The sequence below is a fragment of the Lethenteron reissneri genome, chromosome 51 (assembly GCF_015708825.2).
Source record: "Lethenteron reissneri isolate LAM-NWPU_2019-01 chromosome 51, ASM1570882v1, whole genome shotgun sequence".
NCBI lineage: Eukaryota > Metazoa > Chordata > Hyperoartia > Petromyzontiformes > Petromyzontidae > Lethenteron > Lethenteron reissneri.
The window spans coordinates 6,177,197-6,304,386 of NC_083829.1; the positions used below are offsets into that span (position 1 = coordinate 6,177,197).

Here is a 127,190-nt window from a genome sequence, read left to right on the forward strand (position 1 = left end):
GATGATGAGAGAGACGCAAACTCAAAATATACAGCAGCAGGCGTCAGGGTCGGGATCGAACCCACGACCTCCTGTATACCAGGCGAGGCAGTTACCATCTCCTAGCCACCGTGATGATGATGATGAGAGACACACAAACTCCAAATATACAGCAGCAGCAGGCGTCAGGGTCGGGATGGAACCCACGACCTCCTGCATACCAGGCGAGGTAGTTAACATCTCCGAGCCACCGTGATGATGATGATGATGAGAGAGACGCAAACTCAAAATATACAGCAGCAGGCGTCAGGGTCGGGATCGAACCCACGACCTCCTGTATACCAGGCGAGGCAGTTACCATCTCCTAGCCACCGTGATGATGATGATGAGAGACACACAAACTCCAAATATACAGCAGCAGCAGGCGTCAGGGTCGGGATCGAACCCACGACCTCCTGTACACCAGGCGAGGTAGTTAACATCTCCGAGCCACCGTGATGATGATGATGATGAGAGAGACGCAAACTCAAAATATACAGCAGCAGGCGTCAGGGTCGGGATCGAACCCACGACCTCCTGTATACCAGGCGAGGCAGTTACCATCTCCTAGCCACCGTGATGATGATGATGAGAGACACACAAACTCCAAATATACAGCAGCAGCAGGCGTCAGGGTCGGGATGGAACCCACGACCTCCTGCTAGGAACCGGGCCGCGCAGCAGCAGGAGGTGATAGCGGTGAGTCCGCGCGTGGAACCCGCCCCCGTTGTTTTATGATTCATCACTTCCATCCGCGCCTCTCTCACGCACTGCGCACTCGTCTCAGTCACGGTGTTGGTGATCCCACAAGCTGCTAACCCCTAGTAGCCAACATGAGTAGAAAACAAACGTTGCTGGAGAGCTTCTTTGAATACGGGGGAAAGACCCAATGATGACCCCCCACCTGCTCCCACCCCCGGTCCGTGAAAAACATTGTCTGCCACGGAATCGGTCCCTGGTGCCAAAAAGGTTGGGACCGCTGCCCTAAACAATCGGCTACAGTGGACGCGAACCACGGTTCTGTCTCACCACATAAGGGGGCGTCCATAAATGACGTCACGCACCTGGGGTGGGGTGGGGGGGTCAGACATTTGTGACGATGTGTGACGAGGGTGGGGGGGGGGGTTGAGAAATGTGACGTCACGTAAAAATGCGCAACTTTAAATAAATATAGACAATTCTAGATTTGAAGCTTTCGTGACTGCAATGATTCCTATTCTTAGGTTTTTTCGGTAAAGTCACGTAGGTAAAAACATTAAAAAGTAACGGTACCACCTGAAGACGGAAGCTTGTGTTGCCTCCGAAACGTGATTTTTATTTTTATTTTATTTTACTTTTTAATGTTTTTACCTACGTGACTTTACCGAAAAAACCTAAACATATAGACAACACGTTCTACTTAATTAAATCGACTTTTTAATGTTATCTTCTACAACATCAGAGTGCAGCGCCACATTAAATACGCACTACAATGACAATAGTTTAAAGCGATTTGAAGCTTGTTTTATTCTTTTAGGGGGGGGGGGGGGGGGCAGAGCTTTGTGACGTCATATTTGAGGAGGAGGGGGGGGTCTGACTTTTTGTGACGCCGTGTGACGAAGGGGGGGGGGGGGGGTGGTCAAAAATCGTCCAAAATCGCGTGACGTCATTTATGGACGGCCCCAAAGCCACTACTGAACTACGACTGTGGAAGGGGTTGTGTGGGACATATCTCGCAAGCGCAACGCGCCGCGGCTGCATCATCCGGATCATGATTCCCGTTCCTGAAAATGAAAACGCAACCTCCAAATTTGTGCCAATAGTTTCGATTTAAAGCTTCTTTCGTGACTGCAGGGATTCATCTTCTTGGTTCTTTCGGTAAAGTCATCACGTAGAAGGGAAATAATAAAATAATAAAAATAAAACATGATAAAATACAATTCTCACGACGTTTCGGCCACAACGCAAGCAGCCGTCTTCAGGTGGAGAACAGGTCTGTCGAGAAGGCAGACCTGTTGTGCCAATAGGTTCACGCAGCCTGCCACACACACACACAGATACCGGATTATAAGACGCAGCCCCCCCCCCCAACTCTTGCTGTATATTACAAAGGAGGTGGGGGGGGGGGGCAAAACAATTGCATCTTTTCTAATCCAGACAATATGGTTATTATTCATAATCAACGTTTTTGGGTTTAGATCGCGTTATTTATAAATGTGTCGTAACCCTCCACCACTCGACACGACCAATCAGCAAAAAAGTGTCACGTTGACAAAAGACAAAATAGTTCACTGCTTTAGCCCACCGGTGTGTTGAAGCGTGAAACCACAACATTGTTGTACTCAAAAATTGTAAATGTTGTGGTTTCACGCTTCAACACTGCACCGGTGTGGGGCTAAAGCAGTGAACTATTTTGTCTTTTGTCAACGTGACACTTTTTTGCTGATTGGCCGTGTCGGGTGGTGGAGGGTTACGACACATTTATAAATAACGCGATCTAAACCCAAAAACGTTGATTATGAATAATATTGGTCGCGAAAGCCTGCTACGTGTTAAATATGGTCATTAAGGCATTTGCTAAGTCGGTGTCACCCACAGCCCTCTTTGTCACTCCACTGCTGGATGAGAGGATCTTTCCGCGCTGTTGGGGTCGTGGTGGGGGTGCGGGGCTATGCGTTTTGACCATACTTCACCACGCTGGTCAGTGCGGGTTGGTGAAGTCAGGGGGAGCACAGAAGTACAGTACAATGTATGGTGCTTCGCTACTCCACAACGTAAACCACCAACCCACAAAGTTATGAAAACAAAAAACAATGAAATGTTTTGGGTCTCGACCTTTGAAACAGCGCCGCCGTGCGGTGCATGCTGGGGGCACGCGCACAGCGGCCTCGAATGCACGAAAACACTTGGGGAAGAGAGATTCCGTGGGGAGAAGAATATCTCGCAATAGGGGCCGTCATAAATAACGTCACGCGATTTTGGACGAGTTTTGACCCCCCCCCCCCTTCGTCACACGGCGTCACCAAAAAGTCTGACCCCCTCCCTTCGAATATGACGTCACATAGCTCTGCCCCCCCCCCCCCCCAAAAAATAAAACATGCTTCAAATCGCTTTAAACTATTGTCATTGTAGTGCGTATTCAATGTGGCGCTGCACTCTGATGTTGTAGGAGAAAACATGTATTATTTCCCTTCTACGTGACTTTACCGAAAGAACCAAAAAGATGAATCCCTGCAGTCACGAAAGCTTTAAATCGAAATTTATTAAAACATAAATTTAATTAAGTAGAACGCGTTGTCTATATTTATTTAAAGTTGCGCATTTTGATGCGACGTCACATTTCTCAAACTCCCCTCGTCACACATCGTCACAAATGTCTGACCCCCTCCCCCCACCTAGGTGCGTGACGTCATTTATGGACGGACCCATAGCGGAACAGGTGTGAACTGCACGTGAGTGCAATGTCCAGCGGCACGCGTGCGACCTAATAGGGACGACTTTTCCCCCACCCATAAAATCGTGTTTGGTCGAGGAAAATGAACCGATAATCGGCTGAGTAGAATTGATGAAATAATCAAACATCCCAGCTCTACGTGCGGGATAATCGCTTTGTCCTCTTATCGATTCGTACACCCATACCTGTCAACCCATACGGTTTAGCCGTATTCTTGTACAGGTCCTATGCGGCGGACAGCCAATTAAATAGGGGCAAAACGATTTCTCTGTGTTTGTGTTTCTTCCTTGTGATGATGGGGACTTTATAAGGTGAACGTTGAGATGTATAAGGGCACGTGGTGACCAATAAGGTCTGAGTTGGTCTGCGATAAGGAGGGCACTGAACACATTATCCTGCGGAGGGAGCTGGTAGGAACGTTGGGTTGCTCGGTCAATGGCCAGGGTCAACGGCGGCGTGGTGTATTCCGCAAATATGCCCGACTGTGAGGGCGGGCACAAGCCGGCGTGAGTAGGTTAAACGTTGAGTTTTATAAGGGCACCACGGGGTGACCAGCCCCTCCCCACCCAGCCCCCACCCCCCACCCAGCCCCACCCTCCCCACCCAGCCTTTCCCCACCCAGCCCAGCCCCTCCCCACCCTTCCCTCCCCACCCAGCCCCACCCTCCCCTCCCACCCCCCACCCAGCCCCTCCCTCCCCACCCAGCCCCTCCCTTCACGACGGACGGACGAACACAATAATCCCCTGTGGGCTGGTGGAACCAGGAGGTTCCTACCAGTATCAGGGGTTGCATAGAATGAGTTTACAGCACAAATCTGCAGTCACCATGCAGAGGCGCTACAGTTCATCACGAATGCACAACATCCAACATCGATGGTGGGTACACAACAGAGGTCGCACACGGGTTTTGATTCCTTACCCGTACCCGGCCGCACCAGGGTCGCAAACGGGTACCCGTACCCGGCCGGGTACGGGTAGCCGGGTATCGGGTAGGGTACGGGTATCGGGTACCCGGTTGCGACCTCTGGTACACAAACGCCAAGGCACCAAACCACACTGCGCTCCAAGTTGTGCGGGTGAGCAAATTTATTCTCAAACGCAACGAATTCAAATAACCAGGTCGTGAGAAAGCAGCAACACCACTGCGGTATAAAACGCACGCATTTATATTAATAAATATGTACATGTGCAAGCCCTTTGGGGCCGTCCATAAATGACGTCACGCACCTGGGGAGGGGGGGGGGGGTCAGACATTTGTGACGATGGGGGGGGGGGGGTAGAAATATGACGTCACATCAAAATGCGCAACTTTAAATAAATATAGACAACACGCTCTATTTAATGAAATAGACTTTTTCATAAATGTTTTCTCCTACAACATCAGAGTGCAGCGCCACATTAAATACTACAATTACAATAGTTTAAAGCGATTTGAAGCATGTTTAAAAACAATTTGAGGGGGGGCAGAGCTTTGTGACGTCATTTTTCAGGGGGGGTCTGACTTTTTGTGACGTCGTGTGACAAAGTGGGGGGGGGGTAAAAAATCATCCAAATTCGCGTGACGTCATAAAACATAACTAACCTGAGAAATGCAATGATACTGGTAGGAACCTCCTGGTTCCACCAGCCCACAGGGGATTATTGTGTCCGTCCGTCCGTCGTGCAGGGAGGGGCTGGGTGGGGAGGGGCTGGGTGGAGAGGGGTGGGTGGGGTGGGGCTGGGTGGGGAGGGGCTGGTCACCCCGTGGTGCCCTTATAAAACTCAACGTTTAACCTACTCACGCCGGCTTGTGCCCGCCCTCACAGTCGGGCATATTTGCGGAATACACCACGCCGCCGTTGACCCTGCAGGCCATTGACCGAGCAACCCAACGTTCCTACCAGCTCCCTCCGCGGGAGGAATGTGTTATTGTATTAAACAGCATAATCTTGATAAAAGAATGTCAAAGGACATGTTTTATAATCAAATGTAAAAAAGAAACCTCAGGATGTATGGTCAGATCAAGGAATACAATCACAACACGACTGTCAATTACGAGTCAGTGACCCCAACACGGAGCGGGTGGAGCATGATGACCCTCTTCAGGTAACATGATAACAGTCGATGGAAAAATGTGCGTCACAGAGATAACCAGGAGAATAGCACTGGCCTAAAAATATACATGTCAGAAAATGGGGATCTATTTTATTTTTTGAAAATCAAATAAGTATTTTTAGGTTTTTTCGGTAAAGTCACATAGGTAAAAATGTTAAATTAATAAAAGTAAAATAGAATAAAAATCACGACGTTTCGGAGGCAACACAAGCTTCCGTCTTCAGGTGGAAACCCTCACAGCCCGATTGCTGTATCAAGTAAATGTTTTCTTTTATTTTACTTTTATTAATTAAAAATTTTTACCTACGTGACTTTACCGAAAAAACTAAAAATATGAATACTTGCAGTCAGGAAAGCTTCAAATCTAGAATCACATAAGTGACTAATGACGAGAATTGGAATACTGCAGTGTTGCAAATGTTATGTTCGCCTGTACGCATGTGAAAACTGGACAATTACAAAGAACCTTCAAACGAGAAGCAACGGAAATGCGGTTCTATAGAATAGTTTTAAAATGTACACGAATAAACGGATAGCAGGTACAAAAAGAAAACTGCTAATACTTCGAGAAAGATCAGTTGGATTTCTTGGACATGGAATGAGAGAGCAAGAGATCGAATGCAGTGTTTTGACTGGGACGTTTCGAGGCAGGCAAAGCCAGGCAAAGCAGTGAACGCATTTGCTCGAAGCCATTTCAACAATTGTATGCAATTGGGAGGAGTATCTAAGGCAAAGGTCTTGAGTAATACTGGTAGGAACGAAGTGAACCAGCCTACAATAGATTATATCGTCCGTCCGTCCGATGTCCAATTAGGTGTAGCAACATCGCCCCCTACTGCAAACACTTGGCAGGACCCTACAAAAACCTTTAGACTCAGTGAGGCTTTCCTGGCTTAACAAGTGTAACATTCCCTTATAATTCCCTGAGATAGTTTTTAATTAAAACATTTTAATTAAAAATTAACTCACAGCGGCCTAAAGCCTACAGCTAGGCCTAAAGCCTAGAACTAGGCCTCAAACTCTCCCTTCGTATCGTACCCCCGCCATTTCATTTTATTATAGCCATTCATTTGTTCGTTCCTACCAGCCCACCCCGCAGGGACCTGTTATCATCAACAGAACTGAATGAAACGCCATGATCGCCAACTTATTTTAGAAAAGACATGGCACAAAGCGAGAGAGACGTGTATATTTGTTTAAATGACTAGTCACTGTAGTCAGTCACGGCCTGAAATCAAACTCAGGTTAAGGGGTACTTAACACAGAGCACTAACCATTGCGCCATCGTTACACCCCCGATTTGAAATCATTACAAGGGGCACATTAATAACCATATTCTGCGGTTTAAACGCGTTAAGAAAATAAAAAGCCTGTTAAACCAAAGCCCTGTGTCAATAAAGTTATACTAATCTTTTACACCATTGGAACCTCATTTGCCAGTAAAAATATGATCATTGTTTTTTTACCCTTCTATCTGGCAACAAAACTGACACCTTTTTTACAAGGAGTCATGTTTACATAGACCACAATACCTGCAGTCATAATGGGTGTGGACCAATCAACTTCAAGGACAGTGCACATTATCAGAGTTATGTTTTTGTTTGCATTATGACTGCAGGTATTGTGGTCTATGTAAACATGGCTCCTTGTAAAAAAGGTGTCAGTTTTGTTGCCAGATAGAAGGGTTAAAAAAAATTATTATACTAATCTGTTCACGCGTACACACACACCTATTAAAATACAGGAGGGGTGGGGGGGGGGGAAGCTTTCTCATCCCCGGAGAATAAGGTAATGGAATTGGCACCTTGAATTATGACGTGTCAAATCATGGGGGGGAAGAGGCAAGTCGTTAATGCTCTAGCGAGGTCACTACAGTAATAAGGCACAGACCTGCACGGACGCATCTCCGGCACTTGCGTACAGACATTTACAAATATAACACGTGGCAGGCTTTCGCGACCAATATTATTCATAATCAAGGTTTTTGGGTCAGATCGCGTTATTTATAAATGTGTCGTAACCCTCCACCACCCGACACGGCCAAACAGTAAAAAAATGTGTCACGTTTTCAAAGGACAAATTAATTAATTTATCCTTTGAAAACGTGACACATTTTTAAATTAATGAATTGTCCTTTGAAAACGTGGCACATTTTAAATTAATTAATTGTCCTTTGAAAACGTGACACATTTTAAATTAATGAATTGTCCTTTGAAAACGTGGCACATTTTAAATTAATGAATTGTCCTTTGAAAACGTGACACATTTTAAATTAATTAATTGTCCTTTGAAAACGTGACACATTTTAAATTAATGAATTGTCCTTTGAAAACGTGGCACATTTTAGATTAATTAATTGTCCTTTGAAAACGTGACACATTTTTAATTAATTAATTGTCCTTTGAAAACGTGGCACATTTTTTAATTAATTAATTTATCCTTTGAAAACGTGGCACCTTTTTAATTAATTAATTGTCCTTTGAAAACGTGACACATTTTTTTTACTGTTTGGCCGTGTCGGGTGGTGGAGGGTTACGACACATTTATAAATAACGCAATCTGACCCAAAAACCTTTGTTATGAAGACATTTACAAAGTTCACACTATTCACACTGGACACGTGCAGTGGCACAGTTCGGTTTTCACGCTCGCAAGCCATTAACACTCTCCGGGACCTCCAGTTTGTTTTCGCCTCCACATTTAGAAACGTGAGTTTAAAGTGTCTGGCTGCTGTAACTTTTCCACGTGATAAGCCACTTATTTTAATTTCATTTTTTACCTACGTGATTTTACCGAAAGAACTAAGACTATGAATCCTTGCAGTCACGAAAGCTCCAAAATCTAGAATCACTTCTAAGAGGTGTCCATTCTGAATACGAGCTAAATAGCTCAGTGGGTTTGACCTGCTAAATTCAAATAAAACGTTAAGTTTAAGACCTCGTTTTTAAATCCTTTATATTAAGTTCGCTTGCTTGCTTGCGTGCTTGCTTGCGCGCTTACGACCGTGCAAACCTTTTGGTCGTTTTTTAACCCACTTTCCGTGATCCAATCGAGCTGACATTTTGCACACAGACTCGTTGTGCGAGACAATGAATGTTCGTGAAATTTTTTTTCCAAAATTTTACACTGTTTAGGGAAAACAAATTAAATATTTAATTACCAATTGTTTAATACTGCAGACAATCATCTGACCCATAGGTGGCAGCCATCTCAAGTCAGAGGACGAGAGGACTCTAGCCGCCACGCATATAAAGGATTTAGAGTTAAAAACTTTGTTTTTACGGGTTATACTTATTTTCCACTGCACAACCGGGCTGCTGTGCTGGGGCATAGCGAGCCATTCCGGCACGGCTCTGGTAGGCACCAGGTTTTTTCTTTGCCAAACTGCAAAATCCGTGTACTGGTCTTGGCAACGCATTATGTACTGGAAATGATTAACTAGTCCGCTGGCTGACCCTGCATGGCCCCTGAGTGAGATGAGATTCAAAAGAAATTCGAGGCCAGAGTTTCATGATTTAGATCTGACAGGGCTTGGCAAATATCCAGCGCGGAATAAAACAACGACGTTTAAGGCCCTCTGATGGGTTTGCTCGGATGTGCCAATGTAATATGGGAATAAGAAGTGGTCACCATTGCACCTTAGCTGACCTCCAGCCAAAATGTTGAGGGAAAACTCAATTCAGAGGTTTTAAGGAGTTGTAAAAATTCACGTGCTTAATTCACAGTTGGAGAAATTCACAACAGTCAAGCGAGCGAGCGATAGGAGTGCCACCGTAACATGTAGCCAACCAACTCGATTTAAATCACATTAAACTAGGGAAGAGCGAAACAAAAACTCAGCATGTAACAATTCTGACTCACGACATCACCGGTCATGAGCTATCCACCTCTTGATGGGAGACCTCCCTGACCCTTCGCCATCTCTCATGCATCGATTTAAAGCTTCTTTCGTGACTGCAGGGATTCATCATAATAAAATAATAAAAATAATACATCATAAAATACAATTCTCACGACGTTTCGGCCACAACGCAAGCAGCCGTCCTCAGGTGAAGAACAGGGCTGTCGGAAAGACAGCGTCTGAATGAAACGTCGTGAGAATTATTTTATTATGTTTTATTTTTATAATTTATTATTTCCCTTCTACGTGACTCTACCGAAAGAACCAAGAAGATGATCTCTCATGTTCCTGCCCCAACCATTCACAAAAACAACACGTGTTAGTGCAAGTGAGTGACCACGACTGTGGCGAAGGACTTGAGACTATGGGCATCACAATCAATTCCAGTTTACCAGTGGCCTAGAAAAATATTCATTTGAGAAATTAAGCCCCGGTCATCACAATCGATGTCAACACCAAGCTTGATCGCTCAGCAATTTCAGCCGGATCCTGTCTGGTTAGCAACCCAGAAAATAATTCTACAAGCAGCCACCACCACATCCTACATCATTAGACCTCCTTTGCCAGCACCAAAATATAATAATAGGGTTTTCCCCCTTTTTTCTGGCAACAAAACTGAAACCTTTTTACGAGGATTCATGTCTGCATTAACCACAATACTTGCAGTCAAAATGCAAACAAAAAACACACTATGATAACACTGGTCAATAAAAAAAAAACATTTTTTTTCTGACCTGGACTTTTGCAGCTGTTTTAGACTAATTTCAGGGTGCTGATTCCAAATCTGATCTCAGATTTGCTCTATCACATCTCATTTTTATGCTATCGGCATACCCCATTTTCATTGATTTTACCCGAAATTAACTCTCTCACTTATGATTGCAAGTTGTTGCGAGTCAGTGACTGCTTTAGTGTTAAAATATGGTGCTGTATTTTTAGGATAGTGTGTTTATAACATCATTTTATGTAGATATCCACATTTATTTAATATTTTTCTTCTGCAGTTTTTATTGAAAATGCAATATTTGATATCTCAAAACTGATGCCAGATTTGGAATCAGCACCCCAAAATTACATTAAAACCGTTGGAATACCTTATGCCAGAAAAAGTGTGTTGACCAGTGTAATATATGCAGTCCTTGAAACTGATTGGTCCACACCAGAGACAGCTTTCTTTTGAGCCTTGACCCAATTGGTGCTCGACCAGAGGACGCCAAAAGGCGTACAGCTCAAATACAATGCTGCACTATCAAGTAATGAGGGCTCGGGGTGAGCATCTACATCATTAGACCTCCTGTGCCAAGTATTATCATAGTGTGTTTTTTGTTTGCATTTTGACTGCAAGCTATTGTGGTTAATGCAGACATGAATCCTTGTTAAAAGGTGTCAGTTTTGTTGCCAGAAAAAAGTGAAAAAACCCTATTATTACCACCACATCATGTATACATCTCACTACGACTATGGCTACCAGTCATGGAAGTTTTCCATGGAAATAAGGGAAATAAATGTATTCAGAAATTAAGAAATAAGAAAAATAACAGTTTGCCTATGCCGTTATCGAAAGCATCATGAATCGATTGCAAACGGGCAGGACACATTATGAGAAACTGATGAGAGACGATAAAGAAACTCAACCGCGGACTGGAGACGGACAAGGGAAGAGACGCAGACAAAGTCAGCGGAGGAGATGTCAGCGGTGGGACGACGCAGTTTGGGAGGCGACTATTGGACAGGAGAAACCAAGGGAAGTAATGAAAGAAAAATTAACCTGTAAAAACAACGTTTTTCACTCTAAATCCTTTATATGCGTGGCGGCTAGAGTCCTCTCGTCCTCTGGCTTGAGATGGCTGCCACCTATGGGTCAGATGATTGCCTGCCACCATTAAGCAATTGGTAATTAAATATAATTTATTTTTTCCTAAAAAGTGTAAAATTTAGGAAAAAAATTTTCACGAAAAGAAATTGTCACGCACAACGAGTCTGTGTGCAAAATGTCAGCTCGATTGGATCACGGGAAGTGGGTTAAAAAACGACCGAAAGATTTGCACGGTCGTAAGCGCGCAAGCAAGCAAGCAAGTGAACTTAATATAAAGGATTTAATAAGTATAACCCGTAAAAACAAAGTTTTTCACTATAAATCCTTTATATGCGTGGCGGCTAGAGTCCTCTCGTCCTCTGGCTTGAGACGGCTGCCACCTATGGATCAGATGATTGTCTGCCAGTATTAAGCAATTAGTAATTCAATATTTAATTTGTTTTCCCTAAACAGTGTAAAATTTAGGAAAAAATTTTTCACGAAAAGAAATTGCGTTGCACAACGAGTCTGTGTGCAAAATATCAGCTCGATTGGATCACGGGAAGTGGGTTAAAAAACGACCGAAAGATTTGCACGGTCGTAAGCGCGCAAGCAAGCAAGCAAGTGAACTTAATATAAAGGATTTAAAAATAGTAGGAAGCATTTGCACAACAGGCTGACAACAACAATTACAACGAGCCATCTACTCCAGTCCACCAGTGTGGCCTGGGAAACCACTCATTGATAAGTTAAGCCCCCTTCTTGGTTCTTTCAGTAAAGTGACTTTACCGAAAGAACCAAGAAGATGAATCCCTGCAGTCACGAAAGCTTTAAATCGAAAGTTAAGCCCTGCTCATCACAATCTACGCCTACGCCAGTTTGATCGCTCAACCAAAATCACAACCCCGCGCTTCCGAGTCCACACATCCCACACACTGCTTTCATTGCTTTCATGGCCTTATTTTGGTGATTTCGAAAAGTTTATTGGTTTGGCCATGTTTGTTTGTTGTAGTACGGAGTAAGACTGATGGCCTTAATCCAAGTTGTCTTGTGGTTGTTGTTGTTTGACTTACATCCCACTGGGATTTTTGCACACAGCGTTGGTGTACGGTGTCTTTTCTGCAATATTTAGCTGTCTTCTTTTGGATTTTATGTTTGCACATAGTCACATATTCACTTTAAGATGTTTTCTTGTTCATGTTTTTGTTTTTTGTTTGTTGCGGTTGCACCCGATTCAAGAGCCGAATGGCTCACAGGGCTATACCTAATAAATGAACTTGAAATGAACTTGAACTGCGGAGTTGTCTTTCGCAAAGACTCCACCTTCCACGTTGACCCTTGTTGACCGCTCCTTTGTTATGTTGTTGTTGTTGTCTCCTCTCACGATGCTTGCAATTCCCCCCCCGCCCCCCCAAATGTTATCCCGATTGTGCAACCGTCAGTCAAGTCACCATCGACCAGATCTCCACTGGGACCTCTCACCCAGAGCAGAGTGCAACCCGCCCCGTGTCAGGGGACGGCCCGCAGAGCCACCTCTGACATCCTTCAAATGACCTCTGGCCCATACAGTAGAGGGCAGCACTTCCCACACACACACACACACTCTCCGCAAACGAGCGCGAGGTCCGTCGTACGACTAAATTCAATTTAACACGTAGGCTTTCGCGACCAATGTTATTCATAATCAACGTTTTTGGGTTTAGATCGCGTTATTTATAAATGTGTTCACCATTCTGGCGAATTGCCCGATGATGCTGGATGCAATTACCAGCGAAACGTCGTACTACTCAAATTGTAAATGTTGTGGCTTCAACACACCGGTGGGCTAAAGCAGTGAACTATTTGTCTTTGTCAACGTGACACTTTTTTACTGATTGGCCGTGTCGGGTGGTGGAGGGTTACGACACATTTATAAATAACGCGATCTAAACCCAAAAACGTTGATTATGAATAAATTCAAACCGATATTTTAATTCCCAGAGCTAAGAAGTAACCTAAATCAGCAGAACCAAATTAAGTGATTTTTTTCGGTGCCGTCATTGGTAACGGGGACGAGGCAATCGATTAGCGACGCTTGAAAACACCGGCAGAGTCGCAGTCGAGTGGCTGAGACCCGAGAACATTCGAACGGCTCAGAATCGGTGACCGCCGGGAGCTACACGGCCACTCAATTGAACGTCGCTCTCCTCGGCTGACGTGAAGCGCGGATGATCGAGGCCGGTGTGGGACGATGATGGCGGTGGAAGGGGGGCGCGTGGGTGGGGGGCGCGTGGGTGGGGGGCGCGTGGGTGGGGGGCGGCCCCCCCCCCCCGCCTAGGTGGGCAACTTGTCTACCAGGGCGGTGCGTAGACGGTCCCGGTAGCGCGCGTAATTGCGGTTGACAACCTCGGCGTGTTTCCGCTCCTCCTTGTCGAGGATTCTGAGGAAGTTGTGCAGCTCAGGAAGGCTGAAGGCATCCCACTGCTCGTTCACACGCACACGCGCACACGCACATGCACACACACACACACGCACACACACACACGCACGCACGCACACACACACACGCACACACATGCACGCGCACACACACACACGCACACACGCACACACACACATGCAGGCACAAGAATGTCCACTCAATTAGCTGAAGAGATTATAGGAGCAAAACGTCACCAATAGTTACTACAACAGGTTTTTGTGGATGTGTTGCACAGGCCCTCTGAACCGTTTTCGGGTTGTACCGCTGTGTTGTTTGGCACGATGTCCGACGTTTTGCTCCGAGAGTTGGGACCATCTTCAGGAGCTAACAAGATCAAAGAAACCCCCAGAATGTGGAGCAGAACGTCGGATATCGTGCTAAACAACATAGGCATCATGAAACACGGGGCTAAGACGTCACCAAAACTGAAGTCCTCCTCATTGGTAAAAAGTAAATGACTCCACTAATAGGGTTTTTCCCCTTTATTCTGGCAACAAAACTGACACCTTTAGCAAGGAATCATGTTTACATTAACCACAATACTTGCAGTCAAATGCAAACAAAAACAATACTCTGATAATTTATGCATTGTCTTTGAAACTGATTGGTCCACACCAGAGACAGCTTTCTTTAGAGCCTAGTCTCATATGGTGTTCGACCAGATGACGCCAAAACCCTACCCGATACCCGGCTACCGGGTACGGGTAGCCGTTTGCGACCCTGGTGCGGCCGGGTACGGGTAGACCGTGAGTCATTGGTGAGTCACCGTTTGTCACTCATTTCCCAACGTCTTGTCTCTTCTCACAATTTAAGTTCCTAGAATCAACCCACCCGCGCCTGCAACATGGCTTTATCCCAGAGGTTGCAATCAGGTACCCGATACCCGTACCCTACCCGATACCCGGCTACCCGGCCGGGTACGGGTACCCGTTTGCGACCCTGGTGCGGCCGGGTACGGGTAGGCCGTGAGTCACTGGTGAGTCACCATTTGTCACTCATTTCCCAACGTCTTGCCTCTTCTCACAATTCAAGTTCCTAGAATCAACCCACCCACGCCTGCAACAAGGCTTCATCCCAGAGGTCGCAATCAGGTACCCGATACCCGTACCCTACCCGACCGGGTACGGGTAGGGTACGGGTACGGGTACCCGTTTGCGACCCTGGTGCGGCCGGGTACAGGTAAGGAATCAAAACCCGTGTGCGACCTCTGGCCTCACCTCAACGTCCTCGCTGAAGTTCTCCTTGAGCAGGAAGCGCATGGCGTCACAGTCGGGGCCTGACATCAGCCTCAGGTAGAGGGGGTGCTCCGTGTCGGCCATCTTACGTAGGGTGACTGCACGCGCAGACACACACACAGAAGTAGCCAGGTCAAAGATAGTCCCCTCTAGTACCCAATTGGTGAGGTTAAGATGCTTCAAGTCACGGATAAACATTGTTTCCAAGTGGTAGACATAATGTGGCCACGGGCAAAATATAAATACCGAATAGCAGGCTAGGTACGGCCAGTGGACCATTGGTTCTCGACCCCTTGTCGATACTGATGCATGAATATTCCTTTTACACCAAAACATCCAATCCAAGCCACGCCAACTAGTGTGCTACGAACCCGGTGGCCGGGTTCGTAGCACAGCGCACTAACCGCTACGCTACCCACCAGCAGCAGCAGCATCAGACGTGACTCGTAGCCTGCGAGCCCATGCGCCAGCAATGCCAAACACAAACAGCATAAATCCCTGACTCTGTTTAGTGTACTTGGCGGTTTATACCGGCGGAGCTGTAACCTTTCTCCGAGTTGTTCATGTTTTTGTTTCTTTGTTTGTTGCGGTTGCACCCGATTCAAGAGTCGAATGGCTCACAGGGCTATACCTCGATGTAAAGCTTTCGTGACTGCAGGGATTCATCTTCTTGGTTCTTTCGGTAAAGTCACGTAGAATGGAAATAATAAAATAATAAAAATACAACACAATTAAATAATAATAAAAAAACTTTTTATTCCTTTCGGTAAAGTCACGTAGAATGGAAACAATAAAATAATAAAAATAAAACACGATCAAATAAAATAATTTTTGTAATTTTTAATCTTTCGGTAAAGTCACGTAGAATGGAAATAATAAAATAACGACAAATAAAACACAATAAAGTAATTTTATAATGTTTTATTTTTATTATTTTACTATTTCCATTCTACGTGACTTTACCGAAAGAACCAAGAAGAGGGCTCTACCTAATAAATGAAACTTGAGTCGTAAAATATAAACAGCACCGGCTGCCCCCGCCCCACACACCGCAACGCGTGATGCCGTCCGCACCATGCGCTGCGCAAAACCTTCGGAAAGTCAAACGAGGCTGTGGGTGGACGAGGTTGGGGGGGGGGGGGCAGAAGGAAACGTAAATGGGAGACCGCAGATCTCTCCCGCAGATAAAGTGGCACAAGACGCCTTTCACGGAGCAGATTAACAGCAGTGTTTTGTGTGTAGCAGGCTGCACATGCAAGGCATCGGGGCAAGTAACATGCAACTTATCATTGATTCGTCATCATTAATCACGAGCCATACTCAATACACTGCTGGACAAAGGCTTCCCACGAGGTCATACCGTTTGAGCGGCACACCCCCGATTTCCTGGGCTCGAATCTTTCAGCTGCCGAGTTTTGGTGACCTCAGCTCGGTCATCGATAACCAAACACAATAAACAAACGTTTCGTTTTAGTTAAATATACTTTAATGAAAATATTGGTTTCACTCCGATGCGATGAACATTTTTCCCTGTCGCAACGGTGGGTGGGAAATTGCCACCGTGGTTAGGAGGTGTGGACAAGAGGTCATTTGAAGAGGTTCCAGTAGGTCTGTGATACAGTATATCCTTCCAGGGGCCATTCTACAACACAGATTGATGTACTGCTGTGCGAGAGGTCTGAATGGATAAATGGTTTTTTACCCTTCTATCTGGCAACAAAACTGACACCTTTTTTTTTTACAAGGAGTCATGTTTGCATAGACCACAATACCTGCAGCCATAATGCAAACAAAAAATTATCATATTTTTTACTGGCAAATGAGGTTCCAATGGTGTAAATGCTTAGCCCGAGCTCTCATACTCTGATGGTGCATTGTCTTTGAGTTGTGCGCCTTTTGGCGTCATCTGGTTCAACCCATGTGAGACTAGGCTCTAAGGAAAGCTGTCTCGGGTGTGGACCAATCAACTTCAAGGACAGTGCATACATTATCAGAGTTATGTTTTTTCTTTGCATTATGGCTGCAGGTATTGTGGTCTATGTAAACATGACTCCTTGTAAAAAAAGGTGTCAGTTTTGTTGCCAGATAGAAGGGTAAAAAAACAACCATCATATTTTTTACTGGCCAATGAGGTTCCAATGGTGTTAAATGTCTGAATGGATTAATCATCCCATGACGTGAAGCCAATAAGACAAATGGGTTAGAATTAGGGACAACAATGACATTGAGTGATTCCACAAGATGCAGGCTCTGAGTGGCGCCGTGCAAGAATCAATTGTTCAGAATCATCGAGGCAAATATGGTTCACCTAATACCTGTTGTCACTATCGGTGCTACATTTACCAAAATGTGTACAGGTAGTCCTCTATTTACGATGGAGATGCGTTACGACGACCCCATCGTAAGTGGAAAATATCGTAAGTCGAAGATGGCCTAGCCTGCCCAGAAGTCTTAAAGAATGGTGGTAATTTAGCAAAACAGAGCAATTTACAGTACCGTACTGTATAAACTATATACTGTGTGTATTTATTAATTATAATAATGTATTGCACAGCAAAATATAACGTAAAAAACAAGGTAAATTATTCGCCTACCTATATGAACTGCAATTTAATAGAAAGTTTTTTCAGGAAACAATCCTATCTGCTATAAAAACTTTTAGCATCATGCATTGAACGTATCGTGGTAACCTTAAAATGAAATCGCTAAAGCTACGTATCATACACGCATTGAACATATCGTAACGTAATCATATTGTACTGTATCCACAAAGATTCTGTCCGTCGCCTGCATACTTGAACGATGTTAGGTTGTTGATGGCAATTTTGTCGAATCGCCATCGTAAGATCGAAATATCGTCAGTCGGACCATCGTAATTTCGGGAACTACCTGTACTGGATACGGTAGTGGCTTCTTAAATTGAATTGCAGTACTATCATATGTTTGGCCACAATGGCGAGATATTTAACTACCTCGCCTGGTATACAGGAAGTTGTGGGTTCAATCCCAACCCTGACACCTGCAGCTGTATATTTGGTATTTGCATAGTAACTCCTGCAATCTCTCATTTACTTGATACAGCTGTCGTGGCTGTGACGGTTCCACCTGAAGACGGAAGCTTGTGTTGCCTCCGAAACGTCGTGATTTTTATTTTATTTTACTTTTATTAATTTTAATGTTTTACCTACGTGACTTTACCGAAAAAACCTAAGAATATGGTATTTGCATGTTCTCCACAGGATTTCCTTCCACATTTTAGAAACATGCATTTAGAGTATTTGGCTGAAATACATGTCTACACGGTAAACCACTTCATTGAGCTATCATTTGTGGCCAGGTCGCTGATGAAAAAGAGCTATATAGCTCAGTGGGCTTTACTAAGTAAAATGAAAAAAATAAGTTGAGTATTGTTTGTTGTTGTTGTTAACATTGTTACTCGCCCCGACTGAACGTTCTGCGAAAAATAGCTTCATAGCTCATCGGATTCCTCCAGTATAAATACACATTCCGAATTGCGACTGAATCACAACATTATTTATCGAACTACAACAGAATCATGCCAGGCCTATTACGCACCAAAACATCAACCAATTGATTTGCGCGAATTGCAGACGGTACACCGTGAGAGATTGCAATGGCTTGCGCCCTTAATCCAGCATGTGGATCTACCGTGGCAGAAGGTTTTATGGGACTGAAGGAAGAAGTGGCGCGCTACAAGCTCACCTCCGATAAGCACGGTTGGCTACGTACGGTGTGAAAGAAGTTCAACATATCTTCTTGGTTCTTTCGGTAAATTTCGATTTAAAGCTTTCGTGACTGCAGGGATTCATCTTCTTGGTTCTTTTGGTAAAGTCACGTAGAAGGGAAATAATTAAATAATAAAAATAAACCAATACAATTATTCTCACGACGTTTCAGCCACAACGCAAGCAGCCGTCCTCAGGTGGAGAGCAGGTCTGTCGGCAGCGTCGATTTGAACGCAGCGTCTGAACGCTGTCTCCCCGACAGACCTGGTCTTCACCTGAGGACGGCTGCTTGCGTTGTGGCCGAAACGTCGTGAGAATTATTTTATTATGTTTTATTTTTATTATTTTATTATTTTCTTTCGGTAAAGTCACGTAGAATGGAAATAATAAAATAATAAAAATAAAACATAATAAAATAGAGTCATTCAGACTCTGTCTTCTCGACAGACCTGTTCTCCACCTGAGGACGGCTGCTTGCATTGTGGCCGAAACGTCGTGAGAATTATTTTATGTTTAATTTTTATTAATTTATTATTTTCTTTCAGTAAAGTCACGTAAAATGGAAATAATAAAGTAATAAAAAAAAAACATTATAAAATAGAGTCATTCAGACTCTGTCTTCTCGACAGACCTGTTCTCCACCTGAGGACGGCTGCTTGCGTTGTGGCTGAAACGTCGTGAGAATTATTTTATTGTGTTTTATTTTTATTATTTTATCATTTCCATTCTACGTGACTTTACCGAAAGAACCAAGAAGATGAATCCCTGCAGTCACGAAAGCTTTAAATCGAAAAGTTCAACATACATAAATACAAGCTGATCTAGTCGCTCCATCTCCGTGGCGACGGATCCTCTTGGTCTATCAGTGTATTCCCTGCTTTGGCTCTCACTCCCGTCACCAGTTTCGTCCGGCGTGGTGTAGTATGGTGAATGTGTGTTTTCAATCACTACTCTCATGGTTACTATTCCCATGAATTTAGATTTAAAGCTTTCGTGACTGCAGGGATTCATTTTCTTTGGGACGCTGTCTTTTCGGACAGCTTTGTTTCTTCACCTGAGGATGGCTGCTTGTGTTGTGGCCGAAACGTCGTGAGAATTTTTATTTTATTATGTTTTATTATTTTATTATTTCCCTTCTACGTGACTTTACCGAAAGAACCAAGAAGATATTCCCATGAAATTCCCTCATTGATTCCTCCACCCACGTTGAGGACTTGATACTGTGTTTAACTACCACACTGCAGGTCACAACAACACAAACTCAACCACTCACGCAATCATTCACCCACTCACTCACTCACCCACTCAACCCACCCACTCACCCACTCACCCAATCATTCACCCACTCTCCCACTCACTCACTCACCCACTCACTCACTCACCCAATCACTCACTCACTCACTCACCCACTCACTCACCCACCCAATCACTCACCCACTCACTCACCTAATCACCCACCCACTCACCCACTCACTCACCCACTCACCCACCCCCTCACTCATCCACCCACTGCAGGTCACCTCACTTCTCTTTCTGCTACCTCCCTCGCATCGATCCACTTTGAAATTCCCTCCCTTTATTTTGCAAAGTTCTGATAACCTTGTTCAATTCAAGAAACCTAGTAACTCTTATCCACAGCACCTCAAGAGTGTGGGTGATGTTCGCCACGTGGCATATTTTGGGCCTACTGGGCCTGTGCCCATCAGGCCCAGAGATTGGTGGTCACGAGTAGGTGGACCGTGGTAGGGGGGGTCGTGAATTATGAAACCCCGACGGGAAGTGATTGAGTAATGTTTCCTTGGCATAAACAAGAACAGCATATGTCCCAATGTATGTCTTCCCAACTTTAGAGCCTACACAACATTAGTCACACATTTGTGCAATACTTTATAAAGTGTATGTAATCAATCTTGATTTGAAGCTTTCGTGACTGCAGGAATTCATACTCTTTGGTTCTTTCGGTAAAGTCACGTGGGTAGAAAAATAACGAATAAACCACGACGTTTCGATCGCAACACAAGTCATCGTCTTCAGGTGAAACGACACAGCAGGCGGTGATGTAGTGGTTAGCGTACTGCACCACAAACCCAGTAGTAGCCTCAGTTCAATTTCATGGCTAACATCATGATGGTGTTCTGGGTTCTTTCGTTAAAGTCACGTAGAAGGGAAGTAATAAAATAATAAAACATAATATTTTATTATTATGTTTTATTTTGTATTATTTTATTACATAATATTTTATTATTATGTTTTATTTTTATTATTTTATTACTTCCCTTCTACGTGACTTTACCGAAAGAACCAAGAAGATGAATCCCTGCAGTCACGAAAGCTGTAAATCGAAATCATGATGGTGATTATCTGAACCAACTCTGAGCCTTCCCTAGGTCGACTCAAACTTAAATGTTTGAGTACCTAGTGCGGTGTTTAAACATCACTCGACAGACAAAGGCAGCCAGGTGTTGTGCTCGCCAAACGAACCCTTTATGCATCATGCTGGCCTTCATTAGGTGCTCACTAACAGCACTTGCCCCAGTGGCCTGTGTAGGCTATACGAATGATCTTTGTCGTATACAGTGCATACAAGAACAAATCATTGACGTATTTTCTTCCAGTCACCATGCTGCTGGCAAGAGGAACACAGCTTAACCACAACGGGAACTTAATTTAAGATACACGCTGGTCACAATGCTACAGTACAAAAAGTGAGTCGCCATTGTTAATCTTTTTGACTCAAATAATGTAAGGTTTATCCCATTGGTACCTCATTTTCCAGTAAAAAATATAATTGTTTTTTTACCCTTTTATCTGGCAACAAAACTGACACTTTTTTTACGAGGAGTCATGTTTGCATAGACCACAATACCTGCAGTCGTAATGTAACAAAAAACACAACTCTGAAAATGTATGCACTGTCCTTGAAGGTGATTGGTCCACACCCGAGACAGCTTTCCTTAGAGCCTAGTCTCACATGGTGTTGGATCAGATGACGCCAAACATGACTCCTCGTAAAAAATGTGTCAGTTTTGTTGCCAGATAAAAGGGTAAAAAACCAATTATCATATTTTTACTGGAAAATGAGGTACCAATGGTGTAAATGCTTCCCCGAGCTCTCATACTCTGATGGTGCATTGTCCCTGAATTGTGCGCCTTTTGGCGTCATCTGGTCCAACCCATTTGAGACTAGGCTCTAAGGAAAGCTGTCTCGGGTGTGGACCAATCAACTTTAAGGACAGTGCATACATTATCAGAGTTATGTTTTTTGTTTGCATTATGACTGCAGGTATTGTGGTCTATGCAAACATGACTCCTCGTAAAAAAAAGGTGTCAGTTTTGTTGCCAGATAAAAGGGTAAAAAAACAATTATCATATTTTTTACTGGCAAATGAGGTACCAGGCGAATTAATTTCAAGTTGTTTTTGTTGTGTATCTACCAATTCGATTGCCGTGTTTCGTTATCGTTAACATCATCATCCAGTCTGGATGAAAGCCTCCCCAAGTCATTTCTATCCCTCACGATCTCGGTGTTGCAGCAATCCATCTAGCTGTTGCACACAACAGCGAGATGGATTGTTGCCAATCTCTGATTGGCGCGGTTGGCTACGTACACTGCAAAAGAAGTTCTACGTACGTACGCACGTCAGAGGTCGCAAACGGGTTTTGATTCCTAACCCGTACCCGTACCCGGCCGGGTATGGGTACCCGTACGCTACCCGTACCCTACCCGAAATGAATGACAAACGGTTACTCACCGGTGACTCACAGCCTACCCGTACCCGTACCCGGCCGCACCAGGGTCGCAAACGGGTACCCGTACCCGGCCGGGTACGGGTACCCGTACGCTACCCGTACCCTACCCGAAATGAGTGACAAACGGTTACTCACCGGTGACTCACAGCCTACCCGTACCCGGCCGCACCAGGGTAGCAAACGGCTACCCGTACCCGGCCGGGTACGGGCAGCCGGGTATCGGGTAGGGTACGGGTATCGGGTACCCGGTTGCGACCTCTGACACACGTACAAGCTGATCTCATCGCTCCGTCTCGATGTCCAGTTTATTCCCTCCTTTAGCTGCCACTCCCGTCAGCAGTTTCGTCAGCCACCGTCTCTCATGCCCAAGATGCGTCTTACCCAAGCCCCCCTTACTTGGCGTCACGGTCAATATGTCCTGGGTACTCATTTTTGGCAATATTTATTTAGCGAATGCTTTTACACAGTTCGGACACCAGATACACAAGGAAAATCATTAAATTAGTTGCGTCATGATAATTGGTTTTTTTACCCTTTTATCTGGCAACAAAACTGACACCTTTTTTACGAGGAGTCATGTTTGCATAAACCACAATACCTGCAGTCGGAATGCAAACAAAAAACATAACTCTGAGAATGTATGCACTGTCCTTGAAGTTGATTGGTCCACACCCGAGACAGCTTTCCTTAGAGCCTAGTCTCACATGGTGTTGGACCAGATGACGCCAAAAGGCGCATAACTCAAAGACAATGCACCATCAGAGTATGAGAGCTCGGGGTAAGCATTTACACCATTGGAACCTCCTTTGCCAGTATGTATGTCAATGTTATATTGTGAGAGGACATCAACCCACGTAGCGACAGAGCCATACTTTATGGCTTTATTTAGGTGATTTCGAAAAGTGTATTGGTTTAGTCATGTTTGTTTGTTGTAGTACAGAGTTACACTGATGGCCTTAATCTAAGTTGTCTTGTGGTTGTTGTTGTTGTTTGACTTGCATCCCACTGGGATTGTTGCACACAGCGTAGGTATACGGTGTTTTTTCTGCAATATTTTTGCTGTCTTTTCTTGGATTTTCTGTTTGCACTTAGTCACATATTCACTTTAAGATGTTTTTTGTTCATGTTTTTGTTTTTTGTTTGTTGCGGTTGCACCCGATTCAAGAGCCGAATGGCTCACAGGGCTACACCTAATACATGAACTTGAACTTGAACATGCGACAGCCTCTTCCTCAAGCACGTGCGGGGCAACCAGTCCACCCGGCGCACCCTGACGGACTTCACATCCGGACACGGTATGCGCCACGGTCTCCTGCTTCCCACATGGATTGTTGCAACACCAAGATCGTGAGGGATAGAAATGACTTGGGGAGACTTTCATCCAGACTGGATGATGATGATGATAACGATAACGAAACACGGCAATTGAATTGGTAGATCCACAACAAAAACAACTTGAAATTAATTCGCCTGAAAATACAACCGCTGTTAACTTTCTGCAAAGTCGTCACATTGTTATATTTGATCAAGGAGGGCTGTCGCGTAGTACGCCCCATCGGCGTTCGGAAGTGGCACAAACCCGCTGGTCACACCGCAAGCGGTGAACCCTGAACCCTGCTGGTGCCTTGGGAGGTCAAAGCCAGGCATCTGGATAGATGCAGCTCTGATGAGGTCCTCGTTAGGCAAGAAGCTGTCTATAATTTGTCTTTGTTGATCCACGTGTTTCTCTTTCTTATCATTATGTGTATGTCGACGTTACTGTGACCGCAGTGAATATATAAACTGTGGCCGAGAAGACCAGGAGCTGCACGTGTAGTGCAACAGACCAGGCAGCAACACGATACGCGTGGCTACGGACAAACATAAACCACTTCACAAGGGAAACCAGGTCCGGCTCACACCGGCGCACGTCCATAACCCTCCTTCATAAGAGACTTTTGGGTTAGGCCACGTAATTATCTGGCTAAACCTGTGACAATGTCACATTTAGCAGAGTTTAACAACGTACCAGTTATTGTTTTTTCATCTCACTGGGAAGTTAAAGAATAATTAATTCTCCCGACCAAATGTCGCAATTAAATCTGACGTTTCGCTTGAAACTGCATTAATTCTAGATTTGAAGCTTTCGTGACTGCAAGGATTCACACTATTAGTTTTTTCGGTAAAGTCACGGTCCCACCTGATGACGGAGACTTGTGTTGCCTCCGAAACGTTGTGATTTTTATTACTGTATTTTTATTAACTTTAATTTCATTTTTTACGTACGTGACTTCACCGAAAAAACGAATAGTATGAAACCGCATTAAGCCAGATCCTTACGCGTCCTCGGTCCAAAGTCGATTACGATGCGTATCATTATCCGCGCGCACGCACGCGTGACCCTACCTTGCCCGTTGCTCTCGCACCTCTGGAAGACGGCGAACTTGCGGGGGCTGTCGAGCACCATGAACTTGCGCAGCAGCGCCTCGATCACCTCGCGCGCCGTCGTGCCGCTGCTGACGTGCAGCTGCTTCACCGCGTCGTGCGGCAGGTAGAAGGACGTGCGCCGCCGCAGGCCGCCGCTGACCGACAGCGACGACGACGACGACGCTGACGCGGCGGCGCCGGCGGCGGCAGTAGCGCCACTCCGCAGCGCGTCGTAGATGGAGGGCGGCCGCTTGCCGCTCTCCACCGAGATGGGACGCGATAGGGACATGTGCACGCGGATGAAGCCCGTGTAGGAGTCGTCCGCTTGCTGTGTGTGCGCACACGCAAGCACGCAAGCACGCAAGCGCGCGTGTACAGTAATCCCTCGCCAGTTCGCGGTTCAAGTTTCGCGGCCTCAGTGCATCGCGGATTTTTCGAACTGATTTAAAGGCCTCATTATACGTGTGCAGTAACACCATCATCATCATTCATCATTGCATTCATCGAACTGCACAGGTCTGTCATCGTCGTCATTGTCATTGTCATCGTCGTCGTCCTCATTACTGGAGTCAAGTCTCAAGATACTACTGTCATTGGTGAGTGTAGAACACCATAATACGTATCGTATGAGAGAGAGAGAGAGTGAATGTATAATATTAAGGTTTTATAATTAAATATATTTAAGTAAAATATATATATAAAGTATAAATATACATATTTTAAACATTCTGGTACCCACACCCACACAGACGGAAATTCCTAGGGGGGCCAATCCTACTTCGCGGATTTTCACCTATCGCGAGGGGTTCCGGTCCCCATTAACCGCGATAAACGAGGGATCACTGTATGTCAATGTTATATTGTGAGAGGCCATCAACCCACGTAGCGACAGAGCCATGCGACAGCCTCCTACTCAAGCACGTGCCGGGCAACCAGTCCACCCGGCGCACCCTGACGGACTTGACATCCAGAGACGGTATGCGCCACGGTCTCCTGCTTCCCCATAAAATGTACACTCCAGTCAGCTATATAGGAATATGAAATTGTCACCACTGGCTGACTCAGGGCCGAATCGATCGACACGGGTTTTGCCAGCGTAATAATCGATTTTAAATCATCGACATGTCGTCACATGCATACTGTATAAATAAATACGCAAAGGGCATGTCTGAGAACAAATCGACCGATATGCACAAGATCTTATCAGGTCTCATAATCTAAGCAGGTTTGAGCCTGTATAGTGATTGGGATGGCTGACCCCAAAGGGCAATAAGTGACTGTGAGCTGAATGCAGTGCAGGAAAATCCGGTGTTGCATCGTGATTCTACTGTCTCATGTCTACGCGTTTGCCAAGCCGCACCAATGACCGTGTTGACGTGCAGCTAAACAACCCCCACGACCCGCGTGATGTAGCCAGGTTCTCATTCAGCAGCGCATTGACAAACACGGGCGTACACGTATGGTATGTGTTCACAACTCGATTACGCAATTGAATCGATAACCCAGATCGTGACATTCAATCTAAATCTGTGGCATTATCTTCTTGGTTCTTTCGGTAAAGTCACGTAGAATGGAAATAATAAAATAATAAAAATAAAACAATAAAATAAGTCTGTCGAGGAGACAGACCTGTTCTTCACCTGAGGACGGCTGCTTGCGTTGTGGCCGAAACGTCGTGAGAATTATTTTATTATGTTTAAATTTAATTATTTCATTATTTCCCTTCTACGTGACTTTACCGAAAGAACCAAGAAGATGAATCCCTGCAGTCACGAAAGCTTTAAATCGAAATCTGTGGCATTAGCTGAAGAGCCCGCAGCTCACTGCTGATGCTGTGCTCCCTCACCAGTGTAATGACCATGCCATTGTCCACTTGGCTGTTGAATTCGGAGATCTTCGCTTTCAAGTCCACGCCGCACGTGGAGGGTTTCTCCGACACTTCCTCAATTGCTTTCTTGCTGTCCTGCTGCAAAGACAATCCCAAAGGAACTCACAGGTGGCTTTACATCATCAAGTCGCCGTGGTGTCAACTACCTCGCCTGGTATGCAGGAGGTCGTGGGTTCGATCCCAACCCTGACACCTGCTGCTGTATATTTGGAGTTTGTGTGTCTCTCTCATCGTCATCATCATCACGGTGGCTAGGAAATGTTAACTACCTCGCTTGGTATGCAGGAGGTCGTGGGTTCGATCCCAACCCTGACATCTGCTGCTATATATTTGGAGTTTGTGTGTCTCTCTCTCTCATCACCATCACGGTGGCTAGGAGATGTTAACTACCTTACCTGGTGTACAGGAGGTCGGGGGTTCGATCCCAACCCTGACACCTGCTGCTGTATACTTGAAGTTTGCGTTTCTCTCATCACCATCACGGTGGCGAGGAGATGTTAACTACCTCGCCTGGTATACAGGAAGCCGTGGGTTCGATCCCAACCCTGACACCTGCTGCTGTATATTTGGAGTTTGCATGTCTCTCTCTCTCATCACCATCACGGTGGCTAGGAGATGTTAACTACCTCGCCTGGTATACAGGAGGTCGTGGGTTCGATAGCGACCCTGACGCCTGCTGCTGTATATTTGGAGTTTGCGTGTCTCTCTCATCATCATCATCACGGTGGCGAGGAGATGTTAACTACCTCGCCTGGTATACAGGAGGTCGTGGGTTCGATCCCAACCTGACACCTGCCGCTGTATATTTGTAGTTTGCGTGTCTCTCTCTCTCTCTCATCATCACCACGGTGGCGAGGAAATGTTAACTACCTCGCCTGGTATACAGGAGGTCGTGGGTTCGATCCCAACCCTGACACCTGCTGCTGTATACTTGGAGTTTGCATGTTCTCCCCGTGGTCGTGTTGATTTTTCTCCGGGTCCTCCGGTTTTTCCCCTCCACATTTAGAGTCAACAACGTGCGTTCAGGGTGTTTGGCTGCTATACATTCCCACATGATACACCGCTTCGTTGCACTATCCTTTAGTGGCCAGGTCGCTTCTGAAAAACCGCTAATAAAATAAAATCAACATCGTTTTAGTTAAGTCATACCTATTTTATTTAGACTACGGTACAACACTCGGTGGTTATGACTAGAACACCCAAAATGTGCCCCATCTCCGAAGCGAAGTTTAACCTGGAGAGTGCTTAGACAGTTGACCGCCTTGCATGCCACATTGTTACAGGCGGTTGCGGCGCCGTACGACGTGGTGGGCAGTATGGAAAAATCCATCATTGTACCGAACTTCTATGCCCCCTGCCTTCAACCTACCCGCTCTGACCAGCATGGTGAAGTCATCTTCCCATCCCCCGTAACATGGGGAGGCTCTCATCTAACAGCGGATTAACGGGCCATACATGTTCAGTAAAAATACATGAATGTATTGTGCAATATATATTATGGAAAAAATAAACTACCAAAACAATAACAGGTGACAAAAAAATTGCTCCATAATCTAGGTTTTTTGGGTTAGATCGTGTAAATATAAATGTGTCGTTAAACCCGCCACCACCCGACATAGCCAATTAGTAAGGTTTGTCACGTAAATAGAACGTGGCCAATTCGTTACTCGTACAGCACACCGGTGCGTTGGAGAGTAAATCCACAACATTTATCGGGTGGTGGCCGGTTTAACAACACATTCATATTTACGCGATCGAACCCAAAAATACCTGTTTTATGGACATTGGTCACGGAAACCTACGTCTTCTTGGTTCTTTCGGTAAAGTCACGTAGAAGGGAAATAATAAAATAATAACAATAAAACATAATAAAATACAATTCTCACGACGTTTCGGCCACAACGCAAGCAGCCGTCCTCAGGTGAAGAACAGGTCTGTCGGAAAGACAGGTGAAGAACAGGTCTGTCGGAAAGACAGCTGTCTCAGGTGAAGAACAGGTCTGTTAGAAAGACAGCTGTCTTTCTAACAGACCTGTTCTTCACCTGAGGACGGCTGCTTGCGTTGTGGCCGAAAAGTCGTGAGAATTATTTTATTATGTTTTATTTTTATTATTTTATTATTTCCATTCTACGTGACTTTACCGAAAGAACCAAGAAGATGAATCCTTGCAGTCACGAAAGAAGCTTAAAATAAAAAAAACCTATGTGTTCAACAAAAAACATTGCTGCTTGTTGCCCTTCTGTTTTGAATGATCTGCTTGGAAAGCACCCAGACAAAAAAAAAACACATCTCTAGCTCCCTGTGGAGTTGCTGCCACACGTGCTTTTTGCACCCCTAATATGGCATACATGTTTCAATCAGAAGTTATCGGACCAAATATAGCCTCGCGCATGCTTCCCGGAACACTGCGTAAATACTGTGATCAGATAAACATTTCCCGAAGACAGAACAGTGCTCACACAACTTAAAGTCTGCAAGGCGCAGGGGCTCCTCAGGGGTTGCGATGATTCGCAACCCTGTGCCCCCTTGCAATCTGGTCAATTGCATTCGCTTCTAATACACTAATAGGGGTTTTCCCCTTTTTTCTGGAAACAAAACTGACACCTTTTGCAAGGAATCATGCTTACATTAACCACAATACTTGCAGTCAAATGCAAACAAAAAACAATACTCTGATAATTTATGCATTGTCCTTGAAACTGATTGGTCCACGCCGGAGACAGCTTTCTTTAGAGCCTAGTCTCATATGACGCCAAAAGGCGCACAGTTCAGAGACAACGCACTACCAGAGTAATGAGAGCTCGGGGTGAGCAGCTACATCATGGGACCTCCTTTGCCAGTACCAGAGTATTGTTTTTTGTTTGCATTTGACTGCAAGTATTGTGGTTAATGTAAGCATGATTCCTTGCAAAAGGTGTCAGTTTTGTTGCCAGAAAAAAGGGGAAAACCCCTATTAGTATATTTTGGTACTGGCAAAGGAGGTCCCATGATGCATTCGCTTCCTGAAGCTGCCGGCACGTGGCACGAAACGTCAGACATCGTGACAAGTAACGAGCGGTACAACCCAAAAACACAAATAATCCAATTGATGTTGCGAGGGAGCAGCCACGCTGAGGTTCTTGTGCCGATCCCGCGAGACAACAATTGGCTTTCAATGTTCAGCGCTGAAGCTTGACGAGGGAAAATAAATCAATGAACCCGGCGGCAATTCCCGTGGATGCATCTTAATGGACCCGGTCACTTTGTCGATAGAGTGGAGCGAGAGAAAAATGAACCGTCAGGGAGTGGCAACAACCATTAGTCCTCCCAACGACTAAGGCAGAAATTTTAAAAAATTAACCCGTAAAAAAATTTTTTCACTATAAATCCTTTATATGCGTGGCGGCTAGAGTCCTCTCGTCCTCTGGCTTGAGATGGCTGCCACCTACGGGTCAGATAATTGCCTGGCAGCATTAAGCAATTGGTAATTCAATATAATTTTTTTTTCCTAAAAAGTGTAAAATTTTGCAAATTTTCTTTCACGAACATTAATTGTCTGGCACAACGAGTCTGTGTGGAAAATGTCAGCTCGATTGGATCACGGGAAGTGGGTTAAAAAACGACCGAAAGATTTGCATGGTCGTAAACGCGCAAGCAAGCAAGCGAACTTAATATAAAGGATTTTAAAAAGTGGCTACTCTAGTTAAGTTGTGCTGAAAAGCGCCACACATTCAGGCAACAACCTCACTATAGATTCCGCAATCAAAGTCATAATATCTTCTTGGTTCTTTCGGTAAAGTCACGTAGAAGGGAAGTAATAAAATAATAAAAATAAAACATAATAAAATAATTCTCACGACGTTTCGGCCACAACGCAAGCAGCCGTCCTCAGGTGAAGACCAGGTCTGTCGGGGAGACAGTCTGAATGATACACCCCAGGCTTGGAGTGACTATTTAAGCTGGGATGGAGGGGGGAAGGGCGCCTTGACAAAAGAATTTGCATATCAAGAGGAATTTAGCATATTTATGGGAAATGCAGGTATGTGATTAGTACTACTTGTGAAATGCGTAGGAGGTGGGCGGGGGGGTTTCAAAGTCATATTATGCCCGTGCATTATGCAGGATTAACAGCATCAAAGGGAGGGGATAGGGGTAGCATTAATAAAGGGAAGGAATGTAAATAGTATGTAGCTGCAGTAACTAAACAACCACGTAAAAAACAAAAAAAAGTCACAATACCCAAGGGGCGTACATTCCAAGGCAATCTATATATGTTACAAAAATAATCATGGAACACGGTGTTAGACATCAACAAAAGTACCCTCCCCATGCATTCTACATTCCTATAACCAGTTATTTTTAAATCCTTTATATTAAGTTCACTTGCTTGCTTGCGTGCTTGCTTACGACCGTGCAAATCTTTCGGTCGTTTTTTAACCCACTTCCCGTGATCCAATCGAGCTGACATTTAACACACAGACTCGTTGTGCGTGACAATTAATGTTCGTGAAAATGTTACACTGTTTAGGGAATTTTTTAAAAATATTTAATTACCAATTGCTTAATGCTGGCAGACAATCATCTGACCCATAGGTGGCAGCCATCTCAAGCCAGAGGACGAGAGGACTCTAGCCGCCACGCATATAAAGGATTTATAGTGAAAAACTTTGTTTTTACGGGTTAATTTTTTAAGTCTTGAGGTTAGAAATAATTTAAACCATCTGATCATTGCTGCTTTTGTTGTGGGCTGCAGATGGCAATGCAGAACAAAAAAATGTTGCTTTACTGTAGATCTACGTTCCCAGATCTGCTATCCACGTTCATCAACCCGCACCGACAACCTGGGAAGACTCATCCCAGAGCGGAGTGATCACGGCTGGCGATGATCGCTGCCGAAATGGCTTTGTCGGCATTGCGAAGCGTCCGGCGAATGGGCGATTCACAGCTCTGCCAAGACAATATCACAGGGCGGTATTTAAAAGGACCGTGAGCTGCTGCTCTTCAATGCTTCTCCGATGTAGCCACTTGATGGGGTGGCCTTGGCACAGCTGGCGGATTGTAAACGCTTTCTCGTGTCTGAACAATCTTGCGATGTTTCCGTATTATTTAATATTTATCAATTACCGCTCTGCAAACACAAAGAAGATTTATTTTTTGCCGCAACTGGTTATACTTTTTACACTATGAGACCTCCTTTACCAGTGGCAAAATATAGTGGTAGGTTTTTACCCTATGCTTACCCCGAGCTCTCAATACTCTGATAGTGCGCTGTTTTTGAGTTGTACGCCTTTTGGCGTCATCTGATCCAACACCAATGGAGACTAGGCTCTAAGAACAGCTGTCTCGGGTGTGGACCAATTAACTTCAAGGACAGTGCATATCATTATCATCATCAGAGTTGTGTCTTTTTGTTTGCATTTTGACTGCTTGTGTTGTGGTTATTGCAAACATGATGCCTTGTATAAAGGTGTCAGTTTTGTACCAGTTTAAAGGGTAAAAACCTACTACTACTGGTTATACTTTATACTGGCTACATTCACTCCACTCACTCACTCACCGGGCAGTCACTCCTCTCCTCTTCACTCTTGTATCGCTGTTACCATGGGCTACTGTTCCCATGAGCCTCACTGCACAATTTAGTCCTCTACCCATATTTGAGATACTTTTAAATATAGACTCAAACCGATTTTATTTAGGACTGCTTTGTGTGTGTGCGGTTCGTTGTCCTTCCAGCGCACGTCCGATTAGCACGGTTGGCTGTGTATGGTGTGAAAGAAGTTCAACGTGCACACGTAGATTCAGTCTACCAGACTGAGTTGCCGGTTGTGCCCCATCCGCATTGTTTCACCAACATACTGCAGGACAAGACACTCGTTCTCCTGCCACTTTCCTCGCAATGCTCACGTTCGTAATTCCATATCACCGTCTCTTTACCAAAGTCATTACAAACGTGTTCAATTCAAGAAACATACTCATTTTTTTAAAAATCTATTACAGCTTCATACTGCTGATTGTTGCTGGCCGCGTTGCACTGTGGGCCGTTGCTAAGAAACCGTGAACGTTGGCTTCGGGGCCGTCCATAAATGACGTCACGCGATTTTGGACGATTTTTTTACTCCCCCCTCCCTCCCTCGTCACACGGCGTCACAAAAAGTCAGACCCCCCCTGAAATATGACGTCACAAAGCTCTGCCCCCCCCCCAAAATAAAACATGCTTCAAATCGCTTTAAACTATTGTCATTGAAGTGCGTATTTAATGTGGCGCTGCACTCTGATGTTGTAGGAGAAAACATTTATTAACAAGTCTATTTCATTAAGTAGAACGTGTTGTCTATATTTATACCTGCAGTCATAATGCAAACAAAAAACATAACTCTGATATTGTATGCACTGTCCTTGAAGTTGATTGGTCCACACCCGAGCCAGTTTTCCTTAGAGCCTAGTCTCACATGGGTTGGACCAGATGACGCCAAAAGGCGCACAACTCAAAGACAATGCATTACGACTTCAGGTATTGTGGTCTATGCAAACATGACTCCTTGTAAAAAAGGTGTCAGTTTTGTTGCCAGACAGAAGGGTAAAAAAACAATTATCATATTTTTTACTGGCAAATGAGGTTCCAATTGTGTAAATGCTTACCCCGAGCTCTCATACTCTGATGGTGCATTGTCTTTGAGTTGTGCGCCTTTTGGCGTCATCTGGTCCAACACCATGTGAGACTAGGCTCTAAGGAAAGCTGTCTCGGGTGTGGACCAATCAACTTCAAGGACAGTGCATACATTATCAGAGTTGTGTTTTTTGTTTGCATTATGACTGCAGGTATTGTGGTCTATGCAAACATGACTTCTTGTAAAAAAAGGTGTCAGTTTTGTTGCCAGACAGAAGGGTAAAAAAACAATTATCATATTTTTTACTGGCAAATGAGGTTCCAATGGTGTCACAAGCCACAGGGCATTTGGGTGAGAAGTGGACTGACGAACGGGGGGGAGCTGTAGCTGTACAATATAAACACATCGGGTGGGTAATCCAGGCTGCGTCCACGACACTACGACCGCTCCCGTCATGACAAACGACCGCAGGGACCGATGTCGAACTACGATCGGAGGCTTTTTACGGATCATTCTGCAGAGATCTGCCAAACGTCAATGAAATCAATTCCAATTATGTGGCCATGACTCAATTTATGCACAAACATCTCGCTCCTCTCGGTCGCACCTACGAGTGTTGAAGACGGGCCGGGTGGCAGAGGGTGCAGCAGACACAATGTGGAAGTGAGTGCCCGACTGGTGAAAATGGACACAGTGGCGAGATGTTAACTACCTCGCCTGGTGTACAGGACATGGGTTCGATCCCGACCCTGACGCCTGCTGCTGTATATTTGGAGTTTGCGTTTCTCTCTCTCATCATCATCACGGTGGCTAGGAGATGTTAACTAACTCGCCTGGTAAACAGGAGGTCGTCGGTTCGATCCCGACCCTGACGCCTTCTGCTGTATATTTGGAGTTTGCGTGTTTCTCTCTCTCTCATCATCATCAAATTTACTAGATGTTGACTACCTCGTCTGGTATGCAAAGAGGACATGGGTTCGATCCCGACCCTGACGCCTGCTGCTGTATATTTGGAGTTTGCGTTTCTCTCTCTCATCATCACCACGGTGGCTAGGAGATGTTAACTAACTCGCCTGGTATACAGGAGGTCGTGGGTTCGATCCCGACCCTGACGCCTGCTGCTGCTGTATATTTGGAGTTTGCGTGTCTCTCTCTCTCCCCGTGGTCACGTAGATTTTTCTCCGGGTCCTCCGGTTCCCTCCACATTTAGACTCAACATGCGTCCAGAGTTTTTGCCTGCTATAAATCTCCACGTGATAAGCCACTTCGTTGAGCTATCACTTGTGACCAGGTCGCTTCTGAAAAAGAGCGAAATAGCTGGTAAAAAAAAAAACTGTTTAGTTTAGAATGGTTCCCGGGTAGTTACTGGGTAGATTGCAGACAGGAACCGCTGAGTTCACTACCCCCACCCCCAACTTCGTCACGGATAAGAGTTCTACTGCAAATAATTACGGTACTGTATGTATATAAATATACGCAACTACTGGCTTATATGTCGGCACTAAGCTTAATGTTAACTCACTTCTGTGTATTTAAATGTTTCATCATTTGCGTAATCAGCATTTATGTCATCTTGCTGAACAAAAAAAAACATCAGAATTTTTTGTCAAACATTTTGTGGTGTCTCATAGCCATGTAAAACAAAATGCCGTGACTGTTTCTTCATCACATTAAAAAAAAAAATTTCAGGGCGTCTGTTAGCCATATCAAAATACTTGGGGTGTCCGTACACCCCCTTCACACCCACCGTAGCAGCTGCCTCTTGCTGGCTCGGCAGCCACAGGGACTATTGCTCATCACTGCTGATCATCAAGGTTCGAGTCCTGTTCCATGGTCTAAAACCGTCTGAGTACAATAACGCCTGTTTCCCTATAACGCGTCAGAGGTCGCAACCGGGTACCCGATACCCGTACCCTACTCGATACTCAGCTGCCCGTACGGGTAGCCGTTTGCGACCCTGGTGCGACGGGTACGGGTACGGGTAGGCCGTGAATCATTGGTGAGTAACCGTTTGTCACTCATTTCGGGTAGGGTACGGGTAGCATACGGCCGGGTACGGGTACCCATTTGCGACCCTGGTGCGGCCGGGTACGGGTAAGGAATCAAAACCCGTTTGCGACCTCTGTAACGCGTGTTTTAATAATGCGAATTAGACGTAACGCGATGAATGTATTCGGGAACGCATTTTGTATAACGCTGATGCGAACTGGATATAACGCGATTGAGTGAACAGAACTACGTTGCAGGAGTAGTAGTAAGCGGCTGCCTCGGTGTAGCATCACACAAGGCGGGAAGTTACTGGATGCTTCTAGATCAAGTTCATTTCAAGTTCAAGTTAATTTATTATGCTGTCAACGCGCCTCTGATTCTCTGTTCAGGTCTGCATATGCATTTCACGTGATTATTCTAACGCGAATTTTCCATAACGCGGTGTTCTTTAGGAACGCAACTACACTACCACGTTATAGGAGAACAGACTCGAACATCGCTGCTCTGAATGGAATCCTACCAAAGGGTAAGTGGCGAGCTCTTAACACCCAAACTCTTAGGTTTTTTTCGGTAAAGTCACGTAGGTAAAAATAATAGGATTAATAATAGAAATAAAATAAATAATAATAGAAATAGAATAAAGAAATTATTTTATTTCTCTTCTTGGTTCTTTCGGTAAAGTCACGTAGAAGGGAAATAATAAAATAATAAAAATAAAACATCATAAAATAATTCTCACGACGTTTCGGCCACAACGCAAGCAGCCGTCCTCAGGTGAATAACAGGTCTTTCCAACAGATTTTATTATTTCCCTTCTATGTGACTTTACCGAAAGAACCAAGAAGATGAATCCTTGCAGTCACGAAAGCTTCAAATCTACCCTTAACACCAGGCATCTGTCAGCAACACCCATTTAACAAGCCACCGGGTTCAACATGAAATAAATAATTGTGTGTTTATTCTTTTATTAGCCATAATCCAGGGCAGATATTAAGTATTGTGAATTACCTATAACTGAATTAACCAGAACTGAAACACAAAAAACAAAACACCTCTTCCTCTGACAGTGTCTCTACCAATCGTCCAGGTGTCCCACGCCAAAATAAAATTCTGGAATTCTCAGCTTTTCTTAGAGTGAGTATGCCTTTTGGCGTCATCTGGTCGAACACCATATGAGACTAGGCTCTAAAGAAAGCTGTCTCTGGTGTGGACCAATCACTTTCAAGGAAAATACACAAATTATCAGAGTATTGTTTTTTGTTTGCATTTGGCTGCAAATATGTAAACATGATTCCTTGCAAAAGGTGTCAGTTTTGTTGCCAGAAAAAAAGGGGAAAACCCCTATTAGTATATTTTGGTACTTGCAAAGTAGGTCCCATGATGTAGGCCGGTGAATGTGGAGACCGAATGGATTTAGGTTCTTCTCATAAAAATTACAAGACAAGTCAGTCGACTCTGGATTATCCGTTGACAGATTATACGGGTTGTGGATGAACGCGTGCTTGTGAGGGGGAAAAAAAATCGACTGAAGTATTTTATGCGTACGCTGGCTTAAGTATTCGCTGCTCCAAAACAATAAGTAAGGTTTGTCAAGGAAACAGAACATGCCAATTGGTTACTAGTACAGCAAACCGGTGTGTGTTGGAGAGCAAATCGACAACATTTACAATTCGAGTAAGTAATTGCAACGAGCATCATCATGCGACAGCCAGATTTGTGGTCGCGAATGGATGCGTCAGTTTAACACGTAGCAGGCTTTCGCGACCAATATTATTCATAATCAACGTTTTTGGGTTTAGATCGCGTTATTATTTATAAATGTGTCGTAACCCTCCACCACCTGACACGGCCAATCAGCAAAAAAGTGTCACGTTGACAAAAGACAAATAGTTCACGAGGGATGCGTGTTCAACGAATCGCTGCTACTCGCTCATCGAGAGAGTCACAGTGTTTCAGCGCCCGCAATGATTGCAAATGTGCCAGGACGTAATCCCGATGATGTATTTTCATCCGTTTAACCGCTAATTGTGCTTTAGAAATGGTCCCATTTTGAAGAATGTTACAAATTCGCATTTCTTTAGGGGTGATGGCTTCTTTACGTTGAAGCAAAGTTTTTTTGTAGGGGGCTTTCGTGTGTTATTGCCTTCCTGGCATTTCACCATTATCGGGAATTTCACTATTTCAAAATAGAACTGTATCTGGCCTCAAAGTAAATGTGCAGGGTACTGATAATGTGCAATTGCGGTCAGCAGTTTTGCACCAACTTCTTTCCCTTATCAACCCTCAACACTCAATGCACTCACGCACACGCACACACGTATACATACACATAGCAATCCAGTCAATTTTGATTACTCGGTGTATACATGCAAGAAGGCATTCCTAGGTAAGTGAACAAAGTGGTACTTATTTTACTTATCCCCCTCGCGATGATGAGCAGCGTTGATGATGGCTGATGACTAAAAACGCCACCCATGATACAATGAATTGCCACGATGCGATTCGCGAATCGATTATTTTCTGTCTAGTTTGGACACGGCACCGTACAGCCCGTTTGTAAATCCACTGCTGGATGAGGTCCTTCCTGGGTCGTGGGTTTTACTTAACTACAATTCACACACGTGGGTGTCATTTAACCACACTTCGCCCACGTGGGTTTTATTTAACCACAATTCACCACCCACGTGGGTGTTATTTAACCACAATTCACCCACGCTGGTCGGTGCAGGTTGGCACCGTAGCTGTCGGAAGCATAGAAGTACAGTACAAGAAATACGACGTTTTTGCAGCGCTTCCCTCTGCTGCCCACAACGCCGCCACCACAGAAGCCGATGGCACCTTGTTATTATTTATGGGTAATAACTGAGTTTTTAAATCCTTTATATTAAGTTCACTTGCTTGCTTGCTTGCGCGCTTACGACCGTGCAAATCTTTCGGTCGTTTTTGAACCCACTTCCCGTGATCCAATCGAGCTGACATTTTGCACACAGACTCGTTGTGCGTGACAATTTCTTTTAGGATTTTTTTTTAAATATTTAATTACCAATTGCTTAATGGTGGCAGGCAATCATCTGACCCATAGGTGGCAGCCATCTCAAGCCAGAGGACGAGAGGACTCTAGCCGCCACGCATATAAAGGATTTATAGTGAAAAACTTTGTTTTTACGGGTTAATTTTTACATTTTACACTTGTGAGGTTTTTGTCGGTTACGTAACGCATGGTTAGTAATGAATACATTCAGTTAAAACGTTACCAGTGGTATTTTATCGAATTGTTAAAAAATAAACGTTTTACAACTTAGTTAAGGGTACACGAATATTGTAGAATAAAAACACACGTCCCTGCCACGGCTAGCTAGCAGTGGCGAGTGACATGCGAGACCGACCTTCACCAAAACCCGCAGTGAACCGGCGTGGTGAAGTATGGTCAAACAGTCTCACACGTGGCAGGCTTTCGCGACCAATATGATTCACAATCAAAGTTTTTGGGTTTAGATCGCGTTATTTATAAATGTGTCGTAACCCTCCACCACGGCGAATTGCCCGATGATGCTGGATGCAATTACCAGCGAAACGTCGTACAACTCAAATTGTAAATATTGTGGTTTCACGATTCAACACTGCACCGGTGTGGGGCTAAAGCAGTGAACTATTTTGTCTTTTGTCAACGTGACACTTTTTTTACTGATTGGCCGTGTCGGGTGGTGGAGGGTTACGACACATTTATAAATAACGCGATCTAACCCCACAAAAACGTTGATTATGGTCAAACAACCACCCACCCTGGAGACATCCTTCATACAGCAGTGGATCGATAGATGGCTTCAAACTATTATCTCATAATACATCGATCAATGAAAAGCATTGGCGACTGAACGTTAGAAAGTTATTCCCCGACGTTTCGGCCGAGGGCCCTTCCCCAATACAAGATTGAGCGATTGACCAGTGCTGGTGGTGATGGTCATCAATGATCACAATCCACTCCATTCACGATGTAACAATCGTGATTTGAAGCTTTTGTGACTGCAAGAATATCATACTCTTTGATAATTATTTGACTTTAACGAAAGTTATTCCCCGACGTTTCGGCCGAGAGCCCTTCCCCAATACAAGATTGAGCGATTGACCAGTGCTGGTGGTGATGGTCATCAATGATCACAATCCACTCCATTCGCGATGTAACAATCGTGATTTGAAGCTTTCGTGACTGCAAGAATATCATACTCTTTGATAATTATTTTACTTTAACGAAAGCACCTTTTATTACCACTATCGCGTGAATTGTCCGCACTTTAAGTCTTCAAACACACACACATTTTTTTTTAAATCATGACAAAGTCGTTGAGTTAAATGTGCTATGAATATAAGCGGTGTGGGTTGTGTTTTTTTGTTTGTTATTTTTAATATTCATATTCTTAGGTTTTTTTTTTTACTTTTTTTTTACTTTACCGAAAAAAACCTAAGAATATGAATCATTGCAGTCACGAAAGCTTCAAATCTAGAATGTTATTTTTAATATTTTACCTTTTCCAAGATGAAGCGATTCCTTGCGCGTTGTATGAACGTCGGCTTCGCGGTGAAGAACTGCTCCATCTCCACATCGTCGTCCAGGCTGCTGTAGCCGCTGCTCATCTTGGCAAGATAATGTTCACGGTTTTTTTTTACTTTACACCGATATATTTATTTCACTTAACAAACCCACGGCACTTGCGTTCATAAAAACAAACAATTTTTTTTAAAAAATTTCAAACCAACAAAAAAAAACTTGTTAATTAATCAGTCGACAGCTGTCGATTACTGCTGCTACTACTATGACAGTGATATTGCACGACTATTATTGGCATGTCTGTCGATCTTGTTGTTATATGCGCGTAACGTTTTAAAGGCGCGAACTTTCTTGAAATTGCTGCCGAATTCGTCGCGATCGGTCGGTCGGTGGCGGTCGCGCGCTCGTGGCGGGTCACGTGGTCACCCGCGGAGGGTGGGGGGAGGGGTCACGGGTGGGGGGGAGGGTGGGTGGAGGGGTGGGGGGAGGGGGTCACGGGTGGGGGGAGAGGTGGGGGGAGGGGTGGGGGGAGGTGGAGTCACGGGTGGGGGGAGGGGTGGGGGGAGGGGTGGGGGGAGGTGGAGTCACGAGTGGGGGGAGGGGTGGGGGGAGGGGGTCACGGGTGGGGGGAGGGGGTCACGTGGTCACCCGCGGAGGGGTGGGGGGAGGGGGTCACGGGTGGGGGGAGGGGTGGGGGGAGGTGGAGTCAGGGGTTGGGGGGAGGGGTGGGGGGAATCACGGGTGGGGGGAGGGGGGGTCATGGGTGGGTGGAGGAGGGGAGGGGTGAGTGGAGGGGTGGGCGGTGGGGGGGTCACGGGTGGGGGGAGGGGTGGGCGGAGATTGGGTCACGTGGCTCACGCGCGCGCTTCTCTCCTGCAAGGTGTCACGTGCTGCGTCGTTTTTTTTCCCGCCAACCGATAAATCCGATGAGCTCTGAAGCGGGCCACAGCGTTAACAACGGCTACAAAATAAACAAAACGGATGGGAGTGCAAAGTATAGGAAAGGTAAACAATTCATTTTAAAATATATATCGATAACACGAGAGTATATATATTTTGTATCTTACCAGGTAAAATCCCGCTGAGAGTTTCGATTTAAAGCTTTCGTGACTGCAGGGATTCATCTTCTTGGTTCTTTCGGTAAAGTCACGTAGAAGGGAAGTAATAAAATAATAAAAATAGTGTTAACTTATTTTTCCGAAGCGACCTGGTGACCGCAAAATGGATAACCTCAACAATTTATAGCGACACAATTTAATTTTAGAACTTTCGTGACTGCAGGAAATTATTATTTGGTTCTTTCGGTTAAGTCACGTCTAATTTATTATTTTATCTTTAGACGTGACTTAACCGAAAGAATCAAATAATTATAGCGACACATTTTACATCTCGATTCGAGTTGTCGTGACGGACAGCTGAAATAGTCGCTCCAAGCCTGGGGCTTGTCACTCAGACTCTGTCTCCCCGACAGACCTGCTCTCCACCTGAGGACGGCTACTTGCGTTGTGGCCGAAACGTCGTGAGAATTATTTTATTATGTTTTATTTTTATTGTATTATTATTTCCCTTCTACGTGACTTTACCGAAAGAACCAAGAAGATGAGTCCACAAGACACTTTCCCAAACCTCCAGTCCTCGGTTTTTTAAATCCTTTATATTAAGTTCACTTGCTTGCTTGCGCGCTTACGACCGTGCAAACCTTTCGGTCGTTTTTTAACCCACTTCCCGTGATCCAATCGAGCTGACATTTTCCACACAGACTCGTTGTGCGAGACAATTAATGTTCGTGAAAATTTTTTTCCAAAATTTTACACCGTTTAGGGAAAACAAATTAAATATTTAATTACCAATTGCTTAATACTGGCAGACAATCATCTGACCCATAGGTGGCAGCCATCTCAAGCCAGAGGACGAGAGGACTCTAGCCACCACGCATATAAAGGATTTAGAGTGAAAAACTTTGTTTTTACAGGTTAATTTTTTCCCCATTTACTCCTCTCCCCCATTTAAACGAACTCGCTGCACGCGCCCGATAGTTGTTCAACACGCCCAATGTGACGCGCTAAAAACAATTAACGCCGACTGCGCGAAACTTAGAACCAGAGGTCGCAACCGGGTACCCGATACCCGTACCCTACCCGATACCCGGCTACCCGTTCCCAGCCGGGTACCCAGACGGGTACAGGTAGCCGTTTGCGACCCTGGTGCGGCCGGGTACGGGTACGGGTAGGCCGTGAGTCACCGGTGAGTAACTGTTTGTCATTCATTTCGGGTAGGGTACGGGTAGGGAACGGGTACGGGTAGGCTACGGGTACGGGTAGGGAACGGGTACCCGTACCTGGCCGGGTACGGGTACCCGTTTGCGACCCTGGTGCGGCCGGGTACGGGTACGGGTAAGGAATCAAAACCCCGTTTGCGACCTCTGCTTAGAGCCGCTGCTGCTGTTGTCATTTAATTTCCTCGTTCTTTCCCCCACGCCTCCGATTAGCGCGGTTGGCAACGTACGGTGCGAAAGAATTTCAGAGCACGTGGGCGCGTGCCGAGCACGTGGGCAGGTGAGCACGTGGGCACGTGGGCCACGTGGGCGCGTGAGCACGTGGGCACGTGCCGAGCACGTGGGCAGGTGAGCACGTGGGCACGTGGGCCACGTGGGCGCGTGAGCACGTGGGGCGCGTGATCACGTGGGGGCACCGTGAGCACGTGGGGCACGTGGGGCACGTGGGCCACGTGGGCGCGTGAGCACGTGGGGGCACCGTGAGCACGTGGGGCACGTGGGCAGGTGAGCACGTGGGGCACGTGGGCCACGTGGCCATGTGAGCACGTGGGGGCACCGTGAGCACGTGGGCAGGTGAGCACGTGGGGCACGTGGGCCACGTGAGCACGTGGGGGCACCGTGAGCACGTGGGCAGGTGAGCACGTGGGGCACGTGGGCCACGTGGCCACGTGAGCACGTGGGCACGTGCCGAGCACGTGGGCAGGTGAGCACGTGGGGCACGTGGGCCACGTGGCCACGTGAGCACGTGGGCACGTGCCGAGCACGTGGGCAGGTGAGCACGTGGGCCACGTGGCCACGTGAGCACGTGGGGGCACCGTGAGCACGTGGGCAGGTGAGCACGTGGGCGCGTGAGCACGTGGGTGAGCGAATGATAAGGCCCGCTTCGCTCACCCCCATTCATGTTTTATTAAAGTAACAAAATAAATATTTACCTGGAGTCAAGGCCGTAGCCGTGGAGTCAACATTGGGGGGGGAACCAAATCTTCCAGGGGGTCTGGGGACCCCCCCCTCCAGAAAAAAAAATCTAAATTTTAAAACGAATTTCATGCCATTTCCTGCCAAAAATATTTCTAAAATTCACTAACACATGGGATGGACTTTTTTGTATTTTCTACAATAATGTCTACTAGTGTATTGTATTACATTGCTCTGTTTTTTCTTTTCTTTTTTTACCTTTTCTTGTTTCATTGTATGTAATGGCAGAGATTAGGGATTGATAAAGTACAACCATAACCACAATCATATAAACAGAAATCTATTTTATAGGTAAGATATTGGGGGTGGAAACATTTTGAGCATATTTGAATATTGGGGTGAATGTGTCCTCCTCAATATTTACTGTGTCATAATTACGGCCTTGCCTGGAGTTGCGCCTTCCTATCCGAGAGGGTGTCATACACGGGAGAATACGCTGTAAACAAACACTAATATTCCCACAGTGAGAGGAATGGCAGCGTTCATAGTTTGCGTGTAAATATTATGAGGCGGATGGATGTCCCGTGACATTTGTAATGAGGGCCGATGGGACCTCTAGGGTACCAACATGTGGCTGGGTCGTCAGCTTGTGCCACACCTATTAAGGTAGGAAATGCAGGTGGGTTAATTGTGCTGGTATGCAGGTTCTACGAAAATAATGATTTTTAAATCCTTTATATTAATTTCGCTTGCTTGCTTGCGCGCTTACAACCGTGCAAATCTTTCGGTCGTGTTTTTACCCACTTCCCGTGATCCAACCGAGCTGACATTTTGCACACAGACTCGTTGTGCGTGACAATTAATTTTCGTGAAAAAAAATTCCAAAATGTTACACTTTTTAGGAATTTTTTTTATATGTAATTACCAATTGCTTAATGGTGGCAGGCAATCATGTGACCCATAGGTGGCAGCCATCTCAAGCCAGAGGACGAGAGGACTCTAGCCGCCACGCATGTAAAGGATTTAGAGTGAAAACTTTGTTTTACGGGTTAATTTTTAATACCGAATGAAATAATCAGAGGCGTGACTTGATCTCCCTATCTGTGCCTCTGGCATTGACATTGAACCATGACGACTCTAATAGTGACTGAGTGTCGTATTCCGCCAGTATTAATTTCGTTTACCCATGCAGGAAAACCTCGCTGAGTCTCAACGCTTTTTTGCAGGAGGGTCCTGCCACGTTTTTCGCAGTAAAAAAACAATTATCAGATGCATTTGTATTTAACGTATTCGCCGTATATTCTTGGTTCTTTCGGTAAAGTCACGTAGAAGGGAAATATTATTATTTTATTATTTTAGAACCAAGAATATGAATCCCTGCAGTCACGAAAGCTTTAAATCAAAATTTATTCGCCGTATCATAAGGACGTACTTTATCCCCATGAATTGTACAGCAAACATTGGCGGTGCGTCTTATAATCCGATTGGTGTGTGTGTGTGGCCAGATCTGTGTGACTTCACTGAGACACGGTGCGTCTTATTATTCGGTATATGCGGAGACCACCAACTTAGAATTGTAATTATAAAATTTGACCGCAAGGTGGCTCAAGTGGGTCTGCATCTGAAATTATCACCATCGTCATTCCCGCAGATTTTTTTTCTTATATTATTATTTCTGCTACTGTCAAACCAGAGCGCAATTCCTGACCGCTTCGGTTAATACTCCATCACCATCATCACCACCAACATCCTCATCACCATCAACCACCACAATCATCATCACCAACGTCACCACGAACATCACACTATCACCACATCATCATCACGGTCATCCTCACCACCATCACCAACATCATCACCACCATCACCACAATCGTCAACACCACCACCATCACAATCACCACCAACATTACCATCAACATAATCATCACAACCAATCATCGTTCATTTATCATCACCACTATCATCATCACCAACACCAGCAGCATCATCATCGCTGGCATCACCAACGACACAATCATCAACATCACCAACAACGACATCAACATCATCATCATCTGGCTGTCAGCGAGCGCCGAGGTGAGATGGTTTGGGGATGGTGGTGAATGTCGATGTGAACATCGCACGGAGTCTCGAGGGGTTTGCGCGGATTAAGCCACACACAGATTGCGCTCACAACGCCGCCTTGTTTGATCATACTGCTCACAGTATATATGTTACAGTCTACGAGTTGTAGTTTGTATTACAGTATTTGTGACGGTACACGTTTAACAGCATGTTGTTAACAGTAACACGCGTGTGTGTGTGTGACAGTACATGTCTTGCAGTATATGTAACAGTCTATATGTTATAGTATACTGTATATGTTAAGTGTAACAGAATATCACATGTTACAGGCGTGTGTCAACAGTAGGTGCCTGTGTATTACCTCCAGTGTGCATGCATCAGTCACAGTACGTTTTGCAATATAATTATAAGCATTACCTGAAGTACGTTTTGACATATCAATCACGGTCTCATATGTTCCAACATTTTTTTCATCACTGTGTATGCGCTGCAGTATATTATTACAGTATACATTTGACAGTATGTATGTATATAGCGAATCTAGAGGGACTACCCTTCCAGCAACAGTGGCGTGGGTAGGGAATTGCAGGGCTGCGCATGTATCCTATACACGTGTCCGCACTAGTTAGTTCACGTGTAAGTCCATGCGTGAAGAGTTACACGTGGGGAGCGGTGGCGCACTGGTTAGCGCGCTGCACTACGAAGCCGGCTTAACCGAGTTCGAGTCTGAACCGGTCCTGGGCCTCCCCTTAGGTCGACTCAGCCTCAAATGAGTACCCGGTGCGATGTGTAAACATCGCATCGTGGGAGACAAAGGCGGCCGGGCGTGGTGCTGGCCACCCACCCCCTCGTGTGCCTTTCTGGCCTTCGTAGGTGCTACTCTCTAAACAGCACTTGCCCCGGCGGTCTGTTAAAAGTCTCTTGCGGGGATCTTTGTCTTTGTAAACATGTTGGCGCGTGTTTGTCACTTGGACTAAAACACAGAGCTTTGCTTTCACCTGTTCCTATAAGCAGTGCCGGATGAAGCCAGTGTGGGGGTCTGTAGTGTATGTTACAAAGGGGCCCTAAATAAACCACCAAACACACATGCATATTAAAACACACATTTTTAACTTACTATGTTTTATTGTTATTATTTTATTATTTCCCTTCTACGTGACTTTACCGAAAGAACCAAGAAGATGAATCCCTGCAGTCACGAAAGCTTTAAATCGAAATTTGCATAGTAAAGTAATTGTATTTTTTTATTTGCTACACAGCCAGGTAATACGACAAATCGCTAACCTTAAACGCCCATACTCTTTGGTTCTTTCGGTAAAGTCACGCAGGTAGAAACAAAATACAATTAATCCCGACGTTTCGAACGCAACACAAGCGTCCGTCTTCAGGTTAAAGTCGCGACAGCTGCGATGTCTGCTGCGTCCGAAACGTCGTGATTTATCTTATATTATTTCTACCCACGTGACTTTACCGAAAGAACCAAAGAGCATAGATTCCTGCAGTCACGAAAGCTTCAAATCAAGACTTAAAAGTCGAAGGCGTTATAGTACTATAGTAATACAGCAAGTGCAGAACCACTGAACCGGAATTGATAGCTTGAAAGCATTTAGCGCGGGGCCCTTGAAAGTGCGGGGCACGTGGCATATGTAGCTACTTTTGCTGCTAGGATCATCCGCCACTGCCTATAAACCTTTTCTGTCGCCTCTTGCTCTCATATTTAAACTGGGTGTTCATTTTGTAACTCGCGTGTTTCGTTTACGACCGTCAAACACCTCGCGCGTCCGCTGTGCAACATTCCTTGAGCACTCTGTACCGTATTCATTCTCCGCTGTACGTATGTTGAACTTCTTTCACACCGTACGCAGCGAACCGTGGTCATCGGAGGTGCTCTCACCGAAGCACCGCAGATCTCGCGCATAGAATTGCCGGGTCCACCCGTGTTACAAATCACATGATCGCGCCGCGGTGGCTAGGAGATGTTAACTACCTCGCCTGGTGTACAGGAGGTCGTGGGTTCTATCCCGACCCTGACGATGCCTGCTGCTGTATATTTGGAGTTTGCGTGTGTTTCTCCCCGTGGTCGCTCAGATTCTTCTTCTCAGGGTCCTCCGGTTTTCCCCTCCACATTTAGAATCAACAACGTGCGTTTCGAGTATTTGGCTGTTATACATTTCCACACGACAAGCCACTTTATTGGGCTATCATTTGTCGGCCACGTCTCTTCTGAAAAAAGCCTCGTTGCTCAGTGGGCCTTAGCTGGTAAAATACAAGTTTTTTTTGTTTAAAGAAACTCAGACACACGCTTTACAGCGTTACAGCCGTGCTATGTCAGTGTGTGTGGTGTGTGTGTTTAAGTCACAGGAGGGACGACACGGGGGTAGCAGGAATGCCGATGGCCTTTTATGGCAGCAAAGAGCAAAATCGTTGCAATGAGCTGTGGCGAGAGATCATACAAACACCAAAGGGAAAGACCCCCCGTATAGCCGTAACAGACTGTTGGGGCAAGTGCTGTTAGCGAGCAGCACGTATGAAGGCAGGCACTTTGGCACACGAGGGGGTGGGTGGCCAGCACCACGCCCGACTGCCTTTGTCTCCCCAAGTGCTGATTTCGTTACACACCGCGCCGGGTACAAATGTTGAGGCCGAGTCGACCTAGGGGAGGCCCAGGACCGATTCATATAATCGTCACTGATGTTGGTGGCCGTGAGGTCGTGTTGTCGGGGGTTCGTAGCGCAGCGCGCTAATCGCTACTACGCTACCGTTCCCCACAGTCTGTGCACATGCACCGCGGCAGCCCCTCTCGTCACGTGCGAAGGTTGCGATTCTTGATGTGGTGTGCCGCGAGCAGCAGCCGAAGCCTTGGTCGATCCACTGCTGGACGAAGGGTTTCTCCGCCTTCCTTCCCAAGCTGCCGATACCATCTCTCACGATCCTGCCGATGCAATAATATTGACAAGCCAGCCCGGCACCTGCAAACGCTGGGCTGATTTCACCGCAAGGTACGTGTTCTCTCAGACGCTTTCCGTTCCTATTCTTAGGTTTTCTCGGTAAAGTCACGTAGGTAAAACATTAAAATAAAATCACGACAGTCGTGATTTTTATTTTATTTTACTTTTATTAATTTAATGTTTTACCTACGTGACTTTACCGAAAAAACCTAAGAATATGAATCCTTGCAGTCACGAAAGCTTTCAAATCTAGAGCTTTCCGTTCCATTCACTCATTCATTTGTTAAGTTTTTGACCCAGCTGGTCAGCATTGGGCAAAACTGAAGTCCACATTGCACCCAGCCTCTACGCATCTCTAATTGATGTGACTTCTGTACGGCAACCTCCGCCGTTCTGAATCGTGCCCCCCTTGTGAAAACACACTGCTCTCCCATGCAGCTCTTGCTTGCTCCTTCTCTCTCCCTCTCTTGTTTTTACGATCAGTGGAAACAAGAAGATGCTCGGTGTAGTCGGCACTTTGCTTCGTTCATCATTTCGTTTTTTTTTATAACTTTGTTTTATGTAAACCCCCACCTCTCGCTCACTCTCTCGGTCACTCTCTCTCTCACTCTCTCGCTCACTCTCTCGGCTCACTCTCTCGCTCACTCTCTCGCTCTCTCGCTCACTCTCTCGCTCTCTCTCGTTCTGCACGCAGCTCTTCTCGCAGTCCGACGGCCTCCGACGGGTAGCTCATATCAGCGTGCAGAGCTCCCCGTCATCTGCCTCTCTTCCCTCCCCCTCTCATCACCAGCATCGCCCTCTGGTACCAAGACATTGTCTCCCCTCATCCCCGGCTTCCTTCCCGGCCTTCTTCCTCCTCCTCTCTCCCTGCTACTCTCCTCTTTGACTTGAGCCCTGATCTCCCTCCCCTCTCCCAATCACCTTGCCCCCCCCCCTGCCCCCCCTGCCGCCCCCCCCCCCCCTCAGTCCGCTACCCTCTTGAGCATCATTTGTGGCCAGGTCTGAAAATAAAATGCATACCTCAGTGGGATTTGCCTGGTAGGGTGGGGATGGTTTAGCTTAATTTGTATGTTTTGGGGTTATTTGTTTGTCTTTCTTGTACTTTGTACTCCTATTCGTGGGGTTTGAATTGTTTGTTGTTGTAACGTTCATACCCCGTGCCCCTACTGGACATCTGTGAAAAAGAGCCTCACAGCTCTTCGGATTCCTCCTGCAGTATAAATACAATTCTGATTCTGATCTAGATTCCAAGAACACAGGATCAGATGTTACTATCCTTTGTGCAAGCACTTCCAAGAGTTCATGAACAGTGAGCCTGGTGAAATTTGGGGAGCGCATCGTCAGTAGTGACCCTTTGGTTCCTAGGGTGTTTCGGCCTTTCACACTATACACCCTCCCCAAAGGCGGCCAGCGAAAGGGTGATCAATCCTACGCTTGCGTCCCACTCCCAGTTAGTCATAGGAGTTGCCTTGTTGTTGATAGCCAACATCCCACTCTACTCACCCTTCCCGTGGTGCTGCTGGTGGTGGCGGCGACATGCCCATGGGCGTTTAAAGCTTGCGTCACGCACTCATTTAAAATGCCGTGACCAGGTGGAAACCCAATGCGAACTTGTTCATTGCAAGTGAGGGATTATGACGTCTTTCACCAGGTGGCGGGCGCTCACCGTGAGGATAAATGTGCCACGCCGACGAGGAGGAGCTGAGTCCCACTCAAGGCCTGTAGCGGCTGACGCGGTACGGTGGCGCGGTACGGTGGCGTGGTAACAACGGCAGCCCAACGGTCAGTCCGCTGCCTAGATCTTCTTCTTCTTTTGTATGGCATGGTGGGGAGGGGGAGTGGAAAGCAACGGTTTGTATAGATTTAGATTTAAAGCTTTCGTGACTGCAAGGATTCATATTCTTGGTTCTTTCTGTAAAGTTACGTAGAAGGGAAACAATGAAATAATAGAAATATAAAACAATGAAATTCTCACGACGTTTCGATTGCAACACAAGCAATCATCATCATCAGGTGTGAAAACCACAGCAAGAAATTTGCACTCGAGAGGTCCTCAAATTAACACGTAGCAGGCTTTCGCGACCAACATTGTCCATGATAGAGTTCTTTTTGGGGTTAGATCACGTAAATATTAATGTGTCGTTAAACCCGACACAGCCAATTAGTAAGGTTTGTCACGTAAACAAAACATGCCAATTATTTACTAGTTCAGCACACCGGTGTGTTGGAGAATAAACCCACAACATTTACAATTGGCGTACGATGTTTCGCTGGTAATTATATTTACGCGCTCTAACATTCACACTACTTTGGCCCTGAGAAGGACCTTTTGTACCGTTGATTTTCAGGCCCGGCATAACTTTTTGGCACATTCGGCCGACAATTGGATGACATCCGTCGTGCTTTTTGCACATAGCAGGGAAGACCGCAAGCAGGTTGTCATTTTCTCCCAAGCTGCCTGACAGTTATCCGACCATAATTCACCATGCAGAATCGGCGTAACGTTCGGAGCATAGGCACAGCAGCGGCGTAGAAATGGCCACGGGAAATGAATGTTGCCGCACCTGCCCTCCGCTGACAAAGAAAGTCCCCAAAGCACCTGCGGTGCATGGTGGTCACTCATCGAAGCCTTGCCCAGGCTCAACCCTGCTCAGAAATTAATTGGTCGTATTTTGTATGTTTTTGTGGTTGTGCTGTTATACCCAGTCCAACGTTTCCAACCGCATGCCAACGTTGGCATGGTCAACCCTGTCTTTCCGACAGACCTGCTCTTCACCCGAGGACGGCTGCTTGCGTTGTGGCCGAAACGTCGTGAGAATTATTTTATTATGTAAAATTTTTATTTTATTATTTCCCTTCTACGTGACTTTACCGAAAGAACCAAGAAGACGGTCAACCCTTTGTAGGCCCTGCTCTTTCCTGTCTATGCCCCGCCCCTTCCTGTCTATGCCCCGCCCCTTCCTGTGCATGCCCCGCCCCTTCCTGTGTATGCCGCGCCCATTCCTCTTTAGGCCCCGACCCTTCCCCTGGACACGGGGTTGGGCTGGTTTGGGTGGTGGTGGGGGTTGTGAAATGGAGGGGGGGGGATAGTGGGGGTAGGCATGGATAGGGACCACACATGAGCCATATGCAATTTTTAGCAACCGTTAAAAAAAAACAGACTCATGAATATTTTTAGTCTGGAAGGAAGCCCTATTTTTAACCGAACACGAATCGTGTTCTGGTGCACGCTTCACATGATCAGGTGCGCATGCGCACGGACCCTTGGATGAGGGACTCACCACGCCGCGAGGGTCATGGGTGGAGTTGCCACCCGGTCCTGGTTGGTCCCAGGATCGACTTTCTTTTTGAGGAGGCGGATGCTAAATCTGTGAGATCTGTAGCTCTTCCCAGGACGTTGAAATAATTTTTATTGTTGGGTTGTCATACAACCAGGTGGCTCAGCGGCAAAGCGAGCGGTTTGCAATCGGAAGATCGTGTGTTCAAATCCCTGGTTGTGGGTTGGCTTTGCCCATCATCCCTGCGGGGGTTGGTAAAACGAGTACCGCTTTGCGGAGCAGTCAACGGTGGTTGTCGTATGATTGGACTCTCCCCCGCCATAGGGATGTGGAATTTCCACCACCGACTCGGTGCTTTCAACAGGAAATTATCACCGCCTCAATGGTGCCGTGAGCAGCGACTCTCTCAGACTTTCTTCCAGTGCAAATTACTCTCGGTGGCAGGTCGTGGGGGAAAGTCTGTGTGTCCATCTGTGTGTCCATCTGTGTGTACTTCTGCATGTCTTTGTCCGTGTATACGACTGTGTGTACGTCTGTGTCTGTGTAAGAGGGGAGCGGTAGTGTAGCGGTTAGCACGCTGCACTATGAACCCGGCGACACGGGTTCGATTCCCGCTCACGGCCAACACCAGTGACGATTATCTGAACCGGTCCTGGGCCTCCCCTAGGTCGACTCAGCCTCAAATGAGTACCCGGTGCAGTGTGTAAACATCGCCACTGGGGAGACAAAGGTGCGTGGTGCTGGCCACCCACCCCCTCGTGTGCCGTACCAACCTCCAAAGTTGTTCGCTAACAGCACTTGCCCCAACAGTATGCTAAGGCTATACGGGGGATCTTTGTCTTTGTGTGTGTGTGTCTGCTCATCTCAGGAGGAGTGTCAGCGGAGTCTGAACGGCCATGTCTGCGTACAACCTCCTCCGCCTGGTGTCTCACCCCCGCTCGGGTCCTCTACTGCCCTGTGAGTAGCAGCCATCATCTCTCCACTGCTGGATGAAGGGCCTCCAGTGCCTGGTCATGTGCTCTATCAAACGAAGTCACGGGTCGTATCTGGCCCATGGGCAGTAGGTTCTTCACCCATGGCATAAGGGTACACGTGTATGTGTGTGTGTGATGGGGAGCGGTAGTGTAGTGGTTCGCTCGCTGTGGTTCGAACCTGGCGACCCGAGTTTGATGCCCGGTGATGGCCAACACCAGTGACGATTATCTGAACCGATCCTGGGACTCGGCCTCAAATGAGTACCTGGTGCTGTGTGTAAACATCGACGCTGGGGAGACAAAGGCGACGCTGGGGAGACAAAGGCGGTCAGGGCGTGGTGCTGGCCACCCCACCCTCTCGTGCGCTGTGCTGGCCTTCATAGGTGCTCGCTAACAGCACTTGCCCCAACTATTTATGGTCATACGGGGGATCTAATTCCTGCATTTGTATAAATGGGGAGCGTTGGCATAGTGATTCGTTCACTGCGCTTCGAACCCGGCGACCCGAGTTTGATTCCCGCTCACAACCAACATCGATGACGGCCAATTGAACCAGTCCTGGGCCTCCCCGTGGTCGACTCATATTTAAATTAGATCGTGTTGCGGCGTGTGAACAGCACCGCTGGGGGAGAGACAAAGGCGGCCGGGTGTGGTGCTGGCCACCCCACCCCCCTGTGTCTCGTGCGCCGTGCCGGCCTTCGTCGGTGTCGCTCGCCAGCGTGTGCGTGTGTGCTACACGGGGGAATCTTTGCCTCTCCTTGTGCCTCCTTGTGCCTCTCCTTGTGCCACTTTCGGGCGCACTAGCGGAGGTGAAGCGGCGGGAGCAGCGTGCGCGCGTGACCTTTGCCCCCGAGGAGCTGAGACGGAGGCTGACGACGCTGCAGTTCCACGTGACGCAGCAGCGCGGCACGGAGAGGTGAGGTGGCGGTGGCGTCGTGGGAGTCGGCGAAAGAGAAATAAGTGATATTTTAAAAGACTTTGTTTTTTTAAACACGCTTTAGTGAAATGTACCGTACTCGTAATGGAAGACTTCCACGATTCCCAGGCAACGTCAGTTGAGCATGGACAATTAGACCCAAGCCGAAACATAACATGTAAAAAAGATTGTTAAAAAATATATATTACATTTTTTATGATAGAATATAGTATTGTCGTGAGTATGACATAAGTATACCAAGTTTGCAGTCGATACCACATTGGGAAGTGGGTTAAAATTGAGTTACAAGATTTGAGGATACAACAGATAGAGTGAGTTAATAAAAGCGTGTAACAAAAAGCCCCCCCCCCCCCCCCCCCCGGAGTTGACGGAAAAATATTTGGTCTCGCCCCCCAAATATTGGCTCGTGATTTTATTGGGATCATCGTGAATGGGTGGTGGCGGGGGGGGGGGGGTTGCAAGCAAAGTAACAAGAAGTACGCCAATAATTTTTTGGTAAAAATAAAAAGCCCTCAATATTTCAAGAGCTGCAATGCACCGTGTGGTGAATATGAGAACGGTGTTGGGCCCTTAATATAAATAAATAACAATCACGAAGCAAGCGGTTCTTCAAGAGCTCCATAGCCGCAGGCTGCTCTGACCCCCCTTGCTCAGTGAACATGACGAGTCGATTTCATTTCGGGGGAAATTTAGTTTTTGTTTAACGCTGATTTGCGTTCGTGCAGCGTTGTTCGATTTCTCTGAATTTTTGTTAATTTGCTGTACGTTGCCGGGACTTGATGGCTTTTGCCGTTTCTTGGTGACGCAACCAGCCCTTGCAAGATGAGCTAATCCTGTTCTCTCTGTTCTCGCCCTGGTTAAGCAAAGCAAACTGGCACGTGAATGAACATTAAACAGCCAATTAATCTCTCTCTCATCCCTATCTTGTCCGCATACCTTTCTCTCATCTCACGACATGTCTCTTGTCTACTGCATCTCTCTTGCCATGCTATGCATCTGTTTCTTACCTGCATCTCTTCTATCATCTCACTAGGACTCCATGTCACCCCGTGTCTCCCCCGTGTCTCTCCGTGTCTCCCCATGTCCCCGTCTCCCCCTGCCTCTCTCCTCGTCTCCCCCCGTGTCTCTCCATGTCCCTGTCTCTCCGTGTCTCCGCGTGTCCCCGTGTCTCCCCCGTGTCTCTCCGCATGTCCCAGCGCCTCCCTGCGTCTATCCCTCGTGTGTTCCTGTGTCTCTCCACGTGTCCCCGTATCTCCCCCGTGTCTCCCCCCCGTGTCTCCCCCCCCCCCCCGTGTCTCCCCCCCTGTCTCCCCCGTGTCTCCCCCGTGTCTCTCCACGTATACCCCCCGTGTCTCCCCCGTGTCTCCCCCCCGTGTCTCCCCCGTGTCTCTCCACGTGTACCCCCTCCCCGTGTCTCCCCCCCCGTGTCTTTCCGCGTGTACCCCCCCCCCCTGTCTCCCCCGTGCCCCCCCCCCGTGTCTCTCCACGTGTACTCCCCGTGTCTCTCCCCCCGTGTCTCCCCCGTGTCTCTCCACGTGTCTCCCCCCTGTCTCCCCCCGTGCCTCCCCTGTATCTCTCAAAGTGTACCCCCCCCCCCGTATCTCCCCCCCCCGTGTCTCTCCACGTGTCTCCCCCGTGTCTCCCCCCCGTGTCTCCCCCCCCATGTCTCTCCACGTGTCTCCCCCGTGTCCCCACAGGCCATTCTCGGGGGAGCTGACCCTGCACAGCGCTGCGGGCACCTATGGCTGCCTCGTGTGCGGAGCCGCGCTCTTCACGTATGCCACCGCTCCCCACGCACACACACACAGAGACTGTAGGGCAGGGGTGTCCAAACATTTTGCAAAGAGGGCCACATTTGATAAAGTGAAGATATCTTCTTGGTTCTTTCGGTAAAGTCACGTAGAAGGGAAGTAATAAAATAATAAAAATAAAACACAATAAAATAATTCTCACGACGTTTCGGCCACAACGCAAGCAGCCGTCCTCAGGTGAAAACCAGGTCCGTCGAGGCGACAGAGTCTGAATGAAACAGCACAAGAGCTTGGAGCATATATCGTGTGCTGTTTCATTCAGATTCTGTCGCCTCGACGGACCTGGTTTTCACCTGAGGACGGCTGCTTGCGTTGTGGCCGAAACGTCGTGAGAATTATTTTATTATGTTTTATTTTTATTATTTTATTACTTCCCTTCTACGTGACTTTACCGAAAGAACCAAGAAGATGAATCCCTGCAGTCACGAAGAAGCTTTAAATCGAAAAGTGAAGATGCCCGGGGGCCAATAGTTCCTTCTGACATTTTTTTAAACCACACAAGTTACGTGAAAACACACACCATTATAAAACTATTTTCATTGTCACAATTACCTTTATTTTTCAAATGACAATGTAACCAAATATAAGCCACTCAGGCAGACGTGAACAACTCTAAAAACGCAAATTCTGCCTTTCATTCAGTCAGATAACATTGAACAAGCTGTATAGAATACCTGAAATTTCCATGAGTTTTATGATGTATTTATTCTGACAGAGCTGGCGAGCCATAACTAACACATTATAAGACCGAATCTGCGGGCCGTATGAAATCTGACCGCGGGCCGTGATTGGCCCGCGGGCCGAACTTTGGACATGCCTGCCTGAGTGTAGGGGCAAGTGCTGTTAGCGAGCACCTACGAAGGCCGGCACGGCACACGAGGGGGGGGGTAGGTGGCCAGCACCACTCCCCGGCCGCCTCTGTCTCCCCAGTGGCGATGTTGACACACCGCGCACAAGGCACTCATTTGAGGCTGAGTCGACCTAGGGGAGGCCCTGAACCGGTTCAGATGATCATCACCGGGTGTTGGTGGTGGCCGTGAGCTGGTGTCGAGCGACACGCAATACCTAGTCGTGGCCACCAGACGGCGCCACCACCACCACCAGCACCCCACCACCACCACCCCCACACTGTGCTCAACCACCACCACAACCACCAGCACCCCACCACCACCGCCACCACACTGTGCTCAACCACCACCACTGCCACCACCACCGCCACCACCATCACCACCACCACCCCCACCGCCACCACCCCACCACCACCGCCGCCACTACCACCGCCGCCACCACCATCACCACCACCACCCCCACCGCCACCGCCACCACCACCACCCCACCACCACCACCACCGCCACCACACTGTGCTCAACCACCACCACTGCCACCACCACCGCCACCACCATCACCACCACCACCCCCACCGCCACCACCCCACCACCACCGCCGCCACTACCACCGCCGCCACCACCATCACCACCACCACCCCCACCGCCACCGCCACCACCCCACCACCACCGCCGCCACCACCACCGCCGCCACCGCCGCCGCCACCGCCACCGCCGCCACCGCCACCACCACCACCACCACCGCCACCACCGCCACCGCCATCACCACCGCCACCACCACCACCGCCGCCACCACCACCACCGCCACCACCACCACCGCCACCGCCACCACCACCACCACCGCCGCCACCACCGCCACCACCACCGTCGCCACCGCCACCACCGCCACCACCACCACACTGTGCTCAACCACCACCACCCCACCACCACCACCACCGCCACCACCACCACCGCCACCACCACCACCACCACCGCCACCACTGCCACCACTGCCACCACCACCGCCACCACCACCACCGCCACCACCACCACCGCCACCACCACCACCACCGCCACCACTGCCACCACCACCGCCACCACCGCCACCACACTGTGCTCACCACCACCACCCCACCGCCACCACCACCACCACCCCACCGCCACCACCACCATCACCGCCACCCCACCACCACCACCACCACCACCGCCACCAGCACCGTCGCCACCGCCACCACCGCCACCACCACCACACTGTGCTCAACCACCACCACTGCCACCACCACCACCACCGCCACCACCGCCACCACCGCCACCACCACCACCGCCACCGCCGCCACCGCCACCACCGCCACCACCGCCACCACCGCCACCACCGCCACCGCCCATTAAGAGGACCCGCACCATCCGAGCGTCAGGCCGAGATGCGCACAGTGGTGCCATTGTGACCATGCGACACCAAACCGTGGTGCCGTACAGTGAGCCCACAGAGACCACACAGAGATGCATAGAGACTCGTAGAGATACATTAGAGACCCGTTAGATTTGCTGGTTTATCCGGGATGTTTCTGTTGCGCGTCGTCGCTTTAAGATGTTTTCTTGTTCATGTTTTTTGTTTGTTGCGGTTGCACCCGACTCAAGAGCCGCATGGCTCACAGGGCTATACCTAATACATGAAACTTGAAAAAAACACAAGAGACCTGTAGAGATACACTTAAGAGAAGCCAACGTGGTGTGATTGTGTCCATGAAACCCAAACTATGGACCACTTAGTAAACCCATAGCGACACACTGACATACATAGAGACTCGTAGAGACCCATAGAGACCCGTAGAGTTACATAGATACCACTGGTAAAGGAGGTCTCATAGTGTAAACGCTTACCCCGAGCTCTCAATACTCTGATAGTGCGCTGTATTTGAGTTGTACGCCTTTTGGCGTTATCTGGTCCAACACCAATGGAGACTAGGCTCTAAGAAAAGCTGTCTCGGGTGTGGACCAATCAACTTCAAGGACAGTGCATATTATTATCATCGTCAGAGTTGTTTCTTTTTGTTTGCATTTTGACTGCTTGTGTTATGGTTATTGCAAACATGATGCCTTGTATAAAGGCGTCAGTTTTTGTACCAATTGAAAGGGTAAAAACCTATTACAATACATAGAGACCTAAAGAATGTAGCCATGCAACCCAAACTATGGAGAGGAACAGCGGCAGCAGCACCACTTTCTCTCTCTCTCGCTCTGCTAAAGCCATCTCGTCGTGGGGCCAGCAGCAGCAGCAGCAGGAGATCTCGACATTGGCACCGAGCTCCAGAACCACACAGCTTCAGCAATCGTGTGCGCAAGGGCTTGTGGAAAGAGATGACGATTTAGCTCAGCTTTTTAAATCCTTTATATTAAGTTCACTTGCTTGCTTGCGCGCTTACGACCGTGCAAATCTTTCGGTCGTTTTTTAACCCACTTCCCGTGATCCAATCGAGCTGACATTTTGCACACAGACTCGTTTTGCGTGACAATTTATTTTCGTGAAAAAAAAATATTTTCCTAAATTTTCCACTTTTTAGGAATTTTTTTTTTATATTTAATTTAAAATAACCAATGTGATAAAAATGAAGCTCTTACTCAAGAAAAACAGAAATGAATAATAAAATAAAACCGATGCCACGCATATAAAGGATTTATAGTGAAAAACGTTGTTTTTACGGGTTAATTTTTACATTTTACACTTGTGAGGTTTTTGTCGGTTACGTAACGCATGGTTAGTAATGAATAAATTCAGTTAAAACGTGACCAGTGCTATTTTATCGAATTGTTAAAACAATAAACGTTTTACAATTTAGTTAAGGGTACACGAATATTGTAGAATAAAAACACACATCCCTGCCACGGCTAGCTAGCAGTGGCGAGTGACATGCGAGACCGACCTTCACCAAAACCCGCAGTGAACCGGCGTGGTGAAGTATGGTCGAACAGTCTCACACGTGGCAGGCTTTCGCGACCAATATTATTCACAATCAACGTTTTTGGGTTTAGATCGCGTCATTTATAAATGTGTCGTAACCCTCCACCACCCGACACGGCGAATTGCCCGATGAAGCTGGATGCAATTACCAGCGAAACGTTGTACAACTCAAAAATTGTAAATGTTGTGGTTTCACGCTTCAACACTGCACCGGTGTGGGGGCTAAAGCAGTGAACTATTTTGTCTTTTGTCAACGTGACACTTTTTTTTACTGATTGGCCGTTTTTTTACGGGTTAATTTTTTAACGTACAGGGACTCCTCTACTTACGTTCGACTTACGAAGTTTCCGAGATACGAACAAACCTGTCCGTATGTCCAGTTGCCTGTTCGGACCGAGAGTCGTAAGTTCAACCGCCGCGCAATAGATGGCGGTGGTGGCATCTACACCTGCAGAACGTGAGAAACCAGTGGCATCTACATCTACAGAACATAAAACTAACGTGACGTGCGCAGCAACGCGTCAGGCCACGCTGATACGCACGGAGCTGGTGCGATGCTAACTCTTCTTGTTTGCCTTTCAACCCAGGTCTGAAAGCAAGTTCGACTCCGGGTCAGGTGAGCAATCACAATTATAATCATCATCCTCGCGTGCCCCCTCACCCTCCTGAACTGTGGCTTAACTCTGCCCTTGCCCGGCAGCAGCTAGCGAGACGCCGGGTACCAGCTCAGCCAACAGAGAGTCACAGACTCATCTACCCACCCAGCCACTCGGCCTTCTAAACAGCCACCCAGCCATCCACTCAGCCATCTAAACAGCCACCCAGCCATCTACTCACCCAACCAGCCAGCCATCTACGCAGCTACCCAGCCATCTACTCACCCAACCAGCCAGCCACCTACTCAGCCACCTGGTCATCTACTCAGCCACCCAGCCATCTACTCAGGCACTCTGCCACCCAGCCATCTACTCAGCCACTCAACCATCTACTCAGCCACTCTGCCACTCAACCATCTACTCAGCCACTCAACCATCTACTCAGGCACTCTGCCACCCAGCCATCCACTCAACCACTCAACCATCTACTCAGACACTCTGCCACCCAGCCATCTACTCAGCCACTCAACCATCTACTCAGGCACTCTGCCACCCAGCCATCTACTCACCCACTCAACCATCTACTCAGGCACTCTGCCACCCACTCAGCCACTCAACCATCTACTCAGGCACTCTGCCACCCAGCCATCTACTCACCCACTCAACCATCTACTCAGGCACTCTGCCACCCAGCCATCTACTCAGCCACTCAACCATCTACTCAGGCACTCTGCCACCCAGCCATCTACTCAGCCACTCAACCATCTACTCAGGCACTCTGCCACCCAGCCATCTACTCACCCACTCAACCATCTACTCAGGCACTCTGCCACCCAGCCATCGACTCAGCCACTCAACCATCTACTCAGGCACTCTGCCACCCAGCCATCTACTCAACCACTCAACCATCTACTCAGGCACTCTGCCACCCAGCCATCTACTCACCCACTCAACCATCTACTCAGGCATCCAGCACAGTGTGGGGGCTCTGTTTAATGAGCTGTACATGTAAGAACCCCCCACTACCCCACAGCCCCCAACTCCTTGAGAAGTTTGAGATCCGTGTCTGTGTTCGGCCCTGGGTTAGGAGGAGGAGGTCGCCGTCCTGACCCCTGACCCGTCTCCCCCCGATGCCCCCCGACCCCGCCACAGGGTGGCCGTCCTTCTCGGAGGCCGTGACCCCACACGCCGTCGCGCTTGGGGACGACGTGTCGGGCGGCGTGTGGCGCGTGGAGGCCTCCTGCAGCCAGGTGACCGCGCCACCGCTGGGCCAGATGTCCGACGTTTCGCTCCACGTGCCACCCCCCCTTCCCTCTCTTTCCCCATGTCTCATCCGTTCCTACCTCCCCACATATCCCCCTCTCTCTCACCGCGCGTCTCTCTCACACGGTCCGGCTACCACATGAGACACATTTTGACAGCAGCCCCATCTCGCCCAGTGTCTCTCCTCTCTCTCTGTGTCTCTCCCCCTGGGGATCTCTCTCCCCATATGCCTCTCTCCATCTGTCTGTCTCCCCGTGACTCTTACCCCCCGTCTCTCCCCTATCGCTTTCCCTGCGTATCACTCTCTCTCTCCCCACACACATCTCCTTGTCTCTCCCCACGTCTCTCCCCTATCGCTCTCCCTGCGTATCCCTCTCTCCCCACACATGCCTACCTCCTTTTCTGTCTGTGTGTCTTCCCCGTGCATCTTACCCCATCTCTCCCCATGTCTCTTCCCCTCTCTCCCCCCTGTGTAGCCTTCTCTGTCTCTCACCACATGCCTACTTCCGATTAGCATGGTTGCCTACGTACGGTGCGAAAGAAGCTTAACATACATACATCTTCTTGTCTCTCTCTGTATTTCCCCATTCCCCATGCATCTTACCTCATCACTCCCTCTCTCTCCCCGTGTGTGCCCCCCTCTCTCCCCACACACGCCTCTCTCCCTGTCTCTCCCCCCTCTCTCCCTGTGTGTCCCCCTCTCTCCCCACACACGCCTCTCTCCCTCTCCGTGTGGTGTCCCCCCCCCCACCACTCCCCCCACAGTGCGGCTCCCACCTGGGCCACCTCTTTGAGGACGGCCCCCGGCCCAGCCGCAGGAGGTTCTGCGTCAACTCGGCGTCGCTCAGCTTCTGTCCGCGGCTCGACGGCCCCAACGACGAGGAGCGGCCGGGCCCAGCGCTCGCCGGCCACGACGGCGGCTCGGAGGACGGCTCGCTCACGCCGCCCCCCGCGGAGACAAACGGGGGGCACCGGTCACGTGGGGCCCAGAATACGGCTTCACCGGGGGGCCCGGCTCCTACGGGTCTGGCCCCAGGAGTAGCGAGGGCTTCCTGTGGGGCTGCCCGTGGTTGGAGTTGTGGTGGTGGTGGTGGTGGTGCAAGAAATGTTAAAGACGTTGTGGGTGAGAAAGGCATGGGTGGTGGTGTTCGTGGTGGTGGTGCAAGCAGGGATGGAAGTGTTGGTGGGACAGGAGTAGCTGGTAGTGCTGGTGGTGGTTGGAGTTGTGGTGGTGGTGGTGGTGGTGTGGGTGGTAGTTGGAGCTGTGGTGGTGGTGCAAGAAATGTTAAAGACGTGGTGGGTGGGAAAGGCATGGGTGGTGGTGTTCGTGGTGGTGCAAGCAGGGATGGAAGTGTTGGTGGGACAGGAGTAGCTGGTAGTGCTGGTGGTGGTTGGAGTTGTGGTGGTGGAAGAATTAATAGAGATGTGGTTGGTTCTAAAGGTGGTGGTCGTTGGGGTGGTGGTGGTGGTGGTGGTGAGAGAGGTGTTGGAGATGTGGTTAATGGGAAAGGCGTAGGTGGTGGCTATGGTTGGAGTTGCGGTGGAGGTGGTGCAAGAGGTGTCCGAGATGGTGGTGGGCCAGGCGTGGGTGTAGAAGGTGGTTGTGGAGGAGCTGCAGGTGGTGGTGGGAGAGGTGTTAGAGATGTGGTTGGTGGGAGAGGAGGTGTGGGAGGTGGTGTTGGTGGCAGTGCTGGTGGTGGTGCTGGTGGTGGTGGTGTTGGTGGTGGTGTTGGTGGCGGTGCTGGTGGTGGTGCTGGTGGTGGTGGTGTTGGTGGTGGTGGTGATGCTGGCCGTGGTGTTGGTGGTGGTGTTGGTGGCGGTGCTGGTGGTGGTGTTGGTGGTGCTGGTGGTGGTGGTGGTGGTGTTGGTGGTGCTGGTCGTGGTGGTGGTGTTGGTGGTGGTGGTGTTGGTGGTGGTGGTATAGGTGGTGCTGGTCGTGGTGGTGGTGTTGGTGGTGGTGGTGTTGGTGGTGGTGGTGTTGGTGGTGGTGGTGTTGGTGGTGCTGGTCGTGGTGTTGGTGGTGGTGGTATAGGTGGTGCTGGTCGTGGTGTTGGTGGTGGTGGTGGTGTTGGTGGTGATGGTGTTGGTGGTGCTGGTCGTGGTGGTGGTGGTGGTGTTGGTGGTGGTGTTGGTGGTGGTACTGGTCGTGGTGGTGGTGGTGTTGGTGGTGGTGGTGTTGGTGGTGGTGGTGGTGCTGGTCGTGGTGGTGGTGTTGGTGGTGGTGGTGGTGTTGGTGGTGCTGGTCGTGGTGGTGGTGGTGGTGGTGTTGGTGGTGGTGGTGTTGGTGGTGGTGGTATAGGTGGTGCTGGTCGTGGTGGTGGTGTTGGTGGTGGTGGTGTTGGTGGTGGTGGTGGTGTTGGTGGTGGTGGTGTTGGTGGTGGTGGTGGTGTTGGTGGTGCTGGTCGTGGTGGTGGTGTTGGTGTTGGTGGTGGTGATGCTGGTCGTGGTGGAGGTGTTGGTGGTGGTACTGGTCGTGGTGGTGCTGGTGGTGGTGTTGGTGGTGGTGTTGGTCGTGGTGCTGGCCGTGGTGGTGGTGGTGGTGGTGGTGGTGTTGGTGGCGGTGCTGGTCGTGGTGGCGGTGGTGTTGGCAGGATGGGTGTGAGTGATATTGGTCGAGGTGGAGGTGTTCAAGGAGCAGGTGTGACCGTTCGGCGTATCAGTGTTAGTGGGGGGGTTGGTGTAAAGGTTGTTGTAGGGGTTGGTGTTGATGGTGTGCACGGTTTGAGCAATGCTGGAGGTGGTGTCGGCGATACGAGTGACGCTATAGGCGGTGTGAGTGATGGTGTAGGTGGAGGTGATGGTGTGGGTGGTGTGAGTGATGGTCGAGGTGATGGTGGAGGTGATGGTGTGTGTGGCGTGAGTGATGCTCTGGGTGGGTTGAGTGACAGTGTAGGTGATGGTGTGGATGGTGTGAGTGATGGTGGAGGTGATGGTCGAGGTGATGGTGTGTGTGGCGTGAGTGATGCTGTGGGTGAGATGAGCGACGTTGTAGGTGGTGGTGTTGGCAGCGCCATCTCTCACCAAATCCCTTGCCCGCCCTCCAACCACCTCATCGCAACAGCCACCACCTCCTCCATCCACGACCACAGCGTCCACATCACCCACGACAAACTCAACGAGGAGGAGGAAGAGGGCAGCCGGGAAGAGTCGGAGGCCTTCAGCACCGCTCCCCAGTCTCACGCCAGCGGCCCGGCATCTGACGACGACGAAGATGACACAACAACATCATCATCATCGTCGTCGGCGTTTGTCAGCTGCGGGCCGACCCCTCCGATGAGCCCCGGTGGAGGGGCGGCCGCTCCCGCGCGCCCGGCCGGAGTGGCGACGATCGGACCGTTGGCCGTCGGTCGGAAATGACGGCTCGGGGCTTGGGGGAGTTCATCTTCTTGATTCTTTCGGTGAAGTCACGTAGGTAAAAAAATAATTAGAAAATAAATAAAATCACGACGTTTCGGAGGCAACACAAGCTTCCGAAACGTCGTGATTTAATTTATTTTTTTATTTTTTCACCCACGTGACTTTACCGTAAAAAAACAAAGAGTATGGGACCCTTGCAGTCACGAAAACTTCAAATCTAGAAGAAGAAAAAAACCACAAGACAACTTAGATTAAATTTCGATTTAAAGCTTTCGTGACTGCAGGGAGTCATCTTCTTGGTTCTTTCGGTAAAGTCACGTAGAAGGGAAATAATAAAAACATAATAAAATACAATTCTCATGACGTTTCGGCCACAACGCAAGCGGCCGTCCTCAGGTGAAGAACAGGTCTGTGGGAAAGACAGCGTCTTTGTATTGTATTTTATTATGTTTTATTTTTATTATTTTATTATTTCCCTTCTACGTGACTTTACCGAAACAACCAAGAAGATGAATCCCTGCATAATATTTTATTATGTTTTATTTTTATTATTTTATTATTTCCATTCTACGTGATGACTTTACCGAAAGAACCAAGAAGATGAATCCCTGCATAATATTTAATTATGTTTTATTTTTATTATTTTATTATTTCCCTTCTACGTGACTTTACCGAAAGAATCAAGAAGATGAGTCAGAGTCGTCTCTTCGCCGCTCAAGAGCGCCGTCGGGACATCGATACACTCGAAACGTACACGTTTAGTATTCTCTCCATCGAGAAGTTACAAAAATATTATGTTCACGTATCCAATCAGACGCCGGCACGCTGCCGTTTAAAACGCCGTTAGCACCGGCTGGCTACTTGCATCGCCGCAAGCGCAGAAGTGTACGCGATGCGATTGGGGTCACGTGGAGCGATCGTCCGCTCCGTACCACCGGCAGACTCCTACCCCCCCCCCTCTTTTGTAGCTGAGTCACCCTCCCTGTGCTGCACAGGGACAGCTGCCACTGGGGGTGCCCTTCCAATGTTTGAAGCGTTGACGCAAGTGCCATCCAAATGCAATATACTGTACGTATTATTATTGCACTGGTCAACACACTTTATCTGGCATAAGGTATTCCAACGGTGTTAAGGTAATTTTGGGGTGCTGATTCCAAAGCTGGCATCAGTTTTTGTCTATCACATCAGGTTTTTGAGATATCAAATATTGCATTTTCAATAAAAACGGCAGAAGAAAACTATTAAATAAATGTGGATATCTACATTAAATGATATTATAAACACACTATCCTAAAAATACAGCACCATATTTTAACACTAAAGCAGTCACTGACTCGCAACAACTTGCAATCATAAGTGACAGAGTTAATTTCGGGTAAAATCAATGAAAATGGGGTATGCCGATAACATGAAAGTGAGATGTGATAGAGCAAATCTGAGATCAGATTTGGAATCGGCACCCTGAAATGAGTCTAAAACAGCTGCAAAAGTCCAGGCCAGAAAAAATTTTTTTTTTTGTTGTTGACCAGTGTAATGTTCGCATCGATTCGTGCAAATGGATATCCTGAACGCACCATCACACTTAGAGATTGTGACAGTAGCCGATCACACAATGTAAGGGTTCATATTGTTTCTTATCTGTACATAAGGGGCCGTCCATAAATGACGTCACGCACCATTATTATTATTGCGATATAACCTCATCCATTCTGTGTCTTCAAAAGCTGATCTGAAATATTGCTTTGCTCCTTCGGTCTACTGCAGGCTTCGCAGGCCGGCACGGTACGATCCAGAGCGGCTGAGCAAGCAGAACTCTCGATTTGGGTTTTTACGGTCTCTCTGTGGTTCTCGCCGACAGCAGTTGAGGCTCGTTGAACATTTGCTGCCGAGCCTCCAGGAACGGTGGCGATATTTGGGTTTGGGAATGCCGACGACGGGCTTGACGTGCGGTCGCCACGCCGCTCCATGCTGCTTAAGTTTCTCCCGTAGAGTTACGTAGAAGGGAAATAATAAAATAATAAAAATAAAACATAATAAAATAATTCTCACGACGTTTCGGCCACAACGCAAGCAGCCGTCCTCAGGTGAAGAACAGAAAGGCAGCTGTCTTTCCGACAGACCTGTTCTTCACCTGAGGACGGCTGCTTGCGTTGTGGCCGAAACGTCGTGAGAATTATTTGATTATGTTTTATTTTTTTATTTTTTCCCTTCTACGTGACTTTACCGAAAGAACCAAGAAGATGAATCCCTGCAGTCACGAAAGAAGCTTTAAATCGAAATTTCTCCCGTAGCTTGGGGTTGTTTCATTTGTGTTGCCAGCCGTCACTGGTCGCAGATTTAGAAAAAATGAAACCACGCGATTTGGGATTATGCAGCAGTAGCAGCAGCAATCATCGCCTACCCCCCCCCCCCCCACTGCAAAAGAAATTGTCATGACCTTCCTGAAACGAGTCGTGGGTCTCGGTGAGGCTTACCTGGGTGACGTTCTGACCCCGTGCCCCTGCCGGACATCTGTGGAAAAAGCGCTTCATAGCTCATCGGATTCCACAAGCATTCACCAATATGCTGATTCTATTCTGAGCACGCATAATCACAATATTATGATAATAATGATAATTATAAACTCGAAGTCTTCCACTATTCGCGGTCTTGACACGGAGCTTGTATCGGGAAGAATCATAGTTATGATGATGCTTTGATATTCGCGATGACGATACGTTGATGTTAAGCGTGTTGTACTGAGCTGATTAGTCTCACAAGACTTCAGATTATGATGTTAATGGTGGTGGTGGTGGCGGCGATGATATTGACGATGAGGTTGACTGACATCTATGATGATGATGATGACGATGATGATGACGACGATGATGATGATGACGAGCTATGTGGTGCCAGGAGGGCGGAGCAACTCTGCAAGCGCCGCTACTCCCCCCTGGCCCCCACCCAGAGCGCACACACTGAGCACACACATACACACACACATACACACACGCAGCACATACACACGCACACACACACAGCACACACAGCACACACACTCACACAGCACACACACACAGCACACACACACAATTCAGCACACACAGCACACACATGCAGTACACACACACGCAGCACACACACACACGCAGCACATACACACACAACACACACACATGCAGCACACACGCACGCAGCACACACACACGCAGCACATACACACACACACAACACACACACGCAGCACATACACACACAACACACACACGCAGCGCACACACACATCCAAAGCGCACACACACACGCAGCGCACACACACACGCACACACGCAGCACACACACATGCAGCACACACACATGCAGCACACACGCACACACGCAGCACACACACACGCACCACACACACGCAGCACACACACACATGCACCACACACACGCAGCACACACACGCAGCACACACACACACGCAGCGCACACACACACACACCCAGAGCGCCCACACGTAGTGTCCTGGCGGGGGATCGCCTGGCACAACGGGTTTTCATCCGAAGAGCCCCTAGGGAGGAAAGTGCCGCGGTTTCCCGGTGCCAGGAGATTGGCCTCACAGTCACAGGACAGGTCACATTACGGTGTCCCTCAATTGGCGGTGGAGGAGGGAGCGGAGGGGGTGGACGTCGCGCTCCCCACGTGCCCAGCGAGGGCGGTGGGGTGGACGCCGGCCCCCCACAGCTCCATACGGTCACACGAGTCCTGTGCGTGAATGATGCCGATGTTTCATGATATTTGTGAGTCGATATTCACGATGACGCTGCTGCTGATGATGATGTTGGGATTGTACGTGAGCCAATTAGAAGTCACGCGAGACCTCTATGTGCACGTTGCTGAGCGTTATGTCCGTGCCGATGGTATTTATAATCACGATACTGATGTTTATGATGATGCTGAGCGCGTTGTATCATCTGTGCGGAGTCGCGGTGCCTTTCATGAGTGATGATTGCTTGATATTTATCACGTTGATGATGATGATGATGATCATTGATAGTGACGTCATGAATGATTTGAATGATGATGACGATGCTGGTTTACATGACGCGAGAATTGACGATGAAAATGATGCCACAGCCAGTGTTGACGATAATACTGACGCTGTGATACTGACGACGATGCTTTCAATACAAATGAATCCACGCCCCTCGATGAATCCGAGTTGATGCTTGTGCACGTGCTAAGATTAGTTTGTTGTCCTTGGGTTAGCTAGGTACGGCGCGAAAGAAGTTCAACGTCCATCGATTTAGCATTGGAACTGTTGTTCCTCCATGCGCAAGGCGGTCATCAACGCAGGGAAGACGCCGTCTGCGTCTCGCGTAGCCTCACACAGTAACGCCGAGGCCGTATGGACGATGCTGTGTGGACTAGCCGAGGCGTCACCCCCAGTGGCAGCTGCCCCTGTGTGGCACGAGGCGATCATCAACGCAGGAAGACGTCGCTGCTGATGCTGCTGCTGATGCTGCTGCTGATGATGCTGATGCTGCTGATGCTGATGCTGCTGATGCTGCTGCTGATGCTGCTGATGCTGCTGCTGATGCTGCTGCTGCTGCTGATGATGCTGATGCTGCTGATGCTGCTGATGCTGCGGCTGATGCTGCTGATGCTGATGCTGCTGCTGATGCTGCTGCTGCTGATGCTGCTGCTGCTGATGCTGCTGCTGATGCTGCTGCTGCTGATGCTGCTGCTGCTGCGTTTCAGAGACAGAGAGCATGCGGTAGTTTCACAGTAGGGGAGGGGGCGGCGGCGATAATTGCTACTGCTGCTGCTGCTGTGTCTGATCCCAATTGAGTAATTTGCGGTGTAATTTTATGGTTTAAATTTGTCAAATGCGGGCCGTGCGGCGGGTACACAATGACGTCTCGTTTCGAATGACGACACGGGAACGTTGTCGTCCACTGTTAGTGGCACGCTCTGGGCAATGCAGCCCAAGCAGTATTGAGCGGGGTGGCCTGCGGGTTTGAACCGCGAGCTTCTGCAACGCGTTACCGCTGGGACCCGCGTCACAATCAACGATGACGATGATCAAAGACGCCGTGATCATGCCACCGATGACGATCTGACGATGGTGAGGTCAGTGATCAGATGTCGCTCATCAGATTATAATCAAGAAATCATTGACGTCACGATGATGATTGCGCTGATCGCGATCAGAAGAAGATGAGCAAGCGTCATCTCGTAGTCGCTGCTGCTGATGATGATGATTGCATCGCTCCAATGGCAATAAAACCCAAAAGCATTCGTCAAAAGACACTGTGGCCTTCGAAAGGAAAGAAATGTATGTAATAGGCGACGTTTCGTGCATTGGCCCTGCTTAATGGCACCACGAATAGAGAGGCCAGAAGGTGGAATGGATGACGAGCGATGGAGACTGGACTGGTGGACACCATGCAGGAAACCTGATGATGATGATAATTACATTTGACGTTCGTTTTCTGATGAGCAGTTATCAAATTTGGTGGCGTGACGAGGTGTCACCTATTCATTGCCGTGTGAATAAGGGGCCGTCCATAAATGACGTCACGCACCTGGGGGGGGGGGGGTCAGACATTTGTGACGATGTGTGACGAGGGGGGGAGGGTTGAGAAATGTGACGTCACGTAAAAATGCGCAACTTTAAATAGATATAGACAACACGTTCTACTTAATGAAATAGACTTTTTAATAAATGTTTTCTCCTACAACATCAGAGTGCAGCGCCACATTAAACACGCACTACAATGACAATAGTTTAAAGCGATTTGAAGCGTGTTTTTTTTGGGGGGGGGGGGCAGAGCTTTGTGACGTCATATTTGAGGGGGGGGGGGGTCTGACTTTTTGTGACGCCGTGTGACGAGGGGGGGGGGGGTCAAAAATCGTCCAAAATCGCGTGACGTCATTTATGGACGGCCCCTACGTCACCGAGTGACCCATCACACCCTGATGCTGCTGCTGATGATGATGGCGATAGAGATGATGTTGGTAATGCTGATGATGATGCTGCTGATGATGATGATGATAGAGATGCTGTTGGTAATGCTGATGATGATGACGATGCTGCTGATGATGACGTAGAGATGATGTTGGTAATGCTGATGCTGCTGATGATGATGACGATTGAGATGATGGTGGTAATGCTGCTGATGATGATGCTGATGATGATGACGATAGGGATGATGTTGGTAATGCTGATGATGATGCTGATGATGATGACGATAGAGATGATGTTGGTAATGCTGATGATGATGCTGCTGCTGATGATGACGATAGGGATGATGCTGGTAATGCTGATGATGATGCTGCTGATGATGACGACAGAGATGATGGTAATGCTGATGATGATGCTGCTGATGACGATGGCGATAGAGATGATGTTGGTAATGCTGATGATGATGCTGATGATGACGACAGAGATGATGTTGGTAATGCTGATGATGATGCTGATGATGATGGCAATAGAGATGATGATGGTAATTCTGATGATGATGCTGCTGCTGATGATGATAGAGATGATGTTGGTAATGCTGATGATGATGATGACGATTGAGATGATGTTGGTAATGCTGCTCATGATGATGCTGCTGCTGATGATGGCGATAGAGATGATGGTGGTAATGCTGATGATGATGCTGCTGATGATGATGACGATAGAGATGATGTTGGTAATGCTGATGATGATGCTGCTGATGATGATAGGGATGATGTTGGTAATGCTGATGTTGATGATGCTGCTGCTGATGATGACGATGCTGAGGTTGCTGATGCTACTGCTGACAACGATTATGCCGATGGCATTGCTGTAGGTGATGGTGGTGCTGCTGATGATGGGAAAGATGATGTTCGTAATCGTGCTGCTGATGAGAAAGATGATGATGATACTGCTGCTGATGAGAAAGATGATGATGCTGATGATGCTGAGTAGGAGGAGGCGGCTTTATCGAATCCGCTGCTTCAGACGTCACGAGAAGGAAGGCGCCGAGATGTCTGAGAGGAGAGGGAGGAGAGAGAGAGAGAGGAGAGAGAGAATGTGAAAGGGTAGAGGGAATGTGTGTGTGTGAGTGAGAGTGTGTGTGTGTGAGTGTGTGTAAGTGAGAGCGTGTGTGAGTGAGAGTGTGTGTGTGTGAGAGAGAGAGAGAGGGTGTGTGAGTGTGTGAGAGGGAGGGCGTGGGAGAGTGTGTGTGAGTGAGAGCGTGTGTGAGAGGGAGAGTGTGTGTGTGAGAGTGTGAGTGAGAGAGTGTGTGCGTGTGTGTGAGAGAGTGTGTGTGTGAGTGTGTGTGAGAGGGAGGGCGTGGTAGAGTGTGTGTGAGTGAGAGCGTGTGTGAGTGAGAGTGTGTGTGTGTGAGTGTGTGTAAGTGAGAGCGTGTGTGAGTGAGAGTGTGTGTGTGTGAGAGAGAGAGAGGGTGTGTGAGTGTGTGAGAGGGAGGGCGTGGGAGAGTGTGTGTGAGTGAGAGCGTGTGTGAGAGGGAGAGTGTGTGTGTGAGAGTGTGAGTGAGAGAGTGTGTGCGTGTGTGTGAGAGAGTGTGTGTGTGTATGCGTGAGAGAGTGTGTGTGAGTGAGAGTGTGTGTGTGTGTGAGAGAGAGTGTGTGTGTGAGAGAGAGTGTGTGTGAGAGGGAGGGCGTGGTAGAGTGTGTGTGTGAGATAGTGTGTGTGAGTAACAGTGTGTGTGAGTGAGAGTGTGTGTGAGTAAGAGAGTGTGTGTGTGTGAGTGAGAGTGTGTGTGAGTGAGAGTGTGTGTGAGTGAGAGTGTGTGTGTGTGAGAGTGTGTGTGAGAGAGAGTGTGTGAGAGTGTGTGTGAGTGAGAGTGTGAGTGAGAGAGTGTGTGTGAGAGTGTGTGTGAGTGTGTGTGTGAGTGAGAGTGTGTGTGAGTGAGAGTGTGAGTGAGAGTGTGAGTGAGATTGAGTGTGTGTGAGAGTGTGTGTGTGAGTGAGAGTGAGTGTGTGTGAGAGTGTGTGTGTGAGTGAGAGTGTGTGTGAGAGTGTGTGTGTGAGTGAGAGTGTGTGTGTGAGTGAGAGTGTGTGTGAGTGTGTGTGTGAATGAGAGAGAGTGCGTGGGAGAGTGTGTGGGAGTGAGAGAGTGAGTGTGTGTGAGTGAGAGTGTGAGTGAGTGTGAGTGAGCGTGTGTGAGAGAGAGTGTGTGTGTGAGAGTGTGAGTGAGTGTGTGTGAGTGAGAGTGTGAGTGAGAGAGAGTGTGTGTGTGAGAGTGTGTGTGTGTGAGAGTGTGAGTGAGAGTGTGAGTGAGAGTGAGTGTGTGTGAGAGTGTGTGTGTGAGTGAGAGTGAGTGTGTGTGAGAGTGTGTGTGTGAGTGAGAGTGTGTGTGAGTGTGTGTGAGTGAGAGTGTGTGTGAGTGTGTGTGAGAGTGTGTGTGTGTGAGAGTGTGAGTGTGTGAGTGAGAGTGTGTGTGTGTGAGAGTGTGTGTGAGTGTGTGAGAGTGTTTGTGTGGAGCGGTAGTGTCGTGGTTCGCCCAATGCGACACAAACCCGGCGACCCGGGTTCGATTCCCGGCCAACATCACTGACGATTATCTGAACCGGTCCTGGGCCTCCCCTAGCTCGACTCAGCCTCAAATGAGTACCCGGTGCGGTGCGTAGTAAACAGCCACTTTTGTGATACGAAGGCGGTCGGGTATGATGCTAGTGATATAGCACTTGTCCCAACAGTCTGCTAAGACTACAGGGGGGATCTTTGTCTTTGCGTGGGATGTGAGAGGGGGTGTCAGAGTGGGTGACGTGGAGTTGAGTGAGTGAAAGAGAGAGTGTGGGAGAGTGGGTGACAACAACGTGTGTGTGAGTTATTGTGCGTGGATGGCTGTGTGGGGGTAATGTGTGTGGTGGTGTGCGTGTGGACAACACCACGACCCCAGTGGTGGTGTTTACACACCGCACTAGGTACAGAACTCATTTGAGGCTGAGTCGACCTAGGGGAGGCCCAGGACCGGTTGATATTCGTCCCCTACACACACACACATTCTCTCTCTCGCAATGACACACACACCCCTACACACACACACTCACCACTACACACACACATTCTCTCTCTCGCAATCCCACACACACACTCACCCCTACACACACACACTCACCACTACACACACTCACCCCATACACACACACACACCCTACACACACACTCACTCACCACTACACACACACCCCTACACACACACATTCTCTCTCGCAATCCCACACACACACTCACCCCTACACACACACATTCTCTTACACACACACATAACCCGCCCACCCACACACACACTCACATTTCAACAATCCAACTTTTCCCATTGGCCAGTCGGGAGGTCCCCCCTCTAGCACCCCCCCCTCTCTGCCCCCCTCCTCTCTGCCCCCCCCCCCTCTCCCTGCACCCCCCCCCTCTCCCCACGTAACTCCTCGCACTCAGGCTACGAGTCTCGCTCACTCTCTCCTCGTCAACTCTCCCCTCCCGGCCTTCTCTCTCTCTCCCGGCCTCTACACTCAGAGACGCAATCTGGGGGTGGGTGTGAGCACGGTTGGTTACGTACGGTGCGAAAGAAGTTCAGCTTGAGGGGCGGGGAGGGGGGTGGGGGAAAGGTAGTGGTTTGGGGGGGCCTTGCGTGAGTCGATAAGGAGGGTAGTGGGGGGGGGGTCAGGTAAGAGAGGCAGGAGGGGGAGAAGGGGGAGGAGGAGGAAGAGGAGGGGGAGGAGGAGGAGGGGGAGGAGGAGGGGGAGGAGGAGGGAGAGGAGGAGGAGGGGGAGGAGGAGGGGGAGGAGGAGGGAGAGGAGGAGGAGGGGGAGGAAGAGGAGGGGGGAAGAAGGGAGAGAGGAGGAGGGAGAGGAGGGGGAGGAGGAGGAGGGGGAGGAGGAGGGGGAGGAGGGGGAGGAGGAGGAGGGGGAGGAGGAGGGAGAGGAGGAGGAGGGGGAGGAGGAGGAGGGGGAGGAAGAGGAGGGGGGAAGAAGGGAGAGAGGAGGAGGGAGAGGAGGGGGAGGAGGAAGAGGAAGAGGGGGAGGAGGAGGAGGAGGAGAGGAAGCGAAGGAGGAGGAAGGGGAGGAGCGGGAGGAGGAGGAGGGGGAGGAAGAGGAAGAGGAGGGGAGGAGGAGGGGGAGGAGGAGGGGGAGGAGGAGGGGGAGGAGGAGGAGGGGGAGGAGGAGGGGGAGGAGGAGGGGGAGGAGGAAGAGGAGGGGGGAAGAAGGGAGAGAGGAGGGGGAGGAGGAGGGGGAGGAGGAGGGGGAGGAGGAGGGGGAGGAGGGAGAGGAAGAGGGGGAGGAGGAAGAGGAGGGGGAGGCGCCACGGGCCGAGCTCTCGAGTCGGGGGCTCCTCTGGATGGAGACGCCACGAGGCGAGGAGGTCGCGAGCGCCTTTCTCGGTGAGAGCTCCGTTCTGTGGTTGAAGGTGGTGGTGGTGGTGGTTGTGAAGGTTGTGGTGGTGGTGGTGGTTGTGAAGGTGGTGGTGAAGGTGGTGGTGGAGGTGGTGGTGGAGGTTGTGAAGGTGATGGAGAAGGTGGTGGTGGTGAAGGTGGAGGAGGAGGTGGTGGTGATGGAGGTTGTAGTGAAGGTGGTGGTGAAGGTGGTGGAGGAGGTGGTGAAGGAGATGGTGGAGGTTGTGGTGGTGGCGGTTGTGAAGGTGGTGGAGGAGGTTGTGGTTGTGGTGGTTGTGAAGGTGGTGGAGGTAGTGGTGGTTGTGAAGGTGATGGAGGTGGTGGTGGTGGAGGTTGTGGTGAAGGCGGTGGAGGAGGTGGTGGAGGTTGTGGAGGTGGTGGTGATGAAGGTGGTGGTGGTTGTGAAGGTGGTGGTGGTTGTGGTGGTGGTGGAGGAGGTGGTGGAGGTGGTGGTGGTGGTGGTGAAGGTGGTGGTGGTAAAGGTGATGGAGGTGGTGGTGGTGAATGTGGAGGAGGTGGTGGAGGTTGTGGTGAAGGTGGTGGTGGTGGAGGAAGTGGTGGTGGTTGTGGTGGTGGTTGTGAAGGTGGTGAAGGAGGTGGTGAAGGTTGTGGTGGTGGTGGAGGTGGTGGTGGTGGTTGTGGTGGTTGTGTTGGTGGTGGTGGTGAAGGTGGTTGTGGTGGTGGTAGTGAAGGTGGTGGTGGTGAAGGTGGTGGTGGTTGTGAAGGTGGTGGTGGTGAAGGTGGTGGTTGTGAAGGTGGTGGAGAAGGTGGTGGTGGAGGTTGTGAAGGTGATGGAGGTGGTGGTGGTGGTTGTGGAGGTGGTGGAGGTTGTGGTAGTGGTGGAGGTTGTGGTGGTGGTGGTGGTTGTGGTGGTGGTGGTTGTGAAGGTGGTGTTGGAGGTTGTGGTGGTGGTGGATGTGGAGGTGGTGGTGACTAAACGAGGCTGCTCGCCTCCAACTTTCCTCACCACCATCTTCACCAATCATTCTCTACATCATCATCATCTTTACCACCAACATCATCGTCATCGTCGTCAGCCTGCATCCCAATCACACACCGAATTATAAATCATCAATATCCTCATCGTCGGATCTGTTACAATCACCACCAGTCTTCATCGCAATCATTAACAACAGCCGCTTCCACAATCATCGTCACGGATGGTCCTCAGCCCATCATCATCTCTCCGGCGTCGCTAAAATTGGCACCACTTTGTGATGAAGTCAACAGCGGTTTGTCCTCTGCTATAGCCTCACCCCCGCCATAGGAATGTGCAATTTCCACCACTGTCTCTGCACGACAGTGAACAGGTAAACACCGACGCCCCAATGCTCATTCGAGCCTCGGATTAGCACGGTTGGCAAAGTACGGTGCAAAAGAAATTCAACATACATACAGAGCAGATCACGCGACTCTTGACTTGAATCGTAAATCAGCACCATCATCATGGGACCTCCTTTGCCAGTACCAAAATATACTAATAGGGTTTTTTCCCCTTTTTTCTGGCAACAAAACTGACACCCTTTGCAAGGAATCATGCTTACATTAACTACAATACTTGCAGTCAAATGCAAACAAAAACAATACTCTGATAATTTATGCATTGTCTTTGAACCTGATTGGTCCACACCAGAGGCAGCTTTCTTTAGAGCCTAGTCTCATATGGTGTTCGACCAGATGACGCCAAAAGGTGCACAGTTCAAAGACAACGCACTATCAGAGTAATGAGAGCTCGGGGTGAGCAGCTACATCATGGGACCTCCTTTGCCAGTACCAAAATATACTAATAGGGTTTTCCCCCTTTTTTCTGGCAACAAAACTGACACCTTTTGCAAGGAATCGTGCTTACATTAACCACAATACCTGCAGTCAAATGCAAACAAAAAACAATACTCTGATAATTTATGAGCATTGTTTTTTGTTTGCATTTGACTGCAAGTATTGTGGTTAATGTAAACATGATTCCTTGCAAAGGGTGTCAGTTTTGTTGCCAGAAAAAAGGGGAAACACCACCATCATATTCGCCTTCATCATCACCATCGTGAAGACACTTTGTCAACCAAACCAGAAGAGCCCTCTGCCTCCAGCGCTGACGGAACGGTCAATGCCTCTTGTCGCCAGGTAGCCGTAGTCTCTTCTCAGCTGCTTGATCATCATCTGGATCTCTGTCTGTCTCTCTCTCTGTCTGTCTTCACGAGCCTTCTGCTGCCTCGGAAGATTAAAAAACAAAAATTCCTCCACGACACTTCCCCATCGGCTAAATCAGCTCAAGCCTCCCGTATATCACGTGACTTTCGTGTAGCCATACCCTCTCTGAACCCCTCCCCTGTCCACGTGACTTCCTGTAGCCACACCCACTCTGAACCCCTCCCCACGTGACTCCCTGTAGCCACACCCACTCTGAACCCCTCCCCTCCCACGTGACTCCCTGTAGCCACGCCCACTCTGAGCCCCTCCCCACGTGACTCCCTGTAGCCACACCCACTCTGAACCCCTCCCCACGTGACTCCCTGTAGCCACACCCACTCTGAACCCCTCCCCTCCCACGTGACTCCCTGTAGCCACGCCCACTCTGAGCCCCTCCCCACGTGACTCCCTGTAGCCACACCCACTCTGAACCCCTCCCCATGTGACTCCCTGTAGCCACACCCACTCTGAACCCCTCCCCACGTGACTTCCTGTAGCCACGCCCACTCTGAACCCCTCCCCTCCCCACGTGACTTCCTGTAGCCACACCCACTCTGAACCCCTCCCCTCCCCACGTGACTTCCTGTAGCCACACCCACTCTGAGCCCCTCCCCACGTGACTCCCTGTAGCCACGCCCACTCTGAGCCCCTCCCCACGTGACTCCCTGTAGCCACACCCACTCTGAGCCCCTCCCACGTGACTACCTGTAGCCACACCCACTCTGAACCCCTCCCCACGTGACTCCCTGTAGCCACACCCACTCTGAGCCCCTCCCACGTGACTCCCTGTAGCCACACCCACTCTGAACCCCTCCCCACGTGACTCCCTGTAGCCCACACCCACTCTGAACCCCTCCCACGTGACTCCCTGTAGCCACACCCACTCTGAGCCCCTCCCACGTGACTCCCTGTAGCTACGCCCACTCTGAACCCCTCCCCACGTGACTCCCTGTAGCTACGCCCACTCTGAGCCCCTCCCCTCCCCACGTGACTCCCTGTAGCTACACCCACTCTGAGCCCCTGTCCACGTGACTCCCTGTAGCTACGCCCACTCTGAGCCCCTCCCCTCCCCACGTGACTCCCTGTAGCTACACCCACTCTGAACCCCTCCCCACGTGACTCCCTGTAGCTACACCCACTCTGAGCCCCTCCCACGTGACTCCCTGTAGCTACACCCACTCTGAACCCCTCCCCACGTGACTCCCTGTAGCTACACCCACTCTGAGCCCCTCCCCACGTGACTCCCTGTAGCTACACCCACTCTGAACCCCTCCCCACGTGACTCCCTGTAGCTACACCCACTCTGAGCCCCTCCCACGTGACTCCCTGTAGCCACACCCACTCTGAGCCCCTGTCCACGTGACTCCCTGTAGCTACACCCACTCTGAGCCCCTCCCACGTGACTCCCTGTAGCCACACCCACTCTGAGCCCCTCCCCACGTGACTTCCTGTAGCCACGCCCACTCTGAGCCCCTCCCCTCCCCACGTGACTCCCTGTAGCCACACCCACTCTGAGCCCCTCCCCACGTGACTTCCTGTAGCCACGCCCACTCTGAGCCCCTCCCCTCCCCACGTGACTCCCTGTAGCCACACCCACTCTGAGCCCCTCCCCACGTGACTTCCTGTAGCCACACCCACTCTGAACCCCTCCCCACGTGACTACCTGTAGCCACGCCCACTCTGAGCCCCTCCCCACGTGACTTCCTGTAGCCACGCCCACTCTGAGCCCCTCCCCTCCCCACGTGACTCCCTGTAGCCACACCCACTCTGAGCCCCTCCCCACGTGACTTTCTGTAGCCACACCCACTCTGAACCCCTCCCCACGTGACTCCCTGTAGCCACGCCCACTCTGAGCCCCTCCCCACGTGACTCCCTGTAGCCACACCCACTCTGAACCCCTCCCCACGTGACTCCCTGTAGCCACGCCCACTCTGAACCCCTCCCCACGTGACTCCCTGTAGCCACACCCACTCTGAACCCCTCCCCACGTGACTCCCTGTAGCCACGCCCACTCTGAACCCCTCCCCCACGTGACTCCCTGTAGCCACGCCCACTCTGAACCCCTCCCCACGTGACTCCCTGTAGCCACGCCCACTCTGAACCCCTCCCCACGTGACTCCCTGTAGCCACGCCCACTCTGAACTCCTGTTCCCGCCCACTGTGAAAACAGACGCCGTCCCGCTCCGTGCAGCAGCAGCAGCAGCGTCGATCCTCTGACGCAGCCTCTCCCACTGAGCTCACATTCACTCCAATTCTCTCTTCCCTCTCCCACTGAGCTCACATTCACTCCCCTTCTCTCTTCCCTCTCCCACTGAGCTCACATTCACTCCAATTCTCTCTTCCCTCTCCCACTGAGCTCACATTCACTCCCCTTCTCTCTTCCCTCTCCCACTGAGCTCACATTCACTCCAATTCTCTCTTCCCTCTCCCACTGAGCTCACATTCACTCCAATTCTCTCTTCCCTCTCCCACTGAGCTCACATTCACTCCAATTCTCTCTTCCCTCTCCCGTACATCTTTTCTCTCTCCACCCCACCACCACCACCACGCGTTACATCCTGGACTCAACTCCCTTCCTCGTGGTGCAACCACTACGGGTACATCACTTGCTTGTGTGACACCATTTACACAAGATGTTGTTTTTTTTTTTATCTGTGGCCGTGTACAAACATTTGAATGGACCATATTCCACAGCGGCAGTAATTGTAACACGAAAGAATGGCAGACTTCTGCGCGTAGACGCAGCAGCTTGCTGCGAGAGGCCTGCTCGCTAATCATGAACGAGGGGAGACGGGACGGGAGTACAGCAAGTAGGTTGGTGGACTGTCTGTGGGCAGTGCCGGATTCAGCTAGCACGGACCCTGTAGCATATGTTGTTATAGAGGGGCCCTAAATAGAAAAAAACACGTAAATATTAAAACACATTTTTAACTTGCATAGATAGCAAAGTAATTGTATTTTTGCATTTGCTACACAGCCGGATAATACGACAAATCGCTAACCTTAAACACCCAGTCGTTCGTAAAAGTTGAAGGCGGTATAGTACTATAGTGATAGAGCAAGTGCAGAATCAATGAACCGGGATTGATAGCTTGAAAGCGTTTAGCGCGGGGCCTTTGAAAGTGCGGGGCCCGTAGCTTGTGTAGCTACTTGTATAGCTACACGTGCAGCTACTTTATAGCTACACGTGTAGCTACTTGTGCAGCTACACGTGTAGCTACTTGCTGAGAGTGCCACTAAGAGGTCTGGTGGCTATCACCATCAGCCCAACCAACACTAAGAACACGCAACGGGACGTGTCATCAGGCTACTACTGCCACCCTACCACCACCACTACCACCACCCATACTACCACCCCACCACTACCACCACCACTACACCACTACCACCACTACTACCACCAACTACCACCACTACCACACCACTACCACCACTACTACCACCACTATTACTACATCCTACCACCCACCACTACCACCACTACTACCCACCACACTACCACCACTACCCCACCACCACTACCACACTACTACACCACTACCACTACCACCCACTACCACCACTACCACCACCACTACCACCACTACCACCCCCACTCCCCCACTACCACCACTACCACCACTACCACCACTACTCCACCCCCACTCCTACTACCACACCACTACCACATACTACTACCACCACTACCACACCATACCACCATACTACCACTACCACCACCACACTATACCCCACCCTACCCCCCACTACTCTACCACCCTACCCCACTACTACCCCACCACCACCACTACCACCACTACACTACCACCACTACCACCTACCACCCCCCTATACACCACTACCACCACTACCCACCACTACCACCACTACTACCACCCTACTACTACCCCCTACCCCACTCCCCACCCACCACCCTACTACCACCACTACACCACTACCACTACCACCACCACTACTACCACCACTACTAACCACCACTACCCCACTACTACCACCACTACCACCACTATACCACCACTACTACCACCATACTACTACCACACTACCACCACTACCACCACTACCCCCACTACCACCTACTACCCATACTACTACCACCACTACCACCACTACTACCACTACCCCTACTACACTACCACCACTACTACCACCACTAACCACCACTACTACTACCACCACTACCACCACTATACCACTACCACCACCACACCACCACCCCTACTACCACTACCACCACCTACCACCACTACTACTACCACCACTACCACCACTACCACCACTACTACCACTACCACCACTACTACCACCACTACCACCACTACTACCACCACTACTACTACCACCACTACCACCACTACTACCACTACTACTACCACCACCATACTACCACCACTACTACCACTACACCACCACTACCACCACTACTACCACATACTACCACCACTACCACTACTACTACCCACCACTACCACCACTACCACCACTACCACCACTACTACTACTACACACACTACTACCACCACTACTACCACCACTACTACCACCACTACTACTACACCACTACTACCCCCACACCCTACTACCACCACTACTACCACTACCACCACTACTACCACCACTACTACTACCACTACCACCACTACTACTACCACCACTACCACACTACCACACTACCACCACTACTACCACCACTACTACTACCACTACCACCACTACTACCACCACTACCACCATACTACCACTACTACCACTACTACCACCACCACTACTACCACCACTACTACACTACCACCACCCACTACCACCACCACTACTGCCACCACTACTACACTACCACCACCACTACCACCACTACCACCACCACCCACCACTACTACCACCACCACCACTACTACCACTACCACCACTACTACCACTACTACCACTACTACCACCACCACTACCACCAACTACCACTACCACCACCACTACCACCACTACCACCACCACTACACCACCACTATACCACCACTACTACCACCACCACCACTACCACCACTACCACCACTACCACCACTACTACCACCACTACTACCACCACTACTACCACCATACCACCACTACCACCACCACTACTACCACTACCACCACTACTACCACCCACTACTACCACCACTACTACTACCACCACTCACCACTACTACCACTACTACCACTACTACCACCACCACTACTACCACCACTACTACCACTACCACCACTACCACCACTACTACCACCACTACTACTACCACCACTACCACTACACCCCTACCACTACTACCCCACCACCCCCACACACCACTACTAACTACACCATACTACCACCACTACCCCACCACTACTACCACCACTACTACTACCACACTACCACCCTACTACTACTACCACCACACTACTCTACCACCACTACCACCACTACCCCTACTACCACCACTACTACTACCACTACCACCACTACTACCACCACTACCACCACTACTACCACTACTACCACTACTACCACCACCACTACTACCACCACTACTACCACTACCCCACCACTACTACCACTACCACCACCACTACACCACCACTACTACCACCACTACTACCACTACCACCACCACTACCACCACTACCACCACCACTACCACCCACTACTACCACCACCACCACTACTACCACTACCACCACTACTACCACTACTACCACTACTACCACCACTACCACCACTACTACCACCACCACTACCACTACCACCACCACCACTACCACCACCACTACTACCACCACTACTACCACTACCACCACCACTACCACCACCACCACTACCACCACTACTACCACCACTACTACCACCACTACTACCACCACTACTACTCCACTACTACACCACTACTACCACCACTACTACCACCACTACTACCACTACCACCACTACTACCACCACCACTACCACCACCACTACCACCACTACTACCACTACTACCACCACTACTACTACCACCACTACCACCCCCACCACCACTACTACCACCACTACGACCACTACCACCACTACTACCACCACTACTACCACCACCACTACCACCACTACCACCACTACTACCACCACTACTACTACCACCACTACCACCACTACTACCACCACTACTACCCCCACCACCACTACTACCACTACTACCACCACTACCACCACTACCACCACTACTACTACCCCCACCACCACTACCACCACTACTACCACCACTACTACTACCACCACTACCACCACTACTACCACCACTACTACCCCCACCACCACTACTACCACCACTACCACCACTACCACCACCACTACTACTACCACCACTACTACCACCACTACCACCACTACTATTACCACCACTACCACCACTACTACCCCCACCACCACTACCACTACTACCACCACTACTACCACTACCACCACTACTACCCCCACCACGACTACCACCACCACTACTACCACCACCACCACCACGACTACCGCCACCACTACCACCACTACTACTACTACCACCACTACCACCACTACCACCACCACTACCACCACCACTCCATACCGTCAGCTCTGCGTGAGTGATGGGGCAGTTGTGGAGTGGAGTGGAGGTGTTCCCATTTCCTGGGACAGTGTGCTCATGCCCAGCTCGGCGTTTGACACGAGAGCTCTCGCCAGAATGGGAGACTCTCAACAATACTTAGATTTGATAATTGTTTTTTTACCCTTCTATCTGGCAACAAAACTGACCATGTGAGACTAGGCTCTAATGAAAGCTGTCGCGGGTGTAGACCAATCAACTTCAACGACAGTGCATATCATTATCAGAGTTATGTTTTTGTTTGCATTATGGCTGCAGGTATTGTGGTCTATGCAAACATGACTACTTGTAAAAAAAGGTGTCAGTTTTGTTGCCAGATAGAAGGGTAAAAAAACAATTATCATATTTTTACTGGCAAATGAGGTTCCAATGGTGTAAATGCTTACCCCGAGCTCTCATACTCTGATGGTGCATTGTCTTTGAGTTGTGCGCCTTTTGGCGTTATCTGGTCCAACACCATGTGAGACTAGGCTCTAAGGAAAGCTGTTCTCGGGTGTGGACCAATCAACTTCAAGGACAGTGCATACATAATAAGAATTATGTTTTTGGTTTGCATTATGACTGCAGGTATTGTGGTCTATGCAAACATGACTCCTTGTAAAAAAAAAAGGTGTCAGTTTTGTTGCCAGATAGAAGGGTAAAAAAACAATTATCATATTTTTTACTGGCAAATGAGGTTCCAATGGAATACTTGATGTATTTATTCAACATCACGGTTGCTTGAGCACACGGGGCCCCGAGGCTGCAAACACCAAGCGGCCAGCAACAAACAGCACCCGGCGTTTTACACTTTTGCCACGTGGCGTGGCGGGTGTTGCGTGCGTGCCTCTTGAGTTGGCCCAGACCTCTCGGTGAGTGGCAACACCCTCTTGAAAGTTCGTCTCGAGGCTCGGTGCGGCTCTCCATGGGTAAACAAAGTACGTTGTTTGTTGTTGTTGATGTTGTTGTTGATACTGTTGATGATGATGATGTCGTTGTTGTTGTTGTTGACCTTGTTGTTGATACTATTGATGATGATGTCGTTGTTGTTGTTGTTGACCTTGTTGTTGACGCTGTTGATGATGATGATGTCGTTGTTGTTGTTGATCTTGTTGTTGACGCTGTTGATGATGATGATGTTGTTGTTGTTGATCTTGTTGTTGACGCTGTTGATGATGATGTCGTTTACACTATGGGGACCTCATTTGCCAGTAAAAATATGATAATTGGTTCTTTACCCTTCTATCTGGCAACAAAACTGACACCTTTTTGCAAGGAGTCATGTTTGCATAGACCGCAATACCTGCAGTCATAATACAAACAAAAGAACATAACTCTGATAATGTGCACTGTCCTTGAAGTTGATTGGTCCACACCCGAGACAGCTTTCCTTCGAGCCTAGTCTCATATGGGTTGGACCAGATGACGCCAAAAGGCGCACAACTCAAGAGACTAGGCTCGAAGGAAAGCTGTCTCGGGTGTGGACCAATCAACTTCAAGGACAGTGCACATTATCAGAGTTATGTTCTTTTGTTTGTATTATGACTGCAGGTATTGCGGTCTATGCAAACATGACTCCTTGCAAAAAGGTGTCAGTTTTGTTGCCAGATAGAAGGGTAAAGAACCAATTATCATATTTTTACTGGCAAATGAGGTCCCCATAGTGTAGATGCTTGCCCCGAGCTCTCATACTCTGATGGTGCATTGTCCTTGAGTTGTGCGCCTTTTGGCGTCATCTGGTCCAACCCATATGAGACTAGGCTCGAAGGAAAGCTGTCTCGGGTGTGGACCAATCAACTTCAAGGACAGTGCACATTATCTGAGTTATGTTCTTTTGTTTGTATTATGACTGCAGGTATTGCGGTCTATGCAAACATGACTCCTTGCAAAAAGGTGTCAGTTTTATTGCCAGATAGAAGGGTAAAGAACCAATTATCATATTTTTACTGGCAAATGAGGTCCCCATAGTGTAGATGCTTGCCCCGAGCTCTCATACTCTGATGGTGCATTGTCCTTGAGTTGTGCGCCTTTTGGCGTCATCTGGTCCAACCCATATGAGACTAGGCTCGAAGGAAAGCTGTCTCGGGTGTGGACCAATCAACTTCAAGGACAGTGCACATTATCAGAGTTATGTTCTTTTGTTTGTATTATGACTGCAGGTATTGCGGTCTATGCAAACATGACTCCTTGCAAAAAGGTGTCAGTTTTGTTGCCAGATAGAAGGTTAAAGAACCAATTATCATATTTTTACTGGCAAATGAGGTCCCCATAGTGTAGATGCTTGCCCCGAGCTCTCATACTCTGATGGTGCATTGTCCTTGAGTTGTGTGCCTTTTGGCGTCATCTGGTCCAACCCATATGAGACTAGGCTCGAAGGAAAGCTGTCTCGGGTGTGGACCAATCAACTTCAAGGACAGTGCACATTATCAGAGTTATGTTCTTTTGTTTGTATTATGACTGCAGGTATTGCGGTCTATGCAAACATGACTCCTTGCAAAAAGGTGTCAGTTTTGTTGCCAGATAGAAGGGTAAAGAACCAATTATCATATTTTTACTGGCAAATGAGGTCCCCATAGTGTAGATGCTTGCCCCGAGCTCTCATACTCTGATGGTGCATTGTCCTTGAGTTGTGCGCCTTTTGGCGTCATCTGGTCCAACCCATATGAGACTAGGCTCGAAGGAAAGCTGTCTCGGGTGTGGACCAATCAACTTCAAGGACAGTGCACATTATCAGAGTTATGTTCTTTTGTTTGTATTATGACTGCAGGTATTGCGGTCTATGCAAACATGACTCCTTGCAAAAAGGTGTCAGTTTTGTTGCCAGATAGAAGGGTAAAGAACCAATTATGATGATGTCGTTGTTGTTGACCTTGTTGTTGACGCTGTTGATGATGATGTCGTTGACGTTGTTATTGTGATTCACCTCCCCCCGGCAGGAGATTGAGAAGCCGGTGGGGTGGAGCCTAGTTCCCTTGTCCACCCTGGAGGATGAGCGAAGAGGAGGTGGAGGTGGCGGGTCAGAGCAGCAGGAAGAGGGTGGCAAGGGAGGAGGAGGAGAAGAAGGGGGGAGAGGAGAAGGCGAAGGAGGAAGAGGCTCCACCACCAGCCAAGCGACAAAGAGGTCGCCCTAGGAAACAGCAGCAGGTCAGAGGTCATCACATCGTCGCTCGCCATCTTCACCTTGAACCTGCCGAGATTGGTAACCTCGTCACCGTCTCTGAAGCGGTTTCGCCGTCGTCGTCATCATCATCATCAGCAAGATTGTCAGAAACGGCAGCATCTTAAAAAAAAATGCATCAGCACTTGCACCTCCCCACATCAGTCTGCACGGCTCCGCGGGGAATCTCCCTCCGCACGTGTCGTTCCACGTGTGTCGTGGAGAGCGGTGGGGCAATTGTGGGCGCGCTGCGGTACAAGCGCGGCCAAATCCGAGTTGGACTCTCGCTCACGGCCAACATCGGTGACCAATGTTCGAACCGTTTCTGGGCCTCGCCTGGGCCCTGGTGCGATGTGTACACATCGTCACCGGGGAGACAAAGGCTGTTAAATTTCGATTTAAAGCTTTCGTGACTGCAGGGATTCATCTACTTGGTTCTTTAGGTAAAGTCACGTAGAAGGGAAGTAATAAAATAATAAAAATAAAACATAATAAAATAATTCTCACGACGTTTCGGCCACAACGCAAGTAGCCGTCCTCAGGTGAAAACCAGGTCTGTCGAGGCTCCAAGCACGTGTGCTGTTTCATTCAGACACTGTCGCCTCGACAGACCTGGTTTTCACCTGAGGACGGCTACTTGCGTTGTGGTCGAAACGTGAGAATTATTTTATTATGTTTTATTTTTATTATTTTATTACTTCCCTTCTACGTGACTTTACCGAAAGAACCAAGAAGAGAGACAAAGGCCAAAGGCTGTCGCGCGCTCTGCTGTCCACCCACCCCCCCACCCCCTCGTGTGCCGTGCCGGCCTTAAGATGTGCTCGCTAACAGCACTTGCCCCAAGAGTCTGCTATAGCCTATACGAGTGATCTTTGCCTGTGTACTTGTGTGTTTCTGTGTGCAGGTCTCTGCGGCTGCCCCCACGCCCAAGCGACCTCGGGGCAGGCCCAAGGGCAGCCGGGGCAAGGCGCCAGAGACGGTGCGTTCACAAAGATCGCCACGCGTGTGGCCTGCACACACCTTTGGGGGGGCAATTACGATGAGCGAGTAAGCACCTGTGAAAGAAAGTCTGCATTCTTCTTGGTTCTTTCGGTAAAGTCACGTAGGGTGGAAACAATAAAATAATAAAAATAAAACATAATAAAATAATTCTCACGACGTTTCGGCCACAACGCAAGCAGCCGTCCTCAGGTGGAGAACAGGTCTGTGGACGGCTGCTTACATTTAGACGCATTCAGACGCTGTCTTTCCGACAGCCCTGTTCTTCACCTGAGGACGGCTGCTTGCGTTGTGGCCGAAACGTCGTGAGAATTATTTAATTGTGTTTTATTTTTATTAATTTATTGTTTCCATTCTACGTGACAAATGAATTTGCATATCAACAGAGGAATTTAGCATTTTTATGGGATTAGTCACTACTTGTGGAATGCGTAGGAGGTGGGGGGGGGGTCTCAAAGTCATATTATGCCCGTGCATTATGTAGGATTAGCAGCAACAAAGGGAGGGAGTAGGGTTAGCAGTAATAAAGGGAAGGAATTTTTATAGTAAAGAGCTGCAACAGCCAAACCAAACCTTCCTCCCCTAACCCAGCAGCTTAAATATACGCTGCCAAGCTTGGTGGTGCTCATTCAGACGCTGTCTTTCTGACAGACCTGTTCTTCACCTGAGGACGGCCGCTTGCGTTGTGGCCGAAACGTCGTGAGAATTGTATTTTATTATGTTGTATTATTTTATTATTCCCCTTCTACGTGACTTTACCGAAAGAACCAAGAAGATGAATCCCTGCAGTCACGAAAGAAGTTTTAAATCGAAAGTCTGCAATGGCTAACGAGCGAGGCGGTGTGATCAGCTCCACGCCCGCCCGCCTCTGTTTCCCCCCGTGCTCATGTCTACCTAGCCCGGCACTGCCCAGTAGCGCCCTTCACGAGCCTCCTACGCAGAGGCCGATCTTGACACCGCTGGTATCAGTCATCGGCAAGTCCACTCAGCTCCACATCCTGCTGCACCGCATCAGTCCATCGCTTCTCCAGCCCGTGCCGCGCCTGTTCAGCCCCCTCTATCCGGCCAAATAGAAGCTGCTTTGCCATGCGGGGGCTGGGCAAGCGGGCTACATGACCCAGCCAAATGGAGACTTGCCTGCCGGAGCTTACTGATGGAACTGTGTCCAAATCTTTGAAAGGTCTGTGAGCTCATAGAATCCAGTCTGGTTAAAATCCAGGATGATTCGTAGGCTGGTAAGCCTGTTGCAAGCCAGCACAGATGTTCCTTTAAAGAGTTCCATGTTTCACGAGGATTGAGATAAGATGGCATAAGTCTGGCCGAGAAGACCCGGAGCTTCGTATGGAGTGACAGACCAGGAAGCTTCCACACAGCGTGAAGTAACTGATGAAAATATCCCACTTGACTTCTTCAAAGTGAGACCACTGCCAAACTGGGGATGGTCATTAGCTCTCGACTGCACCCGGGTATCGATCATCCTCCCATTTTGTCCGTTCCAGATGGAAATTCCTCTTGTACAGTTGTAGAGGTGTAATTGCGCATGGCTACGAATGTTGAGGTGTAATTATGCATGGCCACGGATGGCCAACAAACACAATGGGCGGGGTTACGGCCGTACACAAGGGTGGCGCTAGCACCGACGTCCGCATGTGTATCCCCCACGGGCCCCCCCTCGGGGGCGAGTCCTATAAAAGGTGATGAGCTCGAGGGCTCGAGGTCGGGACTCAGCTTTAACCAGAGAAGACGGAAGACCAGCTAGTGTAGGCCCCAGAGCTCCCCTGGCTCGCTGTCCTTATAAGGGCCGACCAGGGCAAGCCGGTGGCGTGGCCCCGAGAGCCCAGACGAAGCTGGTCTGGTGACTCAGGGAGCCGGGATCCCAGCTTAACCAAGCTGGGACAGATAGCCTCCCCTAGTCCCGTAGTGGAGGAATTGGTATAGGTTAGAGGGGTTAGCTGTCGAGAATCCCTGTAGCCAAGTGACCTGTACAACTGTGTTGGTGTAATAAATAAGTGTGCCTCCGATCCTGTCGTCAAGCCTCCATATATACTTACTACATCTGGTGTCAGAAGTAAACGTCCAACGATGGACACACGAGGGACGACACGTACCAGGGAGTCGGAGATGGAAGACGCCGCGGCCGAATCTCCACCAGTGATGGCCGGGGTCGAATCGGAGCAGCCGGGGCCGAGTACGCCCGCGCCGCTACGACAGGAGGAGGGGGATGCGTCGGCCGAAGGACTCCGGCTGGCCCACTCCCGCCTGGCGGACCTGCTCTACGCCGCGGCCGCCGCGTTGGAGGAGATCACGCGGCTGGGGGCTGGAGGAGCAGCGCGGGTCGACGACGGCAGCCGGCGCGGGGCGACGTTTCCCGCCACCCCGACGCGGCTCGCGGTCAAATTTCCCGCCATCTCTACAGTACGAGCGGAGGGCGGGGCCGGCCCGCGTCACGTGTCTGCTGAGCGCCAAGCACAAGCCGTGACATCATCAACGCCGGCCGGCGCGTCAACATCAGAGCGACCGGCGATGCCATGTGCACGGCCCGCCCACACTGTATCATCGGCGGGGAGCGACGGAGAGCGTTCTGCGGCCACGGACGCCGCCTTACAACAGCGTCTGCCGCCTCTTAAAGAATTTGTCGGCGCTGACGGAGACTGGGGCGGCTTCAAGAGGCGGTTCATCGCTCATCAAGAGATGGCGAACTGGTCGGACGCCGAGGCTCTACGCGCGCTGCCAGCGATGCTGGACAACGACGCCCTGGCTACCCTCACCTCGGCGCCGAGGGAAAAGCGCGCCACTCTACACCTGGCGTTGCAGCTGCTGTCAGCCGTCTATGGGCCGCCTTCGGACTGCAGGCAGCTGTTCCACGATCGGAGTCGGGGCGCCAACGAGTCACCCCTGGCCTTCCGGACGGCTCTCCTGGCTCTGGCAAAGGCTGCTTTCCCAAGGATGGACGAGGAAGGAGTGGATGCCATGGTGGCTGAGAAGCTGCTGCTACTCGCTGACGAGCTGGACGTCAACGTCTTGGCTCAGGACGACGCGGAGATGTCGTCCCTGCTGGTCGCGCGCCACATCCACGGGGGCTTGCGGTCCCTGCGTCGGAAGGCGGCAAAGGGGGCGGCCGGCCATGCCATGGCGACCACCGCCCTCCCATCGGAGGAGGTCTGCGGGGTGGAGCGGCGAGGGGAATGGAGATCGGCGGCACCGCAGGCTCGGAATGGACCGAGCCGCCAGGAGCAGCCCAGGTCATCTGGGGCGCTCACACGCTGCTACAACTGTGGCCTGCAAGGCCACGTTGCGTCTGGATGCCGGGCTCCCCGTCAGCGCGGGGCGACACCTCGTCAGGACGCCACGCCGTCTCCTCCCAAGCTCCAGCAGAGAAATACGGCGAGTCGCGGCACCTCACACGTTTGGCCCACGCACACATCCGACACACACTCACGCGCTCAACTAAACAGGGCTCCAAATTCCCCGTCCGTCGCGCGCGATTGTTCGGTAATGCGGCGAGCGCTCCAACCGGGTCAGTGGTCGGAGCTCGCCCATCGTGTCGTTGCTGCGTCGGCGGGATCATCGGTCGTGGTCGGTCACATTGATGGGGTAGAGGTGCGGATTTTAATTGACACAGGGGCATCGGCGACCATTATATCTGATTTAATTTATAACATCCTTCCCGTTCAAAGTCGTCCCTTGCTCCCTGTTGACGTGCCGTGCTATGCCGCTAACGGGGGCTCTCTGGGCATTATTGGCCAAATCCGCGCCACTATCTGCATTGGGGACATTAAATTATCCGGCCCTGTTTTGGTTTCCTCCTCACTCGCGGTTCCGTGCCTGTTGGGGACGGATTTTCTGGCCAAAATGCCCATCCGTATCCTTATTGACCAAGGGTGCATTGAGCTCCCATCGGGCCGACGCGTTACATTTCTGTCTTCCCCCACCACGGAGCGTCGGGCGTTTGCCACCGTGCAGGCGCTCGTCACAAAAACTGTGCGCGTGCCTCCGGGGGCTCAGATGCTCGTCCCTCTTAGGTTGCGTCGGCCGTTTGATGCAGGGGTTGCGGATCGGGGGGTCTTGTTGGGTCCATCTCGGGCCGGGGTCAATGGACCCGATTTGCTCGCGGCTCAGACTATGGTGAGAGGGGATGGGGACCCCTTCATTGCAGTCCTTAATGTGGGATCGCGAACGGCCGTGGTTCCTCAAGGGACCGTGCTTGCACACGCAACGCCGGTGCCCTATGAGGAACCACTCGTGGGTCAGGTATCCACCGATCCTCCGTCGCGACCGCATTCGGACTCTGATGACGGATGGCTGGATGCGCTTTGCGCGGGTTCAGTGGACCTGTCTGACTCGCAGCGCGCGCAGCTGCGAGTTCTCCTGAGCGAATTTGCTGACGTTTTTAGTCAACACAAATTTGATATTGGTTGTACAAAATTGCTGCGACACCATATTGACACGGGTGACAGCGCGCCAATCCGCCAAAATCCCTTTCGGTTGAGTCCCGCCGAAAAGGATCATGTCAAATCGGCTGTTGATGACATGCTAGCCGCCGATATCATTTCCCCTTCCACCAGCCCGTGGGGCGCGCCGATCGTTTTGGTGAAGAAACACGACGGCTCACTGAGATTTTGTGTTGACTTTCGGCGTCTCAACAAAATCTCTGTGGCAGATGCGTACCCGCTTCCTCGGATGGATGAGTCGCTCGACGCCTTGGCCGGTGCACGATTCTTTTCCACCCTTGATTTGCTATCTGGATTCTGGCAGCTTCCTCTGGATGACGAATCGAAACCTAAGACTGCTTTTCGTACACCGCAGGGCCTCTTCCAATTTAACCGTTTGCCGATGGGTTTACATTCTGCGCCGGCAACTTTTCAGCGGTTAATGGAATTGGTCTTGGCAGGTTTGCAATGGGATTCGTGTTTGATTTACTTAGACGATGTCATCGTCTTTAGCAAATCCTTCGAGGAACACCTCCAGAGGTTGCGTGCTGTTTTTCTCAAAATGCGGGCTGCCAATTTGAAATTTAAACCACAGAAGTGTCATTTACTCCGCGAATCGGTGCGATATTTGGGTCACATTGTTGGGCGCTCGGGGATATCCACTGATCCCGCCAAAACGGAATGCGTCAGCTCCTGGCCGACTCCCACCTCTGTGGGAGAGGTCAGGAGTTTCATTGGGTTCGCGTCGTATTATCGGCGATTTGTGGCTGACTTCGCTACGATTGCGAAACCATTGCATGCCTTGACGTCCAAGGGAGTCAGGTTTCATTGGGGGCCGGAGGAGGAGGCTGCTTTTCGCGCCCTCAGAAATGCTTTGGTGGGAGCTCCGCCGTTGAATTACCCGGATTTTTCACAACCCTTCTTGCTCGATACTGACGCAAGTAACACGGGCATCGGGGGTGTGCTGTCCCAGCTCATCGGGGGCGTAGAGCATGTGGTGGCTTACGGTAGTCGGGTACTGTCTCCAGCCGAACAGCGGTACTGCGTTACCCGTCGGGAATTATTGGCCATTGTTTATTTCATTCAGCAGTACCGCCCGTATCTGTACGGTCGGCGGTTCACCGTCCGTACAGATCATGCGGCCCTACAGTACGCCCTGCGGGTTCAACAACCATCGGGCCAGTTGTCTCGATGGTTAGAGATCCTCCAAGACTATGACTTTGTCACCACATATCGTAAGGGTGTCCGCCACACGAACGCTGACGCCCTGTCACGATTGCCACCCACTTCGGAGTGCGCGTGCCTGTTGGGTTCGGGGCGTTGTAGGCCCCCGAACGTCACCACCGATTCGGTCCTCGTGGCCGCTACCGATGCACCTTCGGCTTCGGGTCCTATCGAGCAAGAAGGGAGGGATTCGTTGCTGGGGTTGCCGGTCGCGGAATGGGGACGCCTCCAAATGGAGGACACCTCCCTCCTCGCTTTGCGCCGTCGCGTCGGGGGGGCTGGTCAGGGGGTGGAAAACGTTGACTCGTGGGGGTTGTTCCAGGGTCTTTTGATGCACTGGGATGGAAAAACCCGGCGCCAGCGGCTTGTGGTGCCTGCTGCTTTAAGGGGTAAGGTGGTATGGGCTGTTCATGAGCGGCTTCTGCACTTGGGGGTTCACAAGACCTTTGCCACGCTCCAGCTGGATTTCTTCTGGCCGGGCATGGAAAAGGACGTGGGGGATCTCTTGGGGTCATGCACGCAATGCGCGCAGAGGAAGCCGCCTGCGAGGGGGTCCAACCCTCCGCTGCAGTCCATAAAAGTTTCCCGGGTTAACGAGCTCGTCGCTCTGGACATACTTGGGCCATTTCCCGCTACGCCCAGGGGCAATAGGTATTTACTAACGGGGGTTGAATACTTCACGAGATGGCCTATGGCCTGGCCCCTGGCGAACCAGTCGGCAGCAGCCATCGCGGAGGCCTTTGTCCAGGGCTATGTCCTCGACAAAGGTGCTCCGGAACGGCTGCTTACTGACCAGGGTAGGAATTTTTCTGGTAAACTCCTACGTGAGGTGTGCGACCTCTTGGGTACGGAGAAGGTTCGGACCTCTCCGTATCACCCACAAACTGACGGGATGGTGGAACGGCTGCATCGGACCATCACGTCCATGCTGTCCCAGCAGGTGTCGGTATCCCAGACGGATTGGGACCTCCGCATAGCCGGTGTGTTGCAGGCCTACAGAATGGCTCCTCATGCGGCCACCGGATTTTCCCCTTTCTTTTTAATGTATGGGCGCGAAGTTAACCCCCCTGTGGCGACCCAGCTGAAGCTCTCGGCGCTCCCGGCGAAGTCTAATTTGTCCGAACACATTAAATTTAACATCGCTAAATTGTCTGAGGCGCGGGAGGCGCGGGAAGCGGCCGTGCAAAATTCTGAACTCCGCCAGAAGGCGAACGAGAGGCTTCGGTTGGGGCGGGTGCAGGTGGTCAAATGGGAACCAGGGGACAGGGCGTGGTTGCACTGTCCTCAGGTGCCGCTGGCAACCTCGTCGAAATTGGTACGGCCGTGGCGGGGGCCAGTGGAGGTCGTGCAGGTTTTGCGGCCGCAATGTGTTCGCGTCAAATGGGGGAGGCGCCGGTGGTATGTGCACCCCTCAAGGTTAAAACCATTTGTCGCGCCGCCCCGTGGTTCACACACACACACGCATGGCCAAACGTGTGAGGGTGTCGCCGACTCCCCGTCGTCGCTGCACTCGCCTAACCTGACGCCAACTGTTCCGTCCCCAGGTGAAACAGGAGTGACGGGTCCACACCCACCAACCCCTCCCGGAGGGGTCGGGGGTCACTCGGCAGCGACGCCTGACTCTCTTGCACCCGGACCGTCAACAACCGTCACTGAGCGTGCCAGGACGGGCCCTTGTGATGGGCCCGCCGCGCGGACGCGCGCCAAAACGCGCAGACTATTGTGAGGTCGGCCGTTGGGGGGCCTTGCGGACAATGGGAGGGGTGGCGTCCGGAGTGTGTGTATATATGTTGGTTTTGGGGTATTTATTCGGGGGGGGTGCGTCGGGTTATTTTTTTTTCCTCTCTCTCTCTCTCTTCCTGTTGTTGTTCTTGTTAAGGTTCTCTTGTTCTTGTTAAAAATTACGCGAGGCACACACACGGGGTTTTTGTGAGGGATGCACCTTTATTCTGATTTTTTTTTTTTTTTGCAGCCAGGGACGGCTGCGAGCTGTACAGGGGGGGGTGATGTAGAGGTGTAATTGCGCATGGCTACGAATGTTGAGGTGTAATTATGCATGGCCACGGATGGCCAACAAACACAATGGGCGGGGTTACGGCCGTACACAAGGGTGGCGCTAGCACCGACGTCCGCATGTGTATCCCCCACGGGCCCCCCCTCGGGGGCGAGTCCTATAAAAGGTGATGAGCTCGAGGGCTCGAGGTCGGGACTCAGCTTTAACCAGAGAAGACGGAAGACCAGCTAGTGTAGGCCCCAGAGCTCCCCTGGCTCGCTGTCCTTATAAGGGCCGACCAGGGCAAGCCGGTGGCGTGGCCCCGAGAGCCCAGACGAAGCTGGTCTGGTGACTCAGGGAGCCGGGATCCCAGCTTAACCAAGCTGGGACAGATAGCCTCCCCTAGTCCCGTAGTGGAGGAATTGGTATAGGTTAGAGGGGTTAGCTGTCGAGAATCCCTGTAGCCAAGTGACCTGTACAACTGTGTTGGTGTAATAAATAAGTGTGCCTCCGATCCTGTCGTCAAGCCTCCATATATACTTACTACACAGTCATGGGAAGTGTCTCTAACCACCTGGTCAAATAATGTAGGAGCCAGAAGACATCCCTGTCACACTCCAAGGTGAACAGGGAATGGCTCTGAATTTACCCGGGCCCAGCCCACCATCATGAAGGTCCTTGATGAATTATGAGCAGAGAGTCAGGGACTCCGAAAGCACGAAAGAACAACCCAGAGCACCGGCCTAGTGATTGTATCATAGGCCTTGACCGAGGTCAATAAAGCAGAGGCGTAGGTCCCTTTGAACTTCCCTCTAACCCAGCGGTCGGGAACCTATGGCTCGCGAGCCATATATGGCTCTTCCAGTGACGGCATCTGGCTCCCAGACAATTTTGAGTTTAAAAAATAAATAAAAATCAGTTTGGAACTGATTTTTAAATACTTGTGATATTGCTTTATAATACTGTGTCATTTTAAAGTAAACAGAAATTAGCTTTGAAGATAAATTTCATGGGTCACGCCTGCATGAAGCTCAACCTCACCACGTACGAACCAGACTACAAGGCCATCAGTAAAACCATGCAGCACCAGAAGTCGCATTAAAAGTAAGACATTTAATTTATTAAACGTTAAAAATACTATATGGCTCTCAATGAAATATATTTAGAAATATTTGGCTTTTATGGCTCTCCCAGTCAAAAAGGTTCCTGACCCCTGATCTAGCCCGTGCTGTAGCACACAGAGAATTCAGAGGACCGTGTCTCTGTGTGAGACCAGATCGGAGCCTCTCGGCATCAACGCGACCCTGGCAAGGGGGGGGGGGGTGGGCGATGAAAAATCCTTCGCAGAACCATTACCGGCACACTGAGGAGGGACGTGCCCGGTAGATGTGAAATTATCATCAGTGACGACCCCCCCCCCCTTCTTAAAACAAAAGGGGGGACCACCAGACCGCACGCATAAAGACAAAAGATAAAGATCCCCCGTGTAGCCTTAACAGACTGTAGGGGCAAGTGCTGTTAGCGAGCACCTATAAAGGCACACGAGGGGGTGAGTGGCCAGCACCACGCCCGGCCGCCTTTGTCTCCCCAGTGGCGATGTTTACACATCGCACCGAGTACTCATTTGAGGCTGAGTCGATCTAGGGGAGGCCCAGGACCGGTTTAGATAATCGTCACTGGTGTTGGTGGCCGTGAGCCACCAACGGGTCGCCAGGTTCGTAGCGCAGCGTAGCGCTAACCGCTGCACCACCACTCCCCACACACACTCGTTCACACACAGACAAAGGCCCCCTATGTAGCCTTAACAGACTGTTGGGGCAAGTGTTGTTAGCGAGCACATATTGATATTGAAACTCACAGAACTCTGACGTTGACGACGATGGCAATGCTCATGTCGGTGATGATCACGCTGTTGTTGATCGCGGTGATGATGATGACGACGATCACGATTCCCACACTTCTGTCCCCGTAGGCAACGGAGGCAACGGAGGCACCGGGAGAGACGAAAGGACGAGGGCGTCCAAGAAAGCGGGTAAATTGGCGAGCGCCACCTCACTGCAACGTGCCCACAGCCTCACTGCAACATGCCCACAGCCTCACTGCAACATGCCCACAGCCTCACTGCAACGTGCCCACAGCCTCACTGCTGCATCACTGAGACACGATGTCTTTTGTTGACTTTGAGCTTTCGTGACTGCAGGAATTCATATTTTTTGGGTATTTCGGTAAAAGTCACGTCGATGGCAATCAAAGAAAATAACAAAAAAATTACAAAAAACGACGACGTTTCCATCGCAACACAAGCGTTCTTCCTGACGACGGACGCTTGTGTTGCGATGGCAACGTCGTAGTTTCTTGTTATTTTTTTGTTATTTTCTTTTAACCCATCTACGTGATTTATCCGGAAAGACCCAAAGAAGATGTCTTTGTTGTTGTTTGCTATTCTGTTGCAGTAGCGCCACAGAAACAAACGTTGCACGGTAGCGGCGGCGCAATTGGCATCGGGACGCGGTACGGGCGTAGCCCTGCAACTGCTCGCTCACGCGCCCGCCGGGCAAAGGGCCCACAAGCGAGGTCGCTGTCGAGAGAGTCTCCCTGAGCCGGGCTCTCAAGTGCAGCTGGCTGACGGTCTCTGACTGGTCACCATGTAGATGCTGCCCCCCTCCACGCCCGCCAATAAAAAAACATTTGACGTTTCACCAAATTTCTGCCAAATTCCAGCGCAGAGAATTCAAATGTCGGGGTTGGCTGTCGTGACCGTCACGCGGCAGAGCCGGCGTCGAAGGGTTTCCCTCCGCTGTGCGTGGAGCAGCGTGCCACTGGAAGGAGAAGGGGGCCTCAGAGGTCGCTCTGTGATATCCGCTTTCACGGGCTGCTCTCCGAGGACACGAATCGCCGCGCACGCACTGCGCGGCGATTTCCGGATTCCACTCCACGTTACTATGCCAGGAGGGGACTGTGTCACTCCCTCGCACACGGGACTACCACTTCCGCGGTGGCTAGGAGATGTTAACTACCTCGCCTGGTATGCAGGAGGTCGTGGGTTCGATCCCGATCCTGACGCCTGCTGCTGTATATTTGGAGTTGGCGTGTCTCTCTCATCATCATCACCACGGTGGCTAGGAGATGTTAGCTACCTTGCCAGGTATACAGGAGGTCGTGGGTTCGAACCCGACCCCGACGCCTGCTGCTGTATATTTGGAGTTTGCGTGTCTCTCTCTCATCATCACCACGGTGGCTAGGAGATGTTAACTACCTCGCCTGGTATGCAGGAGGTTGTGGGTTCGATCCCGACCGTGACGCCTGCTGCTGTATATTTGGAGTTTGCGTGTCTCTCACTCATCATCACCACGGTGGCTAGGAGATGTTAACTACCTTGCCTGGTATACAGGAGGTCGTGGGTTCGATCCCGACCCTGACGCCTGCTGCTGTATATTTGGAGTTTGCGTGTCTCTCTCATCATAATCATCACGGTAGCTAGGAGATGTTAACTACCTCGCCTGGTATACAGGAGGTCGTGGGTTCGATCCCGACCCTGACGCCTGCTGCTGTATATTTGGAGTGTAATTGTCTCTCTCTCATTATCATTACGGTGGCTAGGAGATGTTAACTACCTCGCCTGGTGTGCAGGAGGTCGTGGGTTCGATCCCGACCCTGACGCCTGCTGCTTTATATTTGGAGTTTGCGTGTCTCTCTCATCATCATCACAACGGTGGCTAGGAGATGTTAACTACCTCGCCTGGTATACAGGTGGTCGTGGGTTCGATCCCGACCCTGACGCCTGCTGCTGTATATTTGGAGTTTGCGTGTCTCTCTCATCATCATCATCACGGTGGCTAGGAGATGTTAACTACCTCGCCTGGTATACAGGAGGTCGTTGGTTCGATCCCGACCCCGACGCCTGCTGCTGCTGTATATTTGGAGTTTGCGTGTCTCTCTCATCATCATCATCACGGTGGCTAGGAGATGTTAACTGCCTCGCCTGGTATACAGGAGGTCGTGGGTTCGATCCCGCCCCCGACTCCTGCTGCTGTATATTTGGAGTTTGCGTGTCTCTCTCTCTCATCATCATCACGGTGGCTAGGAGATGTTAACTTCCTCGCCTGGTATGCAGGAGGTCGTGGGTTCGATCCCGACCCTGACGCCTGCTGCTTTATATTTGGAGTTTGCGTGTCTCTCTCATCATCATCACCACGGTGGCTAGGAGATGTTAACTACCTCGCCTGGTATACAGGCGGTCGTGGGTTCGATCCCGACCCTGATGCCTGCTGCTGTATATTTGGAGTTTGCGTGTCTCTCTCATCATCATCATCACGGTGGCTAGGAGATGTTAACTACCTCGCCTGGTATACAGGAGGTCGTTGGTTCGATCCCGACCCCGACGCCTGCTGCTGCTGTATATTTGGAGTTTGCGTGTCTCTCTCATCATCATCATCACGGTGGCTAGGAGATGTTAACTACCTCGCCTGGTATACAGGAGGTCGTGGGTTCGATCCCGACCCCGACGCCTGCTGCTGCTGCTGTATATTTGGAGTGTGCGTGTCTCTCGTGCGGATTTTTCTCCAGGTCCCCCCGTTTTTCCGCCCCTCCACATTGAGAATGAACGTGCCTCTGTGGTGTATTTGACCGCTATGAATGTCCACGTGATGCTAAGCCACTCGATTGAGCGATCGCCAGGCCGCTTCTGAAAAAGGGCCACCAATAGCCCAGCGTGCCGCTCTTACCCGCTAAACATTTTAAAAGAAAAAGTAGATTTTTATTTTTTTGTCAGTTATCAGACGCAGAATGTTGAGCAGCAGATGTCACGGTCCCAGGGTCCCCGAGTCACCGCCCTCGCCGTGGGCACTACGCCGACATTCCTGACGATCCGACGCAGGACGCCGCTGGGAAGGGAACTCCGGGGTCAGTGGGGGCGAGATGGGGTGGCGTTGGGGGGAGGGGAGGAGGGGGAGAGACAGGGGGAGGTGTTGAGATTTGAAAGTCTGCGTTGGGATGTTTTTGTGTTTTCCTTTTCTCGCCTTCAGAATTCCCAAGGACCGGTGCAGATTAGCAAGCTGCGGGCTTTTCGCGACCGATATTATTCGTCACAGAGATTGTTTTTTTTGGGGGGGTGGGGGGGAGGTTAGATCGCGTTCACTATACAGGCGGTCCTCTATTTACGATGGAGATGCGTTACGACGACCCCATCGTAAGTGGAAAATATCGAAAGTCGAAGATGGCCTAGCCTACCCAGGAGTCTTACAGAACGGTGATAACTTAGCAAAACAAAGCAATTTACAGGACCGTACTGTATAAACTATATACTGTGTATTTATTAATGACAATACTGTATTGCACAGTAAAATGTAAAGTAAGAAAACCAAAGTAAATTCTTAGCCGACCTATATGAACTGCAATTTAATAGAAAGTTTTTTCAGGAAACAATCCTATCTGCTATAAAAAAAACGTTTAACATGCATTGAACGTAGCGTATCGTGGTAACCCTAAAATGAAATCGCTAAAGCTACGTATCATACACGCATTGAACGTATCGTAACGTATCACATTGTACTGCACTCTCCAAGATTCGTACGCTGCTGCGTTTGCCTGCCGCGCGAAATGTAAAATATTTAACAATTTTGTCGTATCGCCTTCGCCATCGTAAGATCGAAATATCGTAAGTCGGACCCCATCGTATCTCGGGGACTACCTGTAAATGCGTCGTGACCCTCCACCACCCGACACGGCCAAGTGGTAAAGGATTTGTCACGCGAACAAGCAACACGCCACTATGGGAACCTCATTTGCCAGATGCTTGCCCCGAGCTCTCATACTCTGATGGTGCATTGTCTTTGAGTTGTGCGCCTTTTGGCGTCATCTGGTCCAACACCATGTGAGACTAGGCTCTAAGGAAAGCTGTCTCGGGTGTGGACCAATCAACTTCAAGGACAGTGCATACATTATTAGAGTTGTGTCTTTTGTTTGTATTATGACTGCAGGTATGCGGTCTATGCAAACATGACTCCTTGTAAAAAGGTGTCAGTTTTGTTGCCAGATAGAAGGGTAAAAAAGACAATTAAACAACACGCCAGTCGAGTTGCTCCTTCGACACGGACCGGCGCTCGTGCGTCACGCGCAACAACAAAACCACCACGTGCAGTTCCTGGAGAGCTGCGTTTGCCGTGTGCTCTTGTCTTAAGGTCACCGCCGAAGCAAATGTCTGAGCGAACGTGACCGACTAAGCAGCAGCAGCAGAGAGTGAGGCTGTGTGAGTGAGTGAGGCTGTGTAAGTGAGGCCGTGTGAGTGAGTGAGTGAGGCTGAGTGATGATGTGCGAGTCAGGCTGAGTGAGTGAATGAGACTGAGTGAGTCAGGCTGTGTGAGTGAGTGAGGCTGAGTGAGGCCGTGTGAGTGAATGAGACTGAGTGAGCCCGTGTGAGTGAGTGAGGCTGTGTGAGTGAGGCTGAGTGAGTGAATGAGACTGAGTGAGCCCGTGTGAGTGAGTCAGGCTGTGTGAGTGAGTGAGGCTGAGTGAGGCCGTGTGAGTGAGGCTGAGTGAGTGAATGAGACTGAGTGAGCCCATGTGGTGTGAGTGAGACTGAGTGACCGTGTGAGTGAGTGAGGGACCTCGTGCTTTTCTCATTTCCTGGAGTCGGGAGTGGGAATCGCAGCTTCCTGTGCAGAAACATTTTCAGGTGGAGAGCGGTTTGGGTTTTTATAAAAACAAAAGTCTAAGATTTGGGTACAAACAAAGACAAAGATCCCCCGTATAGCATCAGCATCATTTTCGGGTAAGTACTTTTAACGGTAGCCAGCAGTACGCCCGTCCGCCTTTGTCTCCCCAGTGGCGATGTTTACACATTGCACCAGGTACTTGTTTGAGGCCGAGTCGACCTAGGGGAGGCCCGGGACCAGCTCAGATAATCGTCACCGGTGTTGGCCATGAGCGAGAATGAAACTCAGATCGCCGGGTTCAGTCTATCGGGGCAAGTGGTGTTAACGAGCACCTATGAAGGCCAGGACCACCCATTTAAGGTTGAGTAAACCCAGGGGATGCACGCGTCGGGTTCAGGTATTCGTCACCGATATTGGCCGTGACCGAGAATTGAACTCGGTTTTCTGTGGTTGTCATACAGCGGGCTAACCACTGCCCCACCACTCTCGTCTCTCCTTCAAATTCGAATCAAGAGCACGGATTGTAACAGTTCATCGACCCGATAGGAAGGGGTCACAGATCAGGGTTCGCCAGTCGTCAAGTTCGACCAATATACAGGGTACTTCAAAAAATGTTTTAACACTTATATCGTTTTTAATGGGGAAATAACGGGTAATACACTGTGACATGATAACAAATGTGATGTTAATCGTTTCAAAAAGTTAAAGAGTCTCCCAATTCATCTTCTTGGTTCTTTCGGTAAAGTCACGTAGAATGGAAATAATAAAATAATAAAAATAAAACATTATAAAATAATTCTCACGACGTTTCGGCCACAACGCAAGCAGCCGTCCTCAGGTGAAGAACAGGTCTGTCGAGAAGACAGTCTGAATGATACACCCCAGGCTTGGAGCGACTATTTAAGCTGGGATGGAGGGGGAAAGGGCGCCTTGACAAAATAATTTGCATATCAAGAGGAATTTAGCATATTTATGGGAAATGCAGATATGCGATTAGTACTACTTGTGAAATGCGTAGGAGGTTTGGCGGGGGGTTTAAAGTCATTATGCCCGTGCATTATGCAGGATTAGCAGCATCAAAGGGAGGGGATAGGGATAACATTAATAAAGAGAAGGAATGCTAATAGTATGTAGCTGCAGTAACTCGCCGTCATTGTCAACGCGTGCCCTGGAATCTTCTCCAGGTGGTCTCTAGAGCCCGGAGGTAGCACGTATCTTGCGGTGATGTTGCAAATTCTCAGAGTGTTCACATTTTTTTAAAGCACCCCTGTATAGATCTTACATGCGCGCCTGTTACCTAACCATTTCACATAACATTTGCGCAGTTTTTTGACTCGCACGTGTTTCCTACGTGACCTTTATAAACCTCATTTGTCGTGCGTTATTCCGCACCTGCGGTTAGCAACGTACATAAGTACTCGTTCTCTGCATATTTTTATTTTTTTGTCTCTGTTGTCGTTGCTGCTGTGCTCACGCATCACGGATCCCCCGTGCGAAATATCCGGGGATTGGCTAAACGTGTGAGAAATGTGATTTCACAGCCAGTGTCGTGATTCATCATTGATTTTTTTGAGCGGGGGGGGGGGGGGTGTTAGGCCACGTGATGATGTGGTCGGATTTCTCCTCGTGGTACCCCTCCGCCACCCGACAAAGCTAAACGGACGACGTTGCCACGTGGCGCACGAGCAGCTTCACGATGCGCCGATCGACTGCTTTGTCCTGAAGATGCTTGGCGCATCTTCTTGGTTCTTTCGGTAAAGTCACGTAGAAGGGAAATAATAAAAAAATAAAAATTAAACATGATAAAATAATTCTCACGACGTTTCGGCCACAACGCAAGCAGCCGTCCTCAGGTGAAGAACAGGTCTCTCGGAAAGACAGCGTCTGAATGAGCACCACCAGGCTTGGCAGCGTATATTTAAGCTGGGTTGGAGGGGGAAGAGCGCCTTGACAAAGGAATTTGCATATCAAGAGGAATTTAGTATATTTATGGGAAATGCAGATATGGGATTAGTCACTACTTGTGGAATGCGTAGGAGGTGGGCGGGGGGTTTCAAAGTCATATTAGACGCTGTTTTTCCGACAGACCTGTTCTTCACCTGAGGATGGCTGCTTGCGTTGTGGCCGAAACGTCATGTGAATTAATTAGTTTTATTTTTATTATTTTATTATTTCCCTTCTACGTGACTTTACCGAAAGAACCAAGAAGATGAATCCCTACAGTCACGAAAGAAGCTTTAAATCTAAATGCTTGGTGCAGTTTCAAGCGAAAACGCCGGGTCGTCTCAAATCACTTTAACAAAAAATCTGTCCGCGAGAATTGCTGTTGAGCTTAAATGCTGGATAATTCATCGAATCGTGACATGTACATTTATTTGCATGACAAAAACAAATATTTAAAGAATCTAATTGTATTTGTGATTTTTTTTTTTGCGTTTGTTTTTTTTCAAGGAACCGGAACAGGCAGCTCAAGAGCCACCCCAGGGGTCCTCGGGCACCAGCCAATAGAAGCAGGCCTCATGCTACCTCAAGACGGTCGGGTCCTGTGAACACGTAAGGTGGCTAACGAGGTCAACTGCCAACTGCCTGCACGGAACAAATTAAAATATGATGCCCAAACACACAAAGGCGGCCGTTTAGACGCGATTTAACCGCGCGGTGTTAAGTTAACCGCACTGCACAGTCTGGCGGATGAGGGGAAATCGCGATAAACTCAAAGCAAAAAATTGGTTTGTGCTCAACTGAAATGAATATCTAAACGGAGGCCACGTGGTGGCTCAGAGGTCAGAGACTCTGAGCCGGCACCGCTGAGATCCTGGGTTGCAACCACAGCGATTACACCGGGGTCTCATAGACTCACACAGAGACCCATAGACTCACATAGAGACCCATAGACTCACATAGAGACCCACAGACTCACGTAGAGACCCATAGACTCACGTAGAGACCCATAGACCCACGTAGAGACCCACAGACTCGCATAGAGACCCATAGATTCACATAGAGACCCAGATACTCACATAGAGACCCACAGACTCACACAGAGAACCATAGAATCAAATAGAAACCCGCAGACTCACATAGAGATCCAGAGACTCACATAGAGACCCACAGACTCACATAGATACCCACAGACTCACATAGAGACCCACAGACTCAGACAGAGACCAATAGGTTCACATAGAGACCCATAGACTCACGTAAAATGAGTTGTGATTAAACCGGGGTTTCAAATATAGAGAGTTGATGGACTCTACCCAGTCACCAATGAATTGCATATAGAATCACAGACCTACACATGGACTTATACAGTATAGAGACCCCAGAGGCTTACATAGAGACCAATGGGCTGACACAGAGCCCCATTGGCTCACTTAGCCTGAGGTTGTGATTCAACTGGGTTTCTCAAGTCTAGTGAGTTGATAATTCTAGATTTGAAGCTTTCGTGACTGCAAGGATTCATATTCTTAGGTTTTTTCGGTAAAGTCACGTAGGTAAAACATTAAAATTAATATTTAGTTTTATAAATTTTAATGTTTTACCTACGTGACTTTACCGAAAAAACCTAAGAATATGAGTTGATGATCTCAGCCCGGTCGCCTATTTAATACGTGAAACCCATCGCATAACATTTGGATGTGCACTTAATTTGGCAATATTTCTGCTCTGAGCGATAACGTTTGGTCGGTTTGACTGCCACGCAACGAGCGTTACTCTCTTATATCAGGGCAGGGTGGGAAAGTGCTGCCCTCTGGTGCGTGTGGACAAGAGGTGACCTGAAGGAATCTCACAAGTAGCTCTGGGATGTCCGCTTCTGCGGGACGTTTGCTAACACCGCCGGGGGGTCTCGTCGCTCTGCGAGATTTTCCCAACGGATTCTTCGTCCCGTGACGACGCGACGCCGATGGCAGCACGATGATTGCGGGATACAAAATCGAGAGAAAATGAGACAAAATCATTTTGTTGGCGGCCGGGTCGAATCTCACAAGTAGCTCTGGGATGTCCGCTTCTGCGGGACGTTTGCTAACACCGCCGGGGGGTCTCGTCGCTCTGCGAGATTTTCCCAACGGATTCTTCGTCCCGTGACGACGCGACGCCGATGGCAGCACGATGATTGCGGGATACAAAATCGAGAGAAAATGAGACAAAATCATTTTGTTGGCGGCCGGGTCGAATCTCACAAGTAGCTCTGGGATGTCCGCTTCTGCGGGACGTTTGCTAACACCGCCGGGGGGTCTCGTCGCTCTGCGAGATTTTCCCAACGGATTCTTCGTCCCGTGACGACGCGACGCCGATGGCAGCACGATGATTGCGGGATACAAAATCGAGAGAAAATGAGACAAAATCATTTTGTTGGCGGCCGGGTCGAATCTCACAAGTAGCTCTGGGATGTCCGCTTCTGCGGGACGTTTGCTAACACCGCCGGGGGGTCTCGTCGCTCTGCGAGATTTTCCCAACGGATTCTTCGTCCCGTGACGACGCGACGCCGATGGCAGCACGATGATTGCGGGATACAAAATCGAGAGAAAATGAGACAAAATCATTTTGTTGGCGGCCGGGTCGAATCTCACAAGTAGCTCTGGGATGTCCGCTTCTGCGGGACGTTTGCTAACACCGCCGGGGGGTCTCGTCGCTCTGCGAGATTTTCCCAACGGATTCTTCGTCCCGTGACGACGCGACGCCGATGGCAGCACGATGATTGCGGGATACAAAATCGAGAGAAAATGAGACAAAATCATTTTGTTGGCGGCCGGGTCGAATCTCACAAGTAGCTCTGGGATGTCCGCTTCTGCGGGACGTTTGCTAACACCGCCGGGGGGTCTCGTCGCTCTGCGAGATTTTCCCAACGGATTCTTCGTCCCGTGACGACGCGACGCCGATGGCAGCACGATGATTGCGGGATACAAAATCGAGAGAAAATGAGACAAAATCATTTTGTTGGCGGCCGGGTCGAATCTCACAAGTAGCTCTGGGATGTCCGCTTCTGCGGGACGTTTGCTAACACCGCCGGGGGGTCTCGTCGCTCTGCGAGATTTTCCCAACGGATTCTTCGTCCCGTGACGACGCGACGCCGATGGCAGCACGATGATTGCGGGATACAAAATCGAGAGAAAATGAGACAAAATCATTTTGTTGGCGGCCGGGTCGAATCTCACAAGTAGCTCTGGGATGTCCGCTTCTGCGGGACGTTTGCTAACACCGCCGGGGGGTCTCGTCGCTCTGCGAGATTTTCCCAACGGATTCTTCGTCCCGTGACGACGCGACGCCGATGGCAGCACGATGATTGCGGGATACAAATCGAGAGAAAATGAGACAAAATCATTTTGTTGGCGGCCGGGTCGAATCTCACAAGTAGCTCTGGGATGTCCGCTTCTGCGGGACGTTTGCTAACACCGCCGGGGGGTCTCGTCGCTCTGCGAGATTTTCCCAACGGATTCTTCGTCCCGTGACGACGCGACGCCGATGGCAGCACGATGATTGCGGGATACAAAATCGAGAGAAAATGAGACAAAATCATTTTGTTGGCGGCCGGGTCGAATCTCACAAGTAGCTCTGGGATGTCCGCTTCTGCGGGACGTTTGCTAACACCGCCGGGGGGTCTCGTCGCTCTGCGAGATTTTCCCAACGGATTCTTCGTCCCGTGACGACGCGACGCCGATGGCAGCACGATGATTGCGGGATACAAAATCGAGAGAAAATGAGACAAAATCATTTTGTTGGCGGCCGGGTCGAATCTCACAAGTAGCTCTGGGATGTCCGCTTCTGCGGGACGTTTGCTAACACCGCCGGGGGGTCTCGTCGCTCTGCGAGATTTTCCCAACGGATTCTTCGTCCCGTGACGACGCGACGCCGATGGCAGCACGATGATTGCGGGATACAAAATCGAGAGAAAATGAGACAAAATCATTTTGTTGGCGGCCGGGTCGAATCTCACAAAACCGGCCCAAAACTCGTACGACGATCAACTTCCCGATGCGTTTTTTCAATTGTTTAAACCAAATTTCGATTTAAAGCTGCTTTCGTGACTGCAGGGATAAATCTTCTTGGTTCTTTCGGTAAAGTCACGTAGAAGGGAAGTAATAAAATAATAAAAATTAAACATGATAAAATTATTCTCACGACGTTTCGGCCACAACGCAAGTAGCCGTCCTCAGGTGAAGACAGGTCTGTCGAGGCGACAGCGTCTAAAAAAAAAAAAATTTGGAATTGTAATCGACAGCGATCTCCCTCTCTCTCTCCCTCCGATCGCCCGCACGCCACTCAGAAGTCTACAACAGAAACGGCGACAAGCGTCGACCTCTCGAGAGTTGTTCATTTTCGCCAAATAATTTCCCCACCGGCGCGTGACGCGGACGTAACTCGACAGACGTCGTTGCCGCGTCGACGTCTGAGAGTTGCAGCCTCGAGGTGGCAGTAGAGCAAGTGGGTTTTGCCAGCCGGCGTCACCCCCGACGTGGTGATGGCCCCCCCCTCATCGCAGCAACGTAGCGCGGCGCTCTTCATTGCAAGGCCCCGCAGGCCACTGGCAGCCTTTAGTGCGGCCCTTTACGCGCGGCCCTCCTCCCGACAAATACACAACATGCGAAAACACCCCCACGCCCCCCACCATCATCGTGCTGCTGTCAAACCCCAACGGGTTTTAATGTGCGGCGGCCCTCACACACTGAGGATGTCTTATTGGCCAAAGTGGGCCATCCTCCACCCATCTCTGAAAATCAGCGACGAACACTCGCATAGCGGCGACCCTCCGGGTTAACGCATTCCACGCCTGAAATCAACTCGGTTGGGATTTCAAGGCCGTTTCGGCAATCGCCAGTTATGCGCGGCCGCTCAGAACGACGCACGGCTGTCAAGAGTGGGGCGGGGGGGGGGGTGGAAATAACGCAGCCACGAGTTGAAGCCACGGCGCCGCAGTGCGCACCAGTGGCAGAGCAGAGAGACTGTGCGTTGACGGTGAAAGCGGTCGTCGGGGTAACTACACACACATGCGTCAGTGTTCGTCTATCTTGATCTGGCAGCTGATGATGATGGCGATGATGACATTGACGAGGATGATTTTTGATGTGAATGATGGCGGTGATGATGATGGTGATGATGGCAGTGATAATGACATTGACGAGGATGATTTTGATGTGAATGATGGCGGCGATGATGGTGCTGATGATGGCAGTGATGGTGATGAGAGTGCTAATGACATTGCCGATAATCATGGTATGAAAAATGAGAATATTTTTACCCTTTCTGGCAATAAGGTCCCACGATAACCATGATGATGGCAATGACGACTGGTGACGATGACAATGACGTTGATGGCGGTGATGATGACGATGAAAGTAACGCTTTTGTTGATTGACAACTCTGGTGAAATCGCGATAACGACCATCACCGTCATCACGATGACAACGACGACGCTGTCGGTAACCATGACGATGGTAGTGACGACGATTACGGAATCGCGAGGTGCTATTGATCCAGCTGCGTGACATTGTTTACTTATTTTTGGTGCTAAATGCGTGACAGCAAAACACACGGTTTCTATAAATATACTAATTACCGTCTAGTGCCTGAACAGTGGGAGGGGCTTATCCGGACAGTGGGAGGGGCCTACCTGGGTGGGTGGGGGCTGTGATCAATGGGGTGGGGTCAACATCAATGGGGTGGGGTCAACATCAATGGGGGGTGGGTTGGGGGTAGTTAGCGATTGGGCGTGGCCATGTCAAAGTGGGCGGTGGTGGCTGAGGGGAGGGGGGGGCTCCGAACTCGTCACATGTCCCGTAGTAGTTGGGAAACGTGGCAGCTTTGCATTTATTGAGGAGCTCACGCCGGCTCCGTCACCACCGCTGAACATTTACAAATCGAGTGAATTTGTGAACTGCTTATCGTTTGAGAAACTCAAAGCCAAGTCTGAGCTCTCACACTGAAGACACCCAGGATCGCGAACGGAGTCTCAGCCGGTTAAAACACGAACCGATATTTGCAAAGCCGCAAAGATTATATTATTCGGCATCCATAATAGAGGTTTTGGGGTTAGAAATATATTTTTCGTAAATATATAAATGTGTGGTTGAAACCCGCCACCACCCGACACAGACAACTAGTCACGTAAACAGAACGTTCTTTTCGTAAAGTCACGTAGAAGGGAAATAATAAAATAATAAATAATAAATAATAAAACGTTATAAAATACAATTCTCACGACGTTTCGGCCACAACGCAAGCAGCCGTCCTCAGGTGAAGAACAGGTCTGTCGGAAAGACAGCGTCTCAATGAAACACCACCAGGCTTGGAGCGTATACAGAACGTAGCCAATTCGTACAGCACTAACCGGTGTGTTGGAGAGCCAAGCCACAACATTTAGAATCCGAGTACGATGATATTGGCCGCGAAAGCCTACGTGTCAAACTGATTATTTAGTTTTTAGTTTCAGCATTTTTTCTCGCGCGTGTGTGAACTTTATACGATTGTTTTTATCGTTAGGTCATGGTGCTATACGTACACACACACACATCTAAGGTATGTCTTAAAGAGGGTCACACTTGTTTACGTTTATTTTTGTACGAACATAATCACTGAAAAAAAAACAATCACAATAAACCTCAAGAGTAGCCTTTAAGAAAGTTTACACTACACGGTATTTCAAACGTGGATTCCGAACTGGACACTTTTGACATTGGCGTCAGATTCCACGAGGTTTCTCTCTCTGCAGGACATCGATGTCCCGCTGTGCGTGCGAGTGATTGACAACGGCTCAATTGCAGTGGTCGAAAATGCTGCACTCCACACGCTTAAAATACAGATTTGTATATGAATACAGTTTTGTATTTTCAGTGCGTGGGACGCAAAGGAAGAGCCACTTGCAGTATTTCACTTACGACCTCATTCAAATTCACGATTTCCGTGACCTCTGTGACCTTTCACGACCTCTGTAACCTCCGTGACCTCTATAACCTCCGTGACCTCCGTGACCTCCGTGACCTCTGTGACCTCTGTGACCTTCGTAATCTCTGTAACCTCCATAACCTCCGTGACCTCTGTAACCTCCGTAACCTCGTGACCTCTAACCTCTGCGACCTCTATAACCTCCGTGACCTCTGTAACCTCCGTGACCTTCGTGACCTCCGCGACAAAACCGCAGCCTCAAGCCGGTCCGCACCCGAGAAATCGTGAGCGCAACTCGTGTGATCAGTCGCGCGCAACGTGGTTTGCCTGCGAACCGAGTCGCTTGCAACGTGGAACGGTCTCTGCAACCGAGTTGCGTAGCAGCCTGCTCCACGGTTGCTGCCCGCGGCAGTGGCGGCCTCGACTTTCGATGAAACCGCCGCGATTCGTGCGAGCGCCGCGCGCGCCGCAATTCCACGGCGGACACGCGTGGTGCCGCGCGTCTGCCGCAACCACTCGCTCAGGATGTGTGTGGTGGGCAAAGCGGCTGCGGTGCGACGATTCCGGAGTCGCGCGGTTTCGCGAGCCCGATCGCTCGCACGTGGACAAAAAAACTAAAAAAATAACACAACTACCTCGCAACAGCTCTTATACCTCGCTACGGCGGTAAAACACAGAGAGGCGCGTAGCTAACGGTACGTTTTTTTTTTACTATAAACATATTCCCTCGGTTAGACGTTCGTACGTTTTGTTTGTTTTATCGCTAGAAATGTTTAGAAGGTTGCCGAGCTGCGTTCGTTAGATGACCCGGCTTCCATAGTGATTTGGAGCTGTCGTGACTGCAGGAACCCATAACTCTCTGGTTCTTTCGGTAAAGTCACGTGGGTAGAATAATCAATAGATCACTACGTTTCGATCGCCACACAAGCAATCGTCTTCAGACGTGTGCCGATCGAAACGTCGCGATCGATTAATTGTTCCACCCACGTGACTTTACCGAAAGAACCAAAGAGTATGGACCTGGCTTCCATTGAAAAAAATAAAAGTTTAATGATCATAATAATAACAGTATTAATATTATTCATCGTCATGAGAGAGTGGAGAGCGGTGGCACAGTTGTTGACGTACTCGCGCTACGAATTTGGAGACCCCGAGTTCTAATTCCCGGTCACGGCTAACATCAGTGGCGAGTAGTATCTGAACCGGTCATCGGTGTCGTCATCCCCCCCCCTCCCCCCCAAAATTGAATTTCCACTGACGATCGTGGTGAAGTATGGTCAAACGATGACTAACACGGAATTTGGAGGCCTTCATCCAGCAGTGGATTGAGAAAGAGCTCAATATTATAACTTGTACTATAAATACTCTGAACGGTAATGGGGGGGGGGGGGGAGTTGTTTGACCATACTTCACCGCGCTGGTCAGTGCGGGTTTACGAAGTGGTCGGGCTCACGACTGGTTCCCATATCACTCGCCAACGATGTTCGTTCGCCGTGACCCCGGAATCAAAACTCAGGTGGCCGTGTTCGCAGCGCAGTCCGCTAACGACTGCGCCACCCACCACTCCACTCCAGTGGCGATGCGGGGGTCACGCCGTTGTCTTCATGTTCTAGGGTTCAGCTTTTCGTGTTATGCGCGCGCGTGTCATCGCAATAAAGATGCGTCGTAAAAAAAAGGTCACGTTGCAGCATGTAACCCTCATCGATGTTTAAGCGGCGACGACGTTGCTTTAACAACAAAACATCGGCGGTTACCCGGCAGACACGGCACAACGTCGCGTATCCGACTCGCGGGGTACCGCGATGTAGGGAGCGGTGTGTGTGTGTGTCGAGGTCGGATGTTTAAACGATCAAAATAAACGAACGCCTTCTCAATGTGCGCGGTCGGATGTTTCGGTCGGAACGGCGGATGCGCTACGGTCGGATATGCGACGTTGCAGGGAGACCGTTGCCCGTAAACACTGTGAGTGAGTGAGTGTGTGTCCCGTCGTGATGCCGTTGTGGAAATGAATGAACGACAATAAATAAAGTGTTGGGATCTTGATCGAGGTCTCCCCCCGCCCTCTTCCCGGCGGTGTCGTTATTTCAACCGCGTTCGTTTGCAGTCCACAGTTTGTGTTGCACGGCCACAATCGCACCACCGCGGCCTGTTCGCCTTCTAAATCGCCCATTGCCGACGGAGCTGCGGGCGCAGCGTCATCGGCCTTGTTGACGACTCTGATTGGCCCCTTGCGAGGGAGCCACCCACGTCACAGGCCGCAGTGTGACGTCATGGGCCTCTCGCACGAGGCGGTCACGGAACGGCAGCCGCGTCTCGTTGTACGCTGGCCCCATCGTGAACGTGCGTCTCCAGAGTTGCTCGTGGCTGCGACTCGTGGTGTTTTCTCGCCACGTGCTGTGCTCTGTCAGGAGCTACAACGCTTCTGTCAAGAGGAGATTTGAGACTAATTGCGGCGACGGACGACGATGGACGGGAACTGCCCCCGAGGGGGGCCTCGTGTCTTGCCACGTGTTGCACTCTCACCGGTATCTTAAGGGCCGCCACGGTGGCCAGATGTTGACTACCTCGCCTGGTATACAGGAGGTCGTGGTGTTCGATCCCGACCCTGTGGCCTGCTGCTGCTGTATATTTGGAGTTTGCGTGTCTCTCTCTCATCATCATCACGGTGGCTAGGAGATGTTAACTACCTCGCCTGGTGTACAGGAGGTCGTGGGTTCGATCCCGACCCTGACGCCTGCTGCTGTATATGTGTAGTTTGCGTGTCTCTCTCTCATCATCACGGTGGCTAGGAGATGTTAACTACCTCGCCTGGTGTACAGGAGGTCGTGGGTTCGATCCCGACCCTGACGCCTGCTGCTGTATATTTGGAGTTTGCGTGTCTCTCTCATCATCATCACGGTGGCTAGGAGATGTTAACTACCTCGCCTGCTATACACGAGGTCGTGGCTTCGATCCCGACCCCGACGCCTGCTGCTGTATATTTGGAGTTTGCGTTTCTCTCTCTCATCACCATCACGGTGGCTAGGAGATGTTAGCTACCTCGCCTGGTATACAGAAGGTCGTGAGTTCGATCCCGACCCTGACGCCTGCTGCTGCTGTATATTTGGAGTTTGCGTTTCTCTCTCTCTCATTATCATCACGGTGGCTAGGAGATGTTAATTACCTCGCCTGGTGTACAGGAGATCGTGGGTTCGATCCCGACCCTGACGCCTGCTGCTGCTGTATATTTGGAGTTTGCGTTTCTCTCTCTCTCTCATTATCATCACGGTGGCTAGGAGATGTTAATTACCTCGCCTGGTATACAGGAGATCGTGGGTTCGATCCCGACCCTGACGCCTGCTGCTGTATATTTGGAGTTTGCGTGTGTCTCTCTCATCATCATCACGGTGGCTAGGAGATGTTAACTACCTCTCCTGGTGTACAGGAGGTCGTGGGTTCGACCCCAACTCTCCCCCATGGTCGTTTGCATTTTTATCTGGGTCCTCGGGATGTTCCCATTTAGAATCAACATCACCACGCGTTCAAAGTGTCTGGCTGCTAGACATTTCCACGCAATACGCCACTTAGTTTAGCTAGCTTCTGCAGAAAAGCTGCATAGCTCAGTGGGCCTGAACTGGAAAAATAAAATAAAAAAAAATTTTTTGTTCTCCTTTGTGCGATTTCTCTTCTGTAATCCCAAAAACTCGCCACTACTAACCACGGTCACTGTTCCCCACAAACTTCGCTCGTTGATGCCTCCACCCACGTTGAGAAATCGGTCACCCAGACGCCGTTTCGCGTCATCCACCACGCCGGCGTTTAACCTGGGCACTGCGGGTCGCAACTCGTGAACTCGCAACACTCAATCACCCACTCGCCACTCGGCCTCGGCAAGGTAAAAACGACGAGCCTACCTTTACCCAATATTAATTTGATGATTGCTTGTGTTGCAATCGAAACGTCGTATGCTATTATTTAATTTATTTTATCTTTATACGTACCTTTACTCTTTTAGCTTACCACAATACAGTCACTCTTGCTGTGGGTTTCCCACCTGATGACTGATTGCTTGTGTTGCGATCGAAACGTCGTGATTTAATTTATTTTCTACCCACGTGACTTTACCGAAAGAACCAAAGAGTATGGATCCCTGCAGTCACAGAAAACTTCAAATCGAGATTAATCACTCGACCCTTACCTTTTAGCAAGGTAAGGTCAAAAGCAACGAGCCTACCTTTACCCTACCTTTTACCCTTACCCCAATACAAATTACCCGATCACAGGGTAATTACTGGGGTACTACTACACATGAAGAAGGGTTGTAACAGGCTCAATGCTAGGTAGAGCGCTTTATTCATATAGAATACTCTCGATGATTCCAATTTTAAATGGAGGCCACAGACTGCGCCACGAAGATTTTAGCGAGCGGTAAACACAACGTGTTTACCGGCTAATTCTTCCACGCTACCTTTACCCTGCCCTTTACCCTGCCCTTTACCCTGCCCTTTACCCTGCCCCTTGGCATGTCGACAACTTTACCTTTATTTACCTCGCCGAGGCCTACTCTCCACTCATCCACCCACTCGCCACACTGCAGGTCACCCCACGCATCTCTCCGTTTCTTCTCTCACACTGCTCCACGTTGCAATTCCACTCCTCTTCCCATCATCATCGACAACATCGACAACAACACCGTCTTCACATCCAGAGCCCTCAACGTTAACCTTGCTCAATTCAAGAAACGTCTTACTCTCATCGATCAGAACTTTGACGGCACTGTGTTTTTTCTGGCCACGTGACATTTCGGTTGCCTCGAGACCCGTGCTCATCAATTAAAACATCGACGCACGCTTACTAACACCACAGAAGCAGATCACCCCATCCTCCTCTTGTGCGACTTCTCCACCCGTCTTTATTTCTCTCTCTCTCCGTTGACGGTGAACCACTTAGAAACAACAGTGACGTGGACTACGCGTGCTCTAAAAGACACTTCCACGCAAATCGGGACCAAACCAAAACAAACACACAAGTGAGGCTAAACAGACCGCGACGACCACCCCCCCCCCCCGGGGCTGTCGTACAGGCAATACAAGAACGCCCCTTTTTTTTCCACTGCCACATCCGAGCCGAGCCACCGCGGGGGTCCTTGCGGTAACAGGTGGTGCGTTTTTCCCACTGCGGCTATTCGCCGAGGCGAGCCGCAAACAAAGCGTGACGATCCGCTGCTGCTAAAAGCCTCGCACGGAGACGTCTGCATCTGCCTCGGGGGGAGAAGGGGGCCAAGCAGGGCCAGGGAGTGGAGCTAACGACGAGCATACTGCACGTGACGACGGTCAGTACGTGGCGAGGCCGTGACACGTTATCGCCACGTTTCCGACTTTTTATTTTGTTCGTTTTCACTCTCATCTCCGTTTTTTTTTCTACAGACGCGAGGTACATTACTCCTTCCACGTTGCACCAAACTCCTCGATGCTTGTGTATGGAGGCAACGTTGTTCAGGAGCTGAATGCCAATGTCTGCTTGCCCACGACGAGAGAGCTTCAGGAGAGAGTTTGTGTCGTTTTGCCGCTCGGTTGTGCGGTGGAAAAAAAACGACAACATGCCAACGCCCGGCACGGCTCGGCACGGCTCGGCTCGGCACGGCTCGGCACGGCTCGGCACGGCTCGGCACGGCACGGCTCGGCTCGGCACGGCTCGGCACGGGTGCAGCTCAGTAGTTCAGTGGAAAGACGAACACAAAAAATCAACACAATTCAGGCGGCAACACAGAAGTGTGACTGCGATCTACCCCCTAACCCCAAACGAACTTCGTTTTGCTAATTTGTGGAACGCCCCGGGGGAAAACGAGTGAACGTTTCAACCTGCAAGCACCCGCTGGTAGTATCCCACCCACCCCGTGAAATATCCGACCTATGAGAGTTTACAATTCACGCCCGGAGCCCTTCCCTAGAGGGTATACGGCAAATCGGGGGGCGACACCACAGTATCACGATATAATACTTCTGGTTTAGTTTGAAGGCATGGGAAGGGGGGGGGGGCACACTGTGAGTTGCCCACCAGAACCTGCATCCCCCCCCACCCGCCACCACCTCTATGGACAGCCCTGCTCGTGCTACTGCTGGCAAGAGGGTCTCTCCAAGGCTCCGGTTCTGCAGTGGGAGAGGAAGAAATAAAACCTTATGCTCGGTTTGTGCCAGTGGGTTGAACCGAGGCATTGTCCAGGAGGAGCCTCTGAGCTCGGGAGAACACCCAATCCCCGGCCGTGCGTGCGATGCCAAGGGGGGTAGCGCCCACAAGGCCCGCCCCGTCTCGTTCGCTCCATCCGCCAGTGCAAAGAGACAACACTAAAGTGGAAAACGAAACCATAAATTACACCGACACTCAAAAGGGGCAAAAGCAACAAGTTCTAAATCCTTGTCCATAAACACCGACATCGTATACAGAAAGGTTAAGGGGGCAGCCCCGCAAGTGCTTGTTTGCGCCCCCCGCCCACCCGCCGGTGGGAAGGGCGCGAGGCCCCCGCGACAGCGAGCGACGCTGCCGCGCTGGGCGGACGCCGTGGAAGGAGGTGGAGGTCACCATACTCCACCCCACCGCCGCACGCCACCGATGACCGAATCCGGAGAGCCCATCTCAGCTGTTGAGTGTTACAGGGGCAGCGGTGGCCGTGGGGGAACGGGGGGTGGGGAGTTTAAGAAACTCGCCCCCCCCCCCCCCCCCACGTTGTTTAAAACCGCCGAGCCGGTAGATGGAATCGAACCGACGGACCTCTGGATCGCAAGTCGCGTGACGCACTGCTAACGGTGACACCACCGATGCAGCAGCAGTAGCAGCAGCAGCAACCCTTGTACATAAATAAAGTAAAAAAAAGTAAAACACAAAAGCTGAAAATGTAAGACAGGCCAACATTGCTTGTACATTTGCATATAAATAACCGCACACAGACGCACGCGCAGACGCTTCGTGTAAATGCCCTCAAAAAACAAGCTGCACGTATCGCTTCGGCGCCACCGCCGCGCGCACCAAAGGTCAAGAAGCAACGCGACCTCCGCTGTACGGAGCGGCCGCCCTTCAAACTCAACTCCGTTTCGCGGCCCCACTCTGGTAACTGCACGGCGCACGGCCGACCGCCACCGCACACACCCCGCTGCCCCCCCCCCACACCTCCGTGCGACAGCACTCGCACGCGCACGCTGGCGAGACCTGTCGTTTTCTACGGATGTTCGCACGTCCGAGCGTTTCGTGTCGACGCGACGCGAAGAGGATTTCCGTCGGGGAGTTTGAGCGGCCTTGCTGTGGAAGACGACGTCAGGGTACTAACTTCTGAGGTCTCCGCAGAAGACGTCTCGCTCCACACTCGGGGGCACGACGCCTGTCACATGCCCTGCGAAGAGCGTTCAATTCAACCAAACTGACATTTTTCATTCTCGGAAGAGGAAGGTGTTTTTTTTGTGGGGGGCAAATAAAATAAAATCCAAACTTACAACGATCTTCTACAGACCATTGCATTGTCTACGGAAACGTACTTCAAAGTTTAAAGGATTCGTTTGTGTTTGTGTGCAGTCATTGGTGACTGGGCTGAGGCCATCAACTCAATGGATTTGAGAACCCGCTGGATTACGTCTCAGTCTATGCGAGTCGATGGGTCTCTGTGCGAGTCTGCGGGTCTCACACAGAGACCCATAGACTCACACAGAGACCCAAAGAGTTGGTGGTCTGAATGACTCACAGAGTCGATGGGTCTCTGTGCGAGTCTGCGGGTCTCACACAGAGACCCATAGAGTTGGTGGTCTGAATGACTCACATAGACTCTATGGGTCTCTGTGTGAATCTACGGGTCTCACACAGAGACCCATAGAGTTGGTGGTCTGAATGACTCACAGACTCTATGGGTCTCTGTGTGAGTCTACGGGCCTCACACAGAGACCCATAGAGTTGGTGGTCTGAATGACTCACAGACTCTATGGGTCTCTGTGTGAGTCTACGGGTCTCACACAGAGACCCACAGAGTTGGTGGTCTGAATGACTCACAGAGTCGATGGGTCTCTGTGCGAGTCTGCGGGTCTCACACAGAGACCCATAGAGTTGGTGGTCTGAATGACTCACATAGACTCTATGGGTCTCTGTGTGAATCTACGGGTCTCACACAGAGACCCATAGAGTTGGTGGTCTGAATGACTCACAGACTCTATGGGTCTCTGTGTGAGTCTACGGGTCTCACACAGAGACCCATAGAGTTGGTGGTCTGAATGACTCACAGACTCTATGGGTCTCTGTGTAAGTCTACGGGTCTCACACAGAGACCCACAGAGTTGGTGGTCTGAATGACTCACATAGAGTCGATGGGTCTCTGTGCGAGTCTACGGGTCTCACACAGAGACCCACAGAGTTGGTGGTCTGAATGACTCACAGAGTCGATGGGTCTCTGTGCGAGTCTACGGGTCTCACACAGAGACCCACAGAGTTGGTGGTCTGAATGACTCACATAGAGTTGATGGGTCTCTGTGTGAGTCTACGGGTCTCACACAGAGACCCACAGAGTTGGTGGTCTGAATGACTCACATAGAGTCGATGGGTCTCTGTGTGAGTCTACGGGTCTCACACAGAGACCCACAGAGTTGGTGGTCTGAATGACTCACATAGACTCTATGGGTCTCAATGCGAGTCATTAAGACCACCAACTCAAAAAGGGCCTTACCCGAGAGAAAACCAGCAAACGGCTGCCCAAACAAACGTGCAGACTCGAACCGAAATTATTATTTGCAGAATCCATGCGCATGCATAGTTTTTTTTCCTCCCCGACTTGTTTAATTTTACAGAAATTTGAAGTTTGCATCGCTCCACCGTCAGCTGGAGCAAATATTTTGGTGCAGCGACCTCGTTGCACGGACATCCACACGTAAGCGATGCAGCCGCACGCAACCAAGTTGCAGGCAACGGAGTCGCTCACGTGTGCAACGTCTTGAGACCGCGATATCCGCACGTAAACGGCCGTGGTTCAAAATGTTAATCGCGTTGTGCAGTTTTCTTGTAAATGTTCTATTTTGTTTTTTACCGCGGTTGTTCCGCACAAAACCCCAGAGACCCGACACGCCATGCAGCACTCTCTCTCGCGAGTGTGACGGGCGGGATGTGCGGTAAGACGAGCCGATGCGAGATGCAACAATATTCTTAGGTTTTTTCGGTAAAGTCACCATGTAGGTAAAAAATGTAAATTAATAAAAGTAAATAAAATTTAAAATCACGACGTTTCGAAGGCAACACAAGCTTCCGTCTTCAGGTGGAACCGTCACACCACCTGAAGACGGAAGCTTGTGTTGCCTCCGAAACGTCGTGATTTTTATTTTATTTACTTTTATTCATTTAAATTTTTTACCTACGTGACTTTACCGAAAAAACCTAAGAATATGAATCCTTGCAGTCACGAAAGCTTCAAATCTAGAAATATGCAACAATAACACTCCACTCCACTGTGCTTACGCGGAGCAGTGTATTGTGGGAGGAAGTTTTAACACCAATCTCTCTGGGACAGGCAGGAGGGGGAGTGGGTGGCAGCCGCTCGGACGCTTAGGCCTTACCCACAATGCTTTGCATGTGTGACCCATTTTGCCGGAGTGACGACTCAGAGTGGAAGGGAGGCGATCAGCAGGAAGAGACCAGGAGAATTATGGGTAATTGGCATCGCCCCATCGGTGTTGTAAACGTCGACCATCAACCTTCGTCGCTGAGCGTTTGTTGCGCTCTCCTCCCTCTCCTCGCTCACAATTGCCTCTCCACCCACCACCCAGACTCCGCACCACTCGCCCTACAACCCTCAACCCTTGAACCCGGCGTGGGGGGGCGGAGGAGTGGGGGGCACAGGGGCAAGGGGGGGGGGGAGTGGGGGGTGACGTCAAGCGTTCATGGCGGCCGTGGCGACGTCGGTGAACACCAAGCGGCTGGGCCTCTGCACGGTGCTCTGTGTCGCGCCGGGACCCTGCAAGTGCCCAGACAAAGACAAAGATCCCCCATGTAGTCCACCCAGACTGCTGGGCCAAGTGCTACCTGGCGGTGCTGCTGCGCGGGTTGCACCAAGCCAATCGGTGGTGGTGCCGTGGTGCCGGTAGCGCCGTGCTACGCGTAGCGCCCTCACCTTGCCGGCAAGGGGGCCATCTCCGCTGGGGTCGAGCAGCTCCTGCTCGAGCTCGTCCTGGTCCTCGCTCGGGTCAAAGTTGTACATGGGCATCAGCTGGTGGCGCAACTTCTCCAGCCTGCGGCGGGAATGGGGGGGTCATTGAGGGGGGGGGGGGGCGAGAGGGGCACAGTGGTGGGGGGGGGTGAGGGTGCCACTCCCAGTTAGGGGTAAAACGAGGTGAAACTGTGTTTGTGTGCGTGAGTGTGTTTGTTTGTGTGTGCGCGCATGTCTGTGTATGCATAAATATTGTAGGGAGCGGTGGCGCAGCGGTTAGCGCACATCGAACCCGGATACCGAATACCTGGGATCAATTCCCGCTCAAGGACAACACCGGTGACAATTATCTGAACCGGTCCTGGGCCTCCCCCAGGTCGACTCAGCCTCAAATGAGTACCTGGTGCGGTGTGTAAACATCGCCACTGGTGAGACAAAGGCGGTCGGGCGTCGTGCTGGCCACCAACCGCCTCGTGTGCCGTTCCGTTCTTCATAGGTGCTACTCGCTAACAGCACTTGCCCCCTGCAGTCTGTTAAGGCTACACGGGGGATCTTTACCTTTGTAAGCGAGCGAGACCAGCCTTTTGAATGACCTCGTTCGTAACTTTACATCTGAAGCGTCTTAAACGTGGAGAGTGCGGTGATCATTATCAAAGTCACTCACCGCTTCCTTTTGCGGATGTACATCGCCTGTGGGCGCAGTGGTGAACGTTGAGACAAAGAGAGACACAGAGGGACAGAGGCAGAGAGAGACATTAATGCATTGCTCATTATCACCACCATCAGCACGTGCACGCGTGTCTGTACATCGCTGTGAGCGTGTACACACGCTGAACTTCTTTCACACCATACGTAACCAACCGTGCAGATCGGAGGTTTGTAGCAAAGCGCTCCATGCCAGCGCTCCCCAACCTTCTTGGCGCCAGGGATCGGTTTCGCGGAAGACAATTTTTTCAGAAGCTCTCCAGCGACGTGTGTTTGTTACTCATTATGGCTACTAGGGGTAGAGCTTGTGGGCTCACCACAACTGTGGCCGACACGAGTGTTTGTTACTCATGGTGGCTACGAGGGGCTAGCAGCTCGTGGGCTCACCACAACTGTGACTGAGACGAGTGTTTTCTACTCATTGTGGCTACTAGGGGCTAGCAGCTTGTGGGCTCACCAACACCGTGACTGCTGAGACGAGTGCGCAGTGCGGGTAAGAGGCACGGACGGAAGTGGTCAATAATAAAACAATGGGGGCGGGGGGCCACGTGCAGACTCACCGCTATCACCTACATTTTTTTCTATCACCTCCTGCTGCTGTGCGGCCCGGTTCCTAACAGGTTCCTAACAGGTTCCTAACAGGTTCCTAACAGGTTCCTAACAGGTTCCTAACAGGCCAGGGACCGGTACCAGGCCAGGGACCGGTACCAGGCCAGGGACCGGTACCAGGCCAGGGACCGGTAACAGGCCAGGGACCGGTACCAGGCCAGGGACCGGTAACAGGCCAGGGACCGGTACCAGGCCAGGGACCGGTAACAGGCCAGGGACCGGTAACAGGCCAGGGACCGGTACCAGGCCAGGGACCGGTAACAGGCCAGGGACCGGTACCAGGCCAGGGACCGGTACCAGGCCAGGGACCGGTAACAGGCCAGGGACCGGTAACAGGCCAGGGACCGGTAACAGGCCAGGGACCGGTACCAGTCCGCGGCCAGGGAGTTGGGGACCGCTGGTCTACGCTACAGGACCAGGAAGTCCGAAACCAATTCCCGCTCACGTGAAACACCGGTGACAAATATGTGAACTGCTCCCGTGCATATTCTTGGTTCTTTCGGTAAAGTCACGTAGAAGGGAAGTGTCCGACAGACCTGAATGACGCTGTCTTTCCGACAGACCTGTTCTTCACCTGAGGACGGCTGCTTGCGTTGTGGGCGAAACGTCGTGAGAATTATTTTATTATGTTTTATTTTCATTATTTTATTATTTCCCTTCTACGTGACTTTACCGAAAGAACCAAGAAGATGAATCCCTGCAGTCACGAAAGAAGCTTTAAATCGAAATATGACCCCGTGCACTTCTGCTCAGCCGACTCAGCCTGAGATGAGTACCGTCAGGCTGATGATATTTCTGTCCACAACGGAGCAGGTGGAGGGAGTGCTGCCTGCCCCCCCCCCCCCACATCCTCTCCAGTGTAGACCCAAAGGTCACTTGAAGAGGCCTCTCAAGAGGTCGCGCTGCGATAATTATCGCTTCAAAGGGTCGTTCTCCGACAACAACCAAGTGGTCACTTTTCTTAGGTTTTTTCGGTAAAGTCACGTAAGTAAAAACATTAAAATTAATAAAAGTAAAATAAAATAAAAATAACGACGTTTCGGAGGCAACACAAGCTTCCGCCTCCGAAACGTCGTAATTTTTATTTTTATTTTATTTTACTTTTATTAATTTTAATGTTTTTACCTACGTGACTTTACCGAAAAAACCTAAGAATATGAATCCTTGCAGTCACGAAAGCTTCAAATCTAGAATCAAGTGGTCACTGTGAGATTTACCAACGGATTGTTCGTCACAGGGACGCGAATAGGCACAATCGGGGATAAAAATAAAAATGTTTAAAAAACACAAACCCGCGTCTGACTCACGAGCTACCCAGTTACCTCCCGCCAAAGGGCGCCACGGTGGCTCGGAGATGTTAACTACCTCGCCTGGTATACAGGAGGTCGTGGGTTCGATCCTGACCCTGACGCCTGCTGCTGTATATTTGGAGTTTGCGTGTCTCTCTCTCCGTGGTGAGATGTTAACTACCTCACCTGGTGTACAGGAGGTCGTGGGTTCAATCCCGACCCTGACGCCTGCTGCTGCTGTATATTTGGAGTTTGCGTGTCTCTCTCTCCCTGTGGTCATGTGGATTTGTCTCCGGGTTCTCCGCTTTTTCCCTCCACATTTACAATCAACCTGCATTGAAATTATTTTACTGCGATGCATTTCCACGTGATAAGCCACTTTGCTGAGCTATTATTTGTGGCCAGGTCGCATCTGAATAAGCTCAGTGGGATTTACCTGGGAAGATAAAAAATATTGTTTAGTTTTATTTTGTATCTATTTTTTTTAAGTGAATTGTTTGCCTTTCCTATACTTTTTTTCGATTTAAAGCTTTCGTGACTGCAGGGATTCATCTTCTTGGTTCTTTCGGTAAAGTCACGTAAAATGGAAATAACAAATTAATAAAAATTAAACATAATAAAATAATTCTCACGACGTTTCGGCCACAACGCAAGCAGCCGTCTGTCGACCTGTTCTCCACCTGAGGACGGCTGCTAGCGTTGCGGCCGAAACGTCGTGAGAATTATTTTATTATGTTTTATTTTTATTATTTTATTACTTCCCTTCTACGTGACTTTACCGAAAGAACCAAGAAGATTTCCTACACTTTGCTTTGCGTATTGTTTGTTGTTGTAACCGTTCTGACCCCGTGCCCCGACTGGACATCTGCGAAAAAGATCTTCACAGCTCATCGGATTCCTCCTGCAGCGCTAATAAACATTCCGAAAGTTCTGATTCTACAACGAGAGGCCCGGTTACCATGATGATGGCGACCGCGATAATGGCGACGAGTCCGAAGGGCAGGAGGATGAATCCGAGCGAGGAGGAGGAGGAAGACGAGGAAGAGGGGGGGGCGATGGTGCCGCCCCCCCCGTCGCCGCCCCCACGCGTGTCGGGGGCAGGGGTCAAGGCTGCCCCCCCGGTCACGTTCCACGGCGCCATCTTCGTTGCCGTGGCGCCCGGGGCCTGGAGCCTGCCGCTCGCCTGGGCCGCCTGGGCGTTACCGCCGCGCGCCACCGCCCGGCCTCCCGCCTCCCTGCGCCGCGTCGCAAACAGCGGGAGGAAAGTTGTTTTTAAAAAGTAATCGCCGAAGACCGGGCGGTGATTAATCCGGGTTTTCAAGCGTACCCTGGTCACCGTTGTTGGCTTGCATTCAAAGCAGAACTGTTGTGTGTGTGTACGTTTCGCACCGTACGTAGCCAACCGCGCTAATCGGAGGTGCGGGAGAAGGACAACAAACTAAACACAAAAAAGCTAATTTCGATTTAAAGCTTCTTTCGTGACTGCAGGGATTCATCTTCTTGGTTCTTTCGGTAAAGTCACGTAGAAGGGAAATAATAAAATAATAAAAATAAAACCAAACCTTGCTCCCCTAACCCAGCTTAAATATACGCTTCCAAGCCTGGTGGTGTTCATTCAGACGCTGTCTTTTCGACAGCCCTGTTCTTCACCTGAGGACAGCTGCTTGCGTTGTGGTCGAAACGTCGTGAGAATTGTATTTTATTATGTTTTATTTTAATTATTGTATTATTTCCCTTCTACGTCACTTTACCGAAAGAACCAAGAACAGAAAAAAGCAGTTCAAAAGAAATTAGTTTTCAACCTACATTTAAAAGTGCATAGCTCCAGTGGCTTCCTAATGTCTGAAGGAAGAGCGTCCCACATGGCTGCAGAAGCGCATCCGAAAGCGCACGATGCTGTGACCGCCTTTGATTGATGGTTAGCCAGAAGCTTCTGCGAGCACCTCCTAATGTGTAAACACACGAGGCTGGGATGTGACGATTCATTGATTCAAACAGATGTCCACCGGAGGGGAGCAGTCATTGGTAGCCGGGTTGAAACTTTTGCCGAGTGGCAGTCAAAGATATATTTTTTAAGTCTCAGAACTGAAACTTGAGTCAAATTAAGCGCAAAAATCAATAAAATGTGATGGTGTTTTTTGTTCTTGGAGTCATTGGTGACCAGGCTGAGATTATATCAACTACATTTGAGACTTGGTTTAATCACAACTCAGTTTGGGGAAATGTGAGTCTGTGGCTCTCTGTGTGAGTCGGTGGGTCACCACATGAGTCTGCAGGTCTCCGTGCAAGTCTGCGGGTCTCCGTGCGAGTCTGTGGATCTCTGTGCGAGTCTGTGGATCTCTGTGCGAGTCCGTGGGTCTCCGTGCAAGTCTGTGGGTCTCTGTGCGAGTCTGTGGGTCTCTGTGCGAGTCTGTGGGTCTCTGTGCGAGTCTGTGGGTCTCTGTGCGAGTCTGTGGGTCTCTGTGCAAGTCTGTGGGTCTCTGTGCGAGTCTGTGGGTCTCTGTGCGAGTCTGTGGATCTCTGTGCGAGTCTGTGGATCTCTAAGCGAGTCTGTGGGTCTCTGTGCGAGTCTGTGGGTCTCTGTGCGAGTCTGTGGATCTCTGTGCGAGTCTGTGGGTCTCTGTGCGAGTCTGTGGATCTCTGTGCGAGTCTGTGGATCTCTGTGCGAGTCTGTGGGTCTCTGTGCGAGTCTGTAGATCTCTGTGCGAGTCTGTGGGTCTCTGTGCGAGTCTGTGGATCTCTGTGCGAGTCTGTGGATCTCTGTGCGAGTCTGTGGATCTCTGTGCGAGTCTGTGGGTCTCTGTGCGAGTCTGTAGATCTCTGTGCGAGTCTGTGGGTCTCTGTGCGAGTCTGTGGGTCTCTGTGCGAGTCTGTGGATCTCTGTGCGAGTCTGTGGATCTTTGTGCGAGTCTGTGGGTCTCTGTGCGAGTCTGTAGATCTCTGTGCGAGTCTGTGGATCTCTGTGCGAGTCTGTGGGTCTCTGTGCGAGTCTGTAGATCTCTGTGCGAGTCTGTGGGTCTCTGTGCGAGTCTGTGGGTCTCTGTGCGAGTCTGTGGGTCTCCGTGCGAGTCTGTGGATTTCTGTGCGAGTCTGTGGATTTCTGTGCGAGTCTGTGGGTCTCTATGCGAGTCTATGGGTCTCTGTGCGAGTCTGTGGATCTCTATGCGAGTCTGTGGGTCTCTGTGCGTGGCAATGGGTCTTTGTGCGAGTTTGTGGGCCTTTGTGCGAGTCTGTGGGTGTCTGTGCGAGTCTGTGTGTCTCTGTGCGCAGCAGTGGGCCTTTGTGCGAGTTTGTGGGTGTCTGTGCGAGTCTGTGGGTCTTTGTGCGAGTCTGTGGGTCTCTATGCGAGTCTGTGGATCTCTGTGCGAGTCTGTGGGTCTCTGTGCGAGTCTGTGGATCTCCGTGCGAGTCTGTGGATCTCCGTGCGAGTCTGTGGATCTCTGTGCGAATCTGTGGGTCTCTGTGCGAGTCTGCAAGTCTCCGTGCGAGTCTGTGGGTCTCCGTGCGAGTCTGTGGATCTCTGTGCGAATCTGTCGGTCTCTGTGCGAGTCTGCAAGTCTCCGTGCGAGTCTGCAGGTCTCTGTGCGAGTTTGCAGGTCTCTGTGCGAGGCTGCGGGTCTCTGTGCGAGTCTGTGGGTCTCTGTGCGAGTCTGCGGGTCTCTATGGGAATCCGAGGCGGGTCCTTTACGCGCCGGTTTTTATCTGGAGGTTTTGGAAGACCCTTCCCTCAATTTCGCGACGAATCTTTACACAAAAGCAATGCGAGTTTACACTAAACTTCTATGCAATTTGAAATATCAACGCCCTCGCCATTACGGATGACCACGGGTGCAGAGCTTAGGGCACAAATGCTCTCAAGCCGAGTTGGAATGCAATAACAACCGCATCTCGTCGCACGAAGCCTCACCACC

General features: G+C 49.9%; 5 protein-coding genes across 17 annotated transcripts in view; 3 read left to right on the forward strand and 2 right to left on the reverse strand.

Annotated features, from left to right (window-relative positions):
• Positions 1-11,549: 11,549 nt before the first annotated feature.
• LOC133355479 (ras association domain-containing protein 1-like) lies at positions 11,550-40,228 on the reverse strand. 2 transcript variants are annotated; one of them, XM_061572796.1, is made up of 5 exons: positions 39,828-40,228; positions 26,686-26,802; positions 24,819-25,167; positions 14,920-15,035; positions 11,550-13,701 (listed from the first exon to the last, which is right to left on the reverse strand). In XM_061572796.1, exons 1-5 carry the CDS (start codon positions 39,933-39,935, stop codon positions 13,555-13,557), a joined length of 837 nt encoding a protein of 278 aa, XP_061428780.1. In that variant the 5' UTR covers positions 39,936-40,228; the 3' UTR covers positions 11,550-13,554. The 2 variants fall into 2 exon arrangements, with proteins under 2 accessions (XP_061428780.1, XP_061428779.1); XM_061572795.1 differs by having other exon boundaries at positions 26,686-26,805.
• On the forward strand, positions 35,755-66,124 carry LOC133355420 (uncharacterized PE-PGRS family protein PE_PGRS46-like). Of its 10 annotated transcripts, none has more exons than XM_061572710.1 (9): positions 35,755-35,829; positions 47,955-48,105; positions 49,706-49,836; positions 52,201-52,289; positions 53,111-53,222; positions 54,941-55,018; positions 59,425-59,453; positions 60,586-60,683; positions 61,462-66,124. In XM_061572710.1, the coding sequence occupies exons 4-9, from the start codon at positions 52,229-52,231 to the stop codon at positions 64,051-64,053; spliced, it is 2,970 nt and encodes a 989-aa protein (XP_061428694.1). In that variant the 5' UTR covers positions 35,755-35,829; positions 47,955-48,105; positions 49,706-49,836; positions 52,201-52,228; the 3' UTR covers positions 64,054-66,124. The 10 variants fall into 10 exon arrangements, with proteins under 10 accessions (XP_061428694.1, XP_061428695.1, XP_061428691.1 ...); XM_061572711.1 differs by lacking the exon at positions 35,755-35,829 and adding an exon at positions 40,744-40,854 and having other exon boundaries at positions 47,878-48,105; XM_061572707.1 differs by lacking the exon at positions 35,755-35,829 and adding an exon at positions 40,747-40,854.
• An 8,137-nt stretch (positions 66,125-74,261) lies between these two features.
• On the forward strand, positions 74,262-109,248 carry LOC133355502 (high mobility group protein HMGI-C-like). Its single transcript, XM_061572827.1, has 5 exons — positions 74,262-74,395; positions 86,130-86,337; positions 87,255-87,329; positions 96,969-97,028; positions 104,101-109,248. The coding sequence occupies exons 2-5, from the start codon at positions 86,182-86,184 to the stop codon at positions 104,155-104,157; spliced, it is 348 nt and encodes a 115-aa protein (XP_061428811.1). The 5' UTR covers positions 74,262-74,395; positions 86,130-86,181; the 3' UTR covers positions 104,158-109,248.
• Positions 88,927-95,551, forward strand: LOC133355451 (uncharacterized). Its single transcript, XM_061572761.1, has 2 exons — positions 88,927-90,733; positions 94,548-95,551. The coding sequence occupies exons 1-2, from the start codon at positions 89,432-89,434 to the stop codon at positions 94,560-94,562; spliced, it is 1,317 nt and encodes a 438-aa protein (XP_061428745.1). The 5' UTR covers positions 88,927-89,431; the 3' UTR covers positions 94,563-95,551.
• A 10,609-nt stretch (positions 109,249-119,857) lies between the features above and the next one.
• LOC133355498 (uncharacterized protein C3orf18 homolog) overlaps positions 119,858-127,190 on the reverse strand; it is a 16,083-nt gene continuing 8,750 nt past the window's right edge. Inside the window, exons 2-6 of one of the 3 annotated variants that reach the window (XM_061572822.1) lie at position 127,190; positions 124,238-124,514; positions 121,341-121,366; positions 120,641-120,758; positions 119,858-120,484 (exon numbers count right to left, since the gene is read on the reverse strand). The exon at position 127,190 is cut by the window's right edge and continues 97 nt beyond it. In XM_061572822.1, the coding sequence (XP_061428806.1) occupies positions 120,401-120,484; positions 120,641-120,758; positions 121,341-121,366; positions 124,238-124,420 (411 nt within the window). In that variant the 5' untranslated portion in view covers positions 124,421-124,514; position 127,190 and the 3' untranslated portion in view covers positions 119,858-120,400. Of the gene's footprint in view, positions 120,485-120,640; positions 120,759-121,340; positions 121,367-124,237; positions 124,515-127,186 lie in introns of all 3 variants that reach the window. The other 2 variants (XM_061572820.1, XM_061572821.1) reach the window with 2 other exon arrangements.

Excerpts from the sequence above, each read along its gene's own strand:
- LOC133355502 (XM_061572827.1), top strand. The coding sequence starts at position 86,182 with ATGAGCGAAGAGGAGGTGGAGGTGGCGGGTCAGAGCAGCAGGAAGAGG. Across the intron at positions 86,338-87,254 it reads GCCCTAGGAAACAGCAGCAG|GTCTCTGCGGCTGCCCCCAC; the intron begins GTCAGAGGTCAT and ends TTCTGTGTGCAG. Across the intron at positions 97,029-104,100 it reads GAGGGCGTCCAAGAAAGCGG|GAACCGGAACAGGCAGCTCA; the intron begins GTAAATTGGCGA and ends TTTTTTTTCAAG.
- LOC133355451 (XM_061572761.1), top strand. The coding sequence starts at position 89,432 with ATGGACACACGAGGGACGACACGTACCAGGGAGTCGGAGATGGAAGAC.
- LOC133355479 (XM_061572795.1), bottom strand. The coding sequence starts at position 39,935 with ATGAGCAGCGGCTACAGCAGCCTGGACGACGATGTGGAGATGGAGCAG. Across the intron at positions 25,168-26,685 it reads ATGGCATGGTCATTACACTG|CAAGCGGACGACTCCTACAC; the intron begins GTGAGGGAGCAC and ends GCGCACACACAG. Across the intron at positions 13,702-14,919 it reads ACTTCAGCGAGGACGTTGAG|TGGGATGCCTTCAGCCTTCC; the intron begins GTGAGGCCAGAG and ends GTGAACGAGCAG.
- LOC133355420 (XM_061572710.1), top strand. The coding sequence starts at position 52,229 with ATGTCTGCGTACAACCTCCTCCGCCTGGTGTCTCACCCCCGCTCGGGT. Across the intron at positions 53,223-54,940 it reads CAGCAGCGCGGCACGGAGAG|GCCATTCTCGGGGGAGCTGA; the intron begins GTGAGGTGGCGG and ends GTGTCCCCACAG. Across the intron at positions 60,684-61,461 it reads TGGAGGCCTCCTGCAGCCAG|TGCGGCTCCCACCTGGGCCA; the intron begins GTGACCGCGCCA and ends CTCCCCCCACAG.